The sequence below is a fragment of the Pan paniscus genome, chromosome 16, assembly GCF_029289425.2.
Source record: "Pan paniscus chromosome 16, NHGRI_mPanPan1-v2.0_pri, whole genome shotgun sequence".
Classification (NCBI taxonomy): Eukaryota; Metazoa; Chordata; class Mammalia; order Primates; family Hominidae; genus Pan; species Pan paniscus.
Window position 1 is genome coordinate 58225577 of NC_073265.2, and position 126821 is coordinate 58352397.

Here is a 126821-nt window from a genome sequence, read left to right on the forward strand (position 1 = left end):
AGGTGGATCTCTTGGAGGCAGCAAATGATTAGGTGTTGTTTTTTCATCCAATTTGCCAATCTGTATCTTTTAAGTGGAGCATTTATAGGTTGTTTACATTCAATCTTAATATCAATGTGTGAGATTTTGTTCCTGTCATGGTGTTGTTATCGTTTTGTAGTCTTAATTTTGTAATTGCTTTATAGGTTCTATGAACTTTGTACTTACATGTGCTTTTACGGTAGCCAGTATTGTCCTTCTGTTTCCACGTTTAGAACGCCCTTGAGCATATCTCATAAATCCGGTCTGGTGGTGAAGAATTTCCTTAGCATTTGATTATCTGGGAAATAATTTCTTCTTTGTTTATAAAGTTTAGTTTGACAGGATATTACATTTTTGGCTGGCATTTGTTTTCTTTTAAAAGGCTAAAAATAGGCTCCCAGTCTTTTCTGCTTGTATGGTTTCTGTGGAGAAGTTCACAGTTAGTCTGTTAAAGGCAGCTAGGGCAAAGGACCAAATGTGAATGTCATTACACACTAGTTGGGTGTCCTGGAGGCAGCAGATGATTGGCTCTTGTTTTTTCATCCAATTTGCCAATCTGTATCTTTTAAGTGGAGAATTTAGGCTGTTTACATTCAGGGTTAATCTTGCAATGACACCATATTTGGCCCTTTTCTCTAGCTGCCTTAAAAATTTTTTCTTTAATGTTGACCTTGGCCTTGGTGATTTTCATCTTTTATGGTATCTTGCAGGTGTTCTCTGAATTTCTTACATCTGGATGTCTACCTCTCTATCAAGAGTAGGGAAATTTTCCTGAATTATTCCTTCAAATTTGTTTTCCAAGTTGCTTACTTTTTCTTCTTTTCTTTCAGAAATGCCTGTAAGTCATAGGTTTGGTTGTTTTACATAATTCCATATTTCTTGAAGACTTCATTTATTTTTAAAATTCTTTTAATTTGAAAGCCTGTTCTTTGAGCTCTGAAATTCTTTTTTTCTGCTTGGTCGAGTTAGATAGTTTCTCAGGTCCTTTTCAGTTGTCATATTTTCTGAGCCTTTTATTTTAATCTATTTGCATTAGAAGAGTGTTGATCATGAACATTTACAAAATATTTAAAAATTTTTGAATTCATATAATCCAAAACAGAAGGAAAAATATCTTGATCTTCTTAATATTAAAAATAATATGATTGATCAACAAAATGGCAAGGTCTCTTCACTGCACAGAAACAACAATACAAGCAGAAACTGTCAGAGCCAACTGTATCAGAATTCTGGAAAACAAAATTTTATAGCAAATAAGTAAAAGTGCTGAATCAGGAAAAAGGCAACTTTTAAATGGTGGGGAGGTTTTGTGGTGTTTTAACTTTTCCCTGCTTCAGCCCCTCCCTAGCTCAGCCATGGTCTTGAAGATGGCAGTTCACATTGCCAGTGAGGGACCCTGTTTCCTGATTCCAGAGGGAGCACAGAAGACCTTATTCACACATTATTGTGTTTGCCTATTCTAACCTATGTAAGGACTCACTGAATGACTGATATGAGGTGCCCTTGTGTGTTATACTTAACTCAGAACTCATCAGGTGGAAAAGCAGTAGGCACTGTCAAAAACATTGTAAGACAAATGAAAAACATACAGCAACCTGGGGCAAAAGACAAAATAGGCCACCTAAAGCCTGGGAGGAAAAGATAGGAAGAATGTCTTTGAAAAATTAGGACTTTCAAAAATGCCTGTGTATTTTGGTGAATCTAGAAAAACATACACATGCTCAGAAAAGACCTGAGAGGACCCTAAGCTTTCACTCTGACTGATCTCTAGGTTCAGAACAAGCAAGAAGTGAAGGCTACGTCAGAGTTGTAAACAGCCTGGCTAAGTGTTGAAGGAGTGCCACTGCACAGAGCTAATCTGCAAAGAATAGAAGTGGTTTTTAAATTTATTTGTTTGTTTTTAGCTCCTGGCACTTAAGAAAATCTGTGTCAAAACACTAGTTAAACACAAGCTAAAGAAACATAGACTTTAGTCACTAAATATGACAAGGAATACAGTCTTTGGAAAAATAATCTGGAAAAGTCATTAAACAATGGCTGACTTCAGCCTTCAACGATAAAAAAATGACAAACTCTGGGAAAGGAAATATCTGATTTCCATAGTTACCACATGATAATAGTCAAATGTTGAGTTTTCAACAAAAACCACAAGACATACAAAGAAATAGTAAGTCCAGGCATTGGATTTACTAGACAAAGAATTTATGTCGACTGTCTTGAATATGCTCTAAGAATGAAAGGAAACCATGGACAAAGAACTAAAGGAAACTATTAAGTAAGAACAAAATGAGAATATCAGCAAAGAGATAGAAATTACGAAAAGAAACCAAATAGAAATTCTGGAGCTGAAAAGTGCAATAACAAATAGTATACTCACTAGAAAGATTCAATTTGATTAGGCAGATTTAATTAGGCAGAAGAATGAATCAGTGAACTTGAAGATAGGATTACTGACATCACCCAAGTCTGAGGAGAGTAGAAAGGAAAAAAAGAAGAGGTGAACAGAGCCTAAGGGACCCATGGGACATCATTAAGTGTACCAACATATGTATTTTTGGAGTCCCAGCATATAAGAGAAGTAGATAGACTATTTGAAAAAATAATATCTGCAGGTGCCCAGAATTGGATGAAAGACATGAATCTTCATGTCCTAGAAGCTCAATAACTCTAACCAAGATAAACTCAAAGAGATCTGCACTGAGACATGTTATAATCCAATTGTTGAAAGGAAAAGACAAAGAGAAAATCTTAAAAGCAGCAAGGGAGAAGTGACTCATTATATACAAGGGATTCTAACTAAGGTTATCAGGTATTTCTCCTCAGAAAACATGGAGCCAGAAGGCTGACATATTTAAATGCTGAAAGTAAACAAAAACTGCACCTATAATTTTATATTCAGCAGAACTATTCTTTGAAAGTAAAGGAGAAATTAAGACATTCACTGATAAACAAAACCTGAGGGAGTTTACCAGTAGACCTGAGTTATAAGAAATACTGGGAATTCTTCCAGCTGAAATAAAAGGACACTAGACAGTAACTCAAAGCTGTATGGAAAACATGTTGATCTGTAGTAAGGGTAATTGTATAGGTAGATATAAAAGTCAGCATTATTTTATTTTTAGTTTCTAACTCTATTTTTATTTCTTACATAATAAAAGACAAATGCATTTAAAATCAGTTATTAGTTACACATCGTATAAAGATATAATTTGTGACAACAACAACATAAAGGGACAGAGACAGAGCTGTATAGGAGCAGGGTTTTTGTATGTTATTGAAGTTAAGTTGGTATCAATTCAAACTAGATTGCTACAAATTTAAGGTGTTAAGTATTATCCCTCTTATAGCCACTAAGAAAATATCCAGAAAGTATACACAAAAGGAAATGAGACAGGAATCAATATTGTTCACTACAAAAAAATCAGCTAAACACAAAATGAGACAGGAATAGAGGAAATGAGAGACAAAGGTATATAACGCATACAGAAAACAAACAAAAAAAAGGCAGAAGTAAATCCTTCTTTATCAGTAATTAATTTACATGTAAATGAGTTAAATTCTCCAACCACAAGGCAGAGGTTTGTAGAATGAATGAATACAACTAAACAGGACTAAACTATATGGTGTCTAAAAGAGGTTCACTTTAGATCCAAAGACACAAATAGGTTGAAAGTGAAAAAAAGATGAAAAAATATGAGGCAAGGGGATGTTCAAAGAAATAAAATAACATGTCCAAAGACACAATCCTAAGTGATGGTAGAGATAACATGATAATCTACAGTTTCTGATTTCCAGTCTATTACTATTTCTGCCATCTAATTTTAAACTCCCTTATTTTCCTACAATGGGTTTTCCCTTCCCCAATTTTTATCCATAGTATAAACATAATATAAGGAAAAATTTACAATCATCCCCTTGCCTCAATAGAAATATTTCTCTTTAGTTTATTTTAGTCCTTGCTTATATGGATACATTATTGCAAATCAAATTATACTGCTTATATTGCAATGCTGCCTTTCCATCAAGTACACATTATTTTGTCACTACTTAATCATTTTTAATGTTTACATAATACTCCATTGAGTTTACATGTTATTATATACTGCACCAATCCCTAATTACTAGAAATTAGGTTTTCCTAGTTTTAAAAATAATACAACTATATGGATCATTTTTAACATTCTGACTTCTTCTTTTAAAAAATAATTTCTTAGGATTAAACTCCTGGAGAAGGGTTAAATCATGATCTTTAATATGCTTTTCCAAGTTATTTTCTAATTAGGTTATATTTAACCTTTCCATTATTATAAATCTACCGCCCCTGACCATAAGAATAAGGTTTAAGACTCCTAAACATATTTTAATATTTAATAATGGCCACAATATAGCAGAATAGAGATTTTTTTAAAATGCAGAGAAAACAACACATTTCATTTTTGCATTTTCACTGTTGACCTTTGTACATATGATCATCCTTTTAAACTTTCACTCATAGATAATGATAGTGACTAATTCTTCTAGATAGAATAACTGTAATTAGTTTCATATACATATTAGCAGGCATTATAGCAAAACTTATCCAGAATAGAGTTAAAAGAATATTGTTGAATCTCTAATAGTATTCTGATTTTTCAATTTAAATTCCTGATTAAAATAGCAATTTCAAAATTAGAACAGTAAGATAATTCAGAACAATATATAAACAGTATGAAATGTTAATTCATCTGTATCTCAGCTTATTATTTTAGATAGCTAAATTTATCTGTAATTTCATGGCAAAACTAAAAAGCTATGCCTAAATGTTGGACTTTTTGGACTATTTCATAAAAAATTAATTTTCCAGATAACCAAATTTTATGCCTTTAAGCACATACTTTTATTTTGGCATTTTTGAGGACATTTTACTCTTAAGCAAAGTATATTGAACACTTTCTCTGCCTTAATAAAAAAGTATTCTGAACAGAAGTTGATCTTCCCTTGACTCAGGACCTTGTCATCATTTTAAACAATGTGTTGTGTGGGATTATAATGGTACCTGGAGAGCTAATAATAGTACCTGAAGCTAGTAAGATGTAAAGGCTTTTTACAACCATGCTAAGCGGTTCCAGTATGCTGTACTTTTGGGGAGTATTTGTTAATATTCTTATTTATGTTTTCTCCCCATCATGTAATGCATCTACCTCCAATTACCTCTCTGTTGTCTGTTTCAAAAATGGGCTGGGCTAGGAAACCCAGATAACAGAGTGAGAGTTACGTATGAAATTAAGAGCAAATGGGTTTTTATCTTTGGTAGAGTTCTCTTAAAATTTTTTTTGTAAAACCATTCCTATCTGTTAGTCACTGCTCATGATTAGGTATAGAGCTAGACCTCAGGCCATCTCTCCTTCCTCACAACATGGATAACCATGTGTACTGCTCAGAGTTCTGCCCACTGAGAGAATTTCTCTTCACCACTGCCTTTCAGAGCCACCTGGGAGGAGGATTTGTGGTAGTCTTCTAAGGCTGCCATAATAACGTACCACAAACTGGGTGGCTTAGATAACAGCAAGGTATTATTTCACAGTTCTGGAGACAGGAAGTCCAAAATGAAGGTGTGGGCAGTGTTGATCTCTTCTGAGGGCTATGAAGGAAGGATCTGTTCCATGCCTCTTCCTGAGCTCCTCTGTGCTAGCTTCTTGGGAGTTGCTGGCAAGCTTTGGCATTCCTTGGTTTATAGAAACATCACCCTGATCTCTGCCTTCATCTTCACATGGCATCCTCCCTGTGTGTGTGTCTGTGTCCAAATTTCCCCTTTTCATAAGGACACCAGTCATTTTGGATTAGGGCCCACTCTAATGACCCAATTTTAACTTGTTTATCTCTGTAAAGATCCTATCTCCAAATAAGGTCACATTCTGAGGCACTGGGGTTTAGGAATCCGCAATATCTCTTTTGAGGGACACAGTTCAACCCACAACAGGACAGTGGCTGCCTACTTCTGGCTGGTGCCAGTATACAGAGCTGTAAAGAAGAACTGTGTTTTTCTTCCTTCATTAGTGATCTTAGGGAACTCCCCAGCAAAGACAGAGGCAGGGCCATAGGGGAGGCTGAGACACCTGCTCATGGAATTTCCTTAGGCATTTCAGACCTGCTTGGGCTGGGTCTAATGTAAATTGTTTCCATTTTGTCGGGGGACACTGCTATCCTTATCCAGTTTTATGCTTTTTGGATCATAATCAGTTCGTTGTGGATGGTTCATGGTCAAGCCTTTAGTCACTGCCAGGGCCTGTCACAGGCCAGGCTCTGCCCTTCCAATGGAGGAAACTGTGGGCAGAGGATGGTGTGGCTTTACTTCGAAGCTTGTGTGGTCTGCTGAGTGCTTCTTACTGTGTTTGCCAACCTCTGTGTAGCATCTCTGCCACCACAGACTCTTCCAATATCATCAGATCCACTGAGTCCTAAGGTACAAGAGTTAGGGCAGCTTGTACAGTACCCTGGACCTGCGACAGAATCCTTGCTTATTCAAAATGGGCAACATTACTTTTATGTATGTATGTATTTATTTATTTATTTTTGAGATGGCGCCTCACTCTGTCACCCAGGCTGCAGTGCAATGGTGCAATCTCGGCTCACTGCAAGCTCCGCCTCCCAGGTTCATGCCATTCTCCTGCCTCAGCCTCCAGAGTAGCTGGGACTACAGGCACCTGCCACTACGCCCAGCTAATTTTTTGTATTTTTAGTAGAGACAGGGTTTCACCATGTTAGCCAGGATGGTCTCAATCTTCCGACCTCATGATCCGCCCACCTCGGCCTCCCAAAGTGCCGGGATTACAGGCATGAGCCACCCTGCCCAGCCAACATTACTTTTATTTTTAAATTTTAAAGTAATTATAGGTTTGCATGAAGTTGCAAAGAAATGTACAGAGAAGTTCTGTGCATCTTTCCTCCAACCTCCCCCAATGTTGACATCTGGTGTAACTATAGTACAGTATCAAGTTAAGAAATTGACATTGGTACAATCCACAGAGCTTATTCAGATTTCACCCATTATTTGAGTACTCATTTGATTGTGTGTCTGTATGTGTGTATGAGGGTGGGATGTATAGCTCTATGTATTTCTATCACATGTGTAGCTTCATGTAACCACTACCACAATCAAGATGCTTAACTCTGTTATCACCGCAAGATTCCCTTGCAATACCTCTTTACAGCCATATCTACCTTCTCCCCTCCCATATCCCTAACCCTTGCAACTACAAATCTGTTATCTTTATAATTTTATTATTTCACAAATGCTATGTAAATGGAGCCATGCAGTATGTATCCTCTTGAGGTTGGCTTTTTTTTTTTCACTCAGCATAATTTCCTTGGGATTCATCCAAATTGTTGCATGTATCAACAGTTTGTTTCTTTTTGTTGTTGAGTAGTATTCCACAGTATGGATTTACCAGTTTGTTTAACCACTCTTTAGTTGAACAACATGTGGGTAGTTTCCAGGATTGAGCTATTACAAATAAAACTGCTATGAACATTTGGGTGCAGGTTTTTGTGTGAATATAAATGTTTTTTCATTTCTCTGAGGTAAATGCCCAAGACTGCAATTGTTGGGTTGTACGGTAGTTGCATGTTTAGTTTCATAAGAAACTACTACCAAACTATTTTCCAGAGGGGCTATACCATTTTACATTCCCACCAACAGTGTATAAGTGATCAGTTTCTCTACCTCCTGGCCAGCATTTGCTGTTACTATTTCTATTTTAGTCATTCTGCTGTGTGTGTAGTGATAGCTCATTGTGGTCTTAATTTCCATTTCCCTCTTGCCTAATGACAATAAACATCTTTTCTTTTTTCTTTGAGACAGGGTCTCAATCCATTGCGCCCAGGCTGGTATGCAATCATGTTGTATCTGGAATTGGTGGGTTCTTGGTCTCACTGACTTCAAGAATGAAGCCACAGACCCTCGCGGTGAGTGTTACAGTTCTTAAAGGTGGCGTGTCCAGAGTTTGTTCCTTCTGATGTTTGGATGTGCTCGGAGTTTCTTCTTTCTGGTGGGTTTGTGGTCTCGGTGGCTCAGGAGTGAAGTTACAGACCTTCGTGGTGAGTGTTACAGCTCTTTGGGCGGCGCATCTAGAGTTGTTCATTCCTCCTCGTGGGTTCGTGGTCTCACTGGCTTCAGGAGTGAAGCTGCAGACCTTTGCGGTGAGTGTTACAGCTCATAAAGGCAGTGTGGACCCAAAGAGGGAGCAGCAGCAAGATTTATTGCAAAGAGTGAAAGAACAAAGCTTCCACAGTGTGGAAGGGGACCCGAGCGGGTTGCCACTGCTGGCTCAGGCAGCCTGCTTTTATTCTCTTATTGGGCCACACCCACATCCTGCTGATTGGTCCATTTTACAGAGAGCTGATTGGTCCATTTTACAGAGCACTGATTGGTCTGTTTTGACAGGGTGCTGGTTGGTGCATTTACAATCCCTGAGCTAGACACAAAAGTTCTCCACGTCCCCACTAGATTAGCTAGATACAGAGTGTCGACACAAAAGTTCTCCATGTGCCCACCAGAGTAGCTAGATACAGAGTGTTGATTGGTGCATTCACAAACCCTGAGCTAGACACAGGTTGCTGATTGGTGTGTTTACAAACCTTGAGCTAGTTACAGAGTGCCGATTGGTGTATTTACAATCCCTTATCTAGACATAAAGGTTCTTCGAGTCGCCACCAGACTCAGGAGCCCAGCTGTCTCCACCCAGTGGACCCCGCACCGGGGCTGCAGGTGGAGCTGCCTGCCAGTCCCGTGCCGTGCACCTGCACTCCTCAGCCCTTGAGTGGTCTATGGGACTGGGCGCCGTGGAGTAGGGGACGACGCTCGTTGGGGAGGCTCGGGCCATGCAGGAACCCATGGTGGGTGGGGGAAGCTCAGGCATGGTGGGTTGCAGGTCCCGAGCCCTGCCCCACGGGGAGGCAGCTAAGGCCTGGCGAGAAATCGAGTGCAGCACCAGTGGGCCAGCACTGCTGGGGGACCCATCACACCCTCCGCAGCCGCTGGCCCGGGTGCTAAACCCCTCACTGCCTGGGACCGGCAGGGCCAGCTGGCCGCTCCGAGTGTGGGGCCCGCCAAGCCCCTGCCCACCCGGAACTCCAGCTGGCCCACAAGCGCTGCCGCAGCCCCGGTTCCTGCTCATGCCTCTCCCTCCACACCTCCCTGCAAGTTGAGGGAGCCAGCTCTGGCCTTGGCCAGCCCAGAAAGGGGCTCCCACAGTGCAGCGGTGGGCTGAAGCGCTCCTCAAGTGCCGCCAAAGTGGGAGCCCAGGCAGAGGAGGCTCCGAGAGCGAGCGAGGGCTGCGAGGGCTGCCAGCATGCTGTCACCTGTCAATGTGACCATGGCTCACTGCAGCCTCAACTTCCTGGGCTAAGGTGATCCCACCTCAGCTTCCTGAGGAGCTGGGATTATAGGTGCATGCCACCATACCCAGCTAATTGTATTTTTTGTAGAGATGGGGTTTTGCTATGTTGCCCAGGCTGGTCTCAAACTCCTAGGCTCAAGTGATCTCTCACCTTGGTTTTCCAAAGTGGTGGGATTACAGGTGTGAACCACTGTGCCTGGCCATGGACATCTTTTCATGTGTTTATTTTACCCCTTTATGTCCTCTTTGGTGAAGTGTCACTTGGATTTTTTTTTTTTAATGTTGAATTTTGAAAGTTTTTAATATATTTTTAGGTGCAAATTTTTGGTCAAATATGAGATTTTGAAATTTTTTTCCAGCCCATAATTGTCTTTTCATTATCTTAATAGGGTTTTAAATATTGCTTTACATTTTGATGAAGTCCAATTTTTCAATTTTTTTCTTTTATAGATGTGTTTTTGGTGTCAAGTCTAAGAACTCTCTGCCTAGTTCTTTTAGAGTTTTACATTTTCCATTTAGGTCCATGATTCATTATGAGTTCATTTGTGTAATGTATAGGATTTTATCAAAGTTTTTGTTTTCCCCCAACATGGATGTCCAGTTGCTTCAGCATCATTTATTAAAAAGGCTGTCCTTCTTCATTTGAAATGCTATTGCTATTTTGCTAAAGATTAATTTGGTACATTTCTGTACACCTATTTCTAGGTTCTTCATTGGTCTATGCAACTATCCTTCTCCAAGTACCACTCTTGATCACTATACTTACATAGTAAGCCTTGACACAGGGAGAAGTGATTCCTCCCACCCTATTCTTCTTTTCAAAATAGTTTTGACAATTCTTATCAGGGGAACCCACCCCTGATAATTCAACGTTATTTCACGTAGGTTCTTTTCTATTTCCTTAAGTGTCAGCTGGTCTGAGAAATAAAGGGAAAGAGTACAAAAGAGAGAAATTTTAAAGCTGGGTATCCAGAGGAGACACCACATGTTGGCAGGTTCCATGATGTCCCCCAATCTGCAAAACCAGAAAGTTTTTATTAGTGATTTTCAAAGGGGAGGGAGTGTACGAATAGGGTGTGGGTCACAGAGCTCACATGCTTCACAAGGTAATAAAATATTACAAGGCAAATGGAAGCAAGGTAAGATCACAGGACCGGGGCGAAATTAAAATTGCTAATGAAGTTTTGGGCGTGCATTGTCTTTGGTAACATCTTATCAGGAGACAGGGTTTGAAAGCAGACAACCGGTCTGACCAAAATTTATTAGGTGAGAATTTCCTTGTCCTAATAGGCCTGGGAGCGCTACTGGAGACCGGGGCGTGCTATGGGAGACTGGGGCTTATTTCATCCCTTATCTGCAAGTGTAAAAGACAGACATTCCCAGAGCGGCCATTTCAGAGACCTACCCCTAGGAACACATTCTCTCTCTCAGGGCTGTTCCTTGCTGAGAAAAAGAATTCAGCGATATTTCTCCTATTTGCTTTTGAAAGAAGAGAAATATGGCTCTGTTCCACGTGGCTCTCAGGCAGCCAGATCTAATGGTTATCTCTCTTGTTCCCTGAACATCACTATTATCCTGTTCTTTTTTCAAGGCGCCCAGATTTCATATTGTTTAAACAATTTGTGCAGTTAATGCAATCATCACAGGGTGCTGAGGCGACATACATCCTCAGCTTATGAAGATGATGAGATTAAGAGATTAAAGTAAAGACAGGCTTAGGAAATCACAAGAATATTGATTGGGGAAGTGATAAATGTCCATTAAATCTTCACAATTTATGTTCAGAGATTGCAGTAAAGATAGGCGTAAGAAATTATAAAAGTATTAATTTGGGGAACTAATAAATGTCCATGAAATCTTCACAATTTATGTTCTTTTGCCATGGCTTCAGCCAGTCCCTCCATTCAGGGTCCCTGATGTCCCACAACAAATTCTAGAGTCAGTCCCTTCCACATAAGTTTTAGAATAAGCTTGTCTATGTCTACAAAAACAACCTTGCTGAAATTTTGATAGGAATTGTGTTAAATATATAGATCAATCTGGGGAAAACTGGCATCTTCACTAGGTAAGTCTTCCAATCCATGAACACAGTATGTCTCCCCAAGTACTTGCGTTGTCTTTGATTTTTTCATCAGCAATTTGTAATTTTCATCATACAATCCTGTACCTAAGTATTTCATTATCTTTGGAGTGATTGTAAAGAGTATTGAGTTTTTAATATTTGTTTTCCTGTTCATTGTTAGTATATAGAAATGGAATTGATTATTGTGTGTTGGTCTTATATCCTTTGACCTTACTACACTTGCTTATTAGTTCTAAGAGGATTTTGGAGGTTTATTTCTCAGGATTTTCTTCATAGGCAATCATGTCATGGAAAAACCTTACTTTAACCCACTAAATAGATTGTAGCAGCATGTCCAACTGTCACATGGGTTGCCTTCAAGATGCAAAGAGGCCACCCTGCTTTGTGCCTTCCCCTTTATGGTGGCAGGAAAATTGTGTCTTACTTTAAACAAGATATTCCAATATACACCAGACCCTTGAACTCCTTGGAACTTCATTGATGTGATTGGCCACTGAGCTTTGGAGGAATTATTTCCAACTGCTGGCTGACGTGTCATAAGGCTCTAGGGTGCTTGCTACGTTCCACTCACAAGTCCAATAGGCATTCTGTCACCAAAGCAGTGGATCTGCATGATGTCCTTTGGGATATCAAGATGATCAGGATACTTCTGGACTATAGTATTATAATGTTCTATAGTCCCTGCTATGTGAAGGTGAACTGCTTCTCATTTTTTTCTTTAACTAACGGAGAAGAGGGAAAATCCATTTGTTTCATCAACACAGTTAGGGAGCTAGGGGCTGTGTTCATTTGCTCCAGTAAAGATACCATCTGGAATTTCTGCAAGTGACATCACCATCTGATTGTGTGTGATTATCTGCTGTTATCTTCCACAATTCATCCGGCTTTTTGCACCAGCCAAAGATAAAAACCATCATTGCATTTGGGGATGCAATGGGAACCACTGTGCCTGCATCTTTCAGGTCTGTGATGGTGGCACTAATCTCTGCAATTCCAGTGATGTGGTGTTGCTGTTAGTTTACTATCTCAGTGAGAGTTGCAATTATAGAGGCTTCCATTTAAACCTCCCTAGCTATACTTAAGACCCACTCTTGACAGGCAGTGGCATTTTAGGTATCTGTGGATTAGCATCACTCAGGAACAGTCTCTAACAACCCTTAGAAGATATGGGTATTCTCTTTTCCATAGTGCTCAGTCACTCTGTTAAATGACTCTGGAGAAGACCTAGGGGAGATTCACACAATCTTGTTGCAGAGTCCTTCCTCAAAAAGACCTGGTCTGTTTTTTGGCCAAAGAACTTGTGATCTGTGGACTAGCTTAGGTCTAGGACCTGAGTAAGAGGATATAAATGATCATATTCAAGTAAGATTTCTGTTCCCCCAGACCCAGAATTTTCCTGCATGCACATGTTAAGCAACCTTTTAGTAGACTGCTTACTGGGTCACATTTTAGGATCCAGCAATTAATTAGCCATTGCCACAGATCCGCGCAGGCCAAAGCCCTTTGTTTACCACCCCATCCCTGTACTTATTGTGATAATTGTGCCCACTTGGTCTGTGATAGTAGAGCACTGCCATCTGGCCTCTGCTACTTCAGAATCTCACTATACCCACTGTGAGCAAAGAATGTAATTTCGTAATCTCTCACTAGTGTCATCACCTTGGATAACACAACCAAAGCAAAACTATTCAAGGATGCTGGCATCTCCCTCTTCAAGGTACCTTGGTGAAGGGAGTGTCTTCCAGGCCATCCCAAGGAATATGGTTGATGAAGAAGGGATGCTAAGCAGATTGCACAAAACAGATCCTTGTGAATCTTTGGATCTTTTATGTATCCTAGGGGAATTTTTCCTATCTCTGAATCTTTGGACCCTTTCCATGTGCCAGGAATCTTGTCATTACCCATAGACCAGTATTAAGCTTGCTCTTAACATTTGTGGTGACCAGGAAAAGGGTACAAATGGAGGGTCACATACATATATTTGTAAATCAGGATAAAAAACAAATAAAATGTTTTGTCCTTCTACCTTGAAAAATGTTACAGTTTAGAATGTTCATATTTAGGATTCTCAGAGAAACTTTGGAATTCCACTATGGAGCATGGTGGCACTGCTCCATGAGGAAGGGCCTGGGAGAGGAGCAGGTCTAAGGACAGCATTGGTCACTGTTGAGTTCAGGCTTCATTTAGAGAATCTCGCAGACTATTTGTGCCCCTCTCCAGTGCTTAAGCCATCATATTAATTCCTGAACTTGAGTGAGTGCACTCAAGTTAATGAATTCAGCTGCTTCCAGGGATGTATTAGGACCAGCGGATCCCAAGGTCATGTGTCCATTGTCACACCTCCTTTATCATAAAATGGGTACCTTAGTCCAGGGTGATGTTATATAGGATACCCTTTTATAAAGCAGGCATGTGTAAGCCCTCAGATGGTAATGCTGGATAGAAAACAAAAATGGATACAGTGGATACATTGCATAGAGAAGAAAAAAAAATACAATGGATAGAGAAGAAAAACCCATATCCAAAGAAGATGCCAATCCCAGGAGGGATGAATCACTGCTTCCTGCATGATGGAGGGGTTTCATGTGATTAGCTGGCTGCTCTATTCAAGAGATGGCACCCTACTGGTGGCTCAGGTCCAGTCTATGTAGCTCTATAATCACTCAGTCAGTAGTGGCAATAATTAGGTCAACTTTGGTAAGAGAAAGCTTATGTTTTTGGGCTAAAACATGGTCTCACCCCTGCCACTATGGTTTACTCCATTCTTGGAATCATTTTATAAGCACTGAGGTAGCCAAAGACAGAGGCTAGCTGACATCCACTGGATGTACCATCTTATTCACTGGTTTTTCAGTATCTCCTCTGAAGTGGATACTCTCAGGTAGGCATTGATGGACAGACATAGTTCCACAAGCTTATGCCCACCCTCACAGGTCATCTATATGTCTCTTTCCCACATCTCCTAGTCTCTACTCTTGCTCCTTTTAGTTCATTTGTCATTACACAGGAGTCCATGTATATCCTTACTTCAGGTTATTACTCCCTCCTTATAAAATTGATGATTAAGTGTTCTTAAAGCTCCACCTGTAAGATTTCTCCTCCCCACTGCACCACCCGATATTGTACTTTAGACACAACAGATGTTCTGCAGCAGTAGCAGCAGTAGTCCTTATTGGCTCATGCCAGCATGCCAGCCTGACCCATTCATGAATTAGACCCAGGTGTTTTCTTCCTCCTTTATCTGGTCATAGGGAAAATTTACAAGGTTTGAGCTAAGGTGTTGATGCAATGAATGGGGGAGTCTTGGAGGTTTGGGTCACCTGTTTATGTAGCTTTTTTGTGCCCAGGGTATTCATGAATATGATCGTCTCCTGCATCTTGGTGAGGTTTATCTCTTACCCTCTAGCACAATTCCTGAAAATTTTCTGCTTCTTGTTTACCATATCTAATTAATATGATGTTTTATCATTATGGTGGATGAGCACAATATTCTGTGCAATGTAAAAATGATCAAAGTCCCTGTGGACTATATTGTAACAGAGAACAAGAGAGCTAACATAGCCCTGGGGTGAGAGGATAAATTTGTATCTCTGTCCTTTCCATATGTATTATCTTCATTTGTCCTTCTTTATTGATGGAGATTTTAAAAATTACATTTGCCCAAACATTAGATCTGTTGTAATAAACATGTAGCAGCTGGCATGGCAGCTGTAATTGGAGCTACCACTTGGTTAAGTTTTCAGTAGTACATCATTATCCTCCACCATCTGTTTATGTTTTGCAGGAACCATACGAGTGAATTGAATGGGGAGGTGTGATGGGAATTATCACCCCAACATCCTTTAAATTTTCTAGAGTGACTCAGCAAATGCTCAAAGATTCATTATTTCTATTGATTTGCCATCTTGGTTGTTGAGGGAGGGTGCTAACTTAGGAGCTTTCGCTTGCCCTTCCTGTATAATGATGCTAATGCCCCAGGTCAGGAAAACAATGTGAGGACTAAGAGTTGCTAAGAAAATCCATGTCAATTATATACTCAACATTGGGGAAATCACCAGAAGGGGACGTTATGGACCCTTTAGAACCATGGCGAGATAGACTTGAGCAAGGACTCAATTTATCACCGTGCAGGGCCAGGACTAGGGTGAGGCAAATGAGCACCTAGCATGCAAGTTTTAAGGAAATACTCACAAGTGCCAAACCTGCACTTGCACAACCCTGAGAGTGAGTGCTTCCTCAAATGTTGTGACCTCAGCACCTTGTTTGTCTCACCCTAGTCCTGGTCCTATATTCAAGTATAAAGATACTGCACATCCCAGTACCTCCTCTGCCTCTTATATCTTATCCAAACCATAGAAGAGTCAATAATCCAAGAAAGCAGTGATAAGAGAGTTTGGAGAGTAAGACTGCAAGTGAAGGAGTATTTTTGAGGTGTTATCTCTGTGGGGAACTGAGGTTTAATAACCCTGAGAAATCATGAATTATGTACCTCAGAATTATCCCATTTGTGGAGGGGAAACTCCCTTGCAATAAGAGGCTGTGCATTCCTGCAGTCTGAGCATGTTCTTATGGTTCTGGAGAAAGCTCTGAGGCCGAAGAATGGTGAGTGTTTCAGATGGGAAGCCATCAGTGTGCCTGGGACTGTCCTGCACAGCTGTGGCTGACATTAGAGCTGGGCTGAGAAGATAGGGCATGGAGTACCAACAGCACCTTCTAATCTACTCTGTGTCATTACTAGTAATAACTTGAGTACTTATGATGCCACCATATGCCATGGATTAACTGCTTTCTCATTTCTCCCAGGCAAGGAGTGTACATCCTTGCACTTCTCAAATATGTGAGCAATCCAATTCTAGAATCACATTCTGAGGGTCTGTTCTTTGGGGCCACTTTCTGTAAAACTTAGGAAAACAGATGACCTTCCCAAATTAGGCGATTTAAAGAGAGTTAATAAAGATACTTTTTACAAAGGTATGGAGAGGGATACCACAAAGAAGAGTGTGGTATCTTATGGTGAATAACAGCAGAGATATCATTACTTCCTTTAACTACATGGAGGGAGGAGAAGGAGCCTTTACCAGAACCTGGAGACAGAACTGTGTGGAGAGGACCAACTAATAGATCCACCTAATAGGAGCTGCCCCCTTAGATAGAGAAGAGCAGCTAGCCAGCTATGATTCTTCCAGAGGGAAGCCAGGGGTGTAAGCATCTGGCCTCACTCTCCATCTCTCTGATCTCCTGTGCCCACTGGTTAACTGCCTGAGAGCAAGGGAGCCCATTGATGCTGCCTGTCCAGAGAGCAAGGGAGCCCACTGATGCTGCTTATCCAGGTCAGCCTCCTGGGTCGCTCATTTCTAGGGTGGAGACAGGCAGATAGTAGGCCTGAAGAGATAAATCCAGTAAACATTGCTTAAAAGGAAACAAAATAGCTTTAAAAGAACCAGTCTAGAACTGGCTCCTCGGTGAGAGTATATCCCACTGAAGAAGGAATTCATGAATTTTACACTATGTAAATCCAGAAAATTAACTTTCCCCTCAGGGCTTAGTGTAGTGTAGCGTCCCCCACCCCCCCACCGTATTCTAAGTTAGAGAAGAATACTAACTGCCTATTTTTCCTTCTGTGCTCAGTGAGCCTTATCTGTTCTCACTGGTTTCACATTCCTTGAGGCTCAGCAAGTTCTTGCTTACCTCCCCAGCACAGCTGCAAGGTCATAAGATTGATAAGTATATGTTACAGAACCATGTATTCCCAAGAATGTAAGACGTGAAATAACAACTGCCTTTGTTCTCGCTTCTGTAAGTATGCTTCCTGCATCATGTAGCTCTGGGCCACTGACTGCTTAAAAGGTGGCTGCTTTCTTTGTCCAGGGCTCAGACTTTCCTGGACGCTAGTCCACCTGAGCCAGATGATCACCTTTTAATAAAGGACTCTCCTGAACTCTGTTCATTCTCTCCCATCTTTGATTGTCCCACAACACCACAACTCATGGTCCAGTCATCTGGCCCATTTTGTTTCGGTGTCATCCTTTCTGGTGTGTAGGACAAGGATCTTTGGGGGAGTGGCATATTTGCCTACTCTTTATTTCAGAGTTGTCTATGTGAGTAATAAACTGTCTGAATCTGAAAGTAGCTCACTGTATTTTTACTCGCTGAATCATGCTTTGCCTTCCCTTGTATGCGCTTGACATAGAATACTACTTCCTTCTCCAAAATCTGTAGGTCCAAGTTCTAAGCAATTGCTGTGATTCTGTTGAGTTTAATATTCCATATGTAAACTCCAGATTATCACATTTGTATTACTTATCTATGTTACATGGAATTTAATTTGGAGAGCTTGGCTGGGCCCAGTGGCTCACGCCTGTAGTCCCAGCACTTTGGGAGGCTGAGGCCAGAGGATCACTTTAGCCCAGGAGTTCAAGACCAGCCTGGGTAACACAGCAAGATCCTGTCTCAAAACAAAAATTTGGAGAGCTCCCGGTAATAGAATGCTGAGTCTATGTCAAAGACGTGAAGACACGGAGAGCTCTTCTCCATGAGCAGCTGACATTGCTATGTCAGAGGAGGGCAGATGGACTTTCTGGTCAGGGTCACCAAGACAGCATGTGAAGGAGGTGCCAACCAGTGGACTTTGGGCTTCACTTTCAGTCATAGAAACGTCCTCCCTGCCCAGGATCCATAGGAACTGTGACAGTGTGGTGTTGAAAATCAACATGTCCTTCAAAAAAGCCTAAAATGTGACAACTTAGAAACACAAAAGGATGCCCTAACCCAACAGCAAATAAGAAAAAAAAAAAATTGAAAGCATCTGCTTGAAATCTCTCAGAATCTTAGTGTGTTAAAATCAGAGGAGATCTACGAGCTAAACTAATGCAAGCCCCCCATTTTACAGATCATAAAACTGAGGCCAAGGGAGGGGAGGACCTTGCTCATGGTCACCCTGCATGCTGGTGGCACATCCAGGACTAGCCCCAAGCCCACCCACAACCCTCCCCACTCTTTGGACGAAGAGCATCACCCTTCCCTTTTCTCGTTCTTGCTGCTCCTAAGCGCTTATCTGTTGGATTTTACATGTGTATTCCATTAGCTCTAGTCCTCCTACCATTGCCCTGGTTAAAGCTGTTTTTTTTTTTTTTTTTTTTTTGCCACGATGTTGATGATGGCGATGACAATATTAATAATAGCAGCAGCTAACCCTGATTGAGCCCTTCCCACTCTTCAAGCCCTATTCTAGGCTTTACAAGTATGAACACTTTAAAATCAAACAGCCCTTTGGGGAAGGAATTAGTATCACTCTAGTTTTATAAATGAGGAAGCTGAGGCACAAAGAGGTAAAGCAATTTTCTCTCTCAGTGTCAAGAGTGGTAAGTATTGGAGCCATAATTTAAGTCGGGCCGTCTGACTTCAGAGTTTATGCTCTCAAAGACTTTATTAAACTGCCTTTAATGTATATTAACATAATGGTTAACATTATTACACCATTTACAGATCAAGGAACTGCATCCTGATGAGATTAAGCAAGGTCACAAGGCTAGTAACAAGCAAAGTTAGATCTCAAACCCGAGTGTCTGACTCCAAAGCCCATGCTCTTAAACACTAGGTGTCCCTCTTTCTTGTCATAATAACTTCCTCACCTTAGACTTGCTAAAAATAAATCTCCAACAGAGAGCCAAAAAAGCTGTATTTCTAACTCGCACACAAGTTTAAAAATCACTATCAGTGGTCAAAGTTAAGGTACTTTGGAATCAAACAGTATAGAGCGTGGGATCCTGGGCCTATCATGTAACCTCTTTAAGCCTCATTTCTCTAACACAGGGATAGTAATTATGTGTAATGAGAGCTTGCATGTGTTAACTGCTTACTGCTACCCAAGCCCAGTGCTTCATGGGCATGACCGCGTTTGATTGAAGTACCCATCTCATCAGGTTGTAGTGAGAGTTAAGTGGGTAACACAAGCAACATGCTGCCACAGTATCTGCAGCCAGTAGACACCCAAGAAGTGTCAACTGGCTACTGTGAGGACTCTTGGCCTTTTTGTGTTCACCTCCCTTCTGGGTAGGAAGCTTCCTACACCTATGATGTGTGTCTTACTGATTTTTGTGTCTCTCCAGAGTCTGCCTCGTAGCTGGTCTCCAATCAGTCTGTATAAATCTGTTGACATGAACATCAAAGTGCATCCTCTGCTAGGCTTTGTGACCCCTGAGGGTTTTCAGGCTGACATGAGCCTCCTGCCAGATTTGTTCACACTGTTCCCAAATTCTCCCCTGAATAGTAGCAATACATACATATTGTACATACATACAACACACACATACATACATTCAGTGATGATGTTTCTGCTTTAGGGATAAGGGGCAGTGTGGGTTGATTTTTGAAGGTTTTGCAGATAAGAATGGACAATTTGGGCGGCTTGGACAAACCACTGTCACAATATCATATAAAGGAGGCTGAGATGATCGTGACCAAGGTTCCAGAGAGTGCTTAGATGGGAGACCTCCCTGGCTTAGTCACCTACATTTGATTTCTCACAGAGGCTCAACATCTTGCTATGGGAGTGCTTCTCTTGCTGTCACCTATAAAATGGGGTAACCATTGCCTTCCACATCAAGGGGTGGCTTGAAGACCAAACCAAATGATCGCATGCTCATGGAGGCTTTTGTCAACCATTAAGCTCTGCATCAGCGCAAGACATGGGTCAGATGGGGGTTTTAGTTCTCAGGAAGGAGGTGGTTTCTTCCCACTGTGGAGGCTTCCTCTCCCAGGACTCAGGGCCACACCTTCTCTAGGTTCTCTCCTCCTGCTTCTCTGTCATTCAGCTTAAGCCGGGCTGAGCATACTTAACTTGCTTCTGAATCTTTTCAGACCCATGTTCCTTATCCTTGCCCCCTGCTTGCAGATTCTTAGCTGAGCTTTTAACTTTTCTACCTCAGTCTTTCTGGTGTTCCGGATTCTACTCCAGCAGCGCCCTGCATCCTCTGGTAAGTTTCATTTGGCAATCTTGGGCAGGGACCACTGCCTGAGCATGCAGCCATCTTGGGGCAGGAGTCTATTCTTGTCTTCCTTTATTAAAAACATGTGTGCCAAAAACATGTGTGCCACTCACCTCCTGGAGCATTCTGTCACATGTCTTGTCTCAGGCCAACAAAATCCCACCCTTCATAAGAATTTGATTTCTTTTCTGACCTCATGTCATTCCATAAACATGATTTTCTGGTCCCTTGGGGACCCTCTGAATGTCTCCAGCTAGGGAGGATCTAACCCAAACTACTGGAAAACACAGCCTGCTGCTGACACTAAGAACTACTTCTCAGGAAGCTGCAAGTGACACATATGTGCAACACCTCAGTGAGGTCCCTGGCAGGTCACACAGGAGAGCTCTGCTCCCTGCCACTTCACTTCCAAGCCCCGGGAAAGTGTTTGAGGAGCAGGGACTGTCTGAGCCCAAGCTAAGCCATCATATCCCCTGTAACCTGCACGTATACATCCAGATGGCCTGAAGCAACTGAAGATCCACAAAAGAAGTGAAAACAGCCTTAACTGATGACATTCCACCATTGTGATTTGTTTCTGCCCCATCCTAACTGATCAATGTACTTTGTCATCTCCCCCACCATTAAGAAGGTTCTTTGTAATCTCCCCCACCCTTAAGCAGGTTCTTGGTAATTCTCCCCACCCTTGAGAATGTACTTTGTGAGATCCACCCCCTGCCCACAAAATATTGCTCCTAACTCCACCGCCTATCCCCAAACCTATAAGAACTAATGATAATCCCACCACCCTTTTCTGACTCTCTTTTCTGACTCAGCCAGCCTGCACCCAAGTGAAATAAACAGCCTTGTTGCTCACACAAAGCCTGTCTGGTGGACTCTCTTCACACAGATGCACTTGAGAAATTTGGTGCTAAAGACCCAGGTCAGAGGGACTCCTTCCAGAGACCAGTCCCCTGTCCTCACCCTCACTCCGTGAAGAGATCCACCTATGACCTTGGGTCCTCAGACCAACCAGCCCAAGGAACATCTCACCAATTTCAAATTGGGTAAGCAGTCTTTTCACTCTCTTCTCCAGCCTCTCTTGCTACCCTTCAATCTTCCTCTCTCACTACACTTCAATCTCCCTGTCCTTCCAATTCCAGTTCTTTTTCCTCTCTAGTAGAGACAAAGGAGACACATTTTATCCATGGACCCAAAACTCCAGTGCCGGTCACGGACTCGGGAAGATAGCCTTCCCTTGGTGTTTAATTATTGCAGGGATGCCTGCCTGATTATTCACCCACAATCCACTGCCTCAGCCTCCCAAAGTGCTGGGATTACAGGCGTGAGCCACCACCCCCAGCCAGGACTCCCTTTTTTCATTCCAGACCAGCCTGATCAACATAGAGAAACCCCATCTCTACTAAAAATACAAAATTAGCTGGGTGTGGTGGCGCATGCTTGTAATCCCAGCTACTCGGGAGGCTGAGGCAGGAGAATTGCTTGAACCGGGAGGCAGAGGTTACAGTGAGCTGAGATTGCACCATTGCACTCCAGCCTGGGCAACAAGAGTGAAACTCTCTCTCAAAAAAAAAAAGTGGGGAGTCCTTCTACTTCCTGCTTGTCTTCAAGGGCCCCCACACTGATATTGCTCAACAGATGAAATATAAGCAATGGTTTTAAAAGCCTGAGCCCAAGTGCTTCGTCCCTATCTCAGGTGAATGATGGGCTACCTGATGTTGTGACAAGACAAGACTCATACACAGAGAGAACAGAGAGAAGCTGCCATTTCTGTTTTAGCCAAGGAGGCAAGTTCCCATCAAAATAAGAGGAACTCCAGAAAGTAATGATACATACAGCCCATTATTAGGTAAGTTTGCTATTGAACAATGATGCTCATGTATGGGGCCCTGTAGAATGTACAAAACAGACCTTCAGCTGGACACAGTGAGGGAAGGACCTGGAAGTGTGTTCTAGACACTTTAATACATTCACCCCACAAGGCCCTGGCTGCCCACCCTCCACCACTCAACACATTGTGCATACACACACACGTGCACATACATGCATGCATGCATGCACATACACTTGGCCACTCCTCTCCTTCTCTCCTGCACATCCCTGAGGCCACTTGACTTTGCTGCTCTTGTCCAAGACCACAGTCCCTGCCCGGCTTCCAGGTGTACAAAGGAGAGCTTAGACACTTGAGGAAAATGGCTTTCAGCTCTAACAGCCTCCCTGGTCTCACAGATCTGCTGGTGTTGACCTTTGGGGACTAAAGAATTGCTACGTCTCCCCCTGAGGGGCCTGAACTGGGGTGGAGGTGTGGTCAGCTGGGTGGAAACCAGTTCAGATAAAAGTACAAGAGCCACTTTAAATAGTAAGGTCTGATGGGAAACAGGGAAACTGAACACAAAGGCAACCTTCTGTGTTGACAAAAACAAGGCCCTCCAGGTCCTGGCACAGGCCAGAGGACTCAAGTAAGGACCTATGCTGATACAGCACGGAGTGCAGGAACACAGGATTGGGGGTCAGACAGCTTCAAATCCTGGCTCTGCCCCTTACTGGGTTTGTAACTCTGGGTAAATTGCTTGATCTCCCCAACCCTCAGTTTCTTCATCTGTGAAAAAGGATGATCCTTATCCTTGCCCCCTTGCCTGCAGATTCTTAGATGAGCTTTTAACTTTTCTACGGAAATCAATCTTTCTGTTGACAGCTTCACAGAGCTTTTTTCAGGAAGGCACAAGACAAAGTCTGTGGTCATATGGCAGGCACATGGCCCATGGCAGAAAAATGCATTTCTCAGTGTATTAGCCATTGGCTATGTCTTTTTATTTTCTGTATTTTGATGCTTTGCATCCTTGCTGACCCTGGAGGGACTGCCCCTCCTAGGGTTAGCCAGTTCCTACAGAGAGCAAACAATTTGCCTGTCCTAGAACATGACTTTCATATGCAAACTAACCAAACCCTTGCTCTTACCCCCACCCTCCTCCTTTATCAGGCCTTTGTACTGCAGGCCACTATCCCCCTGCCGTAGTCACCCATGAGCTGGGTACCAGACAACAAGGGACAGCCCCTGTGTCCCAGAGCCCTCTGAAATTACTTAAAAGAATCAATCCTAAGTGTGCCAACCCTGCCTTGCTCATTCCTTCTTGTGGAAGTCATGATAGAGTCTCTTGCCCACGTTTCTCCTGCTCCTCTCTGGCTCTTGAGCAACTGGCACTTTCTCATGTGGCTCTGAGTGGTGGGCGGCGCCTCCTGCTTCTAGGGATCTGTATAGGTAACAAACGTCCCCCTTCCTAATGGTCACTTTAGTGTCTGCGTGTCTTGTCATACTTGAGTAGAACCAACCCCACCTACCCTTCAAACAGCTAGGCACAGACCGAAATACGCACTCTACAGGCAACAGCTTGTTGATCCTCAGCACAATCTGTCAGGTTGGTGCTGTTATATTTCACAGAAGAGGAATCAGAGCCCTAAGTACATTCAGCTGAAAGGGATAGCACTAGGATTCAGAATTCAGGCATGCCCACTGGACAGCCTGGACTCCCAACCTCCGCCCTGCTCTGCTGCAATCATGATTATCCCTACCTCAGCAGGCAGGCATGGGGGCAGTCTGGGTCCCAGTGAGCTCCTGTGTGAGAGTAGAGGGGAACTTTGTCTCTGGTTCTGGTCCTGAGCAGCCCTCTCTTGAGAGCTCTAAAGAACCACAGAGGAGCTGGACCCCAGGCAGGGAGGCAACCATCTGGAGCATGCTGTCTTGATAGACGTGAAGGGCCCTGGGGTGGCCCCTGCCAAGAATCCTCTAGACAGTGACCTATTTCCAACCATTTCCCTACCATCTTTCAGTCAAGATTTTAGATTATCAGCAACAGAAACCAGCTCTGGGTAACTTAAGCAGCACTGATTGGAAGACTTTGGGCTGGGGGGCTGTTCATGGAATTGATAGAGAAGTTGAACAGCCAAGGTCAGAACCTGTGTTGTGGGAATCAGGAGGCTGGAGAGACCATGGAGTGAGACAGGAGGATTTATTGAATACACTCAGACCCAGTGGTTTAACATCCAAAAACTGGGCCCTGAACAAAGACAGGGTTTGGCTTATATACACACCTTTGAAAGGTGCTAGCTTGAAACAAGCTTACAGTGATATGAAGTGTAGTGGTGCAAAAGCCAGGATACAGAGGCAGAACAGAGGCAGAACAAAGGCAGCTAATCAAACTGTGACAGATTCATAACCCAGGATTACATGCAACTCTTGCTGTGCGGTCCAGATGGCTGTTATCTAGGCTTACTCAAAAGAGCCTTGCATGGGCTTATCTCATAATGTTCGCTCTGGCACCCAGACGGCCGCAGCCTAGGCCTGCTCAGGCATGTCTTATAACCTTCACTGTGCTCCTCAGATAAAACAGAATACTTGAAGTTACTAGTTAGAGAAAACAGGAATCTATAAACTCATAAAGCTTGCAGAGCAAGGTACAATCACACAGAGGGGAGTGGGATTTGAGGGGGAACTTCACTTTTTCTTATCCTTATGTTGAGGGAGTGCTGGGAGAGTCTCCAGAGCACATCCCTTTGAGCCCTGGCTTCTTTGAAAATGTTATCAAGACTGCCTGGGTCTGGGCTTTGCCTGCTACTGCCTCTGGGATGTCAGCCTAATATAGAAAGCTTATTTTTCTCTTTTTAATTTTATTTTTCTTGAATTTCCTGCCTCATTTCCCCCCTTTGATGTTTCCTATAAATGGAATTTAATAGAAAGCATCACTATTATTTAGTCCTTCATGACAAGGCAGATCTCTCTTTGGCAAAGGTTTATACTTTGTTAGAGCCATTAGTTGAGTGGTGGTTGTTTTGTCCACTAAGACTTCTATGGTACAATAAAGTCTTAACTACTGTGTTTCCTATCCATGTAGTATGCATGCAGTGAGGGCATCCTTCTATGGGCCCTTCTCCTTCTAGCATGGATATGGGAACCATCAAAAGTAAAGCAAAGAGTAGCATTCTTACACCCAGCATGGGCAGAAGAGATGTTTTCCCAGGGGAGGGGGTTGGCTAAAGCAACAGAACAACAGAAGTACAATTAATAATATAGGAAAGATTATTGGGCCTAAGATTTCCAGCCACATTTACTCATCTGATGATGACTCCTCAAGCTTCAGCCATGTGTAGACTAGTCAGCTTCTGGGGTGACTAGAGCAGGGTTTGCTGTTTCCTCAAGTTTCCGCCGTGTGTAGACTGGTCAGCTTCCGGAGTGACCAGAGCAAGGCTGTTGTTGTTCTCAGTGGCAGCTTGGTCTTGTCACAGGATCAGCCTGGTCAGATGGTCTGGGTCCTGCTGGCAGGTCCACTGGTCCTGGGATGCCAGTTTCAGCCAACTGTGGTGGATCTAAGGCACGATTCCTGCAACTTTAACAGCAGTGGGAGTGGACAAGATTACAGTATGGGGCCCATCGCATATGGGTCCCAGAGTGGTTGGATTCCATTTCTTAACCAAAACAAAGTCCCCAGGTTTGAAAGGGTGTACTGGGTCTGTCAGACTTATAGGCATTCTTTCCCACACCCAGCCATGCACTTTCTGCATGGCCATCCCTAAAGCCTGCATTTGCCTCCTTAAAGTTAATTCTCCTAGCTCACAGAGATCACCTTTAACCCGACTTATAATTGGGGGTGGCTGGCGGAACAAGACCTTATAGGGTGAATACCCAGTTTGTTTTGTGGGGGTACACCTGACTCCGAGGAGGACCACTGGCAAGACCTGATCCCATCGCAGAAGAGTCTCCAGACAAAATTTCTTCAGCAGCTGCTTGAGTGTCCGGTTCATGCGCTCCACTTTTCCTGAGCTCTGCAGCCGTTAGGCTGTGTGTAGCTTCTGTTTTATTTTTAATAGTTGAGTTAAGTCTTGAACTATTTCAGCTACAAATGCTGGTCCACTGTCTGACCCCAGAGTCAGGAGTAGTCCAAATCTAAGAATAATGTCTTTTAACAACACCTTAGTCACTTCTTGTGCTTTCTGTGTTCTGGTGGGGAAAACCTCAACCCATCCTGAAAAGGTGCAAATAAACACCTACATGTACTGATAGCCCCCTGCCCAGGGCCTGAGTTAAGGCTTCTTTGATTTCTTTAAAGGCCTTCTCCTGGTTGGCCTCCAAGAGGAGGGGTTCCTTCTCTCCCCACTTTGTGGCTTCATATAATGGCTTAGCCATGAGCGAGAAATTTGGGAGGCAGATATGGCAGAACCCTGCTGCCCCTAGGAATTCTCTTATTTGTCACCAGGTGATTGGAGTGGAAAGTGTCCAAACAGCCTGCTTTTGTTCACTACCAAGCCATCTTTCCCCTTCGCTTATATAGAAGCCTAAATACTGGACACTTTCAAAGCAAATTTGAGCCTTTTCCCTGACATTTTATATCCTTCCTTCCACAGCAGGTGCAGGAGGTCTTGGGTTCCTTGGAAGCAGTCCTCTCATGTTGGGGCTGCTAGAAGAAGGTCATCTATGTAGTGAAGCAAGACACAGTCACTATTTGGTGCAGTGTAGGCTTTAAGGTCTGAGGCCAGTGCCTCTTCAAAGATTGTAGGAGAGTTTTTAAATCCCTGTGGGAGTCTTGTCCAAATGTACTGTGATTCACCTCATTGAAAAGCAAAAATAGGCTGACTAATCGGTGCCAGCCAGAGACAGAAAAATGCATCTTTTAAGTCTAGGACTGTAAACCAGGCAGCACTTGACAGAATATGTCCCATTAAAGAATACAGGTTTGGCACCACTGGGTGCATGGTCACTGTGGCCTGGTTTACAGCATGCAAGTCCTGCACTGGCCTATATTCTCCAGACGGCTTCTGCACTGGCAAGAGAGGGGTGTTCCAGGATCACTCACATTTGACTATGATTCCATGCTTATGAAGCCACTCTAAGTGCTTGTGGACACCCCGTATGGCCTCGGGGAGTAGTGGGTATTGGTGAACCTGAACTGGAGTTGCTCCCGGTTTTAACTCTACCACAACTGGTGCCTGATTTACAGCCAGTCCAAGTGGGTTACTTTCAGCCCAAACTCCAGGAATTTTAGTAAGCACCCCATGCATTTCATTTACCCCTGGTTCCAGAGTCTTTTTGCATATAGCCTCCATTCCTCAGCCTGTGGGACAGTAAGGGTTAATACCATAGCCTCCAGGTGAGCTAGGTTTAAAGTTACATTCCCTTGTGGCCCATATGTAATCTGTGCTTGCAGTTTTTGGAGGAGGTCTCTTTCTAGCAAGAGAACTGGGCAGTTTGGGAGGTATAGGAAGTCATGCTAAACTTCTTCTCCTACTATCATGCACATCCTTGACTGACAGAAAGGCCTTTTCTCTGAGACTCTGGTGGCTCCTACAGTAGTTGCACAGTTCTTGGATAGTGGCCCTATAGGTCAGGTTACTACTGAGTGTTCAGCCTCGGTGTCTACTGTAAAGTCCATCAGCTGGCCTCCAACTTCTAATGTGACCATGGGCTTCTGGAGGCCCAATGAGAAGGAGCCCAGTCTGTCCTAGTCCTCATATCCTTCAGCCCCTGCCAACCCAATCAGGTCAGTGTCGGGTTTCTCCTGGGTGCGGTAGCCCTCGGCTGGTGGCTTTCTCATACCACGGCCCTGGCCATTCTCTTTATTATTATTCTCTGGACATTCATCCTTCCAGTGCCCTTTCCTTTTGTACCGTGGACATTAATCTCTCTCTAGCCTCGGCCAGCTCTCAGATCTTTGTCCATGCCTGTATAAATATAGGAATGAAATTATACCATGACACTTGGGGTGCAGTTGATGTAGTGTTTCTAGGATGTCTAAGTTCCACTGAATGGGGACGAAAAATGGGATCCTTTCCACCATTAAAAAAGAATGTGTTGGTGCTGAGTAAGCTGATACAGAATGATCCTCAGAGTAGGCGGTGAAAGGCTAAGGGCAACACAGTGTACTCCTGTGTGTGTGTGTGTGTGTGTGTGTTTAGGCAGCTTTATAATTGTACATATCATGTATCTGTACATAAAAAAAAACAAACCCTGCTAATGGTGTTACCTCTGCAAAGCGAGACCAGGGCCTGAAGAGGGAGGGAGACCCTCTTTTCCTTGTTTACTCTCGCACTGTTTCAGTTTTCACTATGTGCATGACTTATTTTTATTAAAAGAAGATTAAATCCTGTTTGGACCCTCTTTAAGCAAGACTGACCAGAAGTCTTGTATCATCATATCCTTGAATTCTCCTGGGTTTGTCAAAGGCCCCCCCTAGGGACTTAGCCATCTGGAAAGGGGGTCTTGCAGCTTCTGGTCGCCATGACAGCTGTTGCTCCTAGTGATCGCAAGATGCAGGCCTAGGCTTCCCAGCTCTGTATGCAGCATCCCACCGCCAACCTGGGTCCCAAATGTTGAGATAATGTCTCTCGCAGTGCCAGTGTGTTGGTGTCACACTACGGTGTTACTTTAGGAAGAAAATACGTTCAGCACTCTGTGCTATACACTTAGGAAAAACAAATGTTCTTTATCTAAAAACATCTTTACCCTCTACCTTGCAGTACTGCCTTTATTCTCATTTCCCTCTGGGATAATCTGGCTTAACTGCCTCCAGTGGTCTCTAAACACAGTCCTGTTTAGAGGTTGTCTTCAGGGCTGGCCATTCTCACACGAGGGTCCCTCCATGCCTACTCAGCTTCCTCTCTCAGACCCAGAAACAGAAAGAATTGTCTATTGCTCCTCAGGGGGTTGGAGAATCCTTGTTGCCTCTAGGAAGAAAATCATGCCACCCTCCAATAGGTGAAGCTCTGGATAGCTTTTTTTCTTTCCTTGTGAGCCGACAGCAGCAATAAATGACATAAATTAATTTCTCAGTGAGTTATTACTATACATTACATTTTCAATGAGTTCCTCTTCTTCAATTCGGGTATATCCTGATAGAGTAAAAGTACAGTAGGCTGGGCATGGTGGCTCATGCCTGTAATCCCGGCACTTTGGGAAGCCGAGGCGGGTGAATCACCTGAGGTCAGGAGTTCAAGACCAGCCTGACCAACATGGTGAAACCCTGTCTTTACTAATAATACAAAAATTAGCTGGGTGTGGTGGCACATGCTCTGGTAAGTTTCATTTGGCAATCTTGGGCAGGGACCACTGCCTGAGCATGCAGCCATCTTGGGGCAGGAGTCTATTCTTGTCTTCCTTTATTAAAAACGTGTGCCAAAAACATGCGTGCCACTCACCTCCTGGAGCATTCTGTCACATGTCTTGTCTCAGGCCAACAAAATCCCACCCTTCATAAGAATTTGATTTCTTTTCTGACCTCATGTCATTCCATAAACATGATTTTCTGGTCCCTTGGGGACCCTCTGAATGTCTCCAGCTAGGGAGGATCTAACCCAAACTACTGGAAAACACAGCCTGCTGCTGACACTAAGAACTACTTCTCAGGAAGCTGCAAGTGACACATATGTGCAACACCTCAGTGAGGTCCCTGGCAGGTCACACAGGAGAGCTCTGCTCCCTGCCACTTCACTTCCAAGCCCCAGGAAAGTGTTTGAGGAGCAGGGACTGTCTGAGCCCAAGCTAAGCCATCATATCCCCTGTAACCTGCACGTATACATCCAGATGGCCTGAAGCAACTGAAGATCCACAAAAGAAGTGAAAACAGCCTTAACTGATGACATTCCACCATTGTGATTTGTTTCTGCCCCATCCTAACTGATCAATGTACTTTGTCATCTCCCCCACCATTAAGAAGGTTCTTTGTAATCTCCCCCACCCTTAAGCAGGTTCTTGGTAATTCTCCCCACCCTTGAGAATGTACTTTGTGAGATCCACCCCCTGCCCACAAAATATTGCTCCTAACTCCACCGCCTATCCCCAAACCTATAAGAACTAATGATAATCCCACCACCCTTTTCTGACTCTCTTTTCTGACTCAGCCAGCCAGCACCCAAGTGAAATAAACAGCCTTGTTGCTCACACAAAGCCTGTCTGGTGGACTCTCTTCACACGGATGCACTTGAGAAATTTGGTGCTAAAGACCCAGGTCAGAGGGACTCCTTCCGGAGACCAGTCCCCTGTCCTCACCCTCACTCCGTGAAGAGATCCACCTATGACCTTGGGTCCTCAGACCAACCAGCCCAAGGAACATCTCACCAATTTCAAATTGGGTAAGCAGTCTTTTCACTCTCTTCTCCAGCCTCTCTTGCTACCCTTCAATCTTCCTCTCTCACTACACTTCAATCTCCCTGTCCTTCCAATTCCAGTTCTTTTTCCTCTCTAGTAGAGACAAAGGAGACACATTTTATCCATGGACCCAAAACTCCAGTGCCGGTCACGGACTTGGGAAGATAGCCTTCCCTTGGTGTTTAATCATTGCAGGGATGCCTGCCTGATTATTCACCCACAGTCCACTGCCTCAGCCTCCCAAAGTGCTGGGATTACAGGCGTGAGCCACCACCCCCAGCCAGGACTCCCTTTTTTCATTCCAGACCAGCCTGATCAACATAGAGAAACCCCGTCTCTACTAAAAATACAAAATTAGCTGGGTGTGGTGGCGCATGCCTGTAATCCCAGCTACTCGGGAGGCTGAGGCAGGAGAATCACTTAAACCCAGGAGGTGGAGGTTGAAGTGGGCCGAGATTGTGCCACTGCACTCTAGCCTGGGCAACAGAGTGAGACTTTGTCTCAAAAAAAAAAAAAAAAAAGAGTAAAAGTACAGTGTAGTGAGAACTAGAGGAGAGAACTAAATTAGCTCTCTTGGGGAGGAGTGGACTGGAAAAGGGAACACTTGTGCTTGTGGTGGCACCTGAAGGTTGAGTAGGAATTCACCAGGTGAAGAAATGAGGAGAGCTATCAAAACTTGGTGCTAAATCCAAGGACCTGACTCTGTCCAGAGATTGCCCAAACTATACCAAGCTACAGCGGCCCCAATTCCTCTGCATCTCTAGGATTTAAAGAGTAGGTCCAGGTGAACTCAGAGTCTTTAGTGAGAGGATGCTCTTTTGGCAGCTGTCTGGGACGTGCATGGTCAAGATGGAGGCTGTAATACGCCAGTGTGGACAGAATCACCAGATGCCCCATGCTTCTCCTGTGGAGCCAGTGTTCTGGGAACAGGCTGGGACTGCTGCTCTAAAGGAAGGCCTTGTCATTCATGCTGTGATTCCTGTGGGTGCCAATAATATGATTAGAGGAAGGAAAGGGAAGGAAGCAGAGGAAAAAGCAAAGAAAGGCAAGGCAAGTTGGGGAAAGGCGGGGAAAGGGAAGTCAGTTCTGCTTTGGTGAGGATCACAGGCCTTGGCTCACAGTGGGGACCAGAGACAGACGTGGAGGCTTACATTTCCTTCCTCTGAGATTCCCAAGGCCTGATAGTTCTTGGCATCTCTTAAAAACAAAAAGTAATCATATTTTTACTTCTTCCAGTACAAAGTCTGGATTTATAGCTAGTCATCTTACGCCAAGGACTGATTCTTAGGAAGTTGGATTCAGACATAAGTTTACAGAGTTCCTGGGTCACCCAAGATTCTTTCCCCACCAAAGCCACAAAGCACTCCACCCTGCCTTTTTCCTCCTTATATTTCAGGTGCAGAGCTGAGCCTTGCATTCTTCAGTTACCTCCTCCGGTGGAGGGCAGTGGGAAGCACCTCCATTTCTCCATCTAGAAATGAAAGCTACCACCAGATCTTTTGCAGAAGAATATCTGCACACACATGTTTTGGAGGGTCAGTTAAAATTTTACCCACATGACTGAAAATGAATTTTAAGTGTTCAGAAGCCAATGGAATAAGGAATCTCCACGTCTGTACTCAGACCTATTTTCTGAGAGTCTCTAGACTTCTCCAAGCTCAAAGGTGGGATGCAGGAAGGAGGAGAGAAGCAGAATTCTTTCTGCATCTGGGTTCCCACAGTAGCTGCCCTCACCCATTGCCTGTTGTGCCTCACATGTGCCAAGCTGAGTGGTGGTGCCCTCACCACGTGTGTCTCTGGTACCCAGAACAGAAAGTGAGACTCTTGTGCTAAGGATGCTGGAGGAGGATATGAGGGCACAGGGGCAGCCATGGAGGAGAGGCTCCTGCCCAACTCAGATCTCTGCCCCACACTCTATGGAGGACAATTCCCTGCTGTCAGCAGCAGGACCCCTTCAGCAGGAGGGAGAAAGAAGGGGACAGGAACTACCACGTGTCCAGTGCAACCTGCTAGGGGCTGTACATGTGATGTCTCAATGGAGCCTAACAACATTATGGGGATAGGTCTTAACAGGCCCTTTTTAGAGATAAGAAAAATGAAAAACAGGAAAGGAAGCACATTGGCCTCAGGCATTAAGGGATGAGCCAAAGCTGTCAATTCTGTGGGTGGTGGGGTGAGCTGGAGCCTCAGAACAATAACCCCCGGGGGGTCATTTAGGGTCATGCACACTCAGCTATTTCTGCTTCAAGAAGACTAATTAGGATTCTTTTACTGGAACTTGAGGAACAAAGGAGGTGGTTGAGAAGAACCAAAACAACCTTCTGAATGAGTGAAAATGAGTTGAGTGGGTGTTATGGACTAGGTGCTTCCTCCTATGTTATTTCATTTAATCCTCACAACCACTTGGTCAGGTGGGCAGAACAGACAGGACCCCCATGGCTGCAGGGAACTCAGGCTCAGAGAGGTCCATTTCACTGTCTCCCAGGTCCCATACCCATCATGGGGCCATGAACCATACTTGCTAAATAGCTCATTGTCCCACTGAGTTGCTCGAGGTCAGAACCACGTGTTAGTCACCATCTGCCCCAGTCCCTGGTCCAACGCCTGGCAGAGTAGATGGCCAGAACCTCTCTCTCTCTATTTTTCTCTCTCTCATGCTCTTTTATTTTCTCCACCTATATGCTCCTGTGTGCCAGGGTTACTCCCAGCTGCTAAGTGGGAAAACAACTCTTCTCCTTCAGCAGGAATTCATGCCTCAGTGGGTACTAGGATGAAAGCACTGTGCTAGCAGTTTAGTACCAGATCAGCCACAAACCCGCTCTGCCTCAGTGTCCCCATCTGTGCCATAAAGCGATCTCCTAGAGAGTCTTGTCGCCCAAAAGAATTGAATTCTGTAAAATATTTGAAAAGATTTATTCTGAGCCAAATATGAGTGAGCATGGCCCGTGACACAGCCCTCAGGAGGTCCTGAGAACATGTGTCCATATGTCCATGTGCCCAAGGTAGTCGCGGTGCAGCTTGGTGCTATACATTTTAGGGAGGCATGAGATTTCAATCAAATACATTTTAAAAATACATTGGTTCCATCTAGAAAGGTGGGACAACTCGAAGGTGGGGGAGGAGCTTTCAGGTTATAGGCAGATTTAAATTTTTTTGATTGACAATTGGTTGAGTTTATCTAAAGACCTGGGATCAGTAGAAAGGAAATGTCTGGGTTGCTATAGGAGGTTGTGGAGACTAAAGTGTTTTTATGTTTGTTTGCTTTTGAGATGAAATCTCATTCTTATTGCCCAGGCTGGAGTGCAATGGTGCGATCTCGGCTCACTGCAGCCTCCACCTCCCAGATTCAAGCAATTCTCCTGCCTCAGCCTCCCGAGTAGCTAGGATTACAGGTGCCTGCCACCATTCCCAGCTATTTTTTTGTATTTTTAGTAGAGATGGGGTTTCACCAAGTTGGCCAGGCTGGTCTTGGACTCCTGACCTCAGGCGATCCACCCACCTCAGCGTCCCAAAGTGCGGGGATTACAGGTGTGAGCCACTGCGCCTGGCCAAGACTAAAGTTTAATCATGCAGCTGAAGCCTCTAGGGAGCAGGCTTCAGAGAGAATAGACTATAAATGCTTCTCATCAGACATCAGGTCTATGTTGATGTTAATGCCGGAGCCAGAGACGTATAATAAGCCATGTCAGAGCCCCCACTTCACATCATAGCTTGAACCAGTCTCTCAGGTTAAATTTTAAAAGTGCCCTGGCAGAGGAGAAAGTCCATTCAGATGGTTGGAGGAGCCTCAGAATTTTATTTTTGGTTACAGCTTAGAGGTCTATTCTGGGCATAAGGGCTCTTCCACCCTTTTATGGGTGGGGCTCCCGATGTATCCCAGGAGCAGGGCCTAAAGGAATTCCTTTCTACGAATGCATTACATTCAAAAGCTGTTCCACAGCCTCTGTCTCTGTGGTCCTTCCTGCTTTTCTACTTAAAAATAGTCCTTGCAGGGCTTTGACCAGATCAAAGAGACAGACACTGCTGGAACTTGTTGGCCAGAGGCTGTCCCTGTTAACTCGTGCCTGCTGGCTACAAGCAGGTTATGCTGGGTCCTGCAGGGAATAAGAATTGTAAGCACTGCGAGGGCTGGAAGCACGTCTTGCTTAATTATTGACTTATCCTTGGAATAGCAGAGAATATTTCTTAAATGAATGCATGAATGAAATTGTGAATGCGTGGAGGTGGTTCCTGCCTATCTGGAGCTGACCTGCTAGCTGGGGAGATGAGGTACACACACCACACACGTAAAGTATAATGATGACCCAAGGACCAAGTTACCACACAGAGCAAGGGCACAAGATGTTGATGACAGCACAGCATGTCAGGTCACATTTGTGTTGCAAATAGTAAAGTCTGCAGGAATTTATTGTAACTCAGGGCTGGAGGTAGCAGGAGGGGCCTCCAGGAGGAGGTGGGCCTTTAGCTGACTCTTGAGTGCTGAGAACCCTCAGAGGCATCCCACAGGAGAGGCAGTTGCTGCAAAGGCTCTATTCTGGGAGTGAGCAAGGCAAGTTCAAACAGAGGCTGTGTCTCTGCCATAGGAAGAAGGGAGCCTGAGCAGGTGCTAGTGGGGCTGAGTGTTGTGGGCCAGGCCGGGCCCCTCAGCTCACTCTGTGAGCTGACTCAGTGACTCACCCACTCTGTCTCCAGTTTCTCTGTCTGACAGATGGAGCCTCAGAATATCTACCTGCTTGGGGTCTGGTTGAGATTTCCTGGGATGTGTTTGCATATACGCATTTTGCAACTGAGAGCTGTCTTCTTACTCAGGGGATTGCTCACCATGACCCCAGAGCTCCCTGCAGAACCTCCTCCCAAAGCAGACCGAATTTTTGCCATCTCCATATTTTCCTCAAGATGAGGGATGGTGATCCAGGGAACAGGAAACTGACCGGAACCAAAGCAGTAGCTGCTGGGGGAGCTGCTACTGCCAGCCAAGTTCTCAGGGGATACAAGAGAAAGAAGACATGTTCCAGGCTTCCAGGGCTTAAACAAACAAGATAAGAAGAAACTGATGAAAACTTAATTTCCTCTGAAATCTTGTGTATAAGTTCAAAATAATAATAGAACTTGTCTGGAATGATCTTAGAGAATCTTACCTGCTCTGATTTCCACGAGAAGGTCATTTGAGGGGGCAGGGGTAGGCCACATTTCATCTCATTAGAATAAACTCCAGTTACATCTCCAGAAAGACAGAGCTTCTGCATATTTTTTTGGCCCCAAGGGATGCCACACTGGTTGTCAGACCTCCACAAGGAAAATTCTCTTCAGCAAATTGCCAGTAAACAGCTCCTTTTGAGTCTCTCAGACAAAGACAACTGTTTGGGCTTAAAAAACAAAATAAAACGAAACAAACAAATGCTGGCCAGGCACGGTGGCTCACGCCTGTAAACCCAGCACTTTGGGAGGCTGAGGCGGGTGCATCACTTGAGGAGAGGAGTTTGAGAGCAGCCTGGCCAACATGGTGAAACCCCATCCCTACTAAAAATTCAAAAGTTAGCTGGGCATAGTGGTACACGCCTGTAATCCCAGCTACTCGAGAGGCTGAGGCAGGAGAATTGTTTGTACCTGGGAGGTGGAGGTTGCAGTGAGCTGAGATCATGTCATTGCACTCCAGTCTGGGTGACAGAGTGAGATTCCATCTCAAAAACAAACAAACAAAAAACACATGTCTATATATCCCTATGTCTGCTCTTACACAGTGTCCCAAGGCAGGGAGCAAAGGAAGAAAATCTCCATTGAGCAGACGAAGTACTGGGTCCTGTAGAGAGAAGGTGACCTTGCCCAGATCATGCAGTGAGTTAGCAGCCTGGGAGTGGAAGCACCTCTCCTGATGGCTCCTTAGAACTGGACAGGGGCATTGTAAGCAGTTGACTGGAGTGGGGGCATCCTCTGTAAGGTGCTGCTGCAGCTAGCCCACTTCATTCACCTAATAGCAATTGTGTGGCTACTATAGCCCAGCAACTATTTGTTAAAAGAAAGCCTTAGATGAATTAAATTTAACAGAGCTTAATTGAGCAAAGAACAATTCATGAATTAGGCAGCCCCAGGGCCAGAATACAACTAGAGAGACTCTGGCGCTGCTGTGTGGTTGAAGACTTATGGACAGAATAAAGAGCATGAGGTTCAGAAACAGAAATGAGGTACGGAAACAGCTGGATTGGTTATAACTGGGGGTTTGCTTTTCTTGAACAAAATTTGAACAGTTAGCCACCTTTGATTGGCTGAAACTCGGTTATAGTTGGCCATTGGCCAAGAATAGGTTATAGTTTGTTCACACATTCAGTTAGGTTGCAGTTTACTATGTATGGAGAAACCTTTAGGGCCAAACTTAAAATAGGTAAGGAGGCAGCTTTAGGCTAAACTTAACAATTCCCCCCACAAAATTGAGACAATGACCAAAATTTCAGGCATTGATATCACTTTGTTGCCATCATAAATGTATTTACTTCGTCTCAAATCCCACTGGGAAATAATCAGAACCGTGTGTTCTCTAAGGCGAGTAAGGATTAGAGCAGAGGACACTTCCTTGTGCTGGAATCTCCTATTTACTGGAGAAAAACAAAATTTGATCTGTTTTAGGATGTATTAAAGTTTCAGTTTGATTATTTTGCATTTAGCATGAATGACTCCATTTTGTTTTGGTCTTGTCAGCTGGGGCCTAGTTCACAAAATCAATTCGAAAGAATGGCCTCCCTTTGGTTAAGTTCTCAATTAAGTGAGAGTATAACTAACAGGTCTTTAACACCACTCTCAGGTACCACCATTTTGGGTTTTTGGTCTCAGCACATTATTTATAGATTACGGTGTCCTTATGATAACACATTTATTTGAATTTTTGTTGGTCCAGTTGAAGAGAGATAATTTGAATCTTTACAGATGGCTGTATGCAAACATTTAAAACTTTTGAGAGAATACAGTGCACCAGGGAGGTTACCATTATGACTATCAAGAGGATAATATCAAGAGTTTAGAATGTGCTCCGTAACCAGGGTCTCCATGAATGAAACCAACTAAAATTAAATAGATTAAATAACAAGCTGGATAAAGAGTCTACTTGTTTTAACCAAGCAGCCTTTTCATTAATCCCTTACAATTGAATTTCCATAATACTTGATGTATTCCTCCATGTGTAACAAGAAGTGTCAGCAACTGCACAGATACTTTTCTGTTTAGCAAGGAGGTAATCTAAAGTGATACTTTTCTGTTTAGCAAGGAGGTAATCTAGAGTGATTCTATTATTCAGCACAACTTTAGCAAGAGAATTTAAAGTCTACTGTGTAACCATAGGCTTTATAGCAGAATATGCTATAGAGCCTATTTACGAGGGAGAAATTTTGAATTATTGTCTCATTTACTCCAAACCATGGAAAAAGAGACTTAACAAATCTTGTCCATCTAGAAGAGTGAAGGCCTCCAAACAATGTTCTCTTTAACTTATGCTGGCAATGTTCTCTTTAACCCATGATGTAGGTTAAGAGGAGTGGATCAGTGTTCTGTTTCTGACTATGAATCACCAAAGTATCATTAAAATTTGTTTACCCACATTGGCCCTTTGTCTTCTGTCTACCAGGGCATAAGGCTATCCATGTATAAGGTTGGCTGTAAAATCCCTTGCAAAGAAAAGTATACCCCATGAGTGAACACAAGAGATCCCCTTTTTAGTTCTGTTGTTCATAGAGAGATAAGCAAGGAAAAAAATGAGAGACGATAGTCTTGTGATAGCAGAGAAGCCTTGATCCATGATCTTGGGAAAAGGCTGTTGATGTCTAGGATGCTATCTGCTTCTAGTGAGAAGCTGGTTAGCTTTATCTTAATGTCTCCAATGGGTGTATAGTTCCAAGAGTCTGGACAGGCCCTTCTGAGCTGTGAAACTATGAACCCAAAGGTTAAGGTCCTGAGTTTTTTTGCAGTGTGGGTAGGGCAGTCTTTCTCTGATGTCATTTTTCAGAAGATCCAATCTCTCTATGAAAGATCCAATCTTTAACATAAAGATTAAATAAAGAGACAAGCTGAGGAGTTAGAGAGTGAATGAGATTGTGAAGGGTTTGATTGTCCATGTTTTCTGAGGACCATGAAAAGCTTCTTTTATCTGGTGAAAATACACTTTGGCACAATGTAGTAAAACCTTGCAGCATTTAGTCATATCAGAGTTTAGTAGCAGAAGATACATGAAATTCTATTACTAGGTGCATAGGCATTACAGTGACTATTCCAATGGAAGTGGATCTGATTGTCATGAATCCACAATACTTTTGACCAAGGCAATCCAGTCAATTCAGTTGGCTTTGCCTAATGCTATTGTGTCAGTAATACCTTATTTAACTATTATACAACTTGTTCAGTAAAGCAAGTACCTCTATCACTGGAGATTTGTCCAGGAATACCCCATAAGGAAAACACATTTCCTAATAACCTTTTAGCTACTGTTTATATATCATCCCTCTTGCATAGGAAAGCTTTTATATAACCAGAAAACATGCATTGAAACTGATGAATGAAATCCCTCTATAAATGTTTAAATGGCCAATCAGGTAAATATATATACATATATGTTTCATTTGAATTATTTTGTCTCTTCCGTGATGAGTCATGGAATGCAGAACTTTTAATAATGGAAGCTTTAGGGACTCAGAAAGGACCAGGCAGCTTTCCAGGCTCTCCATTAGTCCATGCTTAATGTTAGACTTATATCCTCTTAAATACCAATTTTGTTTCTACAATTTAGGTGCATAGCACTGTTTATTAGATGAGTTATCATAAGTAATTTGGCTTGGACCATGGAGTTTATTTAAATTGCATATCTAAACTTTAGTACTGGTTGATTTAGCATGAAAATCTGGAAGAGTGTTTTCTTGGTATTCAATTAATTCTTGTCCTGCTTGCATTAGCAGTTTTATAAGCCAGCTCCTTTCTTGGAGTTCTGGGAATTCTTACCCAGTCCAAATGATATGATCCTAAAATGACCAAAAACCAGTATTTAAGAGTGCTTTTCAGCGTCCTTCTCATCCTTTTTATGAACCTCCTTGAAGACACAATGATCTAGGATTTTACTTTGCTTGTGAAGAGTTTACAGAAACTGCATCAGAATTAAGCAATTAACTATAAAAGTGATTTAAAATGGTCATAGTGAAAGACACAATAGACAAAAAAATTTGGTCATTTTTGTGACCTACTGTTAGAAATACCAAAATTGTTAGAAATAGATAATCAGTGCCACAAAGAAAAGTCAGCACAGAGACCAAAGATCTCTCAGCAAGGCCATCTTTACTTTCTGCAGAAACGTTGCTTAATCACAGATGGAAAAATGGCAAGAGCACACTTGAACAAAGGAAAAGCAGACATATTTATCCCTTACGCATTTGGGTTGTCCTTACTGCTTTGTCCTGCATCCATTGGCTAGAGCGAGACCTCACAGTCTTAAACTGATACCCGATTTGCTAATAGCCTAAAACTTTCCTAAATAGGTAAGTGCAAGGAAGAACAAAGAAGTGGCTTACAAAAGGTTTAAGGAAGCAGTAACATTTCCATATAAGGAAGGGGCATAGGCTGTGAGCTTGAATGTGCCTGTGAGCATGTCCAACAGTTACATAGGATAGGGCTTAACAAAGAGTTATTAGCACAAAGCAAGGAGGCTTGAAGAAAGTTAATCTTTAAAAGAAACTATTATTTCTAACACTTATGATTTATTCTTTAACAAGAAGGGGAACTTTGAAGAGGAAATTTTTTACTTTTTATACCTACAATAATTTAATATAACCATAATTATAAGTGATAGAATATACCCAGATATATCAGATTTTTAGGAATCCCATACAATTTTGTAACATATATTAATAACATATTTATAAAAATCTATTTTGAAGAAGGTTAAACATCATTTCTTATTTGACAATGCCTCCCCTGGAATTTAATATACTAATTAATCCTGTTTATCTCTTTGTTGGATGCTGCGGGGGCTCTCTGTAGCATCACAAAGTTAGTTTGAGGCCAAAAAAATACTTAATTTTAAATTTTAAATTTGATTTGGGAAATCTATCAAATATATAAAAGGTTTAAAACAATCAAAATAGGATCACAGGTCACTATTAAATAATAGTTATTTATTTAGCCAAAGTGATAATTCAAAGATTTTACAAAGCAAAAACTTTTTAATAGAGAGGAGACTCAGTTTTCCAATCAAAGAAAAACAGCATGAGTCAGAATATTTCTTTTCTTCTCTCCACTCTCCCTCTCTCTCTTTTTTTCAGTTTATAAAAAAGGTGAACAAAAATATTTTACTGTGACTTATTAATACTACATGAAATTTTTGTTTAAAAGAGAAAACTGAATTTTACTTTTGTAATTATGTATTATTAACACTAAAGTTAATTTTAATAAACCTTATAAATAAATCTATCTAATCTTAGTTAGATTTTGACAACAGATTTTTATAAACCTTTTATAATCTCTTATGATTTTTAAAATATTTTCTCTTCTCAATTCTTTGCATTAGCTAGTGTTATCTATTTTTTAAATTTGAAACAACTTTTAAGTAACTTTTAAACCAGAAAATATTATTGTTTTAACAAATATATTTTATGCCTTTATAACTTTTTATCAAAACCATGTCTTTCTGTTGTTCATACACTCTGTATAAAAAATTGTTTTTCTCATATCTAGTGGTTCTGATTACATATATTTTCAATAATTTTAACTCTTAGTAACCCTAATTTCTAGTGAAAATTCTAGGAAGTAATTTTGAACTGTCTTATATCAGTATTTGTAGATGAAAACCATTTTATAATTTTTTAGAAAGGTGTTTCTTCAAATTACTGTTTATTACATTTAAATATATTTAGCTTTTTAATACCATATAAAAATAAGATGCCAAAGTATATAAACTTATGTTTAATTAATATTTTGGTATTTTAACCTTAAAATGACTCAGATACTTTATAATGATCTATTATCTAACATAATATAATTTAATATTTTAAGTTTTTGAAAGTAATTTTGGAACTATAACACAGGTACCCTCCCTAATGTCTTTTTTAGTCATCCTGGGTCTCAAGTAGCTACACAGCACCCAGGATGGCTATAAAGAGGAGGGCCTGAGTCCTGAATTTATATGCCAGGTATAGAGTTCAAGACAGAAGACATTGCTGTGAAGATGGTGCCTGGAGGATCAAACCCCTCTCAGAATAGCCAGGAGGTAAAGCTGGGGCAGAGAAGAAGGGGCCATATTAGGCTTGATTCTGCCTCATAGCTCCTAGTCTAGGCACTGAGAACATGTTCCCAGGCCTGTTAGATATGAGTTCTAAATTTCTTTTCAGAGAATTAATATGTCAATATGTTAAATTCTTTGCCTTCTACTTTTAAACTTAACTTCCTCATAAAGCAATCTTTTTCAATCACCTACTCCACCCTGACTCATTCCAATCACCTGCTCCACCCTAACTCATTCTGATTATCTGCTACCTGCTCTGCCCTGACTCCCACCAAAGCACTCACCCCATCATTCTCTTTAAATTAGCCAATCGGAATTAGTTTAGCCTGTGCAGTCTAACCCTAGCCAATAGGGGAACAACACAGCAGCAGGGGTCATGTGCATCAGGGATAAGAACCCCTTCCCCTCCCTTGTCTGAGTGTGCACTCACCATTTTTCCATCTGTAAGGGCGCACCTTTCTATATAGAAGTACCTTGCCTTGCTGAGAATTAAAAAGAAAATTTTATATTTGAGTGCTATTCCTTTTGTGGCACCAAAACTTTATATATAAACAGGCCTCACCATGATGACCTATTCAGAATCCAGGTGTTTAAAACTCAAAATATAAGCTCAAAGTCAAATCAAACAAATATCAAAAATATTACAGAAGCAGTAGTATTATGACCTTAAAACATGTAACAAAGGCAGCATAAGCCTGTCTGACCAGTAAACCCAGGCAAAAATGTCTGAATTATATTTAACTGATAATTTTGGAGCCATTTCTATTTTACTAACATTTAAAATCTAGCTTTATTTATCAAATATTATCATATACACATGCCACATAGTGACATATAGTCATACAAACACAAACAGAAGCAGATCTTATAGTTTTTATAAGTAATTCTTACTTGCCAGCTTTTAGTTTTTTTCCCCATTTAGACTGTTAATCTTTTAATTACTTGTTTTATTGCCCTAAGCAATTGTTAGCTATGCAACAATTTGCCTTTTAAAAAGATGACTCAACAGGTTAAACAAGGTAGAAAATGTGTATCTCAAAAGAATAGAGCTAAGACCTGTTCTTAGCTCTGTTTGGGCCTAAATATTGTACCATCATTTGCTTAAACCAAGGAAAAAAGGTTGCATGTAAAGGCCCAGTTAAGACAAGATGGCCAGGATAGGCGACGTAACAAAGACCTGTTATGTAAATTTCAAACAATGGTAACCGTTTCTAGTGACCCAGCCCTCCCTCTCAGACACCTTTACAAATGGAAATTTCCTTCATAGATTTAAATTTCTCCTATAAAAGGGTTTACAGATAGCCAGTTAAATGCCAGAAATATGTATTTTAGTTCAATAGGTGATCTTTTAAACTTAGCTGTTGTTTGTTAGCTAAAATTACTGAGTTTAGGGTGGAGTCCATTAAGAAATAGGGCATAGAAATCATTCTCTATCCCTGGACTCAGCATGGATAGATTGGGAAAAGAAGTGAGGCTACTTTACACCTGTGCATATATCGTTTATAAACACTTTATTCAGAATAGCTTTTTTCTGAGCCAGAGTCTTGCTCTGTCTCCCAGGCTGGAGTGCAGTGACACAATCTTGGTTCACTGCAACTTCCGTTTCCCAGGTTCAAGCAGTTCTCCTGCCTCAGCCTCCCGAGTAGCTGGGATTACAGGCATGTGCCACCATGCCTGGCTAATTTTTGTATTTTTAGTAGAGATAGGGTTTCACCATGTTGGCCAGGCTGGTCTCAAACTCCTGACCTCAGGTGATCCACCTGCCTCAGCCTCCCAAAGTGCTGGGATTACAGGCATGAGCTACTGCACCTGGCCAGAATAGTTTCTTGTTTTTTTCACCTTCAGCTGTTTCACAATTCTTGGAAAGCTATTTGGCTATGTCAAAAGGCTTCAGAAAGTTAATACTTCCTGGTTTTGTTGTATTAATACATTGTGCAACCATCACTACCATCTATCTTCAGAACTTTTTTCGTCTTGCAGAACTGAAACTGTATGATTAAGCCGTAACTCCCCATTCCCCTCTTCCCTCGGCCTCTGGTAAGCACCATTCTACTTCCTGTGTCTATGAATTTGACTCCTCCAGGTACCTCATGTAATTGGAATCATACAATATCTTTTCGTGACTGGCTGTTTCACTTCAGTGCTGCCCATCTTATAAGTTCTTATTATTTTTTTAATGCATGTTTTTCTTTCCTTTCTTTTTTGAGGATTCTAAACATGCTTAAAGTCTATGATTTTCACTTCTTAAAGTATGAGTTCTTCTCCCTATTTTTGGTTTGATTGGCTGTCTTTCTTAGCATTCTTGATATTCTTTTTCAGATCTTTTGGAATGCCAGCTTACTGGTTCACCTTGAATGGTAATTATGTGAGTGCATGTGTGGGTATGCATGCGTGCATGCGTGTGTGGAGGTATGTGCATGTTACTGTTCAGTCCTCATCTAAAAGTTTTGTGGTAGCTTTCACCACACTTCCTGGGCTCCCTAGTTCAATTCTGGCTTTGTATTGGTGTCTCAAGGCTCCTGTCCATGGAAATCCTGAGGCTATTGTGGGTCCAATCACCAAGGAGCAGTTGGCCTAGTCTACTTCTTCACTATCAGGCTTTGTGAATTTCTTCTTCTCTCCTAGATACAAGATATAAATCATTGTCCCAACAATGGCCAGTCCTAGTTCTTTTCAGTGCTCTGCCATAGGCAGGGTCCCCTCTGTGGAGGGTGCATGGCAATATATTCAAGCTTATGTACAAGGCATTTGAGGTCGAGGAATGGAAAAGTACTGAGGCACTGTGTGCATGTTGTTTGTGCATGCGACTGAAACTCCTTGACCCTGAAAACAGGGCAGGGAAAGGAATGTGTAGTAAGGAGCGCTGAAAACAGCCTCCTGAGACTATCGTCTATGTGTATTTCCAAGGCCATATGTGCCTCATGGCCCAACTGCAAAGAGCCGCCTGGTGGATGCCTTTTGTTTGAATTGTAGTTTAAACAAGCTCTCTCAATAAATATTCAGTGGACAGACCTTGGAGCGGCACTCTCTCAGAGGAGCTGCTCCCCGCCCTGCTCAGCTGGAATTGTCTGAGTACTTCATTCTTGGCGCTCACTGCAGCCACAAGCTACACCCTCAGATGAGGGGTTCACATCCCTTCACCTGCAGCAGCCTCTACTTGCCTCTGGACTTGGAGCTGCGCAGGACTGTAGCTTCAGTTTCACTTGCCATTGCATATTTCTGCCTTATCTCTGGTCAATAGAGATGTTTATCTGTTTTTCAAGAGCAGGCAGTCTTTTAAACCGGGCGCGGTGGCTCACACCTGTAATCCCAGCACTTTGGGAGGCCAAGGCAGGTGGATCACCTGAGGTCAGGAGTTAGAGACCAGCCTGGCCAATATGATGAAACCCCATCTCTACTAAAAATTCAAAGAATTAGCCGAGAGTGGTGGCAGGCACCTGTAATCCCAGCTACTCGGGAGACTGAGGCAGGAGGGTCGTTTGAACCCCAGAAGTGGAGGTTGCAGTGAGTCGAGATCACACCACTGCACTCCAGCCTGGGCAACAAGAGCCAAACTCCATCTGAAAAAAAAAAAAAAGACTTTATCTCTCATCGCTTTGTGTGTGGCACAGATGGGGAGGTCTCAAAGGGTGAACTCAGAGTAAACTTGATGCATCTCAACCAGAAGTCCCGAGTGACCACTTCTCACTTTTCTGGCTCCAGCTTGTGGGTGTGAAGGAAGGGACATTAGCATGGATGTACCCCTTTGGCTGACTGCAGGGTCTCAGGCTCCCTCAGCCAACTGTCAGTTCTCCCCAGCTATTTCCTGGGTAGGCACCTCACAGGCACTCACAAGCCAGCCACTCACATCCAGTCACTCTGACAGCCTTTGGAGGGGATCTCTTCTTCCATTGCCCCATAGTTTGTGTCTCTTTGGAAAGCACCTCCCAGTGCAGGGGCTCTCTCCTGGGCCTCCAAAATTCACGACCCTTGAATAATCAAATAATACCAGAACCACACCAAATTCCCTGCAAAATTAGGGAGAGCCCCCCACCTTCTTTCTTCAGGGTCTCAGATCAGAGTTCCAGGGCAAAGCTGGAGAAGAGACTCACACTCTCCCTTGTTCCCCAGGAACTATCTGAAGCCCCCCAATCCAACTTCCTCCTCAGTGGCAAATCGGCCTCAACAAGGCAAACTAGCTCAGGCAAGTGAGCTTGTCAGACACAACCCCACTCTGAATCCCACGCTGGGCTATCTTCTGCATGCAACTAGAAATAAACAAACATTCCATTTTAGCAGTGATTTTAATCTGGGCAAGTGGATTACACCGATTTTTACTCTTTTTTTTTGTGCTTTTAGGCTTTTTTTCTAATTTTTAAATAATAATAATAATTATTTTTTAAAATCAAGATGGGGTCTCACTCTGTCACCCAGGCTGGAGTGCAGTGGTGTGATCTTGGCTCACTGCAGCCTCTGCCTCCTGGGCTCAAGCGATCTTCCCATCTCAGCCTCCTGAGTAGCTGGGACTATAGGTGCACACCACCACACCCAGCTAATGTTTTTGTATTTTTGGTGGAGATGGGTTTTCGCCATGTTGCCCAGGCCGGTCTCGAATTCCTGAGCTCAAGTGATCCACAAACCTTGGCCTAATAATTAATGTTTATAATTTGTGTAATTATAAAAAAGTGTCATTGAGAGAAAAAAATCTCTCCTTCCAAAAGTTTTGTTAGAAAAAAAGACGCCTTTAAAAATACATTTTCTGGCTAGGTGCAGTGGCTTACACCTGTAGTCCCAGCACTTTGGGAGGCTGAAGCAGGTGTATCACTTGAGGTCAGGAGTTCGAGACCAGTCTGCCCAACATGGTGAAACCCCACCTGTACTAAAAATACAAAAATTGGCTGGGCCTGATGGTGCATGCCTGTAATCCCAGCTACTAGGGAGGCTGAGGCAGGAAAATCGCTTGAGTCCAGGACACGGAGGTTGCAGTAAGCCAAGATCATGCCACTGCACTCCAGCCTGGGCAACAGAGTGAGACTTCGTCTCAAAAAAAAAAAAAATTTTTTTTTCATGTTTATTACTTCCCTTGTAAAAACTTGCATTTTGTCCAGATACTAGGATATGAACTAGATTGTTGTCAGAACTTTGGCAAGTATTGATGTGTTGCTCCATTGCTTAGCGTTGCTTACTGGCTTCCTAGCTCCTAGGTAATCCTAGGCCTTTAGCTCTCTTCCTGCCAAATTTGTCATGACCTGACTCCTGCTCCCTGCTCCAGTTCTGCTTTCAAATGTGTGCGTCTCCAGGTCATTACCTGAACTGCTTATAGTTCCCAGGACACAGAATGCATTCTCATTTCATGCCTTTCTACACGATCTTCCAGCTGCCCAGAATGTCCTTTTCCGCTTCCACCTGGCAAACTCCTACTCATGTTCTAAAACCCACTACAGATCAGTCACTTTCACTGGGAAGTCTCCTCGGTTCTCCCTTCCCAATGCTGTCTCACAACACACTTCTGTATCTTCATTTACCATGCTGGATTATCTTACTTGTCTCTGTATATACAATCAGGGCCTGGATATAGTGTTTCCTAAGTATTTGTTGAATTGAGGCAGGTTTATTCATTCCACAAACATACATGGAATGCCCATGATATAGTGAGCACTGTGCTAGTTTCCTGGGATTCAAAACTAATGAGGCACAGATCTTGCCTTTAGGGGCTCACAGTCCAGAGGGACAGAAAGAGACACACACAGATAGTTACAATTACAGTGGGTACCAGCAGCTCTGTCTCACATCTTCTCATTCTTGCTTTTTTCCCTTAACTGGCCATAACTTGAAAGTATAATTCATATTTACTGCTTGGCTTATTTCCTCAAAATAATTTTCTGTTTCCTACATATTATTCCTGAACTGATTTAATGAAATGTGTTTGTATTTCTCTCTTTACTTTGCCAGGAAAACTATTGAAACAGTCAAAGTAGCCTCCAAAATTGCTGCTATCCAGGCATGGGAGCACCCCATTTCCAGAGATTACCAAAAGATCACTGAAATTCTATAGAACTTGTCTTGGGACTGGCCCCAAACAAATGAGAACTGGCTGAATCTGTGGGTAGAAAAATATGTGAGTGACAGCAAAGAGGCTTCCAGTGAGCCCCTGCTGGTTCAGAAGACTTGACATGGCCAGCACCAAAGGATCCCTTTAGGGTACCCCCACCATGAGCCACATACTGGGAGAAATTTCTTGTAGCACTCTGCTTTAAAACAAAACCGTAATGATAACTAATCATTTCCCTGATTTTGGAAATTAACCAGAGACATCTAAAATCACCACTAGGACATCCCAATCTGCACCAGATGGCCAGGGTTATCAGCCAAAGCTGATCTCTTTCCAGGCAAAACAAAAAGTATAAACACTTTGAATTTTAATCGCAGAGCAGTATTACCTAAGTAATTATACAATTTCCCTTAAGTTTAAAACAAAATAGCTTGCAGGTCCCACTTTTTTCCCTAGGCTCTATGGGCTAGGAACCTCTGCAGGTGACTGTTTCAATATAGTTGTACACAATATGTTGAGACTGAGTATAGCTCCATGGGTGGTTAACTATACAATCTCCACAGTCAGCCCAATGTAGTTGTAAAATTTGTGCTGAGCCCACTGTACACATTACTTCACCTCTCTGTTTCACTTCCCTAATCAATAGAATGATGCCAACACCCACCAGATAGGGCTGTGTTACGAATTAAACTGAGCAGTACGTGCAAAGTTCTTAGCACAGTGCATGGCTCAGAGTAAGTGCTTAAACATTTTTGTTGATAATTGATATTATTGTTATTGGCGAAGTCTTGCTTGACTTATAAGCAGGGCCTGCCTGGAGTTGTTGGTGATTTTTTTCACAGTATGTTCCTAGATAACCTAGCTTCACCATAGTATTTTTGAGGAAAGGAAAGAGAAGATACTGGGCCAGATGGAAGACAGCTCATCCTTCCTAATAAAACTCTTGCCCCATTGCATTCCATGCTTCCTGGTTGGGATTTTTCTAGACCAACTCAGCCACCAGTTTTATGAGGGACTGTGGGTGTGAGCAGGTCTTTAGGAGTCAGGAAGAGGAGGAGTCAGGGGGGTGGCTACACAGTGCAGGCAGCTCAATGGACAGCAGTCTTTCTGGGACCTGTGATCTAGAAGACAGGAGAAGATGAACACATCTGGAGACCCAGCCCAGACGGGCCCTGAAGGCTGTAGAGGGTGAGTGGCTCATTTGTCCAGCTTTCCATGCCAGGGACAAGGGAAAGGTGGGATTATTTGCCTTTGTGGGATCTACAAAAGGTAACTGTGTCTGCCTTGGGCAGAAGTCAGAAGATCTGAGCTCTATTCTTGCCTTGCTACTAGCAAGCTGGGCAATCTTGAATAAGTCACCAGCCCTCTCTGGGTCTGTTTTCTCATCTGTAAAATAAAGAACTGGCCAAGTCAGTGTAATAGCAATACCCAGCATTTGTACAATGCTTTCCAGTTGTACTTTTCCAAACAGCATCTCATTTGGTCCTCATAGCCCTTTGTTGGAGAGATGCTTGTGGGCTGGTCATTCAGCTGGTGCAAAGCAAGGCTGGACCTAAAATCCTGGTCTCCTGGGGTAAATTCTGGCCTCTGGTGAGCACATTGTTCCCCTTGAGCTCTGAAATCTGAAGATTCCCGCTCCTTCCTGCTACCTACAGTGTTACCTTCCTTCCCACCCTATTCCCTCACCACCTAGATCACTCTGGCTGTCCCAGTCTCTTCTCAGCCCCTTCCCAAAGTTACCTCTCCCCTTGCACAGGCCCACCACACTGATCTTGTTTCTGAAAAGTGGGAGGTGAACAGCAGATACCTCCTCCCTGCCTTCCCTGCGTTAGCACTTGCATGCAGCCCTTTTTCCAGAATTCTCTCTGCTTTGTGGAATGCCTTCCCGAGGGTCCCGAGAGATGAAGAAAGTGGAGGCTGTTTAACCCCCAGGGCAGCATTTCTCCAGGTGCATGGGTGGGTCACCCATGCGTGGGTCACAAGATCCGGGGTGCAGGTGAAATGTGCAGATTCCTGCCTCCTCCCCACCAAGGTTGGCGAGTCAGAATGCACATTTTTACAAACTCTCATGTTTCTGGCAAGAACATATTGCAGTTTGGGAACCACTAGTCATTAGGTGAGTGCTCTTTTGGGCCGCGGAGGGCTGCCTTGAAACCACCAAAGGGTGGCTAGAAGTCAGTGGGAGGCGTGAATGTCTTGGGGGGGGCAGTGATGGGAAGGCGGCTTCAGCTCAGGGACATGAGAGGCAGGCACTCGAAGCTTGGTGTCTGCACAGGCAGTGAACGCCCATCAGTGAAGGTCGAAGCAGAGTCATTGTTGGGTCGGGGGTGGGGAGAAGTGTGTGGGGCTCGGCCTGGGACAGTGGTTCTCTGGGGCTGGTGTGAAAAAACCTAGGAAGCTCTTAAAAGAGGCTCCTTGGCTGATGTTGAAGCCACGAGGGATGAGAAGGTCTGATGCGAAGCTCCCTTCCTCTTTTCCAGCTGTGGGCTGCTTCTGGTACACATGGATAGTAATAATACCTACCTCACTGGGCTGCACCAAAGACAGAAGGGGCCAATATACTAAATAAAGTGGCTGGCACACTGGAGGGCCTGGAGCCCCTGCCTTGGGAGCGTGCAGGAGCTGGCCTATCTCAGTGGGAGGCTGGGTGGGGGCATTGCCCTGGCCCTTGACACTCCCAGCTACAGGTTCTCTCCATGCCTCATCTCACCCACCTCCTCCACAGTGAGTTGGGCCCTGGGAGCTTTGGACTGGCCTCTGGCAGGGGCTGCCTGGAGCACCCTCCTTGCTGCCTGCAGCTCCAGTGACTTACTAGGACCACACATTTATAGGCGAGGAGAGAGTGAGGACCTAGACAGGTGGTCCACAAGAAGAACCTGAGGAGTCTGAAGCCTGGGACTTAGGCCTGGCTCTGCCCCAAGTCAATGCAGGGGCCTTGAGAGGACATCTGTCTGTGCTCCCTCTGGGAAATGAGAATCCATCTAGGACTTGCTGACTTGGAAAGTGACGTGAGTTAATAGGCATGAAAAAGAGAAGAGGAAGGTGTACATACCTAATCATCATGCGCTAGACAGACATCCTATGCCCTGTCACAACTCTGTAAGGTGAGCTGTCACTAACGCTTTTAATAAATGAGGAAACTGAAGCATGCATGCACAGACACACTAAAGCATATATGACATATGCATATATATACATACATCCATACACACACTAAAACATATATTTGTAAACCAAAAATAAAAATCTAATCACCTCAGCCATCTGAATGGACCCCTCCTCTCAGCAAAGGGCATTCCAAAGTTAGCCTGAAAAACTAGTTCAGGCCATCATGGGAAGGAGGGACCAGACATGCCTCATTATACTCTCCTCCCTTGTGGGATTACTGATAGAACAGACCCTTTAAGTCTGATGAGAAACATTTATACTCTATTGTCTTTGAAGCCTGCTACCTGGAGGCTTTACCTGAATGACGAAACCTTGGTCTCCATAACCCCTTATTTTAACATAGAAATTCCTAAGTATTTATTTATTTATTTATTTATTTATTTATTTATTTATTTATTTATTTATTTTCTGAGACAGAGCCTCACTCTGTCACCCAGGCTGGAGTGCAGTGGCGTGATCTTGGCTCACTACAACCTCCACCTCCTGGGCTCAAGCAATTCTCATGCCTCAGCCTCCCAAGTAGTTGGGATTACAGGTGCATGCCACCACACCAGGCTAATTTTTGTATTTTTAGTAGAAATGGGGTTTTGCCATGTTGAACAGGCTGGTCTCGAACTCCTGACCTCAAGTGATCCATCTGCCTCGGCCCCCCAAAGTACTGGGATTACAGGCATGAGCCACTGCGGCCGGCCAGACGTTCCTAAGTCTTTAGACAAAAACTTAATTCTTTTAACCAATTGCCAATCAGAAAAATCTTTGAATCTACCTACGACCCGGAAGCCCCTGCTTCCAGCTGTCCCACCTTTCCGGACAGAACCAATGTACAACTTACATGTATTGATTGATGTTTTATGTCTTGCTAAAATGTACAAAACCAAGTTGTGACCCAACAGCCTTGGGTATATGTTCTCAGGATAGCTTGAGGGCTGTGTCACAGGCCATTGGTCACTCGTATTTGGCTCAGAATAAATATCTTCAAGTATTTTATAGTTTGACTCTTTGTTGATATATTTTATACACACACACACACACACACACACACTCAAATACATGCCACACATATATAGCATAAGACACATGCCTATAAAGAGGTCAAACAGAGAAACAGAGAGGTCAAATAACTGGCACAGGATCACCCAGCAGGCACGAGGCACTTTAGAAAACCATGGAAGTGCTGTCTGAGGGTTTCTTTTCACTCAGTAATACCAGCGGCTCTGAGAATGCTTGCTAGAATTCACACTCCCAGGGCCCAAACTTCAGAGCTTCTGGTCCTGAAGATCTGGGGCTGCAGAGAACGTGCACTTTCAACTCTTGAGGTGATGCAATTGTAGGCGGTCCATGGACCGCACTCATGGAGCCCCAGAGGTGCCGGTTGCTCAGGCATTCTAGGGAAACTCCAACTCCCATTTGGGTTTCAGAGAAAGAGGAACAAGCAGCAGGTGGGATTCCTAGGGATTGGCAGGGAGAATGGGCAAGGAGGCTGCAGGGCCAGGCCTGGGGACCGGGTACTTGCTCAGGCAGGTGAGAGGCAGCTTGCGGAGTTGGTGTGAGCCAGCAACAGACTCTTTAAGTCTGATAAGAAACATTTACATTCTGTTGTCTTTGAAGCCTGCTACCTGGAGGCTTTACCTGAATAATGAAAGCTTGGTCTCCATAAGCCCTTATTTTAACCTAGAAAACGCTGCTCTGATAGGGAATTACAGTTAGCTGGGACACTACCTAGGGAGATGCTGACAGTGCACCTCTCCCACCAAGTGAGGACCACCCCCACCCCCACCCCCACAAGACTTTTTTGTGTTACTGGACCCCCAAAGCTGGGAACCGTACTTCAGAGGGCGGATTCTCATCTGATCAGTGGGCTGTACCTGTTGAGCCACTTGCCTCACAGGTGTGTTCTGGGATGAGGTTGTGCCGTGTAAAATGTTTGTTTTACTAAGGTATTAATTTGCTGGGGGATAAGAGGCCAGTAACACCCTTGATATCACCTTTTGGAGAAGCCGCCCTGGGGAGCCACATCCCGGGCCAGAGCTCACTGATGGCACAGGATTAAAGGTCAGGGGATGGAGAGGGATTTTTTGTTTGCTCTATTCTATTCTATTCTATTTTATATTTTATTATGTTATAAGGGATGGGTTCTCTGTTGCCCAGGCTGGAGTGCAGTGGTGTGATTAAAGTTCACTTTAGCTTCGACCTTCTAGGCTCAAGCCATCCTCCCACCTCAGCTGCTAGAGTAGCTGGGATCACAGGTGCATGCTATCATGCCTGGCTAATTTTTTAAATTTTTGTAGAGATGAGGTCTCACTATGTTGCGCAGGCTGGTCTCAAACTCCTTAACTCAAGCAGTCCTCCTGCCTCAGCCTCCCAATGTATTAGGATTACAGGCGTGAGCCACCACCCCCGGCCTTGCTTGCTTTTTAATTGTCGTACCCGGCAGTAACGAGGTACTCCCTCCTCCTCCCGACTGGGATGGTCAGAGGAGGCCCAGTGGAGAGTCAGGACTTTGCCCACTGCCCACCTGCCATGGAAGGGGGCAGGGAGGGATGTAGGTGTGGCTGTGAACCGGCAACTTGAGAGAGTCTTGTGGAAAGTTCTGTATCTTGACTCTATCAATGTCAGTATCCTCTTTGTGATATTGTACTACAATTTTGTGAGATACTACAATTGGGAGAAACGGAATAAAGAAATCTCTACATTATGGCTCATACCTGTATGTGAATCCATAATTATCTCAAAAGGAAGAGTTTTCAAAGATTATCACAAGAATGGTATATGCTCATGGATACCATCAGATCAATCATACTGAGGCGTAAAGCAATACGGAACTGAAATCCTCTTTCTCCCCTCCAGTCCTGCCTCTTTAAGGACCAGTGCTGACAGCCTGATGATTCTCTTCCACACAGTGCTACTATATTTATTCAAATAGATTCACACATATTATAGATAACATGGGTGGGCTTAGCTGTTTCGAATGGCAATCTAGTACACAGTAGTGGATGATGGATATGGGCCATTATGTAATAACACTTTTATTTTTGTAGGATACATTCCTAAAAATTGAATTGCCTGAAAGATAGTACAATTCATGTTCTCACCAGCACTGTTTATATTGGATATTACCAATCTTTTGATTTTTGGCATTCTGATACCACTTCCCCCAACTACAAAAGATATAACTGTTATAAATCCCATTTCCCCAGGCATGAGAAGTGAATTGAACATCTTTTCAAATGTTTATCAACCAATATAAGTTCTCTCTTATGAATTGTCCTTTTATATCTTTTGCTACTTTCCATTGCTGGTTTCTGTTTGTTTTTGCTTCTGTCAAACCTATAGGACTTCTATGTTAAAAGAACACTAACACAGCTGCAATTTATCAATACCTAATAAAAGCATTTACTGTTATTGTTGCCCTTTTAGTTGTTGTTATTTTATAACAGGTGTGACCATTCCGTCATGCTTATTGCAAATATTTTCCTTCAGCCTATTGCCTTTTGAATTTGTTGTCTTCTATCATGCAGAAATTAATTTTTACATATGCAGATCTACAGATCATTTTCCTTAATGTTTTTGGGATTCCTATCTTGTGCCTCTACTTAAAGATGATACAATTTCCTATAATTTCTGCTAATTCTCATTATTTTATTTATTTTTACATTTAGGCATTTATAATTTGATCAGAAAATGTAAATAAAATAGTATACTGTAGTTATCTAATTATTTTATTCTGTGTAGACATTTTGCCGAAAGCATTTATTTAATTATCCAACTTTTAATAACAATTATAAATACAATTTTTTAAAATTTCCATTTGTAACTGCTTTGGCTAATGAGATAGATGGTAAAGATGTAAATAAATATGAATATATATATAGATATAGATATCAATTTTTATATGCATATAAATATAGATAGATATAGATCATTGATTTTGGTCTATTTCCCTTGAGCCCAGAAACTAGCCATCACTAATACCTAGTATTTGGAGATTGAATTTAATGCATTAAACTAGAGAAACTAAATAAACATTGCAAATATCATAGAACAAGAGAGAAAATTACTAGTTTGTAAACTAGGTAATTTCCTCCCATTTTTCTTATAGTTTTAATTAAGAATGAATTTTGAACTATATCAGGTGCTTCCTTAGCATTTATTGACATAATAAAAACTATTTTTCTTCTTTAATTTGTTGATATCAAAAATTACGTTGATAGGCGTCTTAATAATGAACCATCCTTACATTACTAAACTAAGTTCTAACTAACTAATTAGGTTCTAACTAACTAAACTAAGGTTGGGTTTGTTTTTTTTTTAAAGTGAACTTCTAGATTTAATTCAGTTATATTTTAGTTAAAGCTTTGTGTAAGTTAAACTTGTATAGAATTTCCTTTTCATATGCTCTTTTCATTGGATTTGGGTAAAGCTTGCTTTGTAAAATGAATTGGGAATCTTACTATCTCTTTCTATGATCTAAGATGGTTTACCATTGGGTTTGTCATTCTTTGAAGATTAGATAGAACTCAGCTCTAAAAACAAGCTGGCCCTGACATTATTTTCAATGGTTGACATTTAACTGCCCTTTTGAATTCTTTTTTTTTTTTTTTTTTGAGACAGCATCTGTGATCTCAACTCACTGCAACCTCTGCCTCCTGGGTTCAAGTGATTCTCCTGCCTCAGCCTCCCCAGTAGGTGGGACTACAGGCATGTGCCACCACGCCCAGCTAATTTTTGTATTTTTAGTAGAGATGGGGTTTCACCATGTTGGCCAGGATGGTCTCAATCTCTTGACCTCGTGATCCACCTGCCTTGGCCTCCCAAAGTGCTGGGATTACAGGCGTGAGCCACTGCACCTAGCCTAACTGCCATTTTGAATTCTTAAATAATTATTGGTCCATTCAGATTGTTACCTTCTTTGGGAGCTAATTCATTTCTCTTAAATCCACCAAACATTTGCACACAGTACTCTTGTATTTCAGTAGCCCTTTCCTTATCTGTAATTCTATTGCCTTTCTCAGTATTAATGTATATTTGGGGGTTTTATTCTCTCTTTTATCCTTAATCATGCTTTTCTTCTTAGTTTTTTAAAAGAACCAACTTGTTTTTCACTATATTGAGGCATAAATGATGTGCCATAATCTGCATATTTAAAATGGATATTTTGACATGGAAGGAGGCAGCCTAGAGAGGAGCCTGGGAGAATTTGTGAAAGCTCTTCATGATTTAGAAAGCACAGTGCACATGCTTGGTGGCATTATTAAGTGGAAGCTGCTTCTTTAGGGTTTGTTTGGAAGGTCCAGCTGACTCATCTCAACATTTATATCAATGATTGTCAGTGTTCTGCCTCTGAGCACATGGATCCTGAGATTGGAAACTTTGGTTAAACCCAAGTGCTATTAAGCAGAGTGAGTAAATAGTGAAAGCCATTTGCGCAGAGAGTGTGTGTCTGGAAAGAAAGGCAGAAACTCTCCAGATGTCTTCCAATAATGTCGAAGTTTTTATCCCAATGTCACAAGGAAACACCAATGGCTTACCCAAGGTGACCTCAAAGACCTGAAAGCATTTACTGAAAGGGCTGTGCTTTCATAACATCTGTTTTCAAGAAAAAGTGAAGAGCAGCTTTCTACATGGTCAAAAACCAGTTGAGAAAGAAATACAATTGAATATCAATGGGATCGTGAAACCTGGCCTCAATGCCATTCTGGGACCCGCAAGTGGAGGCATTATTAGATGTCTTAGTTTCAAGGAAAGACCCACATGTATTATCTGGAGATGTTCTGATAAACACAGCACCTCAACCTGCCAATTTCAAATGTAATTCAGGTTACATGGTACAGGATGATGTCATGATGAGTACCCCAACAGTAAGAGAACATTTACAGTTCTCAGAAGCTCTTCAGCTTCTAACAACTGTGATGAATTGTGAAAAAAAAAATGAATAGATAAATATGGTCATTCAAGAGTTAGGTCTGGATAAAGCAGCAGATTTCAAGGTTAGAATTCAATTCATCTGCAGTGTGTCAGAAGGAAAAAGAAACAGGACTAATATAGGAATGGAGCCTATTACTGATCCTCTCATCTTGTTCCTGGATGAGCCCACAACTGGACTGGACTCAAGCACAGCAAATGCTGACCTTTTTGCTCCTGAAAAGGATGTCTAAGTAGGGATGAACAATCATCTTCTTCCCATTCACCAGCCTTGGTATTCCATCTTCAAGTTGTTTGATAGCCTCACCTTAATGGCCTCACAAAGAGGAATGTTCCATGGGCCTGCTTAAGAGGGCTTGGGGTACTTTGCATCAACTGGTTACCACTGTGAGTTCAATAATAACCCTGCAGACTTCTTCCTGGGTGTCATTAATGGAGATTCACTGCTGTGGTATTAAACAGAGAGGAAGAAGACTGAAGCCACGGAGACTGTAGAGACCGTTAAGAGAGATAAGTCACTCACAGAAAAATTAGCTGAGTTTTATGTCAACTCCTCCTTCAACAGAGAAACAAAAGCTGAATTAGATCAACTCTCAGAGGGTAAGAAAAAGAAGAGGATCTCAGCTTTCAAGATCACCTAATGCCACTTCGTTCTCTCAGATGGGTTTCCATGCATTTATTCAAAAACCTGCTGGGTAAATCCCAGGCCTCTATAGCTCAGGTAATTGTCACAACCATACTGAGGCTGATTATAGGTGCCATTTACTTTGGGCTAGAAAATGATTCTACTGAAATCCCGAATAGAGCCAGGGTTGTCTTCTTAACCACCAGCTGGTGTTTCAGCAGTGTGTCGGTCATAGAGCTCTTTGTGCTAGAGAAGCTCTTTATACACAAATATATTAGTGGATACTACAGAGTGTCATCTTATTTCTTTGGAAAAGTGTTATCTAATTTACTACCAGGAAGATGTTACCAAGTATTATATTTACCTCTATAATAATATGTGCATTATAAAAATAATGCTGTATAATAATCCTAATCTTGTTAGGATTAAAGACAAAGGTGGACACCTTCATCATCATGATGTTTGCCCTCATGATGGTGACTTATTTAGCACTGGCCATAGCAGCAGGTCAGTGTGGTTTCCATAGCAATGCTTCTCCTGACCATCTCTTTTGTGTTTATAATGGTTTTTTCAGGTCTATTAGTAAATCTCGCAACCATTGCATCTTGGCTGTTATGGTTTAAGTACTTCAGCATTCCAGTTTTACAGCTTTGCTGCCTAACGAATTTTTGGAACAAAACTTCTGCCCAGGACTCCGTGAAATAGTAAACAATACTTGTGGCTCCCCAATATGTACTGGCAAGGAATATTTGATAAACCAGCCATCAATGTCTTACCCTGGGGCTTGTGGAAGAATCATATAACCGTGGCTTGTATGGTTATCTTCCTGATTTGCCTACCTAAAATTGTTATTTCTTTTAAAATATTCTTGCATTTCCCTTTAATTTACTATGATGTGTCCTCACATAAAAAATGAGACCATAATTTTTAAAAAATAAAAAGGAAAAGAATAATTTGATGAGTGTCGAGAGACAGTACAGCCCCCTGTTACACATGGTTTCACTTTCTATGGTTTGTTGCCCATGGTCAACCAAGGTCAAAAATACCCAATGAAAAATTCTAGAATCAACAATTCATAGGTTTTAAATTGCAGCCATTCTGAGTAGCCTGATGAAATCTCGAGCCTTTCTGCTCTGTCCCACCTTGATTCAGTGAATCCACAGTATACACGCTGCCCATCCCTCAGTCACTTAGTCGCTGTCTTGGTTATCAGATCCACAGATCTCAAGAAGAAGAAGGGTTAGTACAGTAAAACCACATATTTTCAGAGAGAGAGAGACCACATTTACTTAACTTGTATTACAGTATATTGTTATATATTTTATAATTGTTCTATTTTATTACTAGTTATTGTTAATTTCTTACTGTAGCTAATTTACAAATTAAACTTTATCATAAGTATGTATTATATAGGAAACACATAGTCTATATAGGGTTTGCTACTATCTGCAGTTTCAGGCATCCACTAAGGGGCTTAAAAAGTATCCCCCCACAGATAAGGGAGAAGTATTATATGCATACATCTGTAAAACCATTTCCATAATTGAAATAAATGTATCATTTTGACTTTTTTTGGTTTCCTAATACCTTAATTTCTGACTTTATATTTAGTAGTATGTACTTACATGTGTGTGATATGTATTTCATTCTTTGTCTAGTTGCTTATGTGAAAACTATTACATTTATTTTTAATATTTAGTCTTTAAAAATAAAATCAATTCTCATTTATGTTCTATAAAGTCACTGCAAACGCTGAATTAGCGAATTTGGAACCATTGTTCTTAGAAGGAAATATAGAGTTAGGCTCATGTGAGCCTCAGGGCACAATATTTTTGTCAAACGATCAATAAGTTGCCTTGTTTTATGTGTGTTTCTATTTAAAGACACCTTTAAAATATGTATTGTTGATTCGTTGACATTGAACTCATGGCCAACAGCACTGTCACTTGTGCCTGAATGAAGCTTTCCTAACACGTATTTCCTCCATACTGCACAGTACAGCCTTTGCTCGCTTAGAAATGCTAGAGAGCACTGCAACATTATGGTTGGGAGCCGTTTTAAACAGTGAAAACACCAACAAAAAGCACAAAAATGTGAAAAATGTAGTACTAGATAGATCATGAAAAGGACACTCACTGTCTGAGAGCTGAAACAAGAAGGCAGGCATCGTCGCCTTGCTCAGCCTCAGTGGGGAGCAAGCCATTGGGTGACTCAGTTTCCACTGCTCTGTGCATGTCCACAGATGACTACGGATGGGCTGTGAGTACTGATTCAGGGGTTACACATCAATTTTAGGAAGTAGGCAGGTTGCAAATACAAAATCCACAAAGAATGAGGATTACTGTAGCTAAGTCATTTAGGGTTATGTTACACTCATGAGCTATAGACAAGGCCATTCTCCCAGGGAGTCATTTACAGCAACAAGAATCTGTAACTCCTCACTCACTGCCTCAATTTTGGTTTCCTGGGTCCTAATGCTAGGGAAGTGTCCTAATTTCATCACTCACCTCTGTTTAGATCATAGTACAGACAGCCCATCTGTGAGGGTTTTAGACAGCCAATACCCTGGTGACATCATAGAAGACAACCTGGGCCTGAAGAGTTAAGACCTGAGGGCTGAATCCTGGCTTGATCCATCTTGTATCACAAGCATTTAAGCAGAGGGTGGAGGCTTTGGGGCAGAATGGAAAAAAATGCTGGACTTGAATTTGAACTCTGTCTCTAACTTGCTGAATACATTTAGCTAAGTTACCTAATTGCTCTGAGCCTATTTCTTCTCTGCAAAATGTCCTGGCCCACCAGGCTGTCAGAGAGACCAAAGGAAGTAGTGGTGGTGGGAAATATTTGGAAAGCAGTAAAGATCTGTGTAAACGCAAGATGGAAAGTCATTGTCATGATGTTAATTAATGCAGTCGCAGCATGCCACTCTCTGACCTGATCCCCACAGTGTGGGTCCACCTCACTCGGGCCCTGTCATTTCAGAACCTAAAGAGAAGCAAGCCTGGGCCAGCCAACTCAGGATAAGAGGAAGAGACTGAGGCATAGGGAGGAGGAGAAACGGCTGTGGGAAGCTCCAATCCACAGCCAGAACTGATTGACCCGATTCAACTCAGGGAGGCTCAGGGCCCTAGTTAGAGCAAGGCAGAGGCCCTGGGACCACCATGAGACCTCATAAGGCTTTGGCCACCCCAAGCCCATAAACCTGTTTCCTTTGCCTCCCAGCACCATGAGTGCCGAGGAGGATGCCAGGTGGCTCCGGTGGGTGACTCAGCAGTTTAAGACCATTGCGGGAGAAGATGGGGAGATCAGCCTGCAAGAATTCAAAGCAGCTCTGCATGTGAAAGAGGCAAGTGTTGGGCCAAGGTGGAAGCCCTGCATTTATCGTTATGTGGCCTGGTTCTCAGGGCATAGCCCTTACAGGGAGGGAAAGGGAACTCCCTGGGGTTCCTGAGGTCTCCACCTTGTAGCGGGCTGGCGGGATGTTTATGGCACCCTCCCATTCCTCTTAATAGTCATGGCCTCCTGGGTCTTCAACACATGAAGTTGGAAGTCAGTAGCTTCTCAAATCTTAAGGAATATGATTAACCTCACAATTTCCACTAGGCTCATGGGCAGAGCTGATGCTCTGACTTAAGCTTCCTCTCAAGATAAGCTTGTCAATGGTCTATACCTATTAAAGCCCTGTCTGCTGTGGCACACTGTTCCCAGTCCTCCAGACTCCATAGCTACCCTGCCCACCCCACACAGCCTGCATGCCCTGACACACAGAGGAGACATCAGCAGAGAAGGGAGGACTGAGTCTGAAACGCCAGCCTCTCCTAGCTGTCCTTGGGACTGGCATTGAATAGTGGCCTGGTCCTTGACGGGGACTAGCCGATGAGCATCTGAATGCCCTGCTTGAATCAGAAGGACCCTCCCCGGCTGGTCCTGGGGATACTACTCAGAACTCTAACGCCACGCCTCCTTTCACAGCAAATATGGAGAAGGAAAAAATCCCATTCTCCCTAATGATACAATCCCATCCAAATGGGAGGGTGTAAAACATCTTAAGACAAAGAGCATTCGGGATGGTAGAGAGTGATAAAGGTACTACCCAGGGATCCTGGGGATGAAGAAGAAAGCCAAGGCAAGGTGGCAAGGTTGTCAGTCCACAGCGGACTTCGGCCTATACCTCATACTTGTGAACCCCTCATAGTTTTATTAAGTCAGACACTAGAGCTCCATAGGGTCCTCCCTCTGCCTTGAGGGGAGCATCCCAGGACACAGCATCTTTGGGACACCCATCATCCAAGCCTGTCTTCTTAATTTCTGTGCTCCCAGGGTCTAACACCAGGCCTGGCAGGCAGAGGCTACACAGCACAAGACTGCTCAGTGAATGAATGAGTGAACTGGTGATTAAGAACAAGCCTTAAGTATAAAATGTAGGCAGCCTTAAGAACAAGCAAAAGAAAGGACTCAGATCTTCCAGTGGAATCTATAAGTCCTTCCCAGATTCACTCATCCCTTGCGCTCACCCCAAGTGGGGTGAGACAGGGCTGGAAGGAGCCTGCAGGAGGACCCTCTGTCTGACCCTTTCCCATGTTGGTTAAGGGGCCACCCAGAGGCTGGGATTTAAAGGCTGATGGGGGTGATTGTATGTAGGGGGCAGAGAGCCCATGCAAATTACAAAGTCCAGTGCCTGAAGGGGGCCTGAAGCCCAAACCAAGCCCATCCTTACTGCAGGGATCGGAACAGGTCTTCCATTAGAGCAGATCACGATGCGTGTTCAGGCACCTGAGTTCTGCCTGAATACCGCCACTCCGTGGTGCACCCTCCCACCACCACCCCAGACACAGGGAGACAGTGAACGAGTTCAAAGCCCAGGCCCTGCGGCCACAGTTGTGCTGTCTTCCACCCTTCTCGCCCACAGTCCTTCTTTGCAGAGCGATTCTTTGCCCTATTTGACTCCGATAGAAGTGGCACCATCACCCTCCAGGAGCTGCAGGAGGCACTGACCCTGCTCGTCCATGGCAGCCCCATGGACAAACTCAAATTCCTCTTCCAGGTGTATGACATCGATGGTAAGGGCTCTTCCTGGGTGTGGGCTGGGGTGGGGAGATCGGTGGGGGCCTCAGTGAGAACTGGCCATTTCACCTTGGCAGGCCTGGAGGTGCCATCCTGGCCTCCTGAGCCCAGCCTGGGACTGGTTTCTCCAGGTGAGGCTGACACTTCCTTTCCTCACATCTCTCTCCCAGTCCCCAGTCTCTCTGTCTAATCCCTGCCCCCCTTTCTGGGGCAGCAGGGAGAAAAGGAGGGACTCTGGCACAGGAGACAAATGCCTTCTATTCAACTTACCAGAGGCCAGAACCTTTTTCTGATCTTTTCTATGTCTGAAAAAGAAAATCTCTGTTGTTTTTTCCTTTTCCTCATAGTATAAGCTCGCTATGAACATTTTAGACAATACAGAGTGGTATAAAAAAGAACACAAAAATCACCTGTAACATTTTGCTATATTGCCTTCTAACTGGTTGCACATACACATCCCACACACCTTTTATTTTTAACAAAATGGGATTAAAAAATGAATCCCATTTTTAATGGGATTTTTCACTTACAAAAATGAACTTTTTCACTTACAAAAATGAACATTTTGAAATGTAAAAATATATTGCTTTACAGTGTCATTTTTATTGTGGTAAAATATACATAATGTAAAATTTGCCATCTTAACCATTTTTAAGTGTACAGGTCAGTGGCATTAATTACATTCACATTGCTGTGCCACCATCACCACCCTCCATCTCCAGAACCTTTTCATCCTTCCATTGAAACTCCTTGCCCACTGAACACTGAATCCCCATGCCTCCTCCCCTAGTCCCTGGCAACCACCATTCTATTCATACATTCTGTCTCTAAGAATCTGACTTCTCTAGGCACCTCATCTAAGTGGGATTATACAATATTTGTCATTTTGTATCTGGCTTATGTCACTTAGTATAGTATCCTCAAGCTTCATCTGTGTCATAGCATGTGACAGAATTTTATTCCTTTTAAGGCTGAATAATATTCCATTGTAGGTATATGCCATATTTTGTTTATCCATTCACCAATTAGTGGACATTTGGGCTGTTTCTACGTTTTAACTATCGTGATTAATGCTGCTATGAACATTGGTGCACAGATATCTGTTTGAGTTCCTGCTTTCAATTCTTCCGGGTATATATCCAGAAGGGGAATTGCTGGATGACATGGTAATTCTATTTTTAATTTTTTGAGGAACTGCCATACTGTTTTCCACAGTGGCTGCATTATTTTACATTCCTACCAGTAATGTACAGGTGGTCCAAGTTCTCCACATTCTTGCTAACACTTGTAATTTTCTGCTTTTTTTTTTTTTTTCTGAGATGGAGTCTCACTCTGTTGCCCAGGCTGGAGAGCAGTGGCATGATCTCAGCTCATTGCAGCCTCCACCTCCCAGGTTCGAGTGATTCTCCAGCCTCAGTCTCCCAAGTAGCTGGGACTACAGGCACCTACCACCATGCCCACTAATTTTTGTATTTTTCATAGAGATAGGGTTTCACCATGTTGGCCAGGCTCGTCTCGAACTCCTGGCCTCAAGTGATCCACCCGCCTTGGCCTCCCAAAGTGCTGGGATTACAGGCGTGAGCCACTGTGCTTGGCCTTATATTCTGCTTTTTGATAATAGCCATCCTAATGGGTGTGAAGTGGTAACTCACTGTACTTACAGTGTCATTTTTAGTGGCTGCATTATACTCCACTGTATGTATCATGCAGCATCATGTAGTATTTAAGACTCTAAGCACAAGCTACCTAAGTTCAAATCTCAGTTCCATCACTTATTATATGATCTTAGACTAGTTGCTTAACTTCTCTGTACCTCAATTTATTTATCAAATAGGAATTATGATAATAATATTTCATACTCATGGGGTTGAGATGAAGGTTAAATTAGTTAACTTACGCGCAACGGGGAGCCATCAAAGTGTGTTGAGCAAGGGATTCGCAGGGATGGACCTGCATTCTGAAAAGCTTTTCTTCAGCAATGTTCATTTTGCTGCCCTGGTGCAGGAGAGCAGAAAACAGGTAGCTGGCTTCACCCAGGGATGGGATATTCTTAGAGTCAGTAGAATGGAAGGTTAGAGGGAGAAGGAAGGAGAATGTGCACATGAGAATTATTGTGAAGGAGGACCCTGGATTTGAAATTGGCCAACAGAGAGATTAAAGCAGATAGAAGTGGCCATGAAGGGGCCAGGGGGAGACTGGTCCTCTGGATGAGTCCAGAAACCTGCTGTCATCTTGGCTGTTGACTAGGAAAGCAGAACAGGAGGTGTGACTGGAGAGTGGTATAATATACTCTAATTGATTCTGCATCGTAATGTGATTTGGGCCGGAATGATGATCACAACACCAATGAGAATTTCCATGTATATGCAATTTCCTTCTCCCAGATACTGCATTAGGTGTTTTACCATTATCGAGTTTCCTTGAGCTAGTTCTGAGAGGGAGAAATGATTACTCTCATTTTAGAGATGAGCAAAGTGAGGTCCACTACCCCAGAGGACTTAGAGCCCACCATTGCACGGTTAAGGAGGGGCAGGAGCAGGATGCCACATTGGGTGTGTCCATATCCAAAGCAGGCCAAGAAATCATTAATCACGGGCTCTGCTGCTCAGGAAGAATAAAATACAGAAAAATCTCATCTCTGTTGGTAGTTTTGGCTTCCTTATCCCATCACTTTCAACCACCCATGTTTACATAAGGCCACACTGCTGGGCTGGAATGCCTAGCTGTGGCCCCTCTCAAGACAACATGATAAACAGAGCATTTGCTCCAAGTTGAACAACAAGGCACACTCCCTCAGCGCTAACCCACATACGTGTGCCTTTGGATAACTGAGGCTGTGGGCACACAGCCCCTTATAGATTAAGTAAGCAGGTGTATTTTCTGGGCAGATAGTCTTGGAAGTTGAGTAGTACTTAGGGAGCTACCGATTCTGGAGACAGGCAACCACTGAAGCCAAAGATTCTCCACCCGTGGGGAGGTGTCCATTGCTGTTGAGCTAGGCAGTCGGGAACATGGAAGGTTTCTGAGCTGAGGGTGACATTTGGTCCTTCAGTTGCATGGTCTATACCCCCAAGGAGAGCTGACTGGCAGAAAGCTGGAGGTGGGTAAACAGAAGAGGCCCACCACTTCTTGCAGTGTGTGCATGGCAGGGGGCGTCTGCAGGTACAGAGTGGGGTGCTGGGGCAGGCCCGCACTAGGCTTCATCCCCACTCGGGACAGGCAGCGGCTCCATTGACCCGGATGAGCTGCGCACTGTGCTGCAGTCATGTCTGCGCGAGAGCGCCATCTCGCTGCCTGACGAGAAGCTGGACCAGCTGACGCTGGCGCTCTTCGAATCGGCCGACGCGGACGGCAACGGGGCCATCACCTTCGAGGAGCTCCGGGACGAGCTGCAGCGCTTCCCCGGAGTCATGGAGAACCTGACCATCAGGTACGGCCGGGTCTCGGGCATTGGCACTGTCCACGGCGGCGTTAGACTCCTGGTCGGAAGTGTGGCAGGAACTCACCGCGGATCCACCCCGCCCTACCCCGCCCTGCCCCGCCCCTCCCCAGTTTAGCCCACTCTTGAGTGTACTGCAGGGCAGCTGTCTTCATTGCCTCCACTTCCTGCAGTGTCTCTGCAGAATCAACTCAGGGTCTGAGGCACCTACTGTGTGCTGAGCACTTTTGCATATACCAGTGCATTTTATAGCAATACTCGTTTTACAAAAGGAAATTACTTCGCCTGAAGTAAGTTGCCTAGGATCACACAAATAATTAACAAAGGTAGTTATTTATGCAATAAATGTTTGAGCAGCTTCTATGCAGCAGGCACTGTTCTGATTAATGCAGTGAATGAGGTCTCCACCCTGCTGGGGCTCCATTCCAGACGGAGAGACATGTCATTTACACCAATAAACACACAAACTAGAGAAGCACAAAATTAATAAGTGCTGTGGAGAAAATAAGAGTGTAACAGCAAGACCCAAGTCTGTCCGACTCCAGGCTCTGAATAGAGCCGGTTTTGTAGTTCATTCTTCCTGTGTATTAACTTTTTTTTTTTTTTTTTTTTCTGAGACGGAGTCTCACTCTGTCGCCCAGGCTGGGGTGCAGTGGTATGATCTCGGCTCACCGCAACCTCCGCCTCCCGGGTTCAAGCGATTCTCCTGACTCAACCTCCCGAGTAGCTGGTATTATAGGTGCCAGCCACCACGCCCGGCTAGTTTTTGTATTTTTAGTAGAGACGGGGTTTCGCCATGTTGGCCAGGCTGGTCTCGAACTCCTGACCTCAGGTGATCCGCCCGCCTTGGGTTCACAAAGTGTTGGGATTACAGACGTGAGCCACTGCACTGGGCACCTGCCTATTAACTTTCTTGGGGCTTACTTACCAAAACATATTTCAGATTCTTCCATCCATTTCGACTGCTTCTTTTAAAATTGGAAAGTAAAGAGAAGTAATAAAAATAGCGGTGGTTGTGGCATTAGGCAGACCGGAGTCCCCTTTCAGCTCCGCGGAGCTGTGCGACTGTGACCAAGCCACTTGACCTCTCTGTTTCCTAGTGTGAAGAAAGCCGGCCTGCTTGCCAGACTTGGTCGGCCATAGCTGGAAGGGGGTCTTTAAGTTAAGACACGGGTGGTCCCCGCCCCACCGCTCGCCTCTGAGCGGAACCCGCCTCTCTCGCAGCGCTGCCCACTGGCTGACGGCCCCCGCCCCCCGCCCACGCCCGCGCCGGCCGCGCCAGCTGACCCGCGCCTACTGGCACAACCACCGCAGCCAGCTGTTCTGCCTGGCCACCTATGCAGGCCTCCACGTGCTGCTCTTCGCGCTGGCGGCCAGCGCTCACCGGGACCTCGGCGCCAGCGTCATGGTGGCCAAGGGCTGCGGCCAGTGCCTCAACTTCGACTGCAGCTTCATCGCGGTAGGCTCTGCCAGCACACGGTGCTCTGAAAATGTTAATTAGGAGCCGAGGTGGGCTCCTCCTAGACAGAGCGACCCACAGAGGACACCTGGAATGCCAGGGCAGGGTGCCACCTTAGAAATCAGCTGGGCCAACGCTCAGAGTTGGAGGATGCCGCCCAGAGAGGGACAGTAGCTTGTCCACAGTCACACAGCCAGTAAATAATAACATAACTGGCATTTTTGTGCACTATGCACCAGGCACGGTGCTGAGCACGCTCCATTTGATCTTCACAACTCCCCTATAGTGGACCCCTGTGCAGGTGCACCTTCAAGAGGAAACCCTAGAAGAGGCTTTGAATACCAGACCATGGAGTTGGAATGTGGTTCTCTGGCTCATGGATGAGGCCTCTAAGAGGTGTTTTTTTTTTTCTTTTTTTTGTTTTTTTTTTTTTTGAGACGGAATTTTGCTCTTGTTGCCCAGCTGGAATGGCACGATCTCAGCTCACTGCAACTTTTGCCTCCCAGGTTCAAGCGATCCTCCTGCCTCAGCCTCCCCGTAGCTGGGATTACAGGCAACCGCCACCATGCCCAGCTAATTTTTATATTTTTAGTAGAGATGGGGTTTCACCATTTTGGCCAGGCTGGTCTCGAACTCCTGACCTCAGGTGATCCACCCTCCTCGGCCTCCCAAAGTGCTGGGATTATGGGCATGAGCCACCGCGCCTGACCTCTAAGAGTTTTTGATCACACAACTCCTACCATTAAAACAAAAGCCCTCTTATGCTTATATGCATGCTCTATTATCATTAGCTAATAGACTTATGGCAAAAAGTAACTACAGGGGAAGATTCATCATTGATGAGCAGGGATGCCCATCTCTAGCTCAGATACGCTTCTGGATATGAGCTTCTCATTAGAGTGGGTTTTATAGGTTTTATTTTAAATTTATTTTTATTATTTTTAATTATTAATCTTAATTTTTGTGGGCACATAGTAGGTGTATATATTTATGGGGTACATGGGATGTTTTGATACATGGGATGTTTCGATACATGCAATGTGTAATAATCACATCTTGCAAAAAGGGGTACCCATCCCTAAAATGGGTTTTGTCTTAACGGCTCAACGAGCTGACAAAGACTTCATTCCAGGAGTGGGAGACGTGTGATTCATTTTCTTGGTCACTTGCTCATGCATTACTAACACAACTGTTAATCTGTGGTTTCTCTGCTGGGAAACTTTTAAAGCTACTTGTCCTTCCTGTGAGGGGTAGTTAGCTTAGTTTTGGTAAAGTCAAATACTGTAACCTACAAGTCCACATCCTTGGCAAACATAAATATACTGAAAGCAAATGAGCAATGAGAGAACCCTGGTCAGCCACTCTGGATTTGGGAAAGTCTGGTCCTCCTGCAAGGCACCTCGAGAACTAACACAACACGTGCCCATCTGACATATGGACTAAATGAGGGCACCAAGTCAACAGAGATATTTTATTTATTTATTTATTTATTTATTTGAGACAAGGTCTCTGTCACCCAGGCTGGAGTGCAGTGGACTGATCATAGGTTGCTGTAACCTCAAACGCCTGGGCTCAAGCAATCCTGGGCTCAAGCAGTCCTCCTGCCTCAGCCCCCTAAGTAGCTAGGATTACAGGTGTGTGCCACCATGCCCAGCTAATTAAACAATTTTTTTTTTCTATAGAGACAGGGGTCTCGCTGTGTTGCCCAGGCTGGTCTCAAACTCCTAGGCTCCAGTGATCCTACTGTCTCAGCCTTCCAAAGTGCTGAGATTAGTGGAGTGAGCCACTGCGCCTGGCCCATATATTAAATATTAGTAAAAGCATAGATGTTTCTCATGTGTTTAGATAAAAATTAATACAAATAGACATTCTGTAACTTTCTCTTCCCGCCACAATTCTGGAGATCCTCCTCTAGAGACCCAGGTGTGAATCCAGGGAAGCAACAAGGCATGGGGGCAGGGGACTTTGGTGAGTGTCCTGTTCAGAAAGCACAGCTAGCTCAGGAGGATGCAGGGAGGTGGCTGGGAAAAGAGGACAAGGCAGACAGAGAGTGAGGCAGGGCTCTCTCCCACTCTGCCTGGCCAGGTGCTGATGCTCAGACGCTGCCTCACCTGGCTGCGGGCCACGTGGCTGGCTCAAGTCCTACCACTGGACCAGAACATCCAGTTCCACCAGCTTATGGGCTACGTGGTAGTGGGGCTGTCCCTCGTGCACACTGTGGCCCACACTGTGAACTTTGGTGAGTGATCTGGGGCAGGGTTGGGTCGGGGAGAAGCTTGAGCAGCCTCAAGCCCAGAATGCAGGGCCCAGCCCCTGTGTGTACTGCCTGCCCAAAGGGCAGAGAAGGGGTGCCCTGGATAAGCCAACGCTCTGGACAAAAGTTTCTGCCCGTGCTAGTATCTGATGGTGCAGGGTGGGGATCCCAATGGGAAGGTGGAGTGGGAAGAGCTGGTCTTGCAGTCACTCAACCTTTCTGAGCTTGTTTCCAGTACTCCAGGCTCAGGCAGAGGCCAGCCCTTTCCAGTTCTGGGAGCTGCTGCTCACCACGAGGCCTGGCATTGGCTGGGTACACGGTTCGGCCTCCCCGACAGGTGTCGCTCTGCTGCTGCTGCTCCTCCTCATGTTCATCTGCTCCAGTTCCTGCATCCGCAGGAGTGGCCACTTTGAGGTGCCCCATTTGCTGCCCTTTTGCTTCCCCCAAGGCCAGGGTCCTACTTTCATTTCTTTCTGTGTCCCCTTTGATTTACTCCAGAGCCCAGGAAGGTCCCAAGCTGGTCTGCATATTATTTGCATGTGATTTGGGACCTGCTGCTGTGTTCTGCCACTGGACTGTAGTTTATGTCTGCCAAGTGTAGATGTTTTGCTGCGGAAGAGTCTGCCTTTTTGCTGGCTTATCCCTTTAGCCTATTTGGATTAAGTTGGGCTTAAAACAGTACAGGGAGGGGAAGGAACATAGGCTCAGCAGGTTTTGAATCCCCACTCCACTGCTTACTGGTCGCTCAACCTTTCCAAGCCTCAGTTCTCTCATCTGTAAAATGGAGGTGTAATTCTCTATGTTATTTTAGGAATTATAGGCGATAATACATGTAAAACCACTAACTACATCCTAGCACATAGGTGCTCTGAAAATGTTAGTTCCATCTTTGCTTCTGTCTCTCCAGCCTCCTCAAGATGCAGAAAGTCACAGAGGACTTGGTTTGGAGAGCTTGACTATCTTGTGGCCTGACCACATCAGAAATAGACATATACTGAGCACGTGCCTACTCTGGGCCAGCAACAAGCCTTTGAAGTAGGAATCAGAATCCTCATTTGACCCATGAGGAATTTCACACTCAGAAAAGTAATGAAATTGCCCAAGATCACAAAGCTTCAGAAGGTGCTAAAATTGTCTTCTGCTATTTCTTCTCCACTCCCAGGAAGCCATTGCTGTCTTTCCTTTCTTCCTTCTGAGAATGGGTCGGGGGTAGCGATACTGATGCTCATGATCCCTGTGGGGGCAGTCCACTCTGCCCAGAACCTCCCCAGGCAGATATTTCAGATGTTTGCCTCTGGTATCAGGAATCTTCCCTTACAGCCTCCTTTGGCCAAGCACCCAGAAAAAGAAGCTTCCCAGCCCCAACATCTTACCCAACTCCATCCCCGGGAGAGAGTCAAGGCTCTGGGCACTGCCCTGGCTTTGAGGATAACCCTGAGTCCTGGCTCTGTTCCACCCCCCAGGCCTTGAGCTCTGGAAGTTGACTGCCCCCCTACCCCCATAGGTATTCTACTGGACTCACCTGTCCTACCTCCTCGTGTGGCTTCTGCTCATCTTTCATGGGCCCAACTTCTGGAAGTGGCTGCTGGTGCCTGGAATCTTGTTTTTCCTGGAGAAGGCCATCGGACTGGCAGTGTCCCGCATGGCAGCCGTGTGCATCATGGAAGTCAACCTCCTCCCCTCCAAGGTACAAAGGTGGGGGATGGGGAGGTGTTTTTCCAACTCACCCCAAGGGACAGTTTGTGGGGTAGAGCAGCTGGGTACCCTGTCAGACCCCCAAGGAAATCGAGAATAGTGTAGCTGCAGCCCCATTGCTATGGAGGAGAGAAGCAAAATGCAAGACCCAGTCCAGCCCTCCAGGAGGGAAGCTTTAGGAAGATGAATGGCAGGGCAGGCAATAAACCTCTAAAATCCGATTTTGGGGAGAACAGTCTCCTTCAGCTCAGTAAGCATTTATTAGTGCCTACAGGGTGCCAGGCCCTGAACTAGGTTACAGAGAAATAGAGAAGGTTCTGCACTGTCCTGCTTTCTAGGGGAGCCAGCCCTTTCATTACAGTGCAGGGCTGTGTTGCTGGAGGTATTAAACCCTTTGTCTTTGGGAGGTCAGAAAAAGCTTCAGAATAAGGGAGAAGATGCCATATCAGGGTTTTGAGGGATGAATAAGAGTTTGTTGGATAGAGAAGACAAGGAAGGGTATTGCTGGCAGGAGGAACAGCACAGTAAAGACACAGAATTGTGAAAGGGTATACTGTGCTTGGGGGACCACAGGTAATTTGGCATAGCTGGAGCCAAGTTGCCAGGAAGAAGCCAGAGAGGTGAGGAAGGCCTGATTATGAAGGGCCTCCTGAGCTGGGAGACCAACCCCGCAGGCCATGGGGAACCCCTGAGCACGCTGGGAGGAGATGGTGGTATTAAGCTGTGACCATTAATATTCTAGTTAGATTTCTTTAGTTGCTCTGTGGAAGGTAGCTTGGAGGGGGCTTGTGGGGAGGTTCTTGCAAATACAAAGATGAGAGTTCATGAGGGCCTTGACACTGAGGCAGTGGCCATGGGATGGAGGCAGGTGCACATCACAGAAAGACTCAAGAAGCAACTGGTTATGTTTTGCGGCAACAGAGAGGATGGAGTCTAGGACGTCTCCCAGGTGTCTGAGAAAAGGAAGGCAGTTCTAGGCGGGCTCAGCTCTGGACACACTGCGTTAGAGGACCTGGGAGGCTGAAGAATGAGGCTGTGCTCTGTGTCTAGGCTCTGGCATCCAACAGCCTCAGCTGCATTCAGATCCCACGGTTTCTTACCCAGTGGCCTTGGGAAGTTATTTAACCTCTGAGCCTCCTCTTCTTGTCCCTAAAGTAGAGAGAAAATAATATCCACGTCATACAATTGCTGTGAGGCCTAGAGATAACACAGTGCTCCAAAGCAATTGTCTGGAAGGATGTTGTTATCCAAGGAGAGATGCCCATTGATGGTTAGAATGCTAGCCACACTCTGGCTGAAGTTCCAAGAAAGGGCTGGAGTAGCCAGGGAGGCATCACAGGGATACGTCACAGAGGGTCCACTAAAAAGCAGTGCTTACACCCTGAGAAGCAGGGTAAAACCAGGGGCCCCAATTCAGACACAGCCTGGCTGCCCCCTCTAGGATTGTTGCCCACTTCCAGATTGGCAGGTTGGCTGCTGAGGTGGGCCGCCACTCAGAAGCACAGAAGAGTGTCGTGTCTCGGGGCATGCCTGTTTTATGGAGGAGGAGGGCAGCCCAGCTTCTGCCCTCATGTCCTGTAGCCCCTGGTGGCTTTGGGCCTGCAGGAATGATGCAGATCTCCTTCCTCTTTCCCAGGTCACTCATCTCCTCATCAAGCGGCCCCCTTTTTTTCACTATAGACCTGGTGACTACTTGTATCTGAACATCCCCACCATTGCTCGCTATGAGTGGCACCCCTTCACCATCAGCAGTGCTCCTGAGCAGAAAGGTAATGGCCACCTCCTCCAGTCACTCTGCACATATTCACTGAGTTCCTGCTGTGGGCCAAGTACAGGCTGGAAACTCGGAACACAGCACTGAACAAGGCCAGAAACACAAAGTCAGCCTCAAAAAGCTCTCTTTGAAGTGGGAGCAGGCATGCAGACACCGATTGGCATGGCAAGGGCTGTACCAGCTGCACTGAAGTCTTACAGGGAGGGCCTGGCTTGGTGGAGAGAAGCCTTTGCAGACACAGGGGCATTCAGCTGGACTTTGAATGGTTAGTAGGAGTTTACCAGATAGGGAAGGAGATGGGGAGGAGGCAGAGGGAAAAGCAGAAGTAAAAACATGAGGACCTGGAAACTCAGAAGAGTCTCCTGTAACTAGAGCTATGGGGGGTGGCGGGGGGTAGGCAGGTGGAGTAGCAAGGAAAGAAGGGAGGGACATACAGAGAGAGAAAAAGGGCATGAAAGGCAGGTGATGTGGCTGGCAAAGCCAGTTAGAGCTAGGATGGGACTAAGGAGGACTTCAGAAGCAAAGTTGGAATCCAGATGGATGGAGCAGCCAACTGGGAGCCAGGAATGGTTCTTAAGCAGAGGAGTAGCCAGCTCAGGAGAGGATATAGGCATTTTTAAGAGGGCTGCGATGGGAGACCAGGCTTCCCTACTCCCGCCTGGACTTGGGCCTTATAGAGCCCCAAGGCAGCAGAATCCCTCACACCCTTCTCCAGCCCTGAACTATTCCCACTGCTTTTTGGGTTCCCAGCACACACAGAACAGTTCAGCTGATGCTTTGCTTAGCTGTCCTCTGACTCTCACCCGTGCACGTGCCTTCCTTCTGGTCCCAGGCTGTTTTTAGAGCTGCTGCCTGGACCTCTGCCCTTCTGGCCAGGCCAATGATTGGCCTTCCCACCACGAGAGGTGCCTCCAAGTATGACAAGTGTGGCTTGCACTGACATTTCCAACAGGGAAGGCCTTCAGTGACCTATTACAGTAAGACCCTTGCTTGGCTTCATGAGGGTATCCAGCCCTGGGTGCTGGGGGTTCTCTGACTCATCCTGGTTACAAGCTTTAGTGTCACTCAGGATGCCTCCCAGACCCAGCCCAGCAGGACCCCTGGCCCAGATCCCTCAGCTCACGATGTAGACCCAAGGCCAGGGTTTCCCCATGTGGGGCTGCATACCCCCTACCTTGGAATCACCTGAATTGTGCCCTCGATGTACCACGGAACAAAGTTAGAGGTTGGAGAGGGTGAAGCTATTTTCTCCCTATTTTTTTCCTTTTCTTTTCTACTTTGTAAAGAACGTCTATGCTGTCAGAGAACTCAGACAATATCAAAATATGTACAGAAGAAAATGAGAATCCTTCAAATAATTTTATCCAAGGAAAACCATTGCCAATTATTTGGTGAATAGGCTTCCAGCTCTCTCTATCTATCTATCTACATGGCTAATCAGATGGAGAGATTTTGTATACATGGGCTCACACTACAGGCAGTGTTTCATAGCAGCACACTTTTTCTTAGTGAACAGTATGTCATGGAGATCTTTGCATATCAGTGAATATACAGCTTTTCCTTTTTGTGGCTGCATGGTATTCCAGTGTGTGGATACTAATATGGTTATTGACTATTATTAATATTATATGGGCGTGTCATGTATTTCACCAATTCTTTTTCTCCCCTAACTTTCCAAACTTGTTATATTTCACCAGTTCTTTTTTTTTTTAGAGTCTCATTCTGTCACCCAAGCTGGAGTGCAGTGGTGTGATCTTGGCTCACTGCAGCCTCCGCCTCCCGGGTTCTTCTGCTTTAGCCTCCTGAGTAGCTGGGATTACAGGCACACGCCACCATGCATGGCTAATTTTTTCATATTTTTGTATTTTTAGTAGAGTCTGGATTTCACCACGTTGGCCAGGCTGGTCTTGAACTCCTGACCTCAGGTGATCCACCCGCCTTTCCCAAAGTGCTGGGATTACAGGCATAAGCCACTGTGCCCCACCTTCACCAGTTCTTGAAGGGATTTCTTCTGGGTCTCAGTTTGGAATCTGCCTGTCCTTGGACCCTGGGAGAGTCTCCTGCCCTGAGCTGAGAGGGTTCATGTGGGGGCTGATAATATACCAACTTTGTTTACAGAGCTTGTTTACTGGAGTCAGGAGTGGGACTCAGTTTAGCAGCTGTGGCTGAATGAATTCAACCACCATTCTTGGAGACCTCCTAGGTCTGAGTCATTGCTTGAGGCACTTCAAGCGACTTGGGATGCTGATGCCTTAATGAAGGAGGAAACCTCAGAGAGGTGGATGGAGCTAGGATCCTAGAACTTGAGCTCCAGTCCTGACTTTTCAATCCACTCCTCATAAACTATGAAGCACCTCTCTAAGCCTCTGTAAAATGCAGAGTAACACCAGGTCATGAATTCCTTCATCAACTTGAATGGGACATCTTTATTTTTACTAACCTCTAACTGAAATTTATCATTTTCTTCAATGATAAATGTGAGCAACAAACCCCAGGAGCATTAATGATACCTCTGACTTTTTCACGGTAAAAACCATGGATGCCTTTCTGTATGTTACAGTTGTGGCCAATGCTTCAAGAGTATTTATGCTCACTACTACTTCTGATTCCCAGGGCTTGTTTGGTCCTGCTACAGCTCATTAATTCATGTATTAACAAAGAAGCACATGGATTCCTAAGTCACAAATTTTTTTTTAACATTTTGATAACTAATTATAACTGGATTCATATGTAATTTCTCTGTATATTACTTTATGTCAAGCTTGTCCAACCTGTGGTCCTTGGGCCGCATGGGGCCCAGGACGGCTTTGAATGTGGCCCAACGCAAATTCATAAACTTTCTTAAAACATGATGAGATTTTTTTGTTTGTGTGATTTTTTTTTTCTTTTTAGTTCATCAGCTATTGTTAGTGTTAGTGTATTTTATGTGTGGCCCAAGACAATTCTTGTTCTCCCAATGTGACCCAGGGAAGCCAAAAGATTGGCCATCCCTGCTTCGTGTATTTAGACCCTTATTCTGAGAAGGAGACTATCCACTGCCTTCACAGGACTGCTAAAAGAATCCCTGGTTTAAAAAAAAAAAAAAAAGGAAAAGGGCAAGAGTTCAAAGCAGGAGATCTCTTGCATCCTCCTCACTCTGATGTTGTGGATTCTATTTGGTACCACTCAGCAGAAGAGTCACGTCACCTCACACCACATTTCCATCAGTCATTCATTCAACAGAGGACCTTAGTAAGCACCTGCTACATCCCAGGCATGGGTATCATGAAAGCAGTTGGTACCACCATGGACTGAGCGCCTACTGTGTGCACAACCATTGAATAGCAGGAGGGCCTGTTTTGGTGAGTCTTTGGCCTGATGAAGGTGGCAGAGTCCCTGCCTTTAGAAAATTCCTAGTGAGCTGCTCTGATCCTTTCTTTGGTACAGGAGTCTGTACCCTTATTAAGCTCAGGTTGACTTCATCAAGAAAGATCTCAAGGTCTGCCCCACAGAGATCAGCTCTCCAAGTCCTGTGGCTATGGCTGCTAGTCTGGTCCTGAGGAAGGACATTCAAACCAGGACTTGGAGGGCTGAGGCCCAGCAGCAATCCCTCCAGTGGGGTGAGGCTTGCTCCCTGGTGCCGGTCACTATGGACCTCCTTTCCCCTCCCACTCTTCTCTTTCTCAGACACTATCTGGCTGCACATTCGGTCCCAAGGCCAGTGGACAAACAGGCTGTATGAGTCCTTCAAGGCATCAGACCCACTGGGCCGTGGTTCTAAGAGGCTGTCGAGGAGTGTGACAATGAGAAAGAGTCAAAGGTCGTCCAAGGTAGGTGGCTACTGGAGGGAAGGGGTCCACTCTGCTGGCAAGTCCACAGAGACCAAGTTGCCTCCTTCTTCTCAGTGAGCATCAATTATTGAGCAACTGCTGTGTACACAGATGGCAGCACAAGGGGGTTAGGCAACTGCTAACTCTGTGGTCCAAGAACCTTCTCGAAGTCTGACCACTCCAGATCCTTCCCAGTCTGATGTCCCCCATTAGAAGGGGGAGAGAGCAACAGAAAGAGAGTGGAAATTGAAATCAGAAAAACCCATCTCCAGGTCTCTGCTCTAATACTTTCTAACTGTGTGGGCTTGGGCATGTCTTTTGGTTTGTTCATCTATAAAATAGAAGTCGTTTCCTCTGTTACTTACCTTTCTCCTGTGACTATTTTAAAAACCAACTGAATGAATGCACATAAAGTATTGCTTGAAATAGGCAGCCTGGTCCAGGTGGGCCCCTCATCATCATCATCACCATCAGCAATGTTATTCTCTTTTGAGCCTTGATGAAACCTATAAAGCTGATGAGTTGCTGGTGCCATCAAGGCTTTGGAGGAACAGAGAGAGACAGAGCAACTGCTAAAGAAATAAGAATAGACGCTGAGGCCGAGGGTGGCTGAACTCAAACTAAGTAGACTGTGCCTCCTGACTGGGAGACAGGTTAACATATGAAAACCCTGCCATAGGAGACGTTCCCAGGCCTGGCCCAACCCTACCTTGCCATTGGGGAATTTAAAGTCCAGAGTTGAAATCCAGGTGAGATCCTGCTTGGCCAGACCAGAGGACCTTTCCAGGACCACACCAGGAGCAAAGGTCTGGGATATGCAGGGATAGGTAGGAGAAGCAGAACGTTCTCGGCTGTTAATCAGGGAAACTTCCTGAAGGAGGAAGCTGACTTTCAAAATCAGATGAGTCATGGCACACTGTGGATCAATGGGCTAGATACACTAAAAGCTGTTTTCTTGGGACCTCAGTCACCTCTGCCACTATAAATTGGCGCAATCTTTCTGGCAGGCAGCCTGGCCATATGTGTCAGCATTTTAAATATGTATACCTACACACCCAGCAACTCCATTTTAGAGATGTATTCTTAAAAGCTAATTGGGGGCCAGGCGCGGTGGCTCACGCCTGTAATCCCAGCACTTTGGGAGGCCGAGGCTGGCGGATCATGAGGTCAGGAGATTGAGACCATCCTGGCCAACATGGTGAAACCACGTCTCTGCTAAAAACACAAAAATTAGCCAGGCGTGGTGGTGCGTGCCTGTAGTCCCAGCTACTCGGGAGGCTGGGGCAGGAGAATCTCTTGAACCCAGGAGGCAGAGGTTGCAGTGAGTCGAGATTACACCACTGTACTCCAGCCTGGGCAACAGAATGAGGCTCCAGCTAAAAAAAAAAAAAAAAGCTAATTGGACAGGTGCACACAAAATATAGTAATTTCCTTGTTCATTTAGCAAATATTTATGAAGCACAGCATCTGCTGTTTTCCAGGTTCTGTTCTAGATGCTGGAGATCTATCAGTAAGCAACATAGGCATAGTCACTGCTTACCTTCTGGTGGGGAGACAGACAATGAACAAATAAATATATGCATAACATGTCAGGTGATAATAAATGCTATAAAGATAAAGAAGTCAGTGTCAAGAGGTAGGGATGGGAAAAGTGCTATTTCAGAGAGGGTGATTGTTCTCAATAATGAGAAAATGAGACTAATCAAAATGCCGAACAATAGGAAAATACCTAAATAAATTGCTGATCACCTTTACAATAGAATATTAAGTCTCCTAAAAAAATGATTTGGTCAATTTAAATGTATTTACCTGGAAAACCAGTCAAGATGTAGTAAGTGGAAAAAGCAGGTTACTAAAAAGTATGCTCCATTTATGTAAAAGTGTTGTGTATGTCTGTGTTAGAAAAAAATCTGTAAGGGCATAGAGAAAATGTTGAGTAGTTATGTGCTCTGATACTTTTTTCACTATTGTTTAATAGTTTCTATATCTGCATTTTTAAAGCTAACATTATCGATTTGTGATTTAAATAATAAAGAAATTTCTGTTTTGAAACAAAGCAGAGTGTACAGCCCCCACTCATCCAGTCCTGCATCTCAGCACAGGGAGTTGTGGCATCCAAGGACGTCACTGGAGCTGACGTCCTATAGGCCCAAGGGAGATCCCTGGCCGCAGGACGAAGACCTGGTGTACACGAAGACAAAGGAGGAGACTCACACACAGTGGGAAGCTTCTTCTGAAGACAGTGGCCTAGTAAGGCTGAGGAAGGTGGGACTAGAGACAGGAGGGCCAGCTGGCTTATCTTCCCAGGGATCGTGGGTCCTTGGAACATGCCTTAAGGGCAAGCCATGTTCAGGAAGGATGACACATCACCTGGATGTCTCTGAAGCCAATCATCTGCCTGCTACCTTCCTAACTTTTGCGTAAGAACTGCCCCAGTAATACTTTCTACTTAGTATTTCTCTTACATCCCAACATTACTTTAAACTTAATTGTATTTCAAAACAAGTCATAAGATTATTATCTCTAATGGAAAACTAGTATCGCATGCTGCACAGGATAGCTCTGAAAGTAAAAACAATGAGAATCAATGTTATTAAATTCTTGCTAGATGGCCTGTCTGCTAAGGCTCCATGCCAGAGGTGGTGCTCCACACTCTTACTCCTTCCTTCCCTCCCTTCCTCCCTTCCTCCCTCCCTCCCTCTCCCTTCTTTCTTTCTTTCTTTCTTTCTTTCCTTTCTTTCTTTTCTTTCTTTCTTTCTTTTTTTCTCTCTCTCTCTCCTTCCTTCCTTCTCTCTCTCCCCCTCCCTCCCTCCCTCTCTCTTTCTTTCTTTCACTCTTTCTTTCTTTTCTTTCTTTCCTTTCTCACTTTGTAAAAAGGAAGGAAAAAAGAGAAGAGATTAGTAAGTGTTAGAGAGGTTAAAAGATGCATTAGCCAGAATGGAAGGCTTTCTCGTTGCCATCAGAAGGACTAAAGAAAATTAAAAGGAGAAGAGCTGTCTCACAGCATAACTCTCAAACCACCGCCAGGAGTTCATGCCCCACACCAGGGGGAGCAGCCTTCAGTCATCTCCCGACAAAGAAGCAACACAGCGTGACGTCACAATCCTGGACAGGCAGCAGGAGATCCAGGCTCTACCCGAGCTCTGTGGGAATGTGGGCACGTCCTTCCCATGCTTTCAGCCTGGATGATTGCGAAGGTCACTCCTAACTCTGCCTCCTGCACCAGAGCGGGAAATAGCACAGGCTCCTTCAGGCCTGTTCTGGGGTCTGCTTCCTTCACCTTCCAGAAGGAAAGGCATTGACTCGGACAGGGCTGTCTGACTGTGTACCACGCTCTAAGTCCTGAGGAAGACAGAGGAGGCCTGCTCTCTTCCCTGAGGAGCACACTGTCTGAACCCCAGAGCAAAGCCCTAGGGCCTGGGGAGCTGTGAGCCAGGGGAGGCCCTGGCTTCTCTGCTTGGAGAAGGTGGGAAGAGCTTTGAAGAGGAATAGCAACTTCAAATAAGCTGGATAATGAAGGATACAGTGTACACTGACAGAATTTGACAGCTGGGGAAGAGGAAAGGGTGTTTCAGGCAGAGGGAAAAGAATATTTCAGGCTAGTAGGGGAGTGCTCTCCAGTCACACCCTGAAACTGACTTGTGCTGGACCATAGGAGCCACTGTTAAATTTTCAGGAATTTCATGAGCTGGTTATTAAACATAGTTGTTATGGTGGGAGCCACGGTGGGCAGGATTTACACCACAGAAATGGGCAGAAGCTAACAATCAAGACTGTTATCCCTTCGCCAGAAGTTAGTTTACCAGCACATCCCTGATGTTCTCTTTCAAAAGAGCTTCGTGTTCCCTGAATGGTTTGGGCAGAAAAAGCAATTCCCTTTTTATAAAGTTGCTCAGATTGGCAAGGGCAAGAAACTTCTAAGAAATCCCTAACACTGTCCATTCCAAGACCCATAACTCTCTGCTCTACTCCCTGCAGGGCTCTGAGATACTTTTGGAGAAACACAAATTCTGTACCATCAAGGTGAGAGGCTGCAGGGGTGGACGTGAGCAATAATGCCTGCCCCAACCAAAGGAAATGAAGTCTTTGCCTTTAAGGAGGGGCTGTTGTGGTTGTGGGTACTCAAGCTCCTCAAATCCCCATGGGCTGACATCCAGGTATCCGGGTCATGTAACCACATCCCTTCCCCTGCTCTTTATATCCAAGGGTGCTCAGCCTCACCCTCAGCCTGTCTCTTCACCAGGAGCAGGGATGGGTGTACAGTGTATAGGCCTACGTGCTCTCCGTCCCTGTCTCCTGGGCACCCACGGCACACACCCCAGGGATGCGAATTGGGTCCTTGTTTTCACTAGCTCTGCATTCTAACACCTAGAGCTCTCCCCAGACTGGTGCTGAGAGCACAGGATGTGGAAAGAGCACTGGAGTGGGAGCTCTCACTTAGACCTGGCTTCCAGCCCAGGAGATGTCTTTCTATATATAAAGGGGGTTCTGAAGCCCTGGGGACATCCCCTGGTAGCAGGGGAGACCAGCGTCACCCCCCATCTCTCTTCTCTGATGCCCTCTTGTGCACAGTGCTACATCGATGGGCCTTATGGGACCCCCACCCGCAGGATCTTTGCCTCTGAGCATGCCGTGCTCATCGGGGCAGGCATCGGCATCACCCCCTTTGCTTCCATTCTGCAGAGTATCATGTACAGGTGGGTGAACAGTGTGCTCCTGCCTGCATCCTGGGTCAGAGCCCCAAGGTGCCCTCCCTGCTCCTCCTCCCTTTATTCCTTCTCCTTCCTCTCCTTTCACCTGTCTCTCTCTGCTCTTCTCTCTCTTTCCTCTCCTGCTCTGCCCCCCTCTCCTTTTTGTGTCTCATCCCTCCCCTTCCTCATAGAGTGGGCTCTGCCACCCCATCCTTGCTCCCTGTCCCCTGAACTGTTCTCTGGGGTCCTGAAAAGTCTCACCCCAAATTTACAACCCCTTCCTCCTGCCTCCCCTCAGGCACCAGAAAAGAAAGCATACTTGCCCCAGCTGCCAGCACTCCTGGATCGAAGGTGTCCAAGACAACATGAAGCTCCATAAGGTGAGTACCACCTCCTGCAGGCAGGCCTCCAGACCTTCTCCCCTGGACAACTCCTAAAATAGGAGCCCATCCTCCTGTGCAAAGGTGGGAGCGGATAGGTGATCCCTAATGGGATCTTTCTTTCCCCACAATACCGTGAATTCTCTTAAATGAGTTATCCCGGTGCCTCCTGAATGTCTGAGCTCCGCCCCTTCTTCAACATTCCCATCACTTCTGAGAGATGTTCTTAACATTTCATTAAATGTTGCAAAGCTTGACAGCTAGGCAGTCTGGATTCAGTTACAGCCATGATGCTACCTATCCATGACCCTATGGTGGTTTTAAGAATGAAAACATACTGGCTGGGCATGGTGGCTCATGCCTGTAATCCTAGCACTTTGGGAGGCCAAGGCAGGCAGATCACTTGAGCCCAAGAGCTCAAGACCAGCCTGGGCAACATGGTGAAACCCCATCTCTAACAAAAATACAAAAATTAGTTGGGTGTGGTGGTGAGCACCTATGGTCCCAGCTACTTGGGAGACTGAGGTGGGAGGATCACTTGAGCCCAGGAGGCAGAGGTTGCAGTGAGCTGAGACCACACCACTGCACTCCAGCCTGAGTGACAGAGTGAGACTCTGTCTCAAAAAAGAAATAATAAAAATAATAATAATAATTAAAATAATATAATCAAATAATAATGGAAACATGTTTGCCTTTTGAAAATTCATCATCCTGTATAGGCCACTTGGAAGAGTTTCTTAAAAAGTAATTTATGTTTTTCTGGCTATCCTAAGCTAGTATTTCAACACACTGTTTGTTGTAAACAATAGAAGATATTAGAGAAAATCCCCGCCTTGGGGTCAGAAACCTGGTTCTGGTCCCATGCTGCTCTGTGATCTGGGCATGGCTGCTCATCTCTATGAGCCTTGATTTTTCCCTCCCTTAAATGGGTATCTGAATGTTCCCTGCTTACTTCAGGGTGGTCATATGGGTCCCAGGGATTACAGATGTGAGCCTCCTGCAAATCAGGGAGACCCAGCCTCTGAGCTGAAGGTCCTCTCTCCGTAGGTGGACTTTATCTGGATCAACAGAGACCAGCGGTCTTTCGAGTGGTTTGTGAGCCTGCTGACTAAACTGGAGATGGACCAGGCCAAGGAGGCTCAATATGGTAAGAGAGGGACAGGGCCTGAGGGCAGTAGGAGTAGGGCAGGGGCCTTCAGCTTCTTTAAAAAAATAATTTATTGATATGAAACTCACGTAACCTAAAATGAACCATTTAACCATTAAAGTGAACCCAGAGTCTTTTTTTTTTTTTTTTTTTGAGACAAGGTCTCACTCTGTCGCCCAAGCTGAAGTGCAGTAGCACGATTATGGCTCACTGCAGCCTCCACCTCCCAGGTTCAAGCAATCCTCCACCTTGGCCTCCAGAGCAGCTGGAACCACAGGTGCAGGCCACCACTTCCGCTAATTTTTTTTTTTTTCTCGTAGAGATGAAATCTCCTTATATTGCCCAGGCTAATTCAGAGTCTTTTTAAGAGGTGTTTATTCCATTTCTGGAGAAGTAGGATGGGGGGAGATTCTATGAAAATGTAACATTTTGTAAAGTTGAAAAATAGAAGGGGGAAAAAAAAGCCCTCATAATCTCATCCAGCTATCCACGCTATCCAGATGACATCAGGCATTTTAAAGGATTCCCTTCCAATTTTTGTTTTCTTATTCATATTTTATAAAAATATATTTCTTTATTTTTGTAATTTATCTTTTTCATGACATATCTTTTAATTCAGAATAGGCACATGTTGAAAATTTAAATTCCTAGGCCTCACCCCAGATCTTCCAAATCAGATAGATTCTCTGAGAGTCAGGCTCAGGGATGTACATTTTAACATGCTCCTCAAACGATTCTTATTCACACTGATTTGTGTTTGGCTTTTGAAGTATAATTTACATACAATAAAATTTACCAATTTAAGTGTACAATAAATACAATGACATTTTGACAAATGCATACAGTAGTGTAACCACCACTGCAATCAAAATATGGAGCATTTCTTTCCATTCCTCCTGAAAATTTCCTCTTCCTGTTTTGCAGTCAACACCCTCCCCTGACTTGTAACCCCTGGCAACCACTGGTCTGCTTTCTATCACTACAATTTTGCCTTTTACAGAATTTTACATAAATGGAATCATATAATACGTAGTCTGTTCCGTCTGACGTCTTTCACTTAGCATAATACCTTCAAGATTTATCCGTGTTGTTGCATATATCAGTAAGTCCATTCATTCCTTTTCATTGCTGAGTAGTATTCCATTTTATGGGTGTACCACCATTTGTCCAATTATCTTTTAAAAAGAAATTTAAAAATCAGAAAAGCAAATTTTTTATTTTTATACATATATTTACCATTTCTGGGGTCTTTTCACTTTTTGTGCCTGGATTGAGATTTCCATCTGGGAAAGTTTTCCTTCTGCTTGAAGAACTGATGGTTCTTTGTAATGCAGGTCTGCTGGTGAGAAACTCTTTTGGCTTTTCACTGCAAACACCTTAGCTCTGTCACCCAGGTGCAATCTCGGCTCACTGCAACCTCCGCCTCCCAGGTTCAAGCAATTCTTCTGCCTCAGTCTCCCAAGTAGCTGGGATTACAAGCGCCCACCTCCACGCCAGGCTAATTTTGTGTTTTTAGTAGAGAGGGGTTTTACCATGTTGGCCAGGCTGGTCTCAAACTCCTGACCTCAAGTGATCCACCTGCTTCAGCCTCCCAAAGTGCTGGAATTACAGGCGTGAGCCACCAGCCTGGACTTTGTGTTATTTCTTTAAATAGTACTGCACTTCGTTCTGGTGCACAGTTAAATTATGTAAGACTGTGGATCTTCTTAAGGCTCACTTTTAACTTTTATTGGGGTGAGTCTAGAGCAGCCTTTAGTGCGGGATTAATTTAACCCCAGTACTAAGGTGATACACTTCTGAGGACTCCACCTAATGCGCTATATACGGCAAAGCCTCTTCGCTTTTAGTGAGAACACCAACTATTCCCAGCTGTTTAAGCTCGAGGTATCGTTCATCCTAGTTTTTCTGGTCATTTTCTTTCACACATTCAAATTAATGCTCAGCCAGAGACTTAGGAGAAACTATGCAGATTTTCAGAGCAAGTGAGTAGCCTCCTCCCTGCCTCCCCTCCTCCCTGCATCTCTCCTTCTCTCCTTCCCACCTTCCTTCTCTTCCTTTCTGCAGTTCACTTTTCCAGTCTTGTGCTTAACATTCTGGCTGTCCTGGCCTCTGTGAATGCCAGTTTCTGTCTTCTCTCCTCTCCTCAGGAGACTGCATCAGGCAATAAGCGGGGCTGTTGTAGGGCTTACTTCATCTGTTTCTCTTCTCTCAGCAATGATAGTCCCGTGCCACCTGCTGATCAATATCTGGAAACCATTGTTTCATGTGTTTTGTCCATTTTTCTGGTTGTTTCAGGTGGAAGGGTAAATGTGGTTCATTTTACGGCAATGTAAATTTTTCTTTTTTTTTGAGACAGCGTGTGGCTCCGTCACCCAGGCTGGAGTGCAGTGGCGCTCACTGCCACCTCTGCCTCCCGGGCTCAAGCGATCCTCCCATCTCAGCCTGCTAAGTAACTGAGACTACAAGTGTGTGCCACCATGCCCAGCTAATCTCATTTTTTGTAGATGAGATTTCTCCAGGTTACTCAGGCTGGTCTTGAACTCCTGAGCTCAAGTGATCTACCAGCTTTGGCCTCCCAAAGTGCTGGGATTACAGGCATGCACCACTGCACCTGGCCTGCAACATACATTTTTGATGTACACAAGCTGTGAGTAGAGACAAACATGGATACAGATATATATTTATTGGGGGTGAGTGCTCAACCTTTTTTCTGATGAAATGAGAATAAAAAGTTTAGAGAGTGATCTAAGATAAAGATTAGACACCCTTTTTCCTTCCATTCCTGTTTTTTTTTAAAAAAAAAAAGATTAAATACCTTAACATACATGAAGTCATTAACTGTTTGGTCCCTTCTTTTATACTTTTATCAAAAATGAATGTTTGGCCTGGTGGCTCACGCCTGTAATCTCAGTGCTTTGGGAGGCCAAGGTAGGAATATTGCTTGAGGTCAAGTTTGAGACCAGCCTGGGCAACATAGACACATGCTGTCTCTACAAAAAATGTTTTTTAAAAAACTAGCTAGGCATGGTGGCATGCACCTGTAGCCCTAGCTAATTGGGAGGCTGAGGTGGGAGGATCACTTGAGGCCAAGAGTTTGAGGCTGCAGCGAGCCATGATAGCCCTACTGCACTCCAGCTTGGGCAACAGAGTAAGACCCTGTCTCAAAAAAAAAAAAAAAAAAATAGAAGGTTTGAATGTCCTCCCCTCAACCTCTCCAACCTCTCCCTCCTCACTGCCTAAGTGTTTGCTGTGTTCTACATTTTTTACTAAGCATTTACTCTCATCATTGTTAAGTATGATAAAATATTTCTCTGGATCATATCATAGTCTTCATGGGACATCTTTGTGGAATACTGAGGGTTTACACTATATTTAAATGTTAATCTGTTAAAGTCATTGTTTTGTTTTCCTTATAATTTATACAAGGAGAAATATCTTTAGATATGTTTCTAACTTTTTAAGAGAATTGGCATAGTGTTTTAGACTTGTTGAGTTCATTAGAACTAGATCGTATTTGACTATTTAATTATCACAAGGTTGTCATGAGTGAATTCAAATTCCTATGATAAACACAGTTTATACATTCAAGGAATCAAACACAGTTTTCTACAAGAAACTATCCAAACAGATCTAGTTTACTATAACAAACATTCAGAGCCTTAAAGTTCAAGTCAACAGTCTTTGGAAGATAACTCTTCAAGCTTAGACTAGTTCAGTAAAGCTCCTTGCCCTTTCTTGTAAATAACAATTACAGCAAATATTTATATAACATTGACTTCATTTTTCTAAATGCTTTTACGTATATTAATTCATTAGAAACTCAATTTTATGATGACAAGCTAAAGGAAAAGTTTAAATTTAATTTAAATTTTCTAGTTACTGGCACATAAATATTTGCTGTTTGCTTCTTCCTAATCTGTGTAAACAAAGGGTAACAGCTAACCCAGTGCTTTGCATTCTCAAAGCCACTCGAGTCAACAACTCTATCACATCAAATTTCTTTCAGGGTTTCTCATTAACTGCAGCTGAAACTTGTGGCTTCTGATTTCAACTCTAATTATACGTCAAGGTTTGCATTAAATAATTTTTGGTTTATAATTTTTCATTTCTATAGCTTAAGCGTCAATTATTCTGTCTAAGTTTGTATCTTTACTCTACCCTTAATAGGTATAGGACCTTGGGCATATTATTTAACTAGTTTGCCTTGAAAGCAGTTATCTGAAAAATCTGGATGCTACTAGTACCCACCTCATAGGATTGTCATGGGAATTAGATGAGATGTCATCTGCAGAACACATAGAACAGTGACTGGAGCTTAATAAACTGCTTGATAAATTTAGTGGTGGTGGTGGTGGTAATAGTAACTGCTTAATACATTTATTTGTAGTAGAAGTGCTAGTAGTAATAAGTGTTTAATAAAAGTAGTAGTAGTATTTAATGGCTATATAATGAGTGGTATAGTTAGTGGTTATACCGTAAATTATTTAACCAAGCTTCTACTACTGTACATTTTGTTTATTCCTCATTCTCCATAATCATAAAAATGCCAAAATTAATATATTTGTGCACATAGTTTTTTTCCTTGCTTTGGATGATTTTCTTAGGAAAGTGTCCCAGAAATGAGATGGCTATCTCAAACACAGCTGGATGGAGAGAGTGAGAACCATGCCAGGTCATCCTCCACAGCCCCTTTATCTTCTCCCTCCCACCATGGTGTCTCCCCTTCTCTCCTCTTACCCCTCTCTGGGGTATGGTGACTCTGAGGGAGGGTAAGAAGCAGGGGGTCCCCCAGGTGGGCATCTCATAATACATCTCCCTCCCTCCCACACCATCCAGCATGACTAGGGGTTAAGTGACATGTGACATGAAATGTGCTAGCCCTCCTAGGGCCATTTGCATTGTAACAGCAGCTGAGACCTTAGGCCAAATGAAAAATGAGCTGATGGTGACTTAGGAAACAATAGAGAGCAGGTTGGAATGGCAAAGCTCCTTTAGTCTGGGTGTAGGGGAAGAGAGGGAGAGGGGAAGGATGAGGTGATCATCAGTCAGCTCAGAAATGCTCCTTCCCACATCCTAGATCAGGCCCTGCCAACTCTGGCTTGAACCGACGCTCAAGCCTAAGGCAGCACTCACCAATCTTTTTCTCACCATGGCATACATAAAAATGATAACATTCATATGTCATGTCTGGTTATGGAACACAGAGGTGCCCACCTGGGAGCCCCTGAGTGCTGAAGCATCAGTATCCCAGCAGACCTATAACTTTGTGGCGCAGAACTGCGGGTGCTCTGGCCTTGTGGGCTCCTTCGTCCCAGTCTCCTTCTCCATCTCTTCAGCTCTCCGATGCCCCTCCCTAAAGTGCTGTTTCATTATGTCACACCCTACTCAGTTACTCTCAACCTTCCCCTGTCTCCTAGCTGGGCATTCAAGACCCTTCTCATTCTGGCCTCAATCTGTTTCTAGTCCCATTTCCTTTTGCTCCCATCCGAGGATGCGGCTCCAGCCGGGCACCACACCTTGCCCCGCAAACATCGCGTTTGTTCTAGCCTCTCACTCTGTACTCACACTAGTCCTTCTTAGCATGCCTTCCCTTCACCTCTGCCTTTACTCTCACCCCTTGTCCCAGACCTAACCCAGTCCCCATCCCTTCTGGGAAGCAGCTCTGTCTGCATCAGCCCTTCCCTGCGTATCAGTAGCCTTCACGCTATGAACCATTCACTCGACCCTTGACCCTTTAGTCCAAATTACCTTTTCATGTGTGTGTGGCTTGTGTCCCCAGCCAGGCTGAGGACAGACATGTGAGGCATGGAAGGGCATGAGCTTTGGAGCCCAGGGACTGCCATGCTCACTTCCCTGGGATGCATTTCTTCTTCTATAAATACAAAAAGTCTTGGCCAGGCATGGTGGCTCACACCTGTAATCCCAGCACTTTGGGAGGCTGAGGCGGGTGGATTGCTTGAGTTCAAGACCAGCCTCAGCAACATAGTGAAATCCTATCTCCACAAAAATACTAAATAAATAAATATAAAAGATCTAACTCTTGGAGTGGTTGTGAGGTTCACCTTAGTGCATATAAAGTAACCAATGTGTGCCATGTACATAGTAGGCCCAGCTCAAGCAATGGGCTGCCTTTCCTCTCCATGGCACTGGTTACACCACAAATCCTGGGCAAAAGACCTATGGGTCTCCTTCCAAGCCCCAGGGTAAGGTAGTGGTTGGCATCCTGCCCTGCGCCCATCATGGGTACTAGACCCTCAGTGCAGCCCTTGTCCCCTGCCCAACAGGCCGCTTCCTGGAGCTGCATATGTACATGACATCTGCACTGGGCAAGAATGACATGAAGGCCATTGGCCTGCAGATGGCCCTTGACCTCCTGGCCAACAAGGAGAAGAAAGACTCCATCACGGGGCTGCAGACGCGCACCCAGCCTGGGCGGCCTGACTGGAGCAAGGTAATGCCAACTGGAGCCCTGCAGCTTGCAGGTATGGATGAAGCTGAGAGCTCGAGGCAGCGGTGGGGAGACGAGGCCCAAGCTGTCAGGGGCAAAGTGTGAGGTTAAGTCCAGAGTCCAGAAGGGACCTCATGGTGTAAAAGGTAAACAGGGCACCTACACTGGCTCTATCACTAGCCTTTGTTCCATCATTAGCCTCAGTTTCTCCATCTGCTCAGAGAGGAAGTTAGTCTCTATGACCTCAAAGACCCCTGCAGCCTTGACTCCCTATGGACCAGTGTCAAAAGGCCAGAGTGGACAGGGACCTGGAAAAACACCAAATCTTATCATCTCCTGTTACAAATGGGGAAACTGAGGCACAGAGACATGAAATCGTTTGCAATCCTTTTATTTTATTTCTCAGATTGGTTTTATTATTATTTTTCTTCCCTGAACACTTACTTGTCGGGGTTTGCGGTTTGCAGGAAGTGGCCCAGAAGGTGCTGCTTTTAAAAGTGCTGCAGATGACCCCAGGCCTGGGTCATGACAGCTGAGTAGGAGGGGAATGTCCGTGGTGAGTGCTTGGGCATCAAAGAGGACTTTCAGAAAAAGGCAATTCATAAGCAGAATTTGGAGTAGAAAAGGGTCCTCACTGGGGGAAAGACTGACATCAGGAAGGATATTTAAATCACAGCAGGGTGGCCAGCCCTGGGGACTAACACCAGGTTCAGACTCCCATGGGAGTCCCAGAGCACTGTATGCATCTCTCTGCGTGTCTAATTTAGTGCCTGTCTCCCACAGTTGCAGATCCTTGAGTGGAGGGCCTGGGTCTTATTTATTTCTGGCCCTGGTCCTCTACCTGGGGTTCTGGGTCATGTTGCCAGCTGAACAAATGGCTCTTAGTTGAATGGCTGAGTGTTGAACTCTGCTGTAAAACCCAGCACCTGTGCCATGCAGCTCCCTGTGTAAAATGGGAATGCTCATTGCTGCCGACCCGTTATGCTGTTACCTCCAGGTGGTTGTGTCACTGGTGAGTCAGCAGCTCCACCTATCTTCCCTCTTCTCTTCCTCAACCCCACTGACTCCAGGTGTTCCAGAAAGTGGCTGCTGAGAAGAAGGGCAAGGTGCAGGTCTTCTTCTGTGGCTCCCCAGCTCTGGCCAAGGTGCTGAAGGGCCATTGTGAGAAGTTCGGCTTCAGATTTTTCCAAGAGAATTTCTAGCCTCACCTCTCCAAGCTCTGCCCCAAGTCCACACCATGGGTCTGCTTCATCGCATTAGTATAAATGCCCCCACAGGGACCAGCCTCAGATGACCCACCCAATAAGACAAAGCCTAGGGACCCCCTAATCCTGCTCAACAGAGAGAACAGGAGACCCCAAGGGGCAGATGAACTTCCTCTAGAACCCAGGGGAAGGGACAGTGCCTTGTTCAGTCTGCTGTAGATTCTGGGGTTTCTGTGAAAGTGAGGAAACCAGAGGCTGGTCACAGGAGCTTGGGGGTGGGGTTCGAGGGGGCAGAGGGCAACCACTCCTCCAAACATTTTCCGACGGAGCCTTCCCCCACATCCATGGTCCCAAACCTGCCCAATCATCACAGTCATTTGGAAGCTTATTTCTCCGGCATCTTATAAAATTGTTCAAACATACAAAAAGTGAGAAGAATCATACAGTGAACAGTGTTGCCTACTTTCTAGACTCCTCAGTTAATAATTTGCTCTGTTTATCACATATTATCCATCAGTTCCTCCTCCCTCTTTCCATCTGTCAATTTATCTGATTTTTTGGATGCATTTTCAAGTTAGGTGCAAATATCTCAGCACACCTTGCCACTTGGAGGAGCCTTCTTCAAATGCACATTCCTTGGTCCCACTACCAGAAATTCTGATTCTGATGATCTGGGAATGAAACCTGAAATATGTATTTTCCACCAAATCCATTTGCATAGGGAGAAATAAGCAGCATCTTTCCCTGCCCCTCCTTGTGTCTTTGTCTCCCCATCTCCCTCTCTCCTGGCGCGTCCCTCAGAGCCTCTCTGGGCTCTGTATGCTGGCCTCTTCCTTCTCTCTGTGTGCTGAGTCGCTTGAGAAACAGGATGGAGACAGCCTCTTTGTGTGCCTCTCTCTGTCGTGGAAAGGCCAAGTGCCTGGGGATGAAGCGGGCTAAGCCTGGAAGCTCAGCTCAGCCACACCCTGGCTGTGTGGCCCTGGAAGCTTCCCCATGTCTGTTATTTTCACCTGTGAAATAAGCTGATGCCATCCGTCAGTCACAGTTGCTGTGAGGTGACATGAGACGCCAAGTGCTCAAGACATTCCACCTCAGTACAGCTCCTTGCTGCTCCAGGCTTTCGTGCGTCTACATCATTTCTGTTTATCCTGGCTCCCTCTGTCTCTGTTTTCCAGCCTCTGTTTGCGTCTGTCCCTGTCTGGGCAGGAGGGAACAGCAGAGGCAGCAAAGGCTCTCTCAGCACATACTGTGGGGAGGAGCGGCCCTGGGCAGAGGACAGGGTGGGCCTCACCTCCTCCATCTGAGCTGGACATTTCCATCTGTGCCACACCATGAGCTCCTGTGAGCCCCACATTTCCTGGGCATCCTCCACCTTGCAGTCAGTCCTGCTAGGTTCTCTTCTTGACAGTGTAAAGCACCCTTCCCCAAGGCTGCCATCATGCGGTTGGAACCAGGCACTTTCCAATGGGATTGTAGCTGGCACCTTTCTTTTCCATGGGTTGGAAGTCCATGCTTGGGAAGGGGGAGGTAAAGAAGCCGGATCATAACCTGGATGATGATGTCCCTTATCTAAGGTGGGGCTGGGATGCAGCAGTGGGGGTGGTGTGACGTGCAGGGCATGAGCCAGTTGGGTGGATGGAAGAATGAAGGTGGGGGAAAGCTCTCTTCTGAAAGGGGCAATAGGAAGGGGATGGTGGAGGAAGACGCTGAGGCAGGCCCTGGGAAGGGGAAGGCAAAACATACCCTGAGGACTAGGACAGAGCAGGATGGGAGTGAGGATGTCATCTTTAAGATGTGAGGAGGAACGGGAAGAAGAATACGAGAGGAGGAGTGGGGCCTGCAGTCAAGGAGAGGCTAATTCGGTTTGGGTGGGTGGAAAGCGGGGCTCGTGCTTGCACCAAGCCTCCATCTCCCTGGACCGAGAGTCAGCAAGGCCAGGAGACCTGGTGTTGGGGCCTTCCAACCAGATCGTGTTTAATTTCCAGCAAGCCTGGGGAGGCACACAACTCACCAGGGAAACTCACACCTGGAGTTTTACCAGCCTGAGGCCACACACTCTTGGAACCTCTTTCCCTCTGTTGAGTCTGTACTTTCCCCTCTTCATCAGGCTTGGGAAGGCTTGGACAAAACGCTCTCTGGGGCACAGAAGGAAACTAAAGAGGGTGTTCTGACTTAAGGTTGGAGGATGTAAACAGGCTGTGCCAAATCATTTGGAAACGTGGCAGAATCTGTTTAGCACAGGATGTCTCACACATGCACTCAATGCACACACACATGCATGTCACCGTTTTGGATTATTTCCCATCTCTGTCTACACCGCCTTAACACATTTGAGCCCTGTCCTCAGTCCTTTGCCCTCTCGTAACAGATTTCCACCAGGCTCCCACCCGCATATACAAATAGTCAGCTGTTCGTTGAGGACTTAATAATATAGTGGGTGGGAGCAGGTGGAAGGACTTGGACATACGATTCTAAAATCCGTGAACGCCCACATGTGTGACGACCATATGCCCGTGTCCTGAGGTTTTCTCTCCAGACAGATTCCAGTTGCCCACGAGAGGGCGCTGCAGAATCACGGATTTCAAGCGGGTTTGTTTCCCAGGAAGTGAGACTGGTCCGTGAGTGGCAGTTAATGAAAGGGAAAGGGGCTGGGAAGACAACTCCCTGTTCCAAAGCTCCCCACTAGAGGCAAAACCTCCAGGCTCCATCTCTGTGAAGTCAAGAGACTTCATGTTCAAGGTCAGTTTCTCTAGCTGGCAGCTTCTCACTGCCGCTGCCTTCCCCCAAAAACTCTACCCTCCCCATACCCAGTGTCCAGTTCTGGGCTTTCCTCTTTTCTGCTTGCAACAAAATGTCCATCGGTGAGGTCAAGTTGAACTGAACAGGCCTGACTTGGGGAGAGTTCACAGGTCCAGGTTCTATCTGCCTCGGTGGACATGTCATCGAAGGCAGCAGGACCACACATGTGAGTGTACAGCACGCATGGTCTGACCGTCTGGATGTTTCCCAGATGTGCAGATGGGCATCATCGGCCATCAACAGGAAAATGCATCCGGATGACTGGCTGACTTTTCTTCTCTCACCAGATGTTGGCAATGCTGTAGAAACATCTGGGCCCACGACAGATAAGGCTGACACACGCAAAGAGAAGAGAGAAGGAGCAAAGGCCAGTTATCGGCACGTGTGCCCACCCTCCCCCATGAAGCTGCAAACTCCCCAAGGCCAGACATGGGGACCCAAAGCCTAGCACAGAGTGTAGACCAGATGTCGGTTCCTCCCAGGGCAAGGGGTTACTTAAATGGAATTATCCTTACAAAGAGTCTTTTGCACCTAATTGTCACTTGTAATTTGGGGAACAAAAGTACAAACACAAGCCCACTGAACCACTTTGCCAGGTGCCATTGCACTGTTCTGTGAGGACAGCGCTGACGGAGACAGCAGGCATTCCTGAAATGACCAATCGGGCAAGGCCCTCCTGGCCGAGCGGCACAAGTGCAGGCTATTAATACACTGAGCTGGGGCATTCGTGGGAGGGGAGGGGCATGGGCAACATGGAGAGTCACCAGGCTGGTAGACAAGGTTGAAGGTAGGGAGGGATGAGGAACATTAGCCGAGACTGGCTCTGGGCCAACCTGTTGGAGACACAGTGGACAAACCTTTGCCCTCTGGGAGGCAGGGCACTGAGTCCTACACTTGCCTCTGCCGCAGTCTGCTGTGTGACCTTGGGTGTATCATTTGACCTCTCTGAGTTCTCACTTTCTTATTATAAAGTGAACAGATCAAGTATGTATGCGTTTAAGCACTTGTCATTTCTAAAAGCATACATGAAAATATATTCATCTGTGTGCTCTGGGGAGTGGGAATGGAGGGATACAATGAAGGAAAGGATTTTGTGTTTTTGTTTTTGTTTTACTTTTTGCCCTTCTGTAAAGTTTAAGTTTTTATTAATATTATAGTTTTATTTTGAAAAGAAACCCCAAATAGGATGTCATGTAAAAGAAAAAAAAAACAAGTACCAAGTGTTTGATATAATCCTATTTATAACACAGAAAATAAATGACATATGTGTATCATGTGGGGATAAATAGATAAAAATACACGGAAAGACAGTTAGAAGCCAGCCTTAATCTGTCTTGGGCCCAGACAGCCCTTATCTGTTGGGGGCCCAGATGTGTCTACAGCATTGTTAACATCTGGTGAAAGGAGGAAAGTCAGCCAGCCATCCTGATGCGTTTTCTTGCTGATGGCCGATGATGCCCAAATGCCAAGCAGTTCGCAGTGGTTAACTGTGGAGGAGGCAAAGGAGGACTTGAATGTTTTCCTCTTATCTGTTTCCTGTATTTGTGTGTTACCTGAGTAAGGTTTCACTTCCTGTATTACTCATGTGATATTTTACTTTTTAATTTATGTACTTTTGTATGGCTTGTATCTATTTTTTAAGAGTAAAACAAAATGCAGAGATTATCTGCAGTGTTGTCTAAGATCCTGAATATTGATTTGGTATCAAGTGAAAGTATTTCGGGCCTAAGCCAGGGGACTGGCCCTCCACGTCAGGGGTCACTCCGTGGGCTCTTCAAAAAGGGAGGCTCCTATAGTGCCCATTATCAATATGCTGCTGGCCCTGAATGACCTAAGTATTAAAATAAAATGCCCTGTCCAGGCCCAAAACTAGTCCAGAAGGACTGTGGAGGCCGTGGGCATACACGTGAAATTGTGTGCACAGGGGCTAAGCCCAGCACCAGCCCAGCCTGGGAGTTGAGATGCCTCAGGGCACACTGTCTGTGCTAAACAAATACTCATATTATCCAGCCTTCCTGACAGATTGATGCATCTTTTTATGATCTGTCTTTACAATATGATGACTCTCTCCTTTTAAAAATAAGATTAATTCAGACAAGACATTTATTTTATGAGGAAATTCATCCCAGGGGAAAAATACTCAACCTGAATGGCAGAAATGGCTGGAAAGAGACTTGACTCTCAAGGAAGCTTCCAGCCTCCAACCTTAGCCACCCAGCCATGGCCCCAAAAGGGCTGCCTTAATACTACTCAGGGACAAATGGGCCCTCTTAAACTACCCTAGCTGTGTGAGTGTAGCCCGCTGGAGAAAAAAAGAAAGACAGGTAGTGAGTTTTAGTGTGGCAGGGAAGAAAAGGATGCATTTTTTGGTAAAGGAAAAAAAAATTCTGAGATTTACCCAAATTTGGCTGGACATGAGTTTATAAATACAGATTAAGCTTGTCTTTAAATAACCCTAAAGAATGTTCAAGAACAGTGAATGATTTGTCTCTGTGTCCCCAGTGACTAGAATAGCGTCACCACCTAGTAGGTGCTTGGCGTGTTTCATGAATGTTTCCACTGCTATGGTCTGTTTCAGCTGGTGACCCCATGAGGTACCCTTGACTCCTCTATCTCCCCCATCTTCCTCCTTCAGCCAATCATCAAGCCTGTCAACATGGCATTCTAAATGCTTCTCAAACACATTTCCTTCCCCTCTGGCCCTGCCTTGGTTCAGTCCTTAAATTGCCTATTGCCTGAACTGGTGCAGCAGAGACAGGCTGGAGAAAGGAAGACCAGTTAGCCGGAAAGGAAGCTTGGAAGACCACCCAGCTAACTGGTCTTCCTTTCTCCAGCCTGGCTCTGATCCATCCTCCACACACTGCTGTGGGTCTGACTGCACACCTTCTTTTTGGAGGACTCTCCTATTATAGCCATCAAACTCCTGAGTCTGGTACACAAGCCCTCCCCCACATAAGCCCTAGATGAAGATCTGCTACCATTACAGCCAGTATTACCTGGCCCTTGCCTACCTCTCAGGTCTTGGCAATGTCCACCTTGCTTTTTTTACTTTAAATAACATCATTTCGTGCTCCCCCAGGACACTGTGCAGCTTTGCACCTCCAAGCCTTTGCTTCTGCATCGCCTGACACTTGGAGCACCCTTCCCCACTTTCAGATTGAGATTTCGGAACACTTTATCATCAGCCTATCTGTAAAGACTTCCTTGCTGGTCCCTCCCATCGCAGAATAAACAGCCTGCTCCGTAGGATTGTACTGTACGTACCTACTTGTACCTACACATGTATTGGACGGTATTGTATTTGCCTACTTACTTGTCTGTGAACTCCTTGTGGGCTTTGTCTCCCCAGTGCCTAGTGATCAGAGTAAGTGTTGGTGAGCTGCTGTGACTCCTTTGAGCTTCCATCTCATTCCTTTCCCTATTTTCTCTGCTGCTCCCCTGCAAGGGTGAGAACATCCCACCATCCCCGCAGGCAGACAGGACCAGTGGTACAGGTGGGTAGAGCAGCTGGCTGCCTTTCAAGGTGCACCTTCAGGGGCCCTAGAAACATCCCACCTCCCCCCAGCTCTAGCTCTAGATCTCTCACACATGCTTTCATTCCATAGCCAGGGATCAGGTTGAATTTGCAAACCCTAGAAATCCACTGGCAGAGGTGCACTCCACCTTAAAATCACACTAAGATGGGACAGGCTGGTGACAGAGCTGCTCCCAGCTCCCCCTTGGTAAAATGAGGAGGTGGGGGCCGGGTGCGGTGGCTTACACCTGTAATCCCAGCACTTTGGAGGCCGAGGCAGGTGGATCACAAGGTCAGGAGATCGAGACCGCTGTGGCTAACACAGTGAAACCCCGTCTCTACTAAAAATACAAAAAAATTAGCCAGGCGTGGTGGCTGGCACCTGTAGTCCCAGCTACTTGGGAGGCTGAGGCAGGAGAATGGTGTGAACCTGGGAGGCAGAGCTTGCAGTGAGCAGAGATAGCGCCACTGCACTCCAGCCTGGGGGACAGAGGGAGACTCCCTCTCAAAAAAAAAAAAAAAAAAAAAAGAGGAGGCGGGGCTCATGGTGCCTGGTTCCTTTGTGCTACCTCCTCCTTCTCTTCCTCATTCTTCTTCTAACTCAAAAGAGATGAATGACTTAAAAAGCAAATGAATCAGAGATAGGGAAAGCAAAAAGAGAGGTAATTTTGCCAAGTTATTATTCAAAGGAGCTCTCTAGGACTGAGAGCAAGAGTGGCCCCATCAATCACCTAGCAGAATGGGGCAGGCGGGGGACCCAGCAGTTGGTGTCTGTGGATAACTCTGTGCGTGAACAACCAGGCCAGGAGCCTGGGGCCCTTGCCAGATGCCACAGAGGAAAGAGGCCAGAGGGACACTGAATGCGAACAGTTAGCCCAAAGGCCTGAGAGGGCTTTACTGACCTGCTTTACTCAACAGAGCCCCCTGAAAGCCCCATTCTAGGGCGGGCCAAGAGTGGGAGGAGGGAGATATGACTGGCAGGGGCGTGGCAGGAGCTTGTTCTCCCCAAGGCGTTGCTACCCTGAGGGAAGAAGCCACTGCCTCATTTGATCAGATGGGGATCCAAGCCATACTCATTCCTGTATTCCAGGCCTTAGCCCAGTGAATGCATTCTCACCTGTAAAATGGGGATGATCATAAGATTGGTACTATTAGGTAGAGTAATGGCAAGGATTAAATGAGTGAATGTACATGAGGTGCTTAACGCAGTGCCTGGCATGTAGTATATTTCAGTCAATGTTGTCTGTCATCATCCTCATCACAATTACATTCTATGGAGGCAGGCAGGCAAAAACCAAGTAAACAGATGAATAAACGATGACATTACGGAGAGTAAGTGCTCTCAGAAAATAAAACAGGGAAGCGGCAGACAGTAAGTGCAGACAGGAGCACGGGTACCTGGAGTCAATCCCCTGGGGCGCACATGCCAGGAGTTGTGTGATGACAGGAAGTCATGAAATGCTTGGTGTTTTAGTTCTTCCTGTACCCTGTAAAGTGAGGGCAGCAATGCCCACCTCACCATGGAGAGTGTGTGTGGGAGGGGGCATGGTGTGTGAGAATGTATGTGAGTGCACATGGTGTGAGGATGTGCGTTTGGGGAGGAGGTAGAGAATTGGATAAGGTACAACTGTAAACTATCAGCATTGGGGCACAAAGGTTCAATAAATGCTGATCATTGTTCCTGCCTATGACAAGCCTCAATAGATACTAATTCAATGATAATGTGGTTTAGAAATTTCCCAGATGTTAGGACTTTCTCAGGGAAAGATTATTCAACAGGGAGGTCGCTGTGGGTCCCCCACCTTGCATGCACCCCTCCGCAGCTCCACTGCCCCCTGGAGGTCTCTGCAGCCCCTCATCTTCACGTCCTTTGTGACCAAGCCACATTTGGAGGCCTAATAAATGCCTTCCCTTCCTGAGAGGACCATCAGGCTATGGCACTGCCCCTCCCGGCATCCTTCTCCAAACACTGATGATCCTGGGCTGCAAGAGGTGGGTGGAGATCAACTCCCAGCCCCTCCAGCTCATTAGCACTGCATTATGAATTCCGGGGATAATGTGTGTGATTTCCTCTCCTGATTGCTGCTGAAATCTCCTGCCTGTTTATCAAATCCGAGCCATGCTCTGCAGCCCTCTGCTCCTTGGCTCTGGGCTCCTCTTCTCCAGAGGAGGAAAACAAGGAAATGCTCCTAGGGGATTCCGGCTCTAGAGAAGAGGATGATGGTGACAGTGAGCAGGAAATAAGGTTGGCTTTAGGGGCAGAGGGCAGAAGGGCTCCATAAAGCGCCTGACCCCCCCACCCAGAGCCACACTGAGGCTAAACTCCCAGGGAGGAAAGCCCTACTAAATCAGGTGAGACCTACTCTGTCACCATTAGAGAACCACTCATTCATTCATTCACCCCACAGGCATTGGCTGAGTGTCCGCCTCGTGTCAGGCACTGTATCAGTTAACAAGGATACCAAGATGAAGCATAGGCCCTGCCCTAGAGTGAGAGGGAAACGCACAGGCCCATAGTGCCAATACAAGGGGCAGATGCCAGCACAGTCCTCATGAGGTGCTGGGGCAGCATGAAGGAGAGAGGAAGCAAGGTCAGGGTGGGGGCGAGATGACCCCAGGCGGTGGTCTTGAAGGAGGAATGAGACTTCACCAGCTGGAAAACAGGGGAGGGGGAGGGTATATCTGTGCACACGAGTCCAGGCATGTTAAAAGACCCAGAAGTGTGAGTTGCTGGGTGGGATCAGCCCATCTTGGGGTGGCTGGAGGCCAGGTCAGGAGGCAGCGAGAGAGGAGCACAGGCGCAGTGATGGACCTCGAGGCTGTGCCAAGGAGTCTGTCTTTAATCTGAAAGCAAGGAAGATCCACTAAAAGGTGTAAAGCAAGGGCATGTTTGGTCCCATCTACCTTTTAGTGAATCTTCCTTGCTTTTAACACCTCTTAGCGTTAAAAGCACTAAAATCAGGCGATGAGACCAGACACACCCTTGCTTTAACACCTTTTAGTGGATATTCCTTGTTTTAACACCTTTTAGTGGGATGGGGATGGGCCTGGACGTCATGGGTCAACACCTTTAACAGCTGTGAGCAGGGCATGTTCCCTAGAAGGAGCATGGGCAGGACAGGCAGGGAAAGTGCCTATGACAATGACTGCTTTGAACTGCGTATTCAGTTGCCACCAGATCCCTTTTCAGTTTCTCTGGGCACGGGTTGTTTCAGATGTGTGCGTGTCATCTCCTGCCAGTCTGAAAGCCCCCCGAGGCTGGATCCTTCCTTCCCTCTTGGAAAAGACCGTAGGAAACAGCAAGCACTCATTAAGGACTTTTTGCCTCATCTTGGATTGTTTCAATGCCATTTTACAGTTATTTCACTATTTCCTTACTGTTTGCAATGATATATTTGCCATGGAATGTTTACCTTCTCCAATGTCTGCCTCCCCTGCAAACACAGAGACAACCCGACTCTGACTACCTGCCCAATTTCCTTCTCCCTTGCAAACTGAACCCTGCCTTGTTCTGGGCAGCCCCAGGTCATAAACAGTGACCAAGTTAACCATGAAGATTCTGAGGTAGCCACAGGCCTGGTTCTCCAGTGACGGTAAGGAGGGATCTGCTGGGGATTCTGGGGAAGCTTTTGCTCTTCTGCTGAAAGGAACAAGGGAGGCTGATCCACCTCTTTCTCCTGCTTCCTGTCTTGACTGAGATTCCTAGACATTCTGAGGTCTCCAATGCCCATGAGGCAGAAGCCCCAGGCATTCAGGACAGTGACAAGGCCCTGCCCTGATCCGGGCTGCCTTCTTGCTCTATGAGGGAAAGAAGTTTGTTTTTCTCTCTGCTCTTTCCCAGCTCCTAGAACAGCGCCTGGTATGTGGTGGCCACTCAATCATCCTTTGTGGGTTGAGGGAAGGTCTGCATTGCTTAGGCCACTGTTAGCTGGGAGTTCTGCTACTTACAATTGAACATATGCCTAACTCAGTAACTGTGAAAAATAATAACAGTACATGCTAAGTTTATAAATGGAGTAAACTGGGTAGAATCACAAACTAAGGTACCACCCTAAAATTTGAAGAAAGATGCTGTCATGAGCCACCTGTTTTCCCAACTCCTCAGTCTTTCTCTGCCCAGAGCTGGAACCACTTGCCCCTTGCCCCCTCCAACTTGCACTTGCACCCCTGTTCCTCAAGGGACTGGCAGAATGGCTCATTTTCCTATGAGTCCACATTTCATAGTACAGGTCATCACCTTTTGGCCTTGCCTTGACTCCCAGAGCTGAGGATTCAAGCATGACCCAGATCTTCCCAGACAGGAGAGCTTCAAAGCCCCACCAAAGACCAGGAAGGGAGAGAAGCAAAGAAAGGAAAACCCTGAAGTCATTCCTGCCATATGGCTACAGCCTTGCATTATCCCTGATGTGAGCCATTAACCTGCCAACTACCAACCAATTAGCTCTGGTCTCGGCTGTGCTTCCCTAGCTTATGTCTCTGCTTCTCATCAGCCACACAGAGGGGCCCTTATAACCCCCGCCCCTTGGGGGCTGTCCTTGGGGGAGGCCTAAAAGGGTCCTCTATAAACAGCTTAAACACATCTTTCTGAGCCCCCTCCAATGGGTGCTGAAGAGGAAGTTTCCCCCAGGAGACTCCACAATCAGGGGCATTTATAAAGGGATTATGCTGCCATTCACAAATTATGTTTTTACCAAATGGAATGAAGAAAATGAAGATCATGAAATAACCAGCTTTCCTGAGGTCCCTGCTGCAGGCCTAGAACCTGACTTGGCAAGATCCCCTTTGAGACCCATTATTTTTATGTCCAGCTGATATCAAACTTGAGTTTCTCAGCTCCCACTCCACATGCTCCTATTTTATTGCTATGTTGCTGTCAATGCCCCCCATTTCCAACCCCAGCCATTGTCTGAACTGGCACCTGCCCTTTCCTTCAAAATCCAGCTCAAGACTCTCTCCCTGTAGGAGTGTTCCTACCCTAACTGAACCCCAGTGACCCCATCACTAAACAGTCTGTTTACATCATACTTCCAAACATACACTTGTGTGTGGATTAGTAAATATCTAGAATCCTTATACTTGCCTTTGTACAATCTTCTTGCCCAAACTAAGTTCCTGAGGGAAGTTGCAGGCAGTTCCTCTGTATATCTCCTAATGAGAATCCATGATTTGGTACATAGTGAAAGCTCAAAAATATTGCTGACTTTTTCAATAATCTGTTGCTTTTTAATACACCAATGCAAAAGTGAATGGCTTAAGACAACCATTCTATCATCTCTCATGAGTCCATAGGTTGACTGGGATCAGCTGGGTGGTTCTTCTGTTGCACATGATAGCAGCTGGGGCCGCGGTCATCTGGGGACTACTGGGCTGAAGTATCCAGGATAAGTCACTCACTTCACTGGTGCCTTGAGGGGGTGGATGGAGGCCTGGCTCAGTTGTGAAGCTGGGACAGTTGGACCTCCCTTCCTCCCTGTCTTCCTCTATCCATATATTCTCAAGGTCTCTCCTTCTCCACTTGTTCTGTGTGATCTCTCCAGCACAGAGAGACCACACTTCTTACATATTGACTTGAGGATCCCCAAAGCACAAAAGTATAAGATTTGAGGATTTTTAAAACTTAGACCACAAACAGCTTAGTGTCACTTCCAACACACTTTATTGGTTAAAGCAAGTCACAGGCCAGCTCAGATTCAGTGTGGGAGGGGATCACACAACGGTGATGTGATTCACTAGGGGAGGTCTGATTTGCTAGGGAACATCTTGGGATACTTGCTACCCCTTGACTGAATGCCCAGTAGCATTTATGGAGGCCAGGGTCTGGTTGTCATTAGTGACGAGATTACTATAAAAAACCTCAGCTGTCTCTTCCTCAGACTATTTTCATCAAGAATAAAAAGAACACACACACACACACACACGCACACTCACACTCACACACTCACACATACTCATACCACCTGGAAAACCACCATTCCAACCTGTAAAAAATATGAAAAAATCTCTAAGAGGGTGAAAATGTGCATATTATGAAGGAAAGATTAAACACCATCACTATTAGCTGTCCATTTTAAAAAGATGTCTTAAATACATTATTTCATTTGATCTTGATTCCCATCCCCATTTTAGAGATGAAGAAACTGAGGCTCAGAGATGATAAGTAATTTACCCAGAAGGGTGGAGCTAGGTCTGAATAACCCCAAGACTTGTCCCTGATGCCAGAAAGAATTATTAGAATATGAATTAGTGTGGTGGCTCATACCTATAATCCCAGAACTTTGGGAGGCCAAGGTGGGAGGATCACTTGAGCCCAGGAGTTTGAGACCAGCCTGGGAAACATACCAAGACCCCATCTCTACAAAAAAAATTTTTTTAAAGAATAGGAATTATACCTATCAATGATAGACTGGATAAAGAAAATGTGGCATATATGCACCATGGAATACTATGCAGCCATTAAAAAGGATGAGTTCATGTCCTTTGCAGGGTCATGGATGAAGCTGGAAACCATCTTTCTCAGCAAATTAACACAAGAACAGAAAACCAAACACTGCATGTTCTCACTCATAAGTGGGAGCTGAACAATGAGAACACATGGACACAGGGAAGGGAACATCACACACTGGGGCCTGTCTTGGGGTTGGGGGGCTAGGGGAGGGATAGCATCAGTAGAAATATCTAGTGTAGATGATGGGTTGATGGGTGCAGCAAACCACCATGGCACTTGTATACCTATGTAACAAACCTGCACATTCTGCACATGTATCCCAGAACTTAAAGTTTAATTTTTTTAAAAAAAGTGCAACAAAAAAATAAGAGTTAGTGTTTTTGGTCTAAAGAAACTGAGATCCTGAAAGGTGAAATAGTCCAGGGTCCCTCAGCCAGGATCCTGATTCCCCTTTAGAAGAGAACAGATGGAAAAAAAAGCACAGGGCCTGATTCGTAGTAGATTTTCAGTAAACACAAGCCCCCATCTCTTCTCCAAATGAGATTTCTTCTACAGCTCACTGTCATTGGTCCAAAGAATGCAGCCGCTACACTGTGTTATTGGCGGGATTGTGGGCATGACTGATTTCCTTTCTGATTGGGTAGGAAGGCTGAAGGGCGAGTTTGGAAGGGCTCCGTTCCCTTCATCTCACTCCTTTCCCCACTCGCATTTCACCCAACAGTCGTCTGATTTTTGAGCAATCTGTTCCTGGAAAGCAGAGGAAAGTAACAGATTGATGCATCGACTGCGTGTGGCCAAGTGATTTATTTTTAACGTGACTAAACAAGACACACACCTGCCTATGGAAACGTAATCACATTGAATCATCAGGGACTTAGATAGCCATTTAAGCAAGGGAAAGACAGAGAGGAGACAGAGGAGAGGAGGAAGAGGAGGGAGAGAAAGAAAAGGGAGGCAGGGGAGCAGAGACAGAAGAGGAGAGATAAGAAGGGACTGGAAGAGAGGGAAGGGAAGGGAAGAGAAGACTGCACCAGCTCCCTAAAAATGTTTATTTCAGCAGCATCAGTGAAGCATCCTCAATTGGCCCAAATGCCCCTGGTTTAGCTTTGCTGATGCCTGAAATTTCATAATTAGACTTTCATCCCTGTGATTTAACCAAACACAGTATGTTCTCCACTAAAGTGTAAATGCAACAGAAGTAGTGCATCAAACTACATCAATCATTTTCACCTCAGTGAGAAAGAACTGGTATCTTTTATGAAAGCAGGAGTTTTTCTATGGGGGGGTTGTATTAGTCCATTTTGCATTGCTATAAAGGAATACCTGAGACTGGGTAGTTTATAAAGAAAAGAGGTTTATTTAGCTCATGGTTCTGCAGGCTGGATAAGCATGGCACTGGCATCTGCTCGGCTTCTGGTGAGGCCTCAGGAAGCTTTTACTCATGGCAGAAGGCAAAGGGGGAGCAGGCAGGTCACATGGCAGGAGAGGGAGCAAGAGAGGGAGGAAGAGGTGCCAGGCTCTTTTATACAATCAGATCTCACTCTAACTAATAGAGCAAAAACTCACTCATTACCACAAGGAGGGCACCAAGCCATTTATGAGGGACCCACTCCCGTGACCTAACACTTCTCACCAGCCCCCGCCTCCAACACTGGGATCACACTTCAACATGAGATTTGGAGGGGAGAAATATCCACACTATATCAGGGGGCATTAAAACAAAGTTTATGGGAGTCACCAGTGAAGGCACAGAAAGGAACCTTGGGGGCTCTAGGGACTTTCTCCTTCATGGCTTTTCTTAATGATAACACCTACCTTTACGAGCATTTGTTATGTTCCAGGCACTATGGATGCGAGCCATTACATGTACTATTTCATTCCATCTTCCCAATGGCCCTGGAATTTTGCGCTGGTGTTCTCATCACTCTCCAGGTGAGGGAACCGAAGCCCAGCCTGTCGTCATCTGTCTCAGCACTCTGAAAGGAAGATCCAGTTACAGCAGAGTTTCTCGTGGAACGCCCAGCCTCACCAATAGTACCTTGCTTGCAGAAGGCACTCAGTAAGTATGTGCCAACAGAGTGAAGTGGCAGGGATGGGACATGAATGTAGACAGTCTAACTCCAGAGTCTGTACCCTTAGCATTTGCCACAACTTTCTCCCAGATAGTCCACTCCGTTCTCCCTCCCGAATAGCATACGAAATTCATGAACCACTGACTTTGGGAGGCTAAATGTCCTCCATCACAGCTCCCTTCTCAATCTCCCTGGGTCAGTACCAGGAATTAGCCAGCCAGACTGCTCCACTCTGTACTGCTAGTTTTCTATGTCCAGATACCTTTTCCCAGTTAGGCTGTAATGCCTTTGAGGGAAGGCACAGCATCCATGCAGAGTCTATGGGGGGATGTATGAGTCCTTTTGAAATTGCAGTTTCTTTCTCAAAAGCAAGATTATATCTTTGTGTTTTCTATTAATACAGATTGTGGTAGGTTTTTTTCTTGAATTTTATATCAATATCCTCCACCCTGCCCCTAGCAGTAGCACGTGAAGGAGATTATAAAGTCATAAGTTAGGGGGGCATCAGATTGATAGCTTTTTGAAGATTGATAATATCTAGTGTGGGCAAGGATGGAGGAAATGGATACTCATACATTGTTGGGGAGGCTTTCGAGGAGGCAAATCACCAGTAAGTAACAGTGGCTGAAACACGATAAAAGCTTTATTTTATTTTTTTCTCATACAGAAGTCTAAGCTAGTAGAAAGTCCTGGAAAGAAGGCTGGCTCAGCTCCACAAGGTTATGCAAGGACACAGGTTCTTTCTGTACATTGTACCACCATCCCCAGGGGTGTTACCTGCATCACCTGCTGGAAGCTGACTCCCACCACCACATCTGTTCTCTGACTAGATTTCTCCATGGGGAAAGCAGAAGTACAACAAACAGCATATTTTAAGGACCTGATTCAGAAATTGCACACAATGCTTCTCATTAGTCATAACTTAGTTACACGTCCCCATGTAGTAGCAAGGGGGGTGGAAAATATATTCTCAACTCATACCCACCTGAAACTCAGGAGATTCATTGCTAAAAGGAAGAAAAGAGAAAATGGATATTAGGGGGACAATGAACAGTTTCTAACACAAACAGGAGGAATTGTCAAAGTTAAAAGTGCATATATCGCTAGACCCAGCAATTCCAGTTCTAGAAATGTATTCCAAGGAAATAGTCACACAACTACACAAAGATTATGTATAAGGGTAATACTAGTGGTTTTAAAATATGTTCACAAATTCTTTGATACCCTTCCCTTCACAAAAGGGCTACACTTAATGACTTACTCCTAATGAATAGAATGTGGCCAAAGTGACAATGTGTGACTTCGGAGGCTAGGTCATAAAAGGCCCTATGCTTCTACTTTGCTCTCTCGAATGACTGGCTATGATGGAAACAGCCACCATGTTGTGAGGACACTCAATTAGCCTTGTGGAGAGACCCACATGGGCGAGAAACTAAGGGCTGCCACCAACAGCCCACATCCACTTGCCAGCTCTGAGAGCAAATAGATCCTGCAGGCCTAGTCAAGCCTCATTTGACTGACGCCTCAGTCAACATCTTGACTGCAAGCCCATGCAAAACACTGAGCCAGAAACCACCCACCCAAGAAGCTGTGAATTCCTGACTGGCAAAAAATGTGAGAGATTATAAATATTTATTATACTTTTAAGCCACTACTTTTTGGAGTATTGTGTTAGGCAGCAGTAAATAACTAATACAATAATCATTGCTTCCTGTTCGTAATGACAAAAAAGAGAAAGAAAATAAAAAATCAAAAAAAAGAAACACCAGAAATGTAAATAATGGGAGGTTAAATAATCCATGAGAAATCCACAGTTTGGAATTTGCAGCTATTAGAAAGAGAGCTATGGCGTAAAAGACCTGTATGTTCTGTCATTGACAGCTCCTTAAGACATATTAGTACATGAAAATGACAATCTGAAGAACACTTACTGTATGGTCTCCATGACATAAAACTGCAAAAAAGTTATGTGTGCATGTACATATGTGCATATATGCAATAATGTTATATTTGTGTATATCCGAATGTGTACTTTCACATACTTGTAAATGCGTGGAATAGGAGTGAATGTCGCATACCAAATGGCAGGCAGTGGTTTTACCGGGGTGGAGGAAAGTGGAATGGGGGTGGCGAGTTGCAATATGGTGTTCACATTTTACTTTGTAATCTCCTGCATTGTTTCAACTTCTTACAATGAAAATGCATTTGCATATTCCCTATGTGATAAAACAAAGAAAATCATAAAAAGAGAGAGAGGCAGGCAGATAGCAGAGATGGAAGGAAGAGGAGATAAATAGAAACAGCATTTTACCCACTGAGTCGTGACTACAAGCATCTTATTTTACCTGTTTGTTTTTCCTTAACATCCCAACATAGAAAACACACACTTTGTTTTAAAGTAACAGCGAGGAACCGCCTCGCTGTGGTCTTTCGCTTGCTAGGCATTGCCCCTAGGGTGCTCGGAGATGGCCTGTGGAGGGGGACGTTGGGAACTGCCCGACCCCATTCCCGCCTTTTCCCGCTGGATGTGCAGCTTTCGGAACGTGCAGGGGCGGGAGTGTCTACAACCTAAGAAAAGGGCCGCGGTGGGGAGCCCGGAGCAGGGCTGGGTGCAGGGAGCGCTCTCGCTGCTCGGGGCGCTCTGCGCTGCGCGCCCAGTGGGGACAGCACGCCGCGCCGGGAGTCTCCAGGCGCGGGAGGTCCCGGCAGATTTTGCATAAAGGGAGGAATCGAGTCCAGAGAACAAACAAGATACTGGAGGTGGTGGCACGGAGAGGATTGATTCGGTTTGCAACCCTACGAGGTCGTGGCCGCTCGGGGCAGGAAAGCAGGCTCCTGTCTCTCCAGGATCCAGCCTTCCGATCACCGCGCTAGTCCTCGCCCTGCCTGGGCCTCCCCAGAGACGGGAGCTTGGGTGGGGGACCCTGGACCCGAAGCCAAGGCTGAACTGGTGTGCCAAGCCCAGGGAGCAACCAAGTCCCCAACTCTTTCCCTGCCCTTCCCGCAGGCTGAGCAGAAAACCAGGAAGTGGATGGACTCCACCTCCGCAGCCACGCCTGCCCGTTTGCGCTTACTGGACTGAGGTCCTCAGGAACGTGGTGAGACAAAGAGAAAGGAGGGCGTTTTCGCCACCCTCTTGCTAATGCTTCAGTAACTCCCCATTGCCCTAATGAGCTCACCATCAGAGCCTGATTAAGACCTTTGGAGGCCCTAAAATTATAAGACCCACTATCTCCATCAATGTAATTTAAAAAAAAAACTTTAAATGGAACTTTACCAAAAAGCCGATTTTCCTCAATGAAATTATTTTAATAGCAACGGCAAGTCCTTGCCTTGCAGCACACTGGCCTGCCCAACAGAAGATCCAGTCAGGTTTGCAAAACCAGTTGGGATCTCCTCACCTTGCCTCTCTCCTCTTCCTGCACCGGCCGGCTAACCTGTTTCCAGTTCCTCCAAGGCTGAGTCCTTCCCTGAGTTTCCCATTGCCCTCCAGAGCCAGCATATATTTCCACTTCCCTAGCTTTCAGTCCAGGCTGGGTTAGACGCCTTCAGTGCTTTCTCCATCACAGGACTTAGCACACAGAGTAGGAGAATATTCCCGTTTCTTCCCTGTCACACTCTCTGTGCTGAGGGCTCAGAAGGCAGAGACACCTTTTCTGTTTTGCTTACAGGTATGGTCCCAGAACCTAGCATGTGGACTGACACACCCTTTGCTCAAAAAAATACATCAATATTTGAAATTAACCATTTATCCATAGCAAAACACATAGCACAGAATAAAAATGCATAGTCCATTCTGGCCTATGCAGTACATTCATTCCATCACAGTATATTCAGCTTCTCAGCATTTATTGAGCACCTCCAAATGTGCTAGACAGGTAATACTCAATACACATTAGTTCCCTCCATGCTAAAATAGACTTTGCGTCCACGTAACTTTGCTGGAAACTTGAGGGAAACCAATTATCCTGCCCTTTCCCTGGGTGTCTGATTGAACTCGGCATGTCCGTTATAGCCATAGAAATATCACTAACAGGCAATGCCAGCAGGATTAGATCTGCCAAGTGTTTAAAGTTTAGCAAGAAAGCTTTTTGCAAATGTCAACACTACCACTCTGTTTCCTGCAAACCAGCATTCTAATCAGCAGGGCTGCCTTTTCCAGCTCATTGAGCAATGACATAAAAAAATCCCAGCATAATCATTTCTCTAGGAGAAAAATACCGAAAGTCAGAGAGGATGCAATAACAATCATAGCTACCTACTATGTGCAGGTGTCATGCTTACTGCTTTAGTTATGTTTCCTCCAATCCTCACAACAAAACTGACAAATGGGGAAACTGAGGCTTACAGAAGTCACACATCTCCAACTAAGGCCTGAACTTGAGTTTTTTCCATAGCACTCTACTACCTCCGGGGGGGAAAAAAAACTACTATTGTGCCCAGTTAGGATACAATGTCTTAGAGTCGTAGGGACTTCAGGGGCTGGTTGTAGGAAAAGAGAATGACAATGCTTCTCATGCCAGGGTTTTCTGGGGCTTTCATCTTCTTGTTTTCCTCTCCTTCTCCCCTCAGAGGCCAGGTGTAGTGACATAATGATTTTGGAAATTTTTGAGCTGAAAAAGGAAAACATTTTCTTCTTTTCTTAAAAGGGGAACTGTTGGAGTGTTTGCATTTTGGGTTCCTGGCATAGCAGCTGGTAGGCTTGATGGGATTTCAAAATGAAGTTACTAATGGAAATTATACACTGGGGACATTCCAAAGAAACTGCTAAGAGAGAATGGCTTGTGCTAGGTGACTGGAAGTGTTGCATCAGGTTATCACAGCTGGGTATTGAGGCCAGGCCCAGCTGAAATGTTACAGCAGGGGTCACCTCTCAGACTTGGCTCTGTACAGGAAACATATCCAAGGAGGAGCTACATCCAAGGCAAAGGTATAAAGCCAGACGCAGAAGACACAGTACCTGGGTTAGCTGCCCATCTGTCCCTGGGTGTAGGCTAAAGACATTTAATCTTGGACACAGGCAAGCAGCTGCATACAAGATCCTGATTCCTGATTCCTGAGCAGGAGTGGGCAGCAAGTTGCTAATTCTGACCTCCAACCATCCCTGAGGCAGTGTAGCCCTCCATTCTCAACCCTGGCTGCCCACTAGCATCATCTGGTGAGCTTTGAAATACAGATGCAGGACTCATCCCAGATGGGTGAAATCAGAAGTGATGGGAAAGGGATCCAGTGTCACATATCTTCACAGCTCTCCATGTGATTCTAGCTTGCAGCCAAAGTTCAAAAGTTCTGACACAGCCTAGGTGATCCCAAGAATTACTGGAGCACTCCCTAGAATAGTTTTGCCCCAGCCTCTCTGCTGTAGATCTTGATTCAGTGGAGCTGGCAGGGGCCCAAGAATCTGTATTTTGAACAAGCTCCCTGGTAGTTGTTATGATCAGATAAGCCTGGGGACCCACAAGTGTAATAAAATGGTATATTCGCATATCATCATTGCAGTCACAGCTTCTGAAATATTATGTTTTTAATTTGTATGTACATCATTGTATCTCAACCATCATTTGATTGTAAGCTCCAAGAGGGAAAGGACCTTGTCTTATTCACTGGGATGTTCTCAGTATGGAAAAGAATGCAAGCAAGTGGTGGGGATTCTGCAGATATTTGTTGAATAAATAAATGAATTTCTGTTTTGTATTTGTCACTTCCGCTTTGTGAACCAAGTTAAGAGTGAGATTGAGGGCCGGGCGCAGTGGCTCAAGCCTGTAATCCCAGCACTTTGGGAGGCTGAGGCGGGTGGATCACGAGGTCAGGAGATCGAGACCATCCTGGCTAACACGGTGAAACCCTGTCTCTACTAAAAAATACAAAAAGTTACCCGGGCGTGGTGGCGGGCACCTGTAGTCCCAGCTATTCGGGAGGCTGAGGCAGGAGAATGGCGCGAACCTGGGAGGCGGAGCTTGCAGTAAGCCGAGATTGCGCCACTGCACTCCAGCCTGGGGGACAGAGTGAGACTCCGTCTCAAAAAAAAAAAAAAAAGAGTGAGATTGAAACTTTGAAAGAAAATACAAATGTATACAATAATTTTATTTCACTTCCCTTTATAGATCTAAAGTCCTGCTTTTAAAAACACAAAGATTTCTTCTATATGGAACTTGATTGCCTTCATTCAGTCATCGAGAGTCTTCAGGAGATCTGAAGACCCAGAGCAAACCAGAAATGTTGACGGGGAAAAATGTGCAGAAATGTCTGAGAGTAAACCCCCTGTCCTTAAACAAATTTTTCTTCTGAAATTTTCTGCTTCATTGTAAGTTTTATGTCACCAATTAAGCTATAGGGCCTAGGCAGAAAAAGATACAAAGTATTTTCAGAAAAGTTGATTAAACTGCATCCATTTATTCATGCACATTCAGAAAATGTTTATCGTGGAACTACCATTTTTCCAGTAAGTGCCAGTGGGAGCCCAATGAAAATAACACACAGTCCTGCCCTCAACGACTAGCTTTCCCAGCAAGTGGAAAGCTAGCTATGGAACTAGGCAGTTACAGTACAGTGTGATAACACCGGTCATCAAACCCAAGATGCCTTCTGTTGTAAGATGCATCATTGGCCGGGTGCGGTGGCTCACGCCTGTAATCCCAGCACTTTGGGAGGCCAAGGCGGGTGGATCACGAGGTCAGGAGATCGAGACCATCCTGGCTAACACAGTGAAACCCCGTCTGTACTAAAAATACAAAAAATTAGCCGGGCGTGGTGGCGGGCGCCTGTAGTCCTGGTTACTCTGGAGGCTGAGGCAGGAGAATGGCGTGAACCCAGGAGGCAGAGGTTGCAGTGAGCCGAGATCGCGCCACTGCACTCCAGCCTGGGCAACAGAGCGAGACTCTGCCTCAAAAAAAAAAAAAAAAAAAAAAAAGATGCATCATTAATTTATGCACCACTAAGAAAAATGCTGCCAATTGAACCGTGACATGTCGTGGATTTTATCAAGACCTGTTCTAATTTCAGAGATGTGAAAATGTAACGGGGTGGTAGGGAGGTGAGGAATATGCATTTTATTTTATTTATTTATTTTGAGAGACAGGGTCTGTCTTTGTCACTCCCACAGGCTGGAGTGTAGTGGTGCAATCTCAGCTCACTGCGGCCTCAACCTCGTGGGCTCAAGTGATCCTCCCACCTCCTGAGTAGATGGGACTATAGGCATGAGCCACCATGCCCGGATTTTTTTTTTTTTTAACGTTTTTTTTTGTTGTTGTTGAGACAAGGTCTCATTCTGTTGCTGCCCAGGCTGGAGTGCAGTGGCTCAATCTCAGCTCACTGCAACCTTTGCCTGCCAGGCTCAGGCAATCCTCTTATCTCAACCTCCCTAGTAGCTGGGACTACAGGTACATGCCACCACGCCCAGCTAATTTTTTTTTTTTTTTTTTTTTTTTTTTTTTGGTAGAGACAGGGTTTCGCCATGTTGCCCGGGCTGGCCTCAAACTCCTGAGCTCAAGCGATCCACCTGCCTCAGCCTCTTAAAGTGCTAGGATTACAGACATGAGCCACTGCACTCAACCATAATTTTTTTTTTAACTTTTTGTAAAGACGATGTCTCACTATGTTGCCCAGGCTAGTCTCGAACTCTTGGGCTCATGCAGTCCTCCCACTCTGACCTCCCAAAGTGCTGCAATTACAGGCATGAGCTACTGCGCCTGGCCAGAACATGCATTTTAGAACTGATTAAATAAGTAAGGTAAATCAGACACGAAGGATATACAGAATAAGCCAAAGAGTAGGGTGTAGGGTGTAGGGAGACTTGGAAGAAGGAAAGTACTGTGAAGAGGGGACAGCTTGTGCTGAGAGGTCTGGAGGGAAGAGGGTGGCTGCTTATAGCTCAGTAAGACTGCAGTTAGAGCCTGTGGGCTGGAAGGTGACAGATGAGGCTGGAGATGGAAACAAGGGCCAGATCGTGGCCTGCCTCGTAAGTAGATGGCCTTAGTCCCAGTTTACATCTGTAGTGCATCTTTTTGATCTTAAGTGCCCTGTTGGACAATAAATTATATGATCACCCTACTAATAAGCCATTTTTAGATATGTGCTTTTTATCTTAAGAGAAATGAGAACAATGGAAGGGTTTTAAACAGACAGTAACAAAATCAGATTGTGAAAGTGTGTGTGTGTTGGAGGCAGGGTGTGTATTGCTTAATTTGAATGTTTTTGATGAGCTAATATGTTCATACAAGTCAAAACTTTAAAAAACACAAAAGTGAAAAATCTCCCTTCCACCCTGGCCCTCCTTCCACCCCGGCCCTCCTTCCACCCCTTCTACCCTACCTCACGGCCAACCCAATTTTCTTCCCTAGAAGCAACTGATATTATCAATTTCTTGTGTGCCCTTTCAGAATTTTGTTTTCCTTTTCTTTGAGATGGAGTCTCACTCTGTTGCCTAAGCTGGAGTACAGTGGCGCGATTTCGGCTCACTGCAACCTCCACCTCCCAGATTCAAGTCATTTTCCTGCCTCAGCCTCCCCGTAGCTGGGACTACAGGTGTGTATCAGCGCGCCAGCTAATTTTTGTATTTTTAGTAGAGACGGGGTTTCACCATGTTGGCCAGGCTGGTCTTGAACTCCTGACTTCTAGCGATCCACCTGCCTCGGCCTCCCAAAGTGCTGGGAATACAGGTGTGAGCCACCATGCCCGGCCCCTTTCAGACATATTTAATGCATATAAAATTAATTCTTCTTTGCCTTTCAAATGTACCTGTTGTTTTCTAATTCTTTATTTTCATTTAATTTGCCTCCTTTTCTTATTCCTCTCGCTATCTCTCATTGAGTTTCCACAGTATGTGTTCCCCTTTTACTGCTTCAGATTTGAGGCTTCATTTTTTAAGAGTGGAGATTGGATAGTTTTCTTTTTTTCTTTCACTTCTTCCCCGGGCTCTGGCAGCTCAGGATTCATTTCCTCCCACTGTTTCATTACCTCTTCCCTCATCTCTCATGTGCGTGTTTTCTTTGTGGGGGAAATTACTTTGCTATGTTTTCTTAATTTTCTCGTTAAAATTGTCATCTGCTCCATGACAATGTTTTTTGATGAATCTTCTTTACCTGCTGTTTGCTTTTTCTTTTTCTTTTTTTCCTCCTTTGTTTCTTGTCAAAACTTTGTATATATTACTCATTATTGAAGAAGGTAATGTTTTTTCTTCCCCGTGGACCTCAGGTGTGAGAGAGGCCAAGATTGTCTTCCAGGTTGGCTAAATTTTCCTTATGACCCAGAGTTGATGTAAATTCACTGAGCCTTGAATTCTTTCCAACCAATGGCGAAGATTCCCCGAGGCAAAGTCTCTCCTCCCCTGTTGCCACAGAAACAGACCGTTTCCTACAACTATGGCTTGTCTGAGTCCTGAGCCAGCAGAGCTCAGGCCACAGCACCTGCACCCGTTTTCTGCTGCTGCACACAAGGGCTCTGTGCATTCCGCATCCAGGTGTGCCCCTCCCCTTCTGGAGGATTCTTTTTCAGGCTGTCCCAGAGACTTTGCAGCACAGCATCCTTGCTCTATTTCTTCCTGCAACGTCTCTGCTGAAGCTCTATTGCTTTTGGCAACTCTTTCGTCTATTTTGTGGTTTAGGTGTCTCCTACTTTTACTAAAAATGGAATTTGTGTTTTTATCGCTCAAGTCCTTTTTGCTTTTGGATTACTTCCAGAAAATGAAGGGAGGGTTACTAACTTTATGCCATCTTCAAACCAGAAGATCTTAGATTAGTAAGATCATGTTGGCCATGGCATGGAGAATGGGCTGGAGGTGGAGAGACTGGAGGTTGGAAGTCCAGTTAGGAGATTGCTCCTGCGCTGGGGAGTTGGTGTTAGGACAGAAGATCCAAGACACATTTCAGAGGTAACTGCTGAATCTTACTGGCTGGTTAGATGTGTGTTTGGGAGTGGGGGTGGATCAGGAAGAAACGGGATATTTCAGGGCTGGCTGCTGGAGGCTGCTTGCGATGTAACGTGGAGCTGGGCTTCCTGCCTGTTCTGCAGCTTCCTGCCACATTCCAGGCTGCATCTGTGTGTCTGGGTCCTCTGGGAAGGTCATAGGGAGTCCTAATGGGACAATGAGCTTCCCAGCCGTTCCCTTGAAGGTCCCTTGCAGATATCTGGATGAAACTCTTGGCTGGTGGAAACTTTCAGGAAGGCCTGAGGCAGTCAGAAGCCAAGTTGTGGTTTCAAAATTACCGGCCTATTCTCCAAGTCTCCCTGATGATGAGATCTCAAGATAAAAACAAGAAAACTGGGTGCAAAATGCTCTGTGGAACTGTTGATATCCCAGTGTTTCCTGCCAAGTCCTGGCTAAGGAACACAGGGAGGGAAAGGGGACCTAACAGAGGTCATAGAACCCACTCTCTGCCTCCATAGAGGCTTTCCAGGTCATCCAAACTACGAAAATTGAACAGAGAGCTTTCTCTCTCGGATTCTCCAGAGGGGGGAGACTCAGATTCTTTTTTTTAATCAGTCTGCAATCAGTCCTGAGTACTGGCTTTTTTCCCCCTTAATGTACAACCAGGGTTGAGAACTGAGGGCTACACAATCTCAGAGATGATAAGAATTCAAAGTTAGGAATGTGCTGGCTCCACGTCTGTCCACTCTTGTGCAGTAACACAGCTGCCTGCCTGTGTCCAGGATGAAATGTCTTCAGTTCTGTTCCCTGGGATAGACTGACAGCTGTGGAAACAATGATCCAGATACTGTGTCTCCTCCTAGGATGTGTTTCTTGACTCCGCTTATGTGGTTACTGCCAAACCTGGCCTCAGTGCCTTCTACACACAGTTTTGAAAACCAGGGCAATATTTCCAATCATCTAACAGAAGCTGCTCCTTATCAGTGATGTCTTTGGAAAGTTACCAGCAATTACTAAGCTAGCTATTGGGAAAACTTAAGGATTTATTTTAGCAAGAATAATATGAGGTCTTCTGGTCTGTAAGGACCTCTGTTCCTAAAATCACAGAACCACGGCTGTGCTCTACAATGGAATAGTATGAATTCATTTGCAGGCGTGCTCAGATAAGATAGAGTCTTTAGGGAGTTTTAAAAAAACTTGGGGGGCAGTGCTTATGATATTGTGAAAAACAAACACAAAAACTGTGTAATTTCGTGTACGTTAAAAATATGTGTGATCAAGTGAAAAGAGACTTCTTACCCTGCCTTCCCCAGGATTCCACACCCACCACTATTTCCTTTCTGAGTGATTACAGGAGTCGGTAACTTGAGTACAATAAGCTGTTTTGTCAAGTTAATAAAGGATATCTTGTCATCTGACCTTGGACAGAGAGGATGTAAATGTTCTCTTGGGCTAATAAGGTCAGAGTGTTTGCTCACAGGAAATAGAGTTATGAGTAGAGTAATAGGAGGAATATCAATTTCTTATGTGGGCCAAATATTATTTCTGTAGTTGTATTTTCTTTCCTGGAAAAGATTAGTTTTTAGAGAATGAGATGTGTTTTATTTTAGACGAGTGCTTCATCGAGTGAAGCAGCTACAGTTTAAGCAGAAGCCCTCCTTTCCCCACCTCCTGCCTTGCACCTCAGGGAGCCCCTCCTCCCCACACCTTTCTTCTCAGAGATCTCACCTCTTCTCTCCTGAAGCAGTAGCTACTGAGGAGAAAGAGGTGAAAAGCTAGAGAGGCAACAGGAGAGGGGAGATGGGGAAGAGATCCATGCAGGAGACCTTGTGTGGGTCCGTGGGACTTCGTGAGATACCTGCCTCCACCCTCCCATTTCCCCCAATAGGACTCCAATTCTGTGAGGCCTGAAGACAGTCTCCTTTTCTTTTTTCTCTTTCTTTCCTTTCCTTTCTTTTCTTTCTTCTTCTTCTTCTTCTTTTTTTTTTTTTGACGGAGTCTCACTTTGTTGCCCAGGCTAGAGTGCAGTGGCACAATCTCGGCTCGCTGCAACCTCCGCCTCCTGGGTTCAAGCGATTCTCCTGCCTCAGACTCTCAAGTAGCTGGGATTACAGGCACCCACCACCACGCCCAGCTAATTTTTGTATTTTTAGTAGAAACAGGGTTTCACCATATTGACCAGGCTGGTCTCAAACTCCTGGCCTCAAGTGATCTGCCCACCTTGGCCTCCCAAAGTGCTGAGATTACAGGTATGAGCCACCACACCTGGCCCAGTCTCCTGTTTTCATTCAATGACAAAGTGAAACCTCCCTTAAGGTCTGAGTTACTGCAGAGGAAGGCTTTCCGGCTGCCTCCTTGGTTGGGGTGAGCCAAAGCAGCTCCGTCATTGGCAGCCACTGGGTATGGGAAGCAGCCATCCATTAGGGGACAAGCTACCTGGAGGTAGGGAGGCTGATCTCCTGACGCACCCTCCCTAGAAAACTGCAGAAAGAAGCCTACTGCAGGAGTTGCAAATATATATGCATAGAGTAAAGACTAGGAGAAAAATAGTCTAAAATATTAAGCATGCTTCCCTCTGGGTAGCTGAATTGTGGATATCATATTTTCTTGCTTCTTTAAATTGTCAAACTTTCGGTAATAGGAAGTATGAGCTATTTTTATAATCAGGAGGGGAAAAGGTTCCCTGGCCAACTCAGGGAGGACATAAAGCTGGAGGTTTCGGAGTAAGAGGCCAGAGGCAGATTCACAGGGGTGAGGACACAGTGGCAGTGAACATCTCAGACTGGACGGGACCTTGAGAGGTCATCTAGCCCATCCTCCTGCCTTCCGGATGTATCTGAATAAGACCAATATCTGAACCCTCTCCCCCCACCATGTCAGAACTGCTCCTTGCCTTCCTTGCCCTTCCACTCCCAGCAGAATGCCAAAAGAGGTTTGACTTCGTGCTAATTATTCTTACTTCTTTCCTGCTTTCAGTGTTCTGCTAAATAGAAAATAGGGCACTAATGGCTGGATGGAAAATAGGGCATGATCTTCCCACAAAGTCTTTGCTCAACCACCTGCCTATAGCCAGTGTCCTCTTGGAAAGCCCAGTCATCCAAGGAAAGAGAAGTCAAGCTGAGTCCCAGGGAGGGGGAGACCTTGGGGAAGAGGACCTCGGGAAAGAGGAAGAACAGGAGAGCATTTCTACAGGAATGTGCAAGGAGAGCTGGGGCCTGCAGAGAAGCACTGACTCCTTGTCTTCTTTTTTCCTTCCTTCCTTCTTTCCCCTTCCTTCCTTCCTTCTTTCCCATTCCTTTCTTCCCTCCCTCCCTCCTTCCTTCCTTCCTTCCTTCCTTCCTTCCTTCCTTCCTTCCTTCCTCTTTCCCTCTCTAATCACATATGAAGTGCTGTGCCAGGCAGATTGTGTAAGATAGAACAACAACAAAGCTTGAGATGTGGTCTCTGGCTTCCAGGAGCCTATAGCCTGGTGAGGAGGTACCACCCAGCTGGGAGAGTTAATTTTCTGGCACAGGTGCTTGATTTTCATAAATTGCCCTCATGCCAGATATATGTGTTGGGGGCAGGGAGGGGATAAGAAACCTTGTGATGTGATAGCCTTGAAGAGCAGGGATGTCACTTTTTAGGAGACTTAAATCACACCAAGTGTAGAAGGTTCCAGACTTTCAGAGGTGAGGGGACAGCTACAATTTGCAGCAATACTACCAACCCTTCCCCCAACATACCCTTCTCCCCTTCTTCCCTGAAAAATGATCCCCAAATATGTCCATGTCCTAATCCCTGGAATTTATGAATATGATAACTTACATGCCAAAAGGGTCTTTGCTATTGTGATTAAATTAAAGGTGTTGAGATGGGGAGGTTGCCCTGGATTATCTGGGTGGGCCCAGTGTAATCACAAGGGTCCTTATAAGAGGGAGCTAGGAGGCTCAGAGAAGACATGAGGGTGTAAACAGAGGTCACACAGGGAAGAAAAGGCCACTTTGCTGCTGCTTTTGAAGACAGAGGAGGTGACCACAAACCAAAGTGGTCTGTATAAGCTGGAAAAGGCTCCCCAGAGCCACCAGGGGAATGCAGCCCTGCCCACCCACTTTAGAGCTCTGACCTCCTGAACTGTAAGACAATAAATGAGTTGTTTAAAGCCACTAAGTTTGTGGTAATTTGTCACAGTAGCAGTAGGTAGCTCATACAGTCCTCTCTTCTCCTCTCTGTGATCCTTGTGTGGCTAAAAAGGAGAAATGCTAATATTTATTAGAAGTTACAGCAGTGAAAAACAGAGAAAACATATTTCTAACATATAAACTTGACCACAAACTTATTAATTTACAAAAAGTTTGATAAGAAAACAACCAAATGCCAAATTTTTAAATGAGCAAAGAATATGAACACGTAGAGTTCAGGAAAAGAACAGTGGATTGCTCTGTGCTAAGATGGGAAGCTTCTCTCAGACATGTTAGAGTGAAAGGAGCGAGCTGCAGAATACCCAGGGGGTACTCTCTCCATTCATGTCAAAAACAAAATAGAGTCTTATCTATAGGATTTTACATGCTCGTTTTTGCTGGAAAGAATCACAAGAAAATATTAGCAAAGATTGCCTTTGGGAGAGGAATAGAGGGGAATGGTATTTAATTTTTAAAACTTTCCTGATGTTTGAATTTTTTAACCTTATACTTGGGTTTGTTAATGTCAACAAAAGCTATCTGACCAGGGAGATTTTGACTCATTTTTTTTGTTTGTTTTTCTTGGTACCTCTTTGTCTTTAAAAAAAAAAAAAAAAAAATCCAATTAGCATTATATAAGGTGGGTCACACAGGGAGAAATCTTCCAGAGTCTACCATGGCATATACTATATGCACTAAAATTCTTGCAAACAGGAAGACTGGGCTGTCCTGTGAGGTTACTATTCAAGCTTTAACGGGGGGCCAGTGTCAAAAGAAGTATGATAAATCCCCAGCCCTCTATAGTCCTGGTTTCTCTCAGGATGGTTACCAAGGCCCTAGGAGCTAAAGATGATTGTGTCATCAGCCTCGTACCTCTAGGGCTTTGGGGAGAACAGATCTGCATCAGGAGGGGAAAAGGGCTTTGTCACTCACTAACCATTCAACGTTGGGTAAGTAGGGACTTTTCTAGGCTTTTGTCTGCATCTGGCAAAATGGGAGTGGTGAGGGTGTTTGTTCTCAGGGTTACTATGAGGCTTAAATAAGATCATGCTGTGGGACGCCCAGCATGGCCACGGGCCCAAGCCAGAACATGACAAAACCAAGTCTTCTCCTCCTTTCTTATGTTTATTTCTAAGCCTGTCGAGGACTGAAGGAGGCCCTTGTTCAGCAGAAGAGAGGTAAGATCAAGTCTTTGTCTATAAAAATGCAGAAGCCTGATACAGAAGAGCAAAAACACACAGCCACAGGTCTATTCCCACATGTGTGTGTTTGCCACCGGTTTGCCCTCTCTACCGAGTCACAGAAGAATATTAAAGTTTGTGAGCCCTTTAAAGCCAAACAGGCACATTTTCCCTTCTCCCCGATGGACATTTTAATGTCACTGCAGTAGCTGAAGTCTTAGGTGTCGTTAACCCACGTGCCTACCTCCCGTGACCAGGGTGGGGGAAGAACAAGCACGCTTTGTTCCCGAAGCACCGGTTGCGACGTGCTGGTTTTCTGATGACTTTAAACAAGAAATGGAGCAGTTGGGCTTTTAGTTGCTCCAGGTGGTAACTGGGGCCAAATGCACTGAGCTTAAGGGAAAAGCTGAACATTTGGAATCCCAGAATGTGGAGATTCAAAGGCTCTTTAAGAATCCTTTCCTCTGATGGACAGTGCCTGTCAGGAGCTGTCCTGCACCCCTGGCCGGAGCTGGGCAGCCCTCTGCCCGATGAGCTTTGAATGAGGAAGGACCAGTCTCTGCCAGGCCAGCGCCAGTTGTCTGAGGAAGCTCCTGCTTCCCTAGGCCTTTGGAGATACTGACTTTTTCCCAAGAAGAATCTTCTTGCCCTTTCCCCTCTCATTCACAGGTTGATTTGTTCATCTGCACATTTCTGTGGGAGTCTTTAAGCACCAGGCGCTGTCCTGAGCTCTTGTCAGTGTGGCAGTGATGAGGATATCGACCCTGCCCTCAGGGCCAGGCCACTCTGGTGGCCAGGGGAGCAGTTAAGAGGCTCCGCAGCACAGGGGAGGGGGCTTTGGCTAAAATAGAAAGCATCAGTCAAGCAGAACTTCACCGAGCACCTAACAGAGGCTGGGGGAAGGAAGAGAAAGAAGTAGATGGATTCCAGGGATTTATGGCCTGGGGCTTGATTAAATTTGAGGGAGTGAGAGAGGAAGGGATCAAGGGTGATCAGATTTCCAGCTCAGGGGCAACAGTGACAATATAGAAGGGGAAGAAATTTTGGAGCAGGGTCATTGGGAGGAGTGAGAGTGAATCAGGCTTTAGACATGTTGGGTGTCAGGCCCCCGTGGGAGGTCAGAATGGAAAGTCCTGCAGGCAGTGGATATATGGTTTCATGGTACAAGAGAAATATCGGAACTGGAGACATGAGTTCAGGAGTCAGCAATGCATTGAGTGGTCAAGGAGGGCAGAAGAGGGTGAGATGATGGCTCAGGAGGGAGACCAGGACAGCACTGTGAAGGCCCTGTCCTTAAAGGATGGGGACAGAAGAGGAGCCTCCAAATCTAGAGGACGAATCCTAGAGAGTAAGGAGAATGCACACACAGTGTGGCATCGGATTCACCCTTATCCAGATCCCATGTTCTCAGGGCAATTTCCTCTGGGAAAGCAGCCTTCCTCCCTTGCCTTCCGTGTGGATGAGGATGGTGGATCCTTAGCCAGTTGTGGATCCCAGCCCCACGCCCCCTTCATTGGTTTTGGGATGGCTGTATGACCCCTCAGAGCCAATGTGCAGCGAGAAGGCATGGATGTGAGTGAGGGGAGGAAAGGCAGGCTATTGTGGGAGAGAGTAAGGTAGAGATGTGAAGTCAGGCACCAACACAGCCATTTATAATTGTGAGGGAAAGCTTGGAGTTACTGGGGGTCCTCCAAGTGAAGCCTGCAGGTGAGGCCTGTATTGTAGACGGCAGGACGGAGAGAAATCAGGTCGTAGATAACATTGTTTGAGCCACAAGATCAAGCTTCACCTGAGCCAAACCTCCCTCTGGGCTTTTCAGTTATGCAAGTCAATAACTTCCCTTTCCCGTTTAAACGGTCTCAGCTGAGGTTTTGTTTGTTTTGCTACTCGCAATACAGAGTCCTAATAAATGCACAACCTGAAGAAGAGACCTCCTGGGGTCAGTGGGCAGAATGGGGTGGGAGGGGAGGTGTCAGGATTTAAGAAACTTTGACACATCTGTGTCCCTGAATCACTGTCACCTGCAGAGCCACAACAGGTTTTCGATTTTGCAATCTCTTTACAGTGTTTTTCTTCTCCTGCGGTATCACTTCTCTGGCAATACAATTAACATGATTCCAAAGTTGCTTACTCACTAAACATGAGATGTACTTGGAAAATAGGTTATCCTTCCCTTCTCCTTCTGTTGCCTGCCCAGATGCTGAAGGGCTGTCTTTATACACCAGGGTCAATGGTATGTAATGGTGTGTCTCTCCCTATTCAGATCCATCTTCCATACCGTGGCCAAGTGGGCTCTCTAAAATGCACATCTCTGCTGAAAAAACACTCATACTTACAAAACTGAGCCAGGCATAGTGGTGCACACCTGTAGTCCCAGCTACTTGGGAGGCTGAGGTGGGAGGATCACCTGAGCTCAGGAAATGGAGGCTGCAGTAAGCTGTGATTGAGCCACTGTACTCCAGCCCGGCAACAGAGTGAGACCCTGTCTCCAAAAAATAAAAAAAAATAAAAATTAAAAAAAACCCACTTATACTTCCCATGGCCTGCAGGAAGAGATCACAGACCCCTTAGGATGGCATATATAATCACACACATGTTCTAGATCCTGGGTGGCCTTCCTGCATCAGCAACCCTCCTATGATCCTCAGACAGCACCGCTGTGTGAACTCCAGCTGTGCGATTGTGCCTTGCCCCTCCAGGTCTCTGGGCCTGCGTTCCTATCTCCCCTCTGCTTGGAAAGGTAATTCACAACAATAGCTCACACTGACGGGGCACATCCTATGTTTCAGGTGCTCCACTAGAGGCTGCAGGTGGATTATCTTGTTTAATCCTCACAACTTCCTAATGAGGTAGCGCTGGTATTAACCCCTCCACCCTGCCACAGTGTCACTCGGCTAAACAACTCAGATTTGGGGGAATATGCTAGAGAAGCACATAGGAGTTCTGGGTTGAGGTCTCCCACCGGAGTTAGGGAATGAAGGATCAAATGAAAAAGGTCAGAGGAAATATGATAGTCTAGAGGCCAGGAAGGGGTTTGAAGATGAAGGGAGGAAAACTAGGTGATGAACTGGGGCTGCGTTGCAAGACTGGGCAGCTCCATCTTGGTTGACATTGGGGCTCCTCCCCACTCAAGCAAGGGTCTGAGGGCTTAAGGAACCCACATAGCTCAGGCTAGGTCCTCTGGACTGCGAGCTGCCCTGGACACCATAGATAATGGCTGTTGTCCAGGATTTCCTAGTCCCTGAAGACTGGAGGCTCTGCCATGTCCCTGCCAGGCTTACCTGAGTGTGTGTGTGTGTGTGTGTGTGTGTGTGTGTGTGTTTATAGGGGGGATTTATTTGCACCTTTGTTGAGGTTGGGAACCTTGTGTGCCAAGTAGGCGTGACCACCCTAGGGTCCTCACTGCCCACTTCCCTCTAAGGTCTCCCCACCGCCGCCCATCCCTATTGCCTGTCTGCCCCTTTTTCTGGTGAGGAGAAGCTCCCCAAATCCCTTCTTCAGCTACTTCCCTCTCACCTGCTCCAAGCCCTCCCTCTCTCAGCATAATTCCCCTGAAAACGTGTTTTTACAAAACAAAAGCCAGGAAGGGGAGGAGATGTGTTCTGGGGTGCTTGGCAACAGCAGCCTGTGCAGCCAGCGGCTTGGCTGGATGATGTGGCTCACCCAGCAACACAAAATCCTCTGAGAACAGAACTCACAGAGGCTGGGCTCTCTCCCACACTGGGGAGGGGAGTGTCTGCAGCTGGAAGAGCAAACCGCATGCAATTGCCTCCAGGTTTCCCCATCCCATGTGTAATGACATCTTCATTTGATTAATGACTGTCTTCTGCATTCACCACTGAGTGTAAACTGTATAAAGACAGGGTTTTGTGTCTGTTCTGGTCACTGTGGCCTTAGTACAGAGTCCAGCACACAGTAGGTGCTCAAGAAATGTTTGTGGAGGAGGGAGCGAGGGAGGGAAGAAAGGAAGGAAGGAAGAAGGGAAGGGAAGGGAAAGGAAGGGAAGGGAGAGAAGGGGAGGGGAAGTGAGGGGAAGGGAAGGGAAGGAGGGAAGGAGAGAGGGAGGGAGGGAGGGGAGGAAGGGAAGTGAAACAGTTTGAAGGAGGTGATGGGCAGGATAAGAGGAGCATCTGTAATTTCACCTTTCTCCGCCTCCTTTTCTCAGAGCCCCTCTCCTTGGGCCTGCGATTCCTCACCTGGAAGGGAGAAGAGTGGACTTCCTGCCTAGAGAACACCTTGGTAAACTCTTTGTGGTTCCTGTCATGAGAAGGTGTGCAGCTTAGGGAAAAAGCCTGTGAGCTCTGGAATCAGATGGAACTGGATATGAATTTCCATTTAGCGCTTGTTGGATTAAATGTGATGCTAGTAAGTACACATGCCTAGTTACTGCTCAAGAAATGGAGCTATTATTATTTACATCATAATTTGAACTTCATTCATTCAACCCATACCAATGAGCAGCCACAGGCCCTCCTTCCACAGGGCTTACCTTCAGAAAGTTCCACGTGTCCCTTACTTTCTGGTAGGCACATTCGTGGGCACGTACCATGCTAAGGACCAGGGACCTGGAGATGAAGACAGTCCTGTCCACTGAGGGGTTCACATCTTTCCATAAAACGTTCTGACCCCCCTGTTTCTTTCTTCTCATCTCCTCCTCCAATCCCCCCTGGGCTGGGGCACCTCCTCTGCACTGTCTCTCTGGAAGCAGAGAGGAGATTCCAACCTCCTCCAGTCCCCTGCCAGGTATCCTGAGCCTGAGAGCTCCTCAGAGCATTGTCTGCAGTTACCTCCTCACTTACAGCCCAGACTGAGATACTCACACTTGTGATTGCCCAGGTGGAGGGGAGAGGTCAAACTCTTCCCATGGCCTCCTTTCTCCTCTGTGAAAACTCCAGATCTTTGCTCCTGATTTTTTTTAGTGTGTACCCTTTTGTATTTCAGCTTCTGCCAGCCGAAAGAATAAAACTGGTAAGAGGAAGGGAAATGCAGCCTCAGTAAGGAGGCCTCCATTCTGGAAGGGCTTCCCAGGCCCAGAGAAGGGAGAAAGTAATTTGGAACCACCCAAGTATTGGTGATGCCAGGCCTCACCCTACCCTGGGGATATTTGAATCTCAAAAAGGGAGCATGGGAATCTGACAAAGCACTTGCATGTATAAAGAACTCCTCCAAATCAACAAGGCAAACACCTCATTAGATACATAGGCAAAAACCTTAGAAGAGCCACATCACAAAGGAGCACCTCCAAATGGCCAAGAAGCATATGAAAAGATGTTCAATCTCATTAGCTACCAGGGAATTCAAATTAGAACTACACCAGGATGGCTGAAAGTGCAAAGACTGACAATATCAAGGGCTGGTGGGGATGCAGAACAACTGGAACTCTCCTATGCACTGCGGAAGGGGTAAATTAATACCGCCCCTTTGGAAGAACAGTTTAGAAGCATCACTAAAGCTGAACATATTCATGCCTACTCCGGAAATCCTGAGCCCAGGTATATATCTAACAGAAGTTTGTTTATAAAGGCACCAAAAGTCAATTACACAAGATACAAGAATGTTCATAGTAGAGCCGTTTGTATTAGTCATAAACTGGAAACCACCCAAATGCCCATCAGTGGTGAGTAGATAAATAAAGTGGGGGTAATTTAGACAATGAAAATGTGTATAGCAATGAGAATGAATAGAGCACTGCCACCTGCAACAACATGAACAAATCTCACAAAGGTGATGTTGAGTGAAAGAAGCCAGATACGTAAGACAGCACGCTCTGATGCCATTAATTTCAAGTTTGAAAATATGTAAGCCTTAAGTCTGTGGTGTTAAGAA

General features: G+C 45.0%; 1 protein-coding gene and 1 pseudogene across 5 annotated transcripts; both read left to right on the forward strand.

Annotated features, from left to right (window-relative positions):
- Positions 1-32002: 32002 nt before the first annotated feature.
- NOX5 (NADPH oxidase 5) lies at positions 32003-113857 on the forward strand. Of its 5 annotated transcripts, XM_063596758.1 has the most exons (18): positions 48952-49067; positions 60817-60940; positions 62504-62654; positions 65878-66088; positions 67322-67556; positions 69642-69795; positions 70046-70224; positions 71315-71497; positions 73142-73274; positions 76946-77088; positions 81067-81111; positions 81661-81785; positions 82078-82159; positions 83207-83306; positions 89591-89757; positions 105559-105776; positions 108797-108887; positions 111894-113857. In XM_063596758.1, the coding sequence occupies exons 1-18, from the start codon at positions 49018-49020 to the stop codon at positions 111897-111899; spliced, it is 2397 nt and encodes a 798-aa protein (XP_063452828.1). In that variant the 5' UTR covers positions 48952-49017; the 3' UTR covers positions 111900-113857. The 5 variants fall into 5 exon arrangements, with proteins under 5 accessions (XP_054954965.2, XP_063452828.1, XP_003818574.3 ...); XM_055098990.3 differs by lacking the exons at positions 48952-49067; positions 105559-105776; positions 108797-108887; positions 111894-113857 and adding exons at positions 32003-32135; positions 90825-97033; XM_003818526.6 differs by lacking the exons at positions 105559-105776; positions 108797-108887; positions 111894-113857 and adding an exon at positions 90825-97033.
- LOC103786110 (broad substrate specificity ATP-binding cassette transporter ABCG2-like) lies at positions 56515-58347 on the forward strand (annotated as a pseudogene).
- Positions 113858-126821: the final 12964 nt, after the last annotated feature.

Coding starts and splice junctions, on each gene's coding strand:
- NOX5 (XM_063596758.1), top strand. CDS start 49,018: ATGAACACATCTGGAGACCCAGCCCAGACGGGCCCTGAAGGCTGTAGA. Junction 49,068..60,816: donor GGCCCTGAAGGCTGTAGAGG/GTGAGTGGCTCA, acceptor TTTGCCTCCCAG/CACCATGAGTGCCGAGGAGG. Junction 83,307..89,590: donor GGCCAAGGAGGCTCAATATG/GTAAGAGAGGGA, acceptor CCTGCCCAACAG/GCCGCTTCCTGGAGCTGCAT.